At 42.6% G+C, this 144,179-nt stretch overlaps 1 protein-coding gene across 1 annotated transcript; it reads left to right on the top strand.

Moving 5' to 3' along the window:
- Positions 1–77,832: 77,832 nt before the first annotated feature.
- On the top strand, positions 77,833–143,032 carry KIF5B (kinesin family member 5B). The gene is made up of 25 exons (XM_065397887.1): positions 77,833–77,958; positions 93,981–94,068; positions 96,559–96,632; positions 97,142–97,246; positions 97,708–97,756; positions 98,159–98,214; positions 98,297–98,384; positions 100,176–100,300; positions 102,825–102,929; positions 103,397–103,542; positions 111,437–111,585; positions 114,529–114,722; positions 115,615–115,683; positions 119,967–120,173; positions 125,769–125,912; positions 126,959–127,147; positions 132,305–132,422; positions 132,791–132,852; positions 132,941–133,050; positions 133,790–133,891; positions 136,759–136,819; positions 136,917–136,988; positions 137,130–137,234; positions 139,102–139,318; positions 142,896–143,032. The coding sequence occupies exons 1-25, from the start codon at positions 77,833–77,835 to the stop codon at positions 143,030–143,032; spliced, it is 2,898 nt and encodes a 965-aa protein (XP_065253959.1).
- The last annotated feature ends 1,147 nt before the right edge of the window (positions 143,033–144,179 follow it).

Raw genomic sequence — 144,179 nt, 5'->3', positions numbered from 1 at the left:
CCATCTAACCGATCTTATACTTGAACATCACATTCTGATTTTGTTCTTGCCTTTTTTTAACCTCACTTTAACTCTGACTTGAATTTTGTGGCCAATAATTCAAGAAATTATAGTTAGCAACATTAGTTTTAGTTCTGTTTGGAATCTTGTAATTAATTCCAGCCTTCGAACAGCAGAACACATTAAACTTTAAGAGAACACATTAAACATTAAGAGAAATTTGGCTGCTCTCATCATGCTGGAATTGAAAGTGATTGGCAAAGTACAAGCAAAGTGAAAACCAGGCCTGGTTTTAATTTAATTAAAACATCCAGTAATTATTTAATTGTGTAAAACTTGTCAGCACAGTAGAACCTCAGAGTTACGAACACTTCGGGAATGAAGGTTGTTCGTTACTCTGAAATGTTCATAACTCTGAACAAAATGTTATGGTTGTTCTTTCAAAAGTTTACAACTCAACATTGACTTAATGCAGCTTTGAAACTACTATGAAGAAGAAAAATGCTGCTTCCTTTTTTTCTTTTCTTTTTTTTTAAGTAGTTTACATATAACAGTACAGTTCTGTATTTGCTTTACTTTTTTGGGGGGGTCTCTGCTGCTGCCTGATTGAGTACTTCCAGTCAGGGCCGACGAGTGGGGGGGAAGACAGTACAAATTGCTGGGGCCCGGCGGTCCGGAAGGGGGCCCAGGGCCCAGCTTCTCCTTCCCCCCACCCCCCCTCTCGTTGGCCCTGTTTAGCTGGTCCACCCTTGCTGGGGGGCCCAAAAAAAAATTTTCGCCGGGGCCCGAACCCACTCTCGGTGGCCCTGCTTCCAGTTTGAAATGAGGTGTGTGGTTGACTGGTCAGTTCGTAACTCAGAGGATCTACTGTAGTTAGTTTCACAAAGTGTAGACATTTTTGAAGACTTGACTTTGTGTGGGATCTTTTCTCCCAGCTACTCTGACAGACTATTTGAATCACATAGTGCTGATTCACTGCTCTACAGCCAAAATGCTTCTGAAATAAATGTAGTCAAACTTTACTAATTCTGGGTCACTGAGAACGAAAATGATGCTTAAAATTGTTGATTGGCTCTAGTTTTCAAGATATGCTATTGGGTCAGTATATACGACCCTTGACTTGGGAATGGCGGAGGATAAGTGAGTTATAAAGGGAAGGGATCTCAATTTAAACCAGAAATGACTGAAATACATCTTTGACTGGATCTATGAATAAATCTATGACTGGGTTTGGACAGTACTTGCTTTTTAGGCAAAACAATGAATGATGCAATCTGAAGCTGGTATTGCGTCATACATGATATGAATTGCATCATGTTATTCCTAGAAGTCATGGATGATGCAATCATAACGAAGCTTACATCACTCTGCTGAACACATTGCCCTATATCAGCTCTAGAAATCATACAGAGTCGTGCTCTCTTATTTGTCAGTGTTTGATTTTGCAAAGGGACACACTTTAGCCAAAGTGAGCAGAGATGCCTCGTACTTGTGTGAACAGCGCAGATAACTTCTGCTATGTTTGTGGTGAAGTGACTTTTGCATCACAAAAGCGCAGTATGACCACTATGGTTAAGAGAGCCTATCACCTTTATTTTGGCTGCAAAACTGGAGATCAGGACAAGAGGTGGGCCCCACACATATGCTGCAACACTTGTGCAACAAATCTTCGCCAGTGGTTGAACAGGAAAAGGAAATCTATGCCTTTTGCAGTGCCAATGATTTGGAGAGAGCCAACAGATCATACCAGCAATTGTTACTTCTGCATGGTGCCTCCAGTTAGGAAAGGTGTGTCAAAGAAGCAAAAGTGGACTGTGCATTATCCAAACATTCCATCAGCTATACGCCCAGTACCCCACGGAGGAGGACTGCCGGTTCCTGATGCACCAGAATCATTCTCACTTGAGTCAGACGAGGAAGAGGAAGAGGATGAAACTTCTGCTCCTGAACCATCAATGTCACAGGACCCACATTTTCTCCCATCCTCCTCCTCTGAACCACACCTCATAACACAAGGTGAACTGAATGACCTTGTCAGGGATTTGGAACTACCCACGAGTAAGGCAGAGCTGTTGGGCTCCAGATTACAGCAGTAGAATCTCCTGGCAGGTGATGTTAGGGTTTCCATGTTCCGTGACCATCAAAAGGATCTTGTCCCATTCTTCTTCATGGAAGGTGATCTTGTAGCCTGCAACAACATCGATGGTGTGATGGCAGCCCTCAACATCGTTCACGATCCAGATGAGTGGAGACTGTTCATTGATTCATCGAAGACGAGTTTTAAAGCTGTTTTACTGCATAATGGCAATGTTTTGCCATCAATTCCAGTTGGTCATGCAGTCCATATGAAGGAAACCCATGACAACATGAAACAACTTTTGAGGTGCATAAACTATGACCAACATCAGTGGCAGCTTTGTGGCGATTTGAAGGTTGTTGCTCTCTTGCTTGGTCTGCAGACTGGATACACAAAGTACTGCTGTTTTCTCTGCGAATGGGATAGTCGTGCAAGAGATTCCCACTACATCAAGAAATATTGGCCACTCCGACAGTCATTGGAGCCTGGGAGGAAAAGTGTTCAGCATCCACCACTTGTTGAATCAAGGAAGGTTTTGTTACCACCCTTACACATCAAGCTGGGTCTGATGAAGAACTTTGTCAAGGCCATTGACAAAACACAAGCAGCTTTCAAGGACCTCCGTGGAAAATTTCCAAGGTTAAGTGAAGCTAAGATAAAGGAAGGTGTCTTTCTTGATCCTCAGATTCGTGAACTTCTTCGAGATGATGCATTTGACCATGCACTGCGTGGCAAGGAAAAGACGGCATGGAAAGCCTTCCAGTTAGTGGCAATAAATTTTCTCAGAAACAACAAGGCAGACAACTACAGGTTGTTGGTGGAAAACCTCCTCAAGGCATACAAAAGCCTTGGTTGCAACATGTCACTAAAGATACATTTTTTGCACTCTCATCTAGATTTTTTTTCCACCGAACTGCGGAGCAGTGAGCGACGAGCACGGCGAGCGATTTCACCAGGACATTGCAACAATGGAGAAACGCTATCAGGGCAAATGGAGCCCATCAATGCTCGCAGACTATTGCTGGACAGTGACAAGAGATGCTCCATTTAATGAATACAAGAGACAAGCCAAGAAGCGCCAAGTAGACACTGAATAGGACTAAACTATGTACATAATAGTTTTTTGCCTTTTGTTTCATAATACATTTTATTTATATAACCCTTTTGCTGATTTTTAAAGTGTTACATAAACAGGACAGGTGAAATATTATCATGTAAAGCAACCATAAACACATGAAAAGACCTAGGTTTACAATTTGATTAAAACTCTACTATCTACACAATATACATAGACATAAAATGTAAAAACTTAAATATCTTTAGAAACAGTAGCCAATCAGTTGTTTTAATTGTCATATTTGAATTCAGCACATCAAAATACATAATAAACAGCACATTTTATCTCTGAAGCAGACGACTTCTCAAAAATTGTAGACCAGTGTTATAAGTAGTTCCTGTTTCCACTTTCAAGAGTTAAAATAGCCCACTGATGTTAAGTGGACTTTAGCAGAGTAGTGGGGGACGATGTAGCTTGTCTTGAGTTGACTGTGATGTCAGCAGTAGCCTGGAACTCTAAATGGCCTCTTTGAGTTCCTATGATTGGGAATAATCCAAGGGATATTTATTAACTTTTCTTTCTCTGAGAATTTGCCTCTGGATCCCTTCTGATGGTGTGGACATTTGCATGTGCCTTGGCCATGAGAACCAGGAAACTTCTGGATTGCAATGTCCATTGGGACTATGCAAATACCCTGCACCCACCCTGCCTATGCCCTAATGATCCTTCACTTTATGGATCAATAGGCACAGTCTCAGCTGTCACTCATTTCCTTCACCACATCACAAATCTGATTAATATAATAATCTGAAATAGTGAGGAATGAGGGTGGGTCTTGGGGATCCACAGAGAGAAAACCAAAAACCCACAGTTACTACAGTGAATAACTGTTCTGATTTTTGTTTTTCTTTTAAGACTGTTGGTTTGTAAGGATCCCTGCTCATGGTGATTGGCAAGCAGTCCCCAGATATTAAGAAGTTCTTCATTAAAAAGAAATTGTAATATACATCCTTCACAAACCTAACATCAAATTGGAATGCGAGGTCTGAGCAGTAATGCTGTGTTGGCTTTTGGGTGTGTCTTTACTGCACATGACCACACAAATTAGGGATTGGCATGTGCACGTGACTAGATGGTTGGCTGTCTAGATAAGTGCATCTGCAAATCCCCACTTAGCATAAACAGGTATGGAAAATTATATCATACAAGAACAGGTGAGCATATAGTATACAAAAGTATGTACAGAACTCTAACCTCATGTTAGGAACATCAAAACTTTTTAAATATATTACAAAATATGGGCCAGATCTTGTTCCCATTGAAGTCCGTTGAAATTTGTCAGAAACAATAGGTGTGTGCACATTGCGCAGATACAACTTTTGTGCGCCCACTTGGAAAATTTGACCTAATGCCATAGGTGATTTGAAAAAGGTGATTAACTTGAGCTCAGTAAGTTTCCCTCTCTTGTTAACTCCCTGACATTCTGGTGTTAGCTATACAGCACTTTTTAAAGAGTGACATATGGCAGTACATGTCGTTTCTAGGAGATAATTGTTCACCTTAAGTATGTTACGTTCAGCTTTGTGGTGTTAACAGCTAAGAAGTATGGTTCTATCAGAGCACTATTGCTCTCTACTGATTTTCAACATATAAAACTGAGGGTTTTTTCCCCACAAGATAAAATGAAAATCTTTCTCTGGATTTTTGTATTATCTTGATCAGCATGGTATCTGGGTGCCTATTCAACTACACTGGGGGAGATGGGAGGGTTTAAATCTTACATAATACACAAGTCTAAACATCAAGTAAAATATTTCAGTCATATATTCAGCATACTTTTTTTTTTCTTAGCCAGAGATATTCCATAAATTTATTAGCTGTTTCTTTGAAATCTGCATGAATGTTTTTTCTCATAAAATGCATGCTCCATCAACATAGGCAGAGGATAGATTCCATCTGGGGATTTTGTCTGTTCGATTTAATGTGGGAAGAGGTTGAGAACACTTTTATAACTAGAGCTTCTCCTGTTTGTTAATATTATAATGGTACATCAGCATCTGTTAGTAAGGGAACTAGGTCTGTAAGATTCCTGAATAAGTTTCTTTTTTCCAAAGTACAGAAATAAAGGTGAAATTATCTGGATCTAGCTGGGAGAGGGTCTGAATACTGCATAGCTCAATACTTTCAATCTAAATGGGAGTCTATTTTTAAAAGCAATATAAAATTTAGTAGGAAGTCTCCTGGGGCTGGGTGCTTCCCTGTCTTCAGTGACTGAACTGCTCCATATGCAAACTATTTTTCTGCCAGGAGCTCCCCGGTCTGGAATTGGGCAGCTGCTCTTCTAGGCTCTGCTTCAAGTAGGTCTGTGTGGTGCACACCCAGCTTAGCCCCTCCTCGCTGCAGTCTGCTCTCCGTGCAGACAAGGCTTCACACACAACAGAATGAGAAAGGGAACAGCAAAATGCTACCACTGATACCTAGTTATTATATAGCACTTTTCGCCATAGAATTTAAGAGCTTTACAAGAGAGGGTATCATTACCACATTCTATAGATCAGTGTTTTTGAAACCGTGGGTCGTGACCCAGTACTGGGTCATGGCATGTCAGGCACTGGGTTGCCTTGCTCTGGTCAGCACTGCTGCCCGGGATGTTAAAAGTCCCGTCAGCGGTGCTGCCCAGCTAAGGCAGGCTAGTGCCTACCTTTTCCGACACCACACTGTGCCCTGGCAGTGTCTAGCAGTGGATCCGGCTTCTAGGCAGGGGAGCCACGGGGCTCTGCATGCTGTCCCCACCCCAAGCACCTGCTCCACATTCCCATTGGCTGGGGGGGGGGAGGCGGTGCCTGCGGGTGAGAGTTGCACGAAGCCGCTTGTGTGCCTCTGCCTAGGAGCCAGACCTGTTGCTGGCAACTTCCGGGGTGCAGTGCAGTCTGCAGTGCCAGGACAGGCGTGAAGTCTGCCTCTGCACCCCAGCTGTGCCGCTGACCGGGAGCCACCAGAGGTAAGTCCGTGCCCCAACCCCGCGCCCTAATCCCCTGCCCCAGCCCTGAGCCCCCGCAAACTGGGAACCCCTTCCTGCACCCTAAACCCCTCATCCTCACCTCAGAGCCTGCACTCCCAGCCCAGAGCCCTGACCCCCTCCCACACCCCAGCCCCCAGGCGTGAGCCCCCCAAACCCAGAGCCCCTCCTGCACCCCAAACTCCTCATCCCCAGTCCCGCCCCAGAGCCTGCATCCCCAGCTCAGAGCCCTGACCCCCCCACACCCCAGTCCTGAGCCCCCCCAAGCCCCTCATCCCTGGCCCCAGCCCTGAGCCCTGACCCCCTCTTGCACTGCGACCCCCCTACTCCAGCCCAGAGCCCTCTCCTGCATCCTGCAGCCCTCACCCCTGCACCCCAACCCTCTGCCCCAGCCCTGAGCCCCTCCCACACACCAAACCCCTCATCCCCAGCTCCATTGGGTCATGGGCATCAACAATTTTACTTCAACTGGGTCTCCAGAAAAAAAGTTTGAAAACCACTGCTATAGATGGAGAAATTGAACCACAGAGAGAGAAAGTGATTGGCCCAGGTCACAGACCAGGTGAATGGAACTCAGTTCTTAGGACTTCCAGCCAAGTAACATAACCACAGGACCACACAGCCTCCCTTAGCTGGCGGAGGCTTCCAGACTGATAGGCTTCACAGAAAGAAAATGTACTGTGTAAGACCCAATCCTCCTTTCTAGCTGGGGCTTAAATGAGTGAAGGGGATTGTGACTGACTGTGGCACTTCAGATTGAGTGTGTGTGTGTGTGTGTGTGTGTGTGTGTGTGTGTGTGTGTGTGTGTGTGTGTGTGTGTGTGTGTGTGTGTGTGTGTGTGTGTGTGTAATAAAAATTGTGGCTGGTGGCAATAGCCTCAGGGTTTGGCTAGAAGTTGGAAGATTTTGGGGGACAAAGACCCAGAATGCAACATCCTAAGAATCTGGCCCTTACAACGATGACCCTGCCTTGTAAAGACCACAGCAGTATCCAGGGGAGGGGGAAAATGAGGGTTTAATCTTCATGAAAGTGACCCTGCACATGGAGGCCTTATGCTACTGGAGCCTTGAGGAAGCAAGAGAAACAGCCTATTTTCCTCACCTGGACTTCACAAATGTGATTAAGAAAGCTAACTGGGGATGGGGGTGTGCTTTTGCCAGTTCTCAACCTCAGCACCTCCAGCATGGGAGAGGCCACCTACTGGCGTTTGCCTGGCTGGAGAGGGCCTGCATTTTGTTAAGTCTTCCTTCCTCATCAAAGGAGAGAGAAGGACTCAGGCTACAGGCACTAACAGGCTGGGGAAATTTGCTATTGAGTCTCTCAGCTGCCCTGACAGACCATAAAGTGTGAATCAAGCCCAGCAGTACTAAACCTCAAGTTCTTCTTTGAGTGATGGTCCCTATGAGGATTCCAAATGTAGGTCCACATGTGCCAGATCTGGAACTGTTCATAGTAGTGTCCGTTGACCCGCATGTGCGTCATGTGTCAACCGCGTAGCGCATCTGAGGTTTTAAGAGGCTGTGCAGGTGGACGCTCCTCCAGTTGCCTCCTACCACCGCATGGCCAGAGTTGGATCCCCTGTTCCTCAGTGCTCTTAGCTCGCTAAGAGAACTGCTCTCCATTGGTTTAGTTCTTAGTTGTCCGTTTGCTAGTTGTTAGTTCTTAGTTACTTAGGTTTCTGTTGGAGTTTTTGTTGGACTTTTTCCCCTCCGGGAGCTTCTGCCCAGCCCCTGGACTATGCCCTGACAAGCTGGTTTTAAATACTGCACTTCCTGCCTGCGCTCTTTCTCCATGAGCGACGAGCACCATCACTGTCTCTACTGTCTTGGTGAGACTCCTATCGCTATCCGCTACTCCATCTGTTGCTCGTTCCCACCTCGTACCCACTTTGCCTATACAAATTCCTTATGGAGGAGGCTATGTGCCCATGTGCGCAATCGGATCCAGCAACTACGGATCCATCAGAGCAATGCCTGCCACTGGTGGCCAGTGCCTCCCCAGACCACCTCCTGCCTGGCATCAGCAGCACCAGCCCGTCCAGCCAAAGCCCACTGAGCGCACAAAAAGCACGTCCATGGCCATAAAGGTGGCTCCCCGACGGGGAGCGCAGCGTTGCCTCCCTGAGCCGTGCCAGGTCAGGTAAGAAGTTGTGCGCTGATCCAGACGCTCTTGCTCCAAAGAAGTCTCACATGAAGCACAAATCCAAGCAGCGCATCCCACCGGTGCCACTGCCAGCCCCAGTGGTGGATCCGCCACCATCACCTTTAGCTCTGTCCTTTCCATCAGGCCCATCGGGACTTGCGCACCCAGCCCCAAGCACACTGGGCCATCTGTCCCCTCTTACGCCCATGGCTGAACTCATGCTGCCATATGCTGATTCACCTCCACGCCCCATTCCTTCAGACATCCTCTGTCTGTCATCTTCCTTGGACAAGCCACTCCTTCTCAAGTCTTGACCGCCGCTCTGCCTTTCTCCAGGCACCCTTTGGGCACACCTTTACTTCTCTTGGATCGTCTGGTCTTCACCCAACCTGCTCTGACGATACTGCGGGCTCCAACAGCCCCACCCTTACCGGACCTGTCTTCAGACTCTGAGTGATCCTCGGAACCGGACACTGCCTTCTCGCCTGCCCAGACGTACAGCCCAGAACCCTGGCACCAACCATACCATCCGCTGTACGCTCCGCTGGCTGATCCATGGTTCTGCTACCCACAGGCACTGCCAATGTCTGTCAACCCCTGTGCTTGGCCCTCCTATGCTATTTGGAACCCCTACCATGATTGAGGCATGCCACCCGACCTGCATCACCGCCCTTCTCTGGCGCATACTGCTCCTCCCTTTGTGTATGAGGAGCCTTTGACAATTTCTGCTCCGGCAGCACCATCGTCCTCTCCAGTCCATACGGGTGCCTCCTTGTCTCCTGACGATGCTCTTATCCCGCCCATACACTCTCCCCTTGACAATCACCTGCAGTACCAGGACTTGCTTCAATGCATGGCTACAGCCCTCAGTCTGCCTGTCAAAGATATCCAGGATCCACAACCTGCAACCCCTCGACTCTCACATGCAGCCAGCCCAATCCATTTGGCATACCCCAGCCTCTTGTACCTTTACTCCAAAATGGACGGAGTGCTGCTACTTTGTGCTCTCCAAGGGCATGGACTTTCTCTTCATCCATCCACCCACCCCACAAATTGCTGGTGGTGTGAGCTGCGACCAAGCATCCCCACCAACAACATGTCCATTCCATGCCGCCTGACTGGGCTGCCAAGAAGTTGGATCTGTTGGGCCACAAGGTCTACTCCTCTGGTGGCCTCCAATTTTGTATTGCCAGCTATCAGGCCATCCTGGCCAAGTACAACTTCCTTTCATACTCTAAGCTGGCAGACTTTCAGGCCTTCCTTCCCCCAGAAAAACAGCAGGACTTCCAACACCTTGTGGATGAGGGCAGACTGGTGGCTTAAGCAGCTCTCCAGGCCCGGGTTGATGCTGCAGACACTGCGTTCTGCTCCTTGGCATCCAGGGTCATCCTCCACCAGGACTTGGGACTCCAGTCCATCAGCTTCCCGAAGGAGGTCCAGACCACTCTGGAGGACCTTTTCTTTGAGAACAATAAATTGTTCAGTCACAAAACGGATGAGTCTTTGCATTCTCTCAAAGTCAAAGACTCTTGTGCCACTCTCTGGTTGCTGGGCCTCTATATCCCAACCCCAGCTTCCCCATGGAGCCTGGTTCATGGCTCTCGCTATGAAGGATACCTATTTCCATATCAACATCCACCCCTGAAAGTTCCTCCAATTCACAGAGGGCTGTTCCCACTATCAGTTCCAGGTCCTCCCCTTTGGGATCACTACCGCCTCCCATATGTTCACAAAAGCCTTCGCCATTGTGGCGGCATCTGGGTCACTCAGTGTTCCCTTATCTGGATGATTGGCTCCTCATGGCACCATCCCGAACCAGTCTCTTGGCCACCATCTGGACCCTACGTTCACTCCTTGATGCCCTAGGAATCTTCATCAATGAGGAGAAATCCATCCTTGTCCCTACCCACTCTCTTATCTTCATAGGGGTTCATCTGGACTCTGTTGCAGCACGCTCCTTCCTTCCTTCAGACCACTTCGCTGCACTCATCACGCACCTCTGCTCTCACCCACTAACGCGCATCCGTCAGTGCCTCTCCCTTCTGGGCCTTATGACCGCATGTACCTTGGTTATACCATATGCCCACCTCCATGCTGCCTCCACCTGTGGCTCCACTCCATCTATGACCCACTGTCCGACCGCCTGAGCAAGCAGGTCCTCATCCCCCCCCCCATCGGTCCTGGCCTCTCCCAGCTGGTGGCGCAATCCGTCCATGCTCTTAGCCAACATCCCTTTCATATCCCCAATGCCTCACACCACCCTCATGACGGATGCCTCCCTCGTAGGCTGGGGCGCTCATCTGGACAGCCGCACAGCTCAAGGCCTCTGGTCACCCACCCAGAGAAGTGCAAATGCACATCAACATCCTGGAGCTGCGGGCCATTCACCTTGCCTGCCAAACCTTTCTGTCCTTTCTCAAATCTCACAACCTTCATCTGCTGTCCAACAACACGACAGCAGTCATCTATATAAACAAACTGTGCGGGGCTCGGACTGGTGCCTCCAACACAACATCACGCTACAAGCCATTCACCTTCCGAGCACCAGCAACTCCCTGGCGGACATGCTCAGCTGCTCCTTCCATGGCAGCCACAAATGGGAACTTCATGACCCCACTCTTCTGTCTCTGGGGCACAACGTGTTGCAATCTCTTTGCCACACCAGAGAACCACAAGCTTCCCCTCTTTTGTTCCAGGGGAGGGCTCGGCCCAGGTTCCCAGGGCAATTCCTTCCTCCTGTCCTGGACCACCAGCCTCCGCTACGCATTCCTGCCCATTCCCCTGCTCCCCCAAGTCCTGCACAAGGTGTGGCATGACTGTGCGACTCTTCTCCTTATTGCCCCCACCTGGCGTCACCAGTACTGGTACACATCTCCTACATCTCTCTGCTTGTCCTCCAATCCATCTGTGACGTTATTGATATAATCTGGGACCATATAGAACATGGTTGCAACCAAGGTCCTGTAGTGGCACCAAATCTTATATAAAGGGGGTCAAATGAGGTGTCGTAGACAAGGTTATGGTTTGCTGGTTATGATTATGCTGTCTATATGTGTGTAACAATTTTGTAGTTGAAGTTTTGAATATTGGCTCTATACTGTCTGTATTTCAAACTTATGCTATGCTTCTGGGAAACATCCCAGACAAGTTGGTGTTAGCTCTGCCTAGCCTGCTTGATGGCCCATTAAGGACCATCAGCTATACAATTGACCCATTGAGAGAAGGCAGATATGCCTTGCAACTCAGCAAAGTATGCAGGGACTGGCCCATGTGACTCCAGACTCCATTTTGCTGTAATTTTCCACAGTAAGGACAAAGAGATGTTCTTACACCTGGAAAAGACTATAAAAGGCTGCTGCAGCTCCTCCATCTTGTCTTCAATCCTGCTTCTTACCTCTGGAGGGACTTTGCTACAAACAGAAGCTCTACACAAAGGACTGATGACCCATCCCAGCTGGGGATGTATTCCAGAGACTTGATTTGAACCTGCAGTTTATTCTATCGCTGCTGCAAGCCTGTACTAAAAACTTTGCCATTACTGTATGTAATTGATTCCATTTAACCAATTCTAACTCTCATATCTATCTTTTTCCTTTTATGAATAAACCTTTAGATTCTAAAGGATTGGCAACAGCATGATTTGTGGGTAAGATCTAATTTATATATTGACCTGGGTCTGGGGCTTGGTCCTTTGGGATCAGGAGAACCTTTTTCTTTTATTGGGGTATTGGTTTTCATAACCATTTGTCCCCATAACGAGTGGCACTGGTGGTGATACTGGGAAACTGGAGTGTCTAAGGGAATTGCTTGTGTGACTTGTGGTTAGCCAGTGGGGTGAGACCAAAGTCCTCTTAGTCTGGCTGGTTTGGTTTGCCTTAGAGGTGGAAAAACCCCAGCCCAGGGCTGTAACTGCCCTGTTTTAAGCGATTTGTCCTGAATTGGCACACTCAGTTGGGTCCCGCCAGAACCGCATCGTCACACCATCTCTCTGATCTCCTTACGCAAGCGAACAGCCAGCTGACATCCCAGCCTAAGCCCTCTCCATCTCATGACCTGGTATTTGGATGGGGCTCACGCATAGACAATGCATGCTCCTCCTCTGTCCGCAACATCCTTACCCATTGCCGATGCCCATCCACTCGAGCATGCTACCAAGCCAAATGGCATCTTTTTACCACCTGAGTGCAGCGCCACCTGCACTCCATCTCCATTCCCACCGTCCTGCATTATCTGCTTTCTTTCCATTGCTTAGGCCTCACCCACTCCTCCGTCCATGTCCACCTGGCCATGCTTAGTGCCTTCCTTCCGCCTGTGGATGGGTTTTCCATTTTCACCCACCCAGCTTACCTCCCTCTTCCTTTGCAGCCTTCTCAATGCCTTCCCTGCCATCCAGAAGCCTTCTCCTTCCTGGGACCTTAACCTTGTCCTTTCCATCCTCACCAAGCTGCCCTTTGAACCACTCGCCACCTGCTCCCTCACTCATCTTTCCATGAAGGTGATCTTTTTGATGGCTATCACCTCTGCATGGTATGTTAGTGAACTGGCAGCCCTGATGGCGGACCTTTCACTGTCTTCCCTGTGCCTCCATCCCAAATTTCTCCCCAAGGTGACCTCGTCATTCCACCTCAACCAGTGTGTGCACATCCTGATCATCTACCCCAAACCACATGCCACTCCTTGAGAACATGCACTCCACCCTCTTGATGTTCAGCGGGCCTTAGCCTTTTATCTTAATTTCCCCCTGCCTTCTGTGTGTCTACTTGACTCTTCGTCACCATTGCAGAACGCTGCCGGGGCCAGACGCTCTCTCTTCTCAGTGACTCTCTAAATGGATGATCTGTGCATCACCAACTGCTATACACTTTCTCGTGTCACGGCCCACTCTACACGGGCATATACTGCTATATTGGCCTTCCTCGCAGATGTCCCATGGCATGATATTTGTAAGATAGCCACCTGGACCTCCGGCCACACCTTTTCTGCCCATGATGCCATCACCCCTGCCTCTGCAACAGATGTAGCAGTCGGTCACGCTGTCCTGCACACAGTCTCTCTTCTCGTGAGCCCTCGTACCCACCTCCGCACTGACCACTGCTCGATACACTTCCACATTTGGAATCCGTATAGGAACCATCACTCAAAGAAGAAGAAGGAAAGATTACTTACTGTAATTGTACTCTTAGATGTGTGGTCCCTATCTGGATTCCAGTCCCACCCTCCAGCTCCTCTGCTCTGGGCTCCCTTCCTTCTGGGTAAGGGAACTGGAGTGGCGTCGACCCGTACAGCCTCCTTAAAGCCTCGGACGCACCACACGGTCGACACACGACATGTGCAGATCAACGGACCCTACTATGAACAGTTCTGGCGCATGGCACGCATTCACGCCCATAGTTGGAATCCAGATAGGGACGACACCTCTCGAAGAACCTCCAATTACAGTAAGTAACCTTCTCTCATGTGCTTAAGTTGGTTCCTATACATGTTGATATTCTTCCTATACAGAGCCCATCACCATTACTAATACCATAACAATATGAAGAGGAGGAAATATTTGTGGCACATTTTCTTTGAAGTGAAGTGAAATCTTAATGCTTTTATGTATTCAGATGCAGTATATGATATGACAGCCCTAAACAAAACAAAATAATGTAAATAAAAATCAAACTGCTTAATTATTAATATGTTAGCCCTACAGTCTTCAACAGTTGTCCTATGTTCTGACTGGTGGCTTCTTAGCCCCTGAAGCCTGCATATGGCTCTGTGCAGACTCACTGAAGTCAGTTGGGGTTCGCCTACTCATTACAAGCACAGGGCCATGGACTGTAAGGTCTTCATGATCAGGACTAAAATCCCAGAATCCTCAGATTGAGGTACCTACCTCCTATTGAAACCAGTGGGACTTAGGCACCTAAATACAGTTGACAATGTGGGCTTCTGTTTAATTGTGTAACTCTTGTAAATGCTTGTGAATAACATTACATATGTGATTAGTGCCATTAACTTCTATGGGACTACTCACATGAGTAATGTTACTCATGTGCATATTCATTTGTAGGATTGGGCTATGCATTTGTATAACACCTAGCACAACTGGTCCCTGATCCTGCTCAGATGATTCCATAATATAAACAATGTTATCCTAGCTATGAGTATTATCACAATACATGGTAGAATTCATTCATGAGAACTTATGAATTTCTTTTAGTTTGGTAAAATCAGCATCTGTATTATTTTCATTGGTATTAAAGCCTGGTAATGCACAGCATTGTGTCATTTTGAATTGGTTTCCAGCTCCATTCCAACTGTTGATTGCCTTGCCTTTAAAAAATCAGCATTCCATTCACAGGCTACAAATGAATAAGGCTTGAACAGATGTTAAATAATGTTTTGTGAATGTAGGGCACTTTATGAACCAGGTTAGTATTTCCTAAATACAATTATCTCACACACACACTGGCATTCAGCTTCATTAATTGCAGCTATTTGATTTCATTTGCCATGAACACTCCTTAGCTAATGTTGGGTGAAATTATCTCATGTGCAGCAAAACATTATAATAACACATACTAGGTAAACAGAGAGAAATTATAACAGTGCTTAGCATACATTGGCATCAGATGCAGATTTTGTTTGCCACACACGGTCAATTGCTTTAAAAAATCTGAATGTATGAATCTAAAATACGTGTTTTACTTTGGGCAAACATTCAGGTAAAAACATTCACAACATTATTATGGACACAGCACTATCAAAACTGCTTCTTTAGAACATGTTCACACATCTCATAAATCAGAGTACTTAAGATACATGTATGGGACTACATCAACTTCATAAAGTTGTTCTTGGCAACCAGCCTCTCACAACTAGGCTGATTAAAAGTTTACTATAGTTTGAAGCCAACACAAAATATAACATAAGCATATACTTGCCAATGGCATAAGTTCTAACTTTGTTTACCCTGGGACCTTTAAGACTCAAGGATTCTCTCCTGTCCAGAACCTCACCTTGTATGGAAGGACATTCCTCCTCACAGTGGGGAAGACAGGATGCAGCTCCCCTGTGGAGTATGTGCCGCTTCTGTCCAACTGAAGCACAGCATTAGTGTAAAGCCTCCATAAAACTTCACACATCTACTAGCCCAGGAATCAAGAACTAACTAATTTCAAACTCGCATCCCTTTGTGGAAATATATGTTGCTACTGCTTGTCTGGCGCAACCTGTAATTTTAAAATTGAAACTGTTCAGTGGGTAATAACATGAGAGGATTTCATATTTCTAAAACCAAACTTGCTCTTTATTAACAGAACTTTTAGCAGAGGTGTTGCAACTGCAGCTGGCATTCAAACCATAGGCAAACAGAGTGGCTTCCTGGTGCCTCCTTCAAATGCTTGCCTACTGCAACCTGTGTTCCTCCCTCCAACTCCCATGCAGGTTGCTACATTTAGTATGTCATTTACAAATGAGAAGACATGATGTTAGAAATCTGTTTAAGTTTTAAGTTCTATGACTGCCCCAGTGTGACAGACTGTACCCCATATTAGGCATGGCCAAACCATGGTTTGTGAACCACATGTGGCTCTTTTACAGTTAGTGTGGCTCACGGAGCCCCTTTCCCCCCCACCTCCCCATTCTCCACCTACCAGATGGGGGGCAGGAATCTTGGGGCTTCTGCCCTGCAAGGAAGGGGGTCTTGGGGCTTTAGCCCTGTGGGGGGGGGGCGCATCAGGACAGAAGCCCTGCGCCCTGGCAGGCGCCAACACACAGGGCAGATTGTGTGTCTTGCAGCTCTCGAACTTATGAAAATTATTGGATACGGCTTGGAGGGTCAATAAGTTCGGCCACCCCTACCCTATATTCATCCTTTTTACAAGACCATGATACACTTTGTATGAAGTATGCGTTGTGAGGCGGTATTTGAAAACTCATAACGTGCTGAACATTATTGTCTTGGTAAAATGTTTATCAACACTGTATGTAAAGTTATAAGATTCTTCTGTATAATATTGCTGTAACATGTGCCAGCGTTAGAAAGGCAGGCCCAAACCACCTTTTCAGAGACAAAGACAAACTGGCACCCTCGTCAGGTATCGGCTAATTCAGATGAACTGTTATAGACTATCACCTAGTTAAGTGGCCATTCTGTGGCAATAAGAAAGGTCTGAGTGAGAACTTTACACATTGACAATGGGAATGTTAGGAGCTTCGAGGAAGAATGGTATAAGAATGGAGGGGGGGGACACAACACAAATTCTCTCCCTCCTCTTCTCTTCTCACAACATCAACAAAGCTTGAAAGACAAAGAAGGAAGCATCACTGAACTGGGGTGGGAGGTCCTGGCTGCTATTAGCTTTTGGTGAGAGAAACCTTTTTGCTTTTAAGTTCACTTAGCTTGTTAAATTTGTGATTTATCTTATTTTTTTTGTAAACAATTATGATTTTGATGCCTCATTACTTGTAATCCCTTAAAATCTATCATTCTGTAGTTAATAAACTAATTTCATTGTTTTATCTAAACCAGTGTGTTTGGATTGAAGTGTTTGGGAACCGCCACTTGAGATAATAAGGCTGGTGCATATCATTTTCATTGATGAAATGATGGACTTTCGATGAGCTTGTATTCTCCTGAAGGAGAGAGCTGGGCAGTACAAGACGTACATTTCTGGGGGAAAAGTCTGGGACTGGGATGTTGCTGATGTTGCCTTGTATGTAATTCATGAGTGGCTGGCCAAAGCATTCATTGTAATTCAGCTAGGAGTGATTTTGCATACTAAAAACTGTGTGTGAGCAGGTCCAGGAGTAGTGGTTGTCACAGCAAAGCTGTGTAAAAGGCACCCAAGATTGGAGATCTGAGGGGACACAGCTGTCCAGCAGTCCAGATTGTAGTCTGGGGAAATGTCACACCCAGGTAGTATGACATCTGCATAAAGGGTGGACTTTAAATGATGCAGAGGAGAGTTATGATCTAGTGTTCAGAGTACATGAGCAAGAGTCAGGATCTCCGGAGTTTTAATGCAAGCTCTCATTCAGATTCCCTCTGTGGTCTTGGACTGGAGCCAGTCAGGAATCTTCTGACAAAATAGTTTTCCCTCCGAAAATGCCAATTTGTTGGAACCAAAATGTTCCGCAGAAATGTTTCGAGTTTGATGAACTTCTGCCTAAATGAAGGCAGGGTTCTAAATGGAAATCGGCTGGTATCCTGACCGCTCACCTAGTGGGCTGTGGGAAGCGTGGGCTTCCAGGGCCATACAGCCTGGAAGCCCTGGCCCTAGTAGGGGCTCTCAAAGTCTAGGTTGCTAGCTCTGCCGCAGGAAGCCTGAGAGCATCAACTCACTGTCTGCAAAATGGGGGACTTCCAGGGCTGCCTCAAATCCTGGAGGATGCTCCAGGCTTCCCCTGATGGCAGCCCAGGGAGCTGGGGCAGCTAGCTGTTCCATTTTGGCTTGGGGAAAAAAATAACATGGAAACATTTAAATTTTTCAGAAACTAAAATCTTTTGGAATGGCCTTTCTGTGTGAAATTTCAAAATTGATAGTTTTAGTCTGAAAAGGTCAGAATTTCCCATGGAACAAAAATTAAAGTTTCAACCAAATTGGACAAGTTCCTTACTTCTGCCTCATTTTCCCCATAACTAAAATATGAAGTTATATCACCCACCCGTTAGGATTAATTAGATGATGTTTTGAAAGCATTTTTGGCTCTCAGTGCAAAATTTTAGTACAGCCAGTATTTCCAACTCACTGTAGTGTAGCTTTTAATGTGGTCAGTTTTGACTTCAAAGGGTTTATTACACTATAAAAAAGTGTAAGAGACAAAATTATTTAAAGTGGAAATACCTTCTACAGGTACCTTCTTCTTGGAGCTCTCACTCTTCTGCTTACGATGCATTGTATTACCAAGGCAATCCCTGCATAAGAAATGTAGAAGCCTGATCATTTTAAAACAGAAACAATCCAGACTAAAAGCCAAATCCTAGATACAGGTCATAATTTCATTCACATCAAGTCTCCTTGCTGACTGGAATTGTATTTGTAAAAATATAAGCAGGACAACTCTTAAGAATGCAGCACTGTTTTGCCTAAACCATGATATATTTGTTCACTGCTGCAAAATGGCTAATCAACCAGTCTCTCTACTTTGATTCAGGTGCTACCCCTTCCTAATACAGAGATATTCACAGGCTCTTACAGAATCAGGATATTGAAAAAGGGAAGGCAGATTTTTTTTATATATTTTTGTAACAGTTTCTGGGAACAAAATCAAACTGAAGAAACTGCCCCAACTGTTCAATGGGTGTGAAGTACAGTTCTGGCAGTGGATTTATTAACAAGACAGGAGTTTGCGTGTATATCTGGAAGAGGAAACAGTGCCCTCTGGGGGCTCAAAAGTTCATATACGATACAGGTTCCTCTTGCAATTGTGATGTTTCCATTATCATCTGGCTCTTGATATTTGCTTTCTGAATTAACACCAACAGCAGTTTCACATTTTTCTAAACTCTTTGGTTGTTTTAAATCTTTATTCATTTGTTTTTATTAACGAAAGTACCTATCCTTTTTAACCTCAAGTGACATAATAGGAATGTTGTTAGATGCATAGGTTATTATTTCTACATAGTTATAATTGTGCATGTGAATAAAAAATAGCATAGCCCCTGCCCTGAGGCCCTTAGTCTATTTACATGACAAGCACAGCTGTGGGTAGCAGGAAAGGGAAGCTGGGCTGGGCTGAAAGACAGCTGGAGGAAAGCCCTGCTTTAGGGGAGAACCGTTTCCTACAGAGAGCAGAGGGTGTATGATAGTTTCACATGAGTTGTAGTTGGCACTCAGATAAGATGGTGATGGACATGGGAGGGGAAATCTGAACAGAAGAAAATGGCTAATTTTGGTTTTAAAATTATTTTAATTTGGGAATAAACAGAGGAGAAATCCTGTTAGAGGCTGGGAAATGTGATCATTTAAATCCTACAACCAATGGCCCAGTGAGTTCCCATATAATCTGTCACCCTTTAAGAATGCCAGTATTAGAACCACAGAGCTCTCCTTTTGACCAATAAAATATCTTGGGAGGGGAGAGAGAGAGAGTCACAAGACTTGATGCTATCATACAAAAAAAATCTGAAAGCAGGCATTCAGCATTTTCCCAGACTGCTGGAACTTCTTGGCTTACTGAGGGGGATATGGCTTCTGTTCAAGACGTGGCACTCAGTGCTTCTGAGCACAGGGCTTTGGCAGAAATGACCAATCTGCTCTTGGTCATCATATCCTGGTTTTAAATCTGCAGCTAGCTTCTTCCACAATGATCTCTTAGGTGAACATTTTCCCTCTGTAGGCCAGGACATCATTTTTACCAAAGCATCAGTAGGAGTCACCATGCCTAGCTATCATGGCACCACTTGTGTAGCCTATTAATATATACATGCCTATTGAGAAGGCAAGTTTGGCATATTTGGGTTCTCCTTGTGCTTTGATCTCCTACATACTCTTAGGAATAAGGGAGTAAGCTCTCATATTCTCTCAGGGTGTGAACATTCTGATCAGACCAGAGAAGTCAGAATTGAGGGAGCTGCCTCTAAAAATCCAGTACCTCACAATATCAAAATCCATTAACTCACAAAGACTTTTCCTTTTTTGTTGTTTGGGGGAGGACGAGGGGAAGGGTAACCTCCTTCTCTGGGAAGCAGTCCCTTTCTCTGATGTACCAGAGGGGAGGGGTCTGGCTCTGACAAGGAGCACCTGCCAGTGAACCCAAAATGTATCCATGAAAAACATAAAAATAACACTGCAGCAGGTGGCTGTACAAACTATTAACAACTTTGTGCAAAAACAAATGGAATAACAACATCAAACCAACAGATGTGCAAGGAAGGGCAATCCCGGCTGAGATGGAAGAAGCATCCAGCATATGAGGCGTCTAGAGCATTCTGTAGGTTTTTCAGGGCTGCATTTAATCAGCAGAATTAATCTGAGATATACATAGTGGACAATTCCTTCCCAGTTCAATTTGAAACATGCATTAATGGAGATGACTTTAGCGAATCCATAGATGTTATGCCAACATTTATTGTTGATGAATGCATTTAGAGCTTTCTCTCCAATCTATCCTTCAAAAGCAATGATAGTTTTTATAGTACATTTATATATCAGAAAGAATGGAATGTTCTAACCAACTTTCCCTGGCATGTCAATTAACTTTAATGATGTGGCTAGTTTACCCTGGACTTGTGCAACTAATGCAAAACTACACCACCACCACCCACCACCTTACAAGTATTCTCTAGAATTAAGTGAATGAGCTTTGGGCATGTTCACACCTTTTTAGCATTCACATTCTATTGTGTTATCAGAAAGTGTCCCTTTGAGATTCTCCATCCTCTCCTTAGTGTCTCTGCTTGGTGATATGAGATCAACAGCTCTAACCAGTTATTTGTTTTGATACATTGGGATTTCCTTTTAATGGAAAGTAATGATTAATCTGGTTAAAAGAAAGAATATAGATGTTTAGAAGGTGTATAAGTGCTAGTGTAGTGTACCAGTGTTATGCTGTGTTTCTGGAAGTATGAGATATTACCTGTTATAGCACTATTGTATATATTTACCTACTGGCTAATCAATACAAAATTTATTTGTTTTAAAGAGTTCCTCCTTCAGGACCTGACCCAAAGCCCAGTGAAGTCAACGAGAGTCTTTCCATTGACTTAGTGTACTTGGGATCAGGCCCTCAGCTTCCCATGGTATAAAATCTCTGCACGTATATTTTTATAACAAAGGACCAACACCAAATGGTAACACAACATATTACATATCTTAAATAGACAGAAAAAAGCAAGAATTAAGGGGCTGCCAGATTTAAAAATGAGTCCAAATTAAAATAGAATAGAAAATAGAGCGAAGACGACTAAATTAGAGTTCTAGGAAATAATGTTAGTAACATTAGTCCTCTGTTTCATATAGCTTTGTATTAGCATCCCAACTAGCCTTCTTTTCATCTATCAGGTTTTTGGCAGTATCATAAGAAAACCCTTAGTTTAAATATACTTGACATTCATTAAAAATCATGAACTCCATGATTGTCTCATAGAATCACATTCACTATTCCTAGAAAATACTATAAGTTCATCTCCACTGTCAGTGCAGGATTCTCCCCTATACTATCCTTTAACAAGTTTTACCCAGACTAGTGGTGATGTCTCAGCTGTTTGTTCCTACCATGACATCCATAAACTTCTCTACCTGTAAACCCAATGGCCTATACATTTTATACCAAATAGCCTATACGCCATACACCAAATGAGCTATATACCCATCCTGCAACAAGCCAACTCAGTCTAGCCAAGCTAAGACGAGGGAACAGGCAACATTTATTGATGGCTGTTGTTCATTTAGTACAATTTGTACTTTAACTGTTGGCAGAATAACAAACTGGAGGAGCTCGTGGCCAAATCAGCTTTCAGCTGTGTGTATGTAGCTGGCACTCTCTTTAATAGTGAGCCCCTTCTGTCCATCCGAGGAGAGAATGGCACAGAAGGTAAAATTTCCATTATGATGCATCGTCTCAGCCTCAATTTGGTACCTGTTGTTGCTACATTATTTTTGTATTGCCTTGTTTTACAGAATTCTATCACTTCCGTTTTACTTCCAATATTATATTCTATATATAGAAATTGAGCTTTACACCTCTGTACAAAAAATAACAAAACATTCATTATAATCCTCAAACCCACAGCAATCCGAGAGGATAGACAAAAATTACCAATTTTAAACTGTTAAGTTCTGCTGAGTGTGTATTTTAATCAGCCCTTAGTTTTATGGTAATAAGTGATTTCCATTCTTTTTTATTTTTACATCAGCTCTCTTTGCAAGGTAAAAATAAACCCTTTACATATTCCGAACATGTTTTATGGATCAAATGTGGAGAAAGCAAAATTTCTGCCATCTTGTGGTACCAAAGTTTACTGCAGCTAGGCAGCACAGTCCCTAGTGCATTTACATCATGCAGTAAATTTACAAATAGTAGGATGACCAGTCCATCAGAGACTTAGGTGTGCAGGTTGGGGGTTTCAAAACATGCTGTTATGGAGTTACAATCAGGCACATGAAGTGAACATTATGTGGCTTTGAATGAATACCTAGCAAAAATCTTTTTACATACCATTACAGTGCAGCTAAATATCATTATTAGTATTAGTAGTAAATATTATATTATGGGAAGTGTCCAAAGGTCTCCATTGGAATAGTACTATATTGTGGCTTACAACTCAAATCTTATCTGTGATACAATTTTTGTCCATTGTTTATTGTCATGAAGTGGAGCTAAATGCAGCATGTTCATTTGAGCCATGATGAACAAAATAACTTGCCTTCTTGAAAAAAATCTGTATATATGAAGGAGGCTGTTGTCTGTAGGACTCCATCTGATTTCTTGCAGAAGTTGGAAAGTGTGTAGTGAATAGGGCAGGGGACTGCAGGAAGAGGAAGAATAATCTTATGGTTAAGGCAGTTGAATGCTGCCCTGGAGAACTGGATTCTATCTCTGTCTGACTCTGAGTTCCTGTCTCATGCTGGGCAATTCAGTTAAATTAAATTGTGTGTTCCTTGTTTTCTTGGTGCCCAACTTGATATCCTGGGCTCTGATATGCAGAAGTGCTGATGCTCACAACTGCAACTGAAGTCAATAGAAGCTATGCTTTGAATATATAAAATGCTAAGTAATCTGAAAAATCAAATTGGGCACCCCAAATTAGTGGACACTTTCAAAATTAATCACTGTGCCTCAACTCTTATCCTTAAATACCATTCGCTCACCTCACAGTGGTATTGCGAACTTAAATTAATTATTGTTTGTGAAGCACTCAGATACTGTAGTGCTGACACTATAGAAAATCCCATGAGGAAATTAATATATTGCGAGCAAGGTTTGAATTTTAATTAAAAAGGTGCAAGACCACATATTGAACAATCAGAATTAAACAAAATATTGAATAGTGAGCACTATCCAGCATGTGGACTGAATGAGGCAGGGGTCCTGTGGGAAAAACAGTATGACCCAGATCCATGTAGGAACTTAGGCCTTGCGATGCAGAACATCACAACGCCTAACTTTTAGGCACCCAGAAAATGCCAGGAACAGCACTGTGATCCACAAACCTGAGTTAGGTACCTAGGCTCCCCATACAATGAACAGGAAGAAATAGGCACCTTAGACTGCGAGCTACAAAACCAGCATCTTAGGCAGTTAGCTGCCTAAGCTAGCCAATGAGAGACACCAAGCGCGGGGGTCTAGGGGTGTGTGCTAAACCCCGCCCCCTCACAGTTGCATACAGGAGGCTCCCCCTAGCCATTTTGTTTTGGCTCCGCATGCAACTTACGTGGCCACAGGCTATCTTTCACAGTTTGTTACTTGCTCTGGGGCATATAGGCAATAAGCGCCTGGATGTCTATCACAAGGCAGTAGTGCACATGCTCAGGAGGGAGATAGGTATCTAGCTTGAGGCTGCACTGTGAATTCCCAGAGGCAAACACTAAGGCACTGAGTGAGTTTAGGTGCCTATAGAGTTAGGTAACAGCCAAGCAAGAGTTTGGTGGTTCACAGTGGTGTCTAAAAACAGGAATTAGGTACCTAAGTACCTTTGTGGATTGTACCGTTTGTGATCGTGTAATTAAAGGCTGTATCATAATGCATATGCACAAGGGAGCTGAATTAAGGTTGCTCAGGCAACCTTAACTCTAGCATTTCCTATCTTTTAAGTGCTTGATTTACATCCTTAATATGTTCTTTAACACAGTTTTGTATGTACTATATATATGGTCAGATTTTGGCTCCTGGTGCATCTCCTGTTCACCACTACAGAAGCATTTAGGGACCATAAAAGGTGTGCAATGACCTTTAGGAAAGCTCCCCTGTTACGCTGTAGGGAATATGTGGAACACTTGGTGATATTGTTGATACCAATATTATAAAATTGCAAATGATCTGACCAGATAGGCCATGTAAGGTATCTATGGAAATTTTATAATTTGCCAAGTATGATAATCTTGTTTATATGTTTGTATCACCTGTGTACGATGAGTTATAGATATATAGGGTATATCTGTATTTCCAAACTTGTGCAGTGTTTCTGGGTGACACCCCCGGACATAATGGCATCAGCACTGCCTTGTCTGTTCAGTGGCCCATCAAGGGTCATCAGCTGTACAACAAACCCATTGAAAGGAGCCAGAGGACACACCTGATGAGTCAGCAAGGCATGAAAGGGCAGGCTGATGGACAGAACTCTAAGGCTTTTCCATGCCAGGTACGGTGAAGCTTGTGTTTGGGACACAGGAAGTACAAGCCACGTGGCAAAAGGAATATAAAGGGCAGCTGCATCATAGATTCTAGGACTGGAAGGGACCTCAAGAGGTCATCGAGTCCAGTCCCCTACCCTCATGGCAGGACCAAATACTGTCTAGACCATCCCTGACAGACATTTATCTAACCTACTCTTAAATATCTCCAGAGATGGAGATTCCACAACCTCCCTAGGCATCATCTCCATTTTGTCTTCATGATTCTTGCTTCTTACCTCTGGAGTAACTTTTCTACAAACTGAAGCTCTGAACAAAGGACTTCATGACCCATCCAAGCTGTGGATATGTTCCAGACGGACTTTCAAGCCAGCAACTCACCAATACTGCTAAGAACCTGATATACAGACTTCGTAGTCTTATGTAGGTATCTGATTGCTGATCATTTAACAACTTTCTTCTTGTTCTCTTTTTTTCCCTTATTATAAACCTTTAGTTTTAGACACTAAAGGATTGGCTGGCCGCATGGTATTTTGGGTAAGATCCAAACTAATATTGACCTGGAAATGTGGCTGACCCTTTGCTCACATATACAAAATGTTCTTCTGACCCCAGAGTTTTTAAATAACTTCACTGTACTGGACCTATGTACTGATTGGGAGCCAGGAAACTGGAATGCAATCAAGGGGGCTGTGTAATTTTTTTTTTTTTAACCTTCTTGATAACCAATGTGGGGGATCAGCAGCACAGTTTGTGACTGGTTGGTGAGTCTACTGCTCTCCCTTTTGCAGCCTGCCCTACCCTTGGCATTTTCAGTGAGGGCTACCCTAGGCACACTGGGTCACATCTCCCAAAGCAGGAACAATGTAAAGCTGGCAAACATGGCCCTATGCTGTCCCCCTTTACAGTACCTGGCCAGGGGCATACTGGGGCAGGAGAGGGAGTGGTTAGAGCATTCTGCACGCTGGCTAGGGGGGGCTGCAGAGCAGCCCATTCTGGGCACAGCCCGATAGCCGTGGCAAAGCTGCCATAAGTTGGACCAATAATTTCAGTGAAGAAACACAAACAAAACTGAAATAAGAAACACAAATGGAGAGAGGGGGAGAGCTTGAAACTAACATAGGCTGAAACTCAACAAGGTCAGGAAAATCAAACATCAGTGCACAGACCCCCTACAGCAGAAAAATAAACCAAGAGAAAAGTCAAGCAAACTAAGGGGCATATTTTATATCACCCTCCCTGCTGCGCACATGGAACTAGTGTTAATGTCACTGGCACTGAGATGAAAATATACCTGCAATCATTCACTAAGTGTCTTTTGTTTTCAGCTGCTGAGTTTGAGTTGTCTTCAAAGGGCAAACTGGAGGAAGCCATCTACCTCCACAGAAGTGGCAGCCATCCAAGAACTGATGCTTGGTACAGAAATTGGTTGAGCAAAACAGTATAAGTGTTCTTGACAAAGCACTTTAAAAAGAATCATAATGCAGGAACAGAAGGATATGGACAGCACAGTCAGCTGTACACTGCCAAGACATTTCCCGTTAAGGCATCCTCTTGAAGATTTGTTTTACAGACTCAGTGGATGGGTCACTGCAAAAAGTAATTTTCCCTCTGCTGATACTCTCACCTTCTTGTCAACTGTTGGGAATGGGCGACGTCCACCTTAATTGCATTGGCCTTGTTAGCACTACAAAAGTAATTTTTCCTCTGATATTCACCCCTTCTTGTCAACTGTTGAGAATAGGCCACTTCCACCTTAATTGAATTGGCCTCATTAGCACTGACCCCCCACTTGGTAAGGCAACTCCCATCTTTTCATGTGTTGTAAAATATATATACTGCTTGCGTTATTTTTCACTCCATGCATCTGATGAAGTGGGTTTTATCCCATGAAAGCTTATGCCCAAATAAATTTGTTAGTCTCTAAGGTGCCACAAGGACTCCTCGTTGTTTTTACAGACTCAGTTTCAGAGTATTCCAAAAGTCACAGGGCTATAGTTTTCCCTTGTTCCCATAAGCTGCTCCTCTGACTTACCACATCTACACATTCATAAAGTGAGATTCTCACCCTTTCTCTGGCCTCTTAACAAACTTACAAACATTGGAGAGATGGAAAGGAGTTCTACAAGCCCCATGTCCAGCTGGGGAAGGATTCCCCCAGTGCAAGCACTATGGATAGCTATATGGCTGCCTTCCAAGAATCCTCTCAGATGCCAGGGTATAGAGTGCCTGTTGGGAGCAGGTCTGGGAGGGGAAGGGGCATGTTGAAGGGTGGGGCCATAGTACACAGCACTTTGGAGATTTCAGGAAGCACTACAGATCATAAAGTAGTCCTTGACACCGCTGTAATTTACACAAGCCTCCAGGATTTCTCCAGGGGTCTCTGCAGTCCATGGAGCAGCCCAGGATCAGGAGGATGCAAAGGTGGCTTGTAGCTAGCTTAGCATCCCCCTTCCTCTTGGGCTGTGACTTCTGTGCTGGGCTCACAGAATCTCACCCGTACATTTTAAGGCCAGAAGTGATGGAACATTTACCATATCCAGTGGAGGTCAGACAGTGCTGGCGCTAGGCATAAACAGACTTAGCAATTGCTTTGGGCCCCAAGCAGCTCAAGGAGACCCCCTATTCACTTGTGCCCCCCCCAAAAAAATTCCTGCTTAGGGCCCCCAATGGGCTAGCACCACCTCTAAGGTCAAATTAAATTATCCTAATGATCTCTCCGCCCTTAAAATCAATGTCAATAGGTGTGTCATGTCAGGAATACTGCATGTGGGAACAAGTTCACAGAGTTTATTTGTATTTGCAGGTATAACTTATTAAGCTTTCTGGCATTCTTTTATATAAATAACTCTACATACAAAAGAATTGTATTCTACAATAAATCAGAATATTCAAGATGTCCAAACGAGGGATTCAAGGGCACTTGGTAAAATAGAATCAACTACATACATTTATTTTTTTAAATTATTGCTTTTCTTTGCTCAAAAGTATAAGGTATCCATGTTTTATCAACGTCTAGTATCCCTTGTTAAAATTCACTGCCCCCAAACTTCATTAATATAGAGTTAAGGTTGACCAGCAGTGCCTCATATTTTTCCAGAATGTTGAGTACACCTGTATTTAAGCCTCTGAAAACCAGCAAATAAAGAGTGAAAGTATAATGGTAGATTTTACAGCACTTAGAAAAATCAGCTGTTAAACTATTAAGCTACTTCACTAACTATAATGGTGCTACTGCTGCACTATAATTCCAAATTTTGTTACACTTGCTGTTATATTGCTGTTTTTAATTCAACCCTTTTTCTTTCCTTGTTACTCTTCACCTATGAATCACAACTGAATAATTAGTCTCATTACTAAGAATGAAAAATAGAAGCTCAAGAGAAGTTAATTGGTCTCCTCACTCACTAGTGCAGGTACAGTACACTAATGAATTTATGCACTAGAAATAATTCCTACATTGCCTTGGGTGAAAATGAGCTTGGGTTGTGGCTATCTTTTCCCTTGTCAACAGCATGAGTCAGGTTAAAAAAAACCTCACCATACTGGGTTGCATCTCCTCAGGACTTTAATATGCAATATGCCAACACCAAACATTCCAAAATCATCAGACAGGCCCCCCAAAATCAAAAGATTAGCTTAATAATCATGCATTTAAAAAAAAATAAATATTGGGTTCTTTTATTTTCCTTCTGTTTTTTGAGCCTTTAGGGTACACTCGGGTACATTGTCAAGTTCTTCTCTGTAACCATGAGGGCTAGAATCTTACTTTGTTTTCAAAAATCAGAGCTAAGATTCTCACCTAATCACTTGTCTCCAGGAGCTTTAAGAAACCAAATATCATAAGACATGATAAAACTGCAAGAGTTGCTAATGCTGATGGTTCAACAAAAATAATAATTGAGGTTATTAATACAACTGAGGATCAACAGACAAGGTTAAATAATAATCCAATCAAAAACTCGTACCTGTATACCATAAACTTTTTATAAGCAAAAAGACCAAAAAAAAAATCTTAATAATCATATTGAAGTTGTGAATTGCATATTCCATAGAAATCTATTTGTATTTGCATGACACTTACTGGGATAATTCTATGTTATAAAGGCGATATAGATGTATAAAAAACACAATCTCATAGAAAGTCAAAACAAAACAATTATAGAGTTAGCTAATTCTGAGGTTCAACATCCCTTGTAAGTTCAAAGTGTGTTCTCTTCCCACATCCTATCAGAACTACTGATGCAGCTTTCAGCTTTCCACAACTGACTAATGTCTGTGATTTGAGCTTTTTATTATTTTTGCTATAGGAATAAGAATTGCTATATGAGAACAGACTGCACTGGTCCCTTATAAACCTATAATCAGCAATGTATGGTATCCTGTAGACAGCATGATCAATCCTAAATGTTTCTGCAGAATAACAAAAAACATCCATAATACACACAATTGTGCAATACTACACAATAACACAGGGAAGAATTTCTTCCCAACCCAATCAAACCTAATGATTAGTTCATGCCCTGAAGCATAAGTACTGATCAGTATAACTTCTATTCTAGAAGGTAGTGTTATACCCTAAGATTCAGGGAGAGTGGGCCCCCAATAAACACAAGTAAATCAAGTAATTGTGTGCAAAGCTACCCATTTTCACATGCAGTTACCTTATTTGAAAATGTCAGTGTGACAGTTTTATTGGTACAATGTGCACTTTTGCAGGCTCAGTGAATCTGCGTGTATTTTTGCGGGTACGCCCATGGCACTCTCAAGTCCAACATAATGACATCTATGAATAGTTTTTTTACTTGTAAGAACCTGCCTAGAGGATATGTGCCACAATACTGGGTGCAATCGGGAGAGATGTTGTCCCCTAAATGAAGAGGTGGATGTGGGGAAGCATGCAAGCAAGCCCTGGAGAAGAAAAGATCCAGAATTTCCTTAATACAGCTTCCTCTGATTTATTGCGATGTCTGTCAGTGACAAAGCATTGACAAACATTTGTGATAAGCACTTTGTCAGGCTTCTCTTGTGAAAGCTTTGGAGCTGTGCCTGACCGTAGCTGCTGATAGTGCAGGAGCCTTTATCAGCCAAAGCTTTATTCATGCAGCTTTAAATTTGGTATCAAAGAATGACCTTGTATATCTCCTTTGATTAGCCCCTGTTCACAGACAGGTGTTCCTAATTAGCTTACCATCCTTCACTTCTTTTCCTGCAGCTTCTCTAGTGTTGCCACCTGTCCCTGCTTGTCCATTGCCCTTCCTGTTTTATTTGCATTGTTCCTTGGCATATATCAAATTGGGATTATTGAAGTTCCTGGTTTAAGGGCTTTCGATCACTCGGAGGACTTGTAATGGGATACAGCGCTTTACCTTGGGGACGTTTGTCTGCATCCAGCATAGGCTAGTAGTTAACAAAAGAAGTTAAGCTTTGTTAGCTGAAATGGGTTGGTGGTCTCAAGGCCTGTTCCTGCTGGACATGGATCATCGTCATGAAACCACCACCATAACTAGCACTCCAGCATGCAGACTCAGGAGTAAGGCAAAGGACCTAATGGCCTACACTCTGTCCCCTAAAACAGAGCTGAAGCATGTTGGCGGTGCGGTGTGCTGAGAATTTTGGTTTTTACTGGAATCATTACAGTATTTATCACAATTCTATTTTAAAAAGCTCCTGTTTTAGTGAGAATCCAAGTTCCCATCTCCATCTGCCAGGGTTTCTGAGCCAGTCCCACTACTAATAAACAGCTACAGCAAAAAATGAATGCATTTTACTCCTAGCCACTGCCACCCAAAAGATAAAGGAGATAGTCTGACTCCAACAATGTCAGTCAGTTGTTCACTGCAGAGATGTCTTGAAGGTTTCTACAGAATGGGTCAAGAAGCCATTACTTACTAGTCACAGAGAAACTGATGACTACTCACCCAGATGATTCTTCAGGGCAAGAAACATCTGAATTCCTTCTGTTTCCTTGTGCTTTCAAGTCAGATTTACAAGATAATATTTGCTGGAATTCTTGTTCACTTTACCATTTTCAGTAAGGATCTACAGAAACAGAGCAAGCAACAGGACTGAGCAACTAACAAGAAAATTAAAGCAAAAGAAAACCTGGTACCCATTATTCAGGCAATATAAAACCAAATAATCCAGCTCGGACTAGGACCTTTAGCATATTGTAAAAGTCAAACAACACCCCTGTTTTGAATTATAATGAAAATATGTAGAGTATAAGTTTCCGGTCAGAACTGCACACTTCATATTCTCCAGTTTGGATTAACTCCAGGGTTAAAACTGGTGGATGGATGGTTCTGGTGAGGTGAGAGCCTGGCATCAAAGTATTGAAGCATCTGTATCCGAATGTTGTATTTATGTCCTTCCCCAGCAATAGGAACAAATTAAGTATCTTCAGATTCCCCATTTTCTGCAGAGACTTTACATATTTCCCTTGTGAACAGTCAGATCATTTTAGTGAGAAACCCCATATTCTATCTTCTCTTTGATAAGTCTAGCATTATTGGACCAGTTATGCAAATAGTCTGCATTCACAAAATTGAGTGTCAAATATACATTGAACCTGTGATCATAAGCAATGGGGAGAATCCTGTTGGTGCCTTGTGTCTGCTTAGACAGTTGAAAATATTGCACAAAATATGGACTCATGCGAGTCTCTTCTGTATTGTCATTGGCTCCTGCTGATGCTGATAAGTCGCACATAGCTTTTGGTGATGCTTGGTCCAATAGGCATTTTGACAACAAATAAGGGATAGCTCAGTGGTTTGAGTATTGGCCTGCTAAACCCAGGGTTGTGAGTTCAATCCTTGAGGGGGGCCATTTAGGGAACTGGGGGAAAAATCTGTCTGGGGATTGGTCCTGCTTTGAGCAGGGGGTTGGACTAGATGACCTCCTGAGGTCCCTTCTAACCCTGATAGTCTATGATTCTATGACTCATGCATTTAGAACTGACTCTGGAAGAGATCCTGAGATTAGACAATGACTGGACTGCATGATGAGGGAGACATCAAGCCTCTCTGTTCCTGCATTGAGGTGTCCACTCAGTCTTATGCATCTGTTGGGACTGACATTATGACACTGAGGTGAAAAGGCACAGATTCATCAACCACCAAAGAGGTTGTACACAGAGTGAAATTCGCTAGTGGACTTAAGTAGAGGTTAGACCTTGTACTGATCATCTGCACGGGGTGAATTTCATCCACAGGTAATGGAAATGGCTTCCCATGAATGGGTTATACTCTCTATGCCTTCAGTGAGAGATAGGTATTGTCTGGTTCTGCGATGGGGTATACAAACCCCACACTGGCCAATATGGGGTTAAGGAACTGCTCTGGGCTCAGCCAGACCCTCCCTGTCACAGCTGTAGGAAATGCACCAGCTGGAAGGGGAGTTAAAAGGTGGAGAAGCAGCTCATTTGGCAGCAGCCCAGGGAAGAGAGCAGACCTACAACCTGGAGCTCTAGGAGAGAAAAGCTGAGGTAAAGGCAGAATCTCTCCTCACAGCAATTGCCAAAACTGCCTGAGGGAAGGGAGGATCTGCTACAGATACAGTCTAAGAGGGAAGCATTTCCCTCTCCCTCTAATATAAACTCACCCCTCTTTATTTTGTTTGATTACCCAGCAGGGGAGAGCCCTAGGACTGAGTTGGCCCAGGAGGGCGGGTCATATCGCAGAAGGAGACAGTTGCCACTCGAGAAAGGAAGAGAGCTACCACGTTACACGAAGCTACCAGAAGGTGCCTTGTGGACAGAGGACATCTTTCACAGCACCTTAACCCAGATGGTGACCTTGGGGCAATCGTAGGGTGGGTGATAGGAAGTGGCCCAGGGAGGGCAGCCTTAAGCATCCCCTGGCTGTCAGATCACTGATATCCCTTAAAAGGCCCTGGGTCAGACCCCAGTGGAGAGGGTGGGCCCAGGCTCCCTCATGGCAACCCCCTGCAAGTCATGGGCCTAAGACCCCAAATTTGCCTTCTGGTTTCTGAACCTTTAGGCTCTGTTTTCAATTAATCTGCAACTATGAGGACTAGGAACTTGTTTTTTTTTTAAAATGAAAGCTGAGTGGCTATGTAATCATGTGACTCTAAGGACATTGTTTTTAATAAAGCCCCCAAATATTGCGAGACTCACTGTAAAACTGCATGAGTTGAAAACACTGCACTTCCAGGAGCTTACAGCCAGCTTTTGGGCTACACTGGCCCCCAATTTTGTACTCCCTTACACATTAGCACTAATCACAATTTCCATTGTTTTTAATGTCAACATCACTTCATTGCTGCTGATATGGCCCTCTAAAATGTAAATTGATCTCACTGTGTAAGTCTGACCAAGTGGTTCTTCCTATTTCAGTTTGTGGATACCTTCTCCAGGGTTTCTCAAGAGGACGTCATTGTTTTTGGTTTAGAAAACAGTGACTGTTCTGACTTAACAAAGTAAGCAGTGTTGAAAAAAGCATAGCAGAAACAAGCAGCACTAAGAACCTTTCCTGGTGAAATGACTTTAGAGTCACCAGTCATATTCCCCTTCGACAGATGTCAATAGCACATAATGCACCACCACAACTGGCATTAGCTGGCAACTTTACAGGAAGTCTCAGCAGAAAGGCCCAGGTTTGAATGAGCCTTGGAGACTGAACTCCCATCTCAACCCTAGCGATGATCCTTTCAAGTCAGGGTTGATTCATGAAGTAAATGGGTGAAGCAGGATGGAGAATTTTGCAGTGCTGCTGCACATGCCACACATATTCTACATCTAAAACTTCACTCTACAAAGCCAGTGATACACTGGACAATAGTTTTACAAAGAAAATCTTTCAACAGTTGCTAGATAGAAGTTATTCCTAGTGCGGATAAGATTTTTGATGGAACCCTAGCCCTATTGAAGTCATTGGCAAAATTCCCATTCACTCCAGTAGGACCAGGATTTCACCCATTGTGTCTAGAAAGGAGGTGAACTACAGAAGGGAAATTGTTTTAAACGTCTCATCAACTTAATGGTGCAATTTTAACTAAGGGTTCTTGTGAGCCCTCTCCAGCCTGGGTGCTCACATTAATTTAGTGGATGTCAAGTCCGTTTTTATTGTTCCGTCCCTCTTTGTATTCTGCTATTTAGGTGAAAATTTTAGGGAAAGATGTGATCCTATGCACTCAATTGGCATTCCTGCTGCACTCTTTGAGAAAGATCCCAGAATATAACCTTGCATGGGTCTTCCTTTGCTACGTGTACTGTCTTTGGTGACTGAGGTGGTGTTGTATACTATCTTATAGGACTCTAATTAATGAATAATTAAAAACTTGCTTGTCCATATCAAATATAAAAACAATAACAACAATGAAACATCTTAAAGGCCTTGAACAGATCTTAATTTTAGGTTTTTTTTATAAAAGGAAAAGCTGCCTGTTAGTAATAAATCTGCAAAGTTACATTTTACAAATTCTCATATTTTGGAATTTACAGACTATGGATACCAGTGTCATAATTGAATTCAAATAAGCAGACCCTTTCGCCCACACAGAGCCCTATTGACTGCAATAGGGCTTCACATGGGCATAAGGGTCTGTTTGCACAGAATCAGTTGCAGGACTTGGGCTGTAAAAAGAACATATGTGTTATATTCCTGGTCATAACTGAACTAATCCAGACAAATATAAGATAAAACCCTATAGAAACTTGTTTACAACACATAGGATTTTAAAACAAACTAGAGACAATGCTGGAGGTCAAGCCAGTACAGAGATTTAAGAGTCCAAGTAATGTATTAGACTTAGTGTTGGAAAGAACCATGCACAGCAGAATTTTGAACCAGATGGAGTCTATGAATCAGCAGCTCTGGAATGCCAGTACAGAAAGAATGGCAGTAATGGATCCAAGAGGACACAAAAGCATTTGTAGGTCATTCCAAATCTATTTTAGCAAAGCACATGTCTCTAAACTAAAAGATATTCCTGTGATGGTAAAATGATGTCTTGGTAACATATTAACTAAGATCTTCAAAGCTTTAATTCAGATCCATAAGATTCTGAACAAAAGATAAAATCTGTTAACCAGACACAGAGAGAGAACAAAAAAGAGCTCCGTGAAGCAAGGAGTGCATGCTGGAGGGGCTGGGTGGGGAGACAGGATGTTGTCTTATCACTACTAAGTTTCCAAAACATTTTGGGCCAAATCCAGTGGTGCAAGTAAAAATAATTTCTTGTTGGTATGCTGCACTCATGGGAGGGACACAAATGGGGGGGCACATGACCTCCCCACGTGACCCCCCCACATGACTCTGCCCCACCTCCAGCCCAGGCCCCCCACGTCTCCCCGTTCCCTCCCCATGATCCACATCCATCTCATGTCACCGGGGGGGGGGGGGGAGGAAGAGGGGAGGCTCTGTTCTCCTCCCACTGCGCTGGAGACTTCTGCGGTACAGACCCCAGGCAGGAGGACTCAGGAGACACAGCTGTATGGAAGGGCTGGGGAGTGGGCTGGGGGCAGTACAGCTGTGACAGAGGAGCTGTTGGTGTGGGGTGGCCCTGCAGCCTCACATTCTGCTCCTTTTGCTGCTGCAGTTCCCGGGAGACCAGGGCTCTCTGGAACCGCAGCAGGGAAAGGAGCAGAATGTGGAGCTGCCTGACAGTTCCTCCAGCACGGCTGCTGTACTGCCCCCAGCCCCGACCCCCTGCCCCAGCCCTGTCCTCCAGCGGGGCTGCTGTAGAGACCCGAGGCAGGAGGACTCAGGAGATGCAGCTGCGTGGAAGGGCTGGGGGCGGACTCCTCCTGTGTCTTTCCGGTACGCCGTACCAGCTATAAATATCTTACTGGTATGGTGTACCGGACCGTACCACCGTACTTGCACCACTGGCTAAATCCTACCATGGCTGGTACTGAGACAGACTAGAGGAAGCAGGGACTGCTGTCTCATAATCCTCTGTTATTGACATCTTCCTGGCTAGAGCAGCATTCCTCAGAATGGGTGGGAAAAAGAGACATGTACTCTGGACAAGAGCAGCATCTGTCCCCAGCTATCTCAGGCTACTTACTGCATTGCAGCAGGATATATGCCAGCTATCTGGAAGGCTGGATATAAACCTTTAAATTGCAGAACACTCCCCCCACTTAGGGAAGTAGTATGTTGGACCAATGCATTTCCTGGCCCTCATTACTAACATTCTCTTGAGCACTATGGAAAGATCTTGTCCTGCTATTCATGCAGTGGAAAAGATTCCCTATGCTCTCCTATCCTTTCCAGCCCCCCATTCCCACCTCCTTGCCTCTCTCCACTTGTGCCCTAGCCCAGTACAGGACAGCATTTTTTCTCCAGCATCTTCCAGGATCCCAAAGCATCTGAATGCTCATTAGAGAAAAATGATTTTAGACTAAGTTAATGTGAAGAAAAAGTGGAGTAAATGACCTTTTTGTTACAGTGAAGGCGGGGAAAGCATGTGAGCAATGCTAGAAGAATTTTGGAACTGTGCTTTATTTTTAAATGGGTCATAATTCAGGACCTCTTCCCCCCGTCTAACCTACCAATTTTGAGGCCAATATAACCTTTTTGTGCGTTTTAGAGGGGAGACAAAAATCAGTCTTGGAATGAAACTCAGTTGCAAACTTAACTGCCATTGCTACATAAAAGCACAAATTGATTAAGAAATAAATGATTTCAGAATAAATTTCCCCCCAAGCTTCTGCACAAAAGAACACAGATATCAGAAAGACTCCTCTAGTTAACTTTCTGCATCAGAAGCAGCTGACTGAATGAGTAGATATTATGCACTGATCAGCATGCAAAGAGTTCATTGCTATCATTCACAGTGTGGACTCTAAACTCTATTAGAAATTACGTGGCATGGCAATAATGGTTACTGGATGGATAGCTGGCAGGCAAGGCTCTGATAGTAAGGGGAGGGACAGCTACTAAAAATTATCACTTAGTTCTCTGATTTTCAGTTGCGCAGGATTCTTTCGCTCAGAGTTTTCTGTGAAAAGGCAGGCTATATTGTCAGCAGAACAGAGTATCTTCAGTGCTTCCTATACCTACGTCTATAATCGTCTCTGACTGGAGCGTCTTTCAGCATATAATAGGGGGTATACTTGTGGCACCTTAAGAAGCACCAGTCACAAACAGGTTCTAGTTTTGAATGGTTCCCTGGGTTATCCAGTAATTGCATTACAATTAATTTCTAAATAACAACATGGAGTCCTTTTTGGAGAGAAGGATAATCCTTCCACCACTACCTGCTGCACTGAAATCCTGGAATGGGATTGGGATGAGGGCAGGCCAGAAATTAGGAGGAAGAAGCGTCACTACATTTCATGCTGCTTGTCAGTATAAAAAATTCTCAAAGGTATCATAATGTATTTCAGCAAGGATTGTGGTCAGAGAGAGAATATTGCATTCAGAAGATTATTGCTAAAGTACTGTTCTGAAGAACTGAATATGCTGAACTCTGAGAGCACTTTAAGACACATTCTTTTCAGCCTCGATATGTCCAAACCAAAGTCTTAAGTGGAACTTTAATGATGCATAAGACCTTGTGTGGGCCACCTGCACTGGGGTGAATTTCACCGACAATAATGTGAATGCAGGCAGCAGCAGCAGGACAAGTTTCCCCACAAGGTTCTGCTAATGACCTTAGCACTGGTTTGAAGGATGAGAAAGTAATTCACTCCCCTTTGTTCATTCAGTCCTTGGTCTCTACTGAGACTTCCCACAAGTGTGACAATTAATGTCAAATGTGATAGTGTGGGTGATGAGGACACCTGTCCACTGAGAACTGGACTGAGACCACCAAAATAATTTCACACAAAACACCAAATAAACAACTTGGTAAAAACTGTTGATTACTACCATTGTGGGATTTGAACCAATAAGGCATAAGGCTCTGTTTCCCATTACAAAGCCCCTGAGCCATCCAATCCTCCTTCAAAATTGTCTGTGCTATGAAAGGAAACTACTGAAACCTCTGGCTATTTTCTTTTGAGTTATTGCACAGGGAGGCTTTGTCTTGCCTCTGAATAATGAGACCTGGTTCCTGCTCAGCACCCTGCCCTTAAGGAATAATTTTAAATAATGCAAATTAAAACTAAGAAATCATTGCAGAGTAATTGTTTTAACCACTGCATATAAAGCTGGTCCTTGGAAATAAATACATCATTAAACAAACAAACATAGTCTGTAATCTTTCCGGTCGAAGACTCAATTCATTTAGATTACTCAGCTGGTCCCTTCCCCAAAGGCTGAGTAAAAAGGGGTCTCCAGAGAAACAGGCAGAAAAGAGGAAACAAAACAAAATTATGTCTAATGGTTTGAACAGAATCACTCTCAATATGTGCAAATTAAATAAAACCGTTTAAAAAGCTTATGATTTTGGACATCACCGCTGTTTGTGGGCAGGAAAATTAGGCTGAACAGAGCATATACTGTGTTTTACCAGTAGAATGTCCGTTTTGGAACACTTAAAGTAAAAGTTAACTAGGTATGGTACATCACTGTTGTCATCGGTGACAATTGTAATGCATGGCTATGCACTTTAGGATTATGTAATTCTTTATTTTAACATCCTTTTATCAATAACAATGTCTGTGGAAGCTTGTGGGGAAAAGTGCATAATAATCCGTTATTGGTAGGCTGTTCTGTTAATTGTGTAAATGATTACACTTTAAATCTGATTGCTCATTACTTTTCTTTCAAATATGCAAGAGGCATATGCAGAATTTGTCTCTTTAATGTTAAAGTAAAATGTTTGCTTTTCTCTCTATTGGCTTTTTAATGGAGGAAGCATAATGACAGGACAGAAAATTGAGAAGTCACTGGCAGATTTGGGTGTGCAAGGAATACAGAGTTAGACTCTAAAGTGTGCATTCTCTGTATTAATGCAAGCTATATCCCTTTATACGCTAACAGCCCATTTTTTGGTGAGCAATAAGCAGACATTTTAACAGCTTAAAGGCAGGGGGTCCACTTCATAAATAATATTAAAGTACTGTACAGAGTCTTAAACCTAAATAAAAATCTTTTATGGATTATTCTTGATCATGCACAAAATTTTGACCTGAGTCAATGGTTTGTTGTGGAGAAGGTTCTTATCTGTAAAGCTAGTGCCAGTAGCATGCCAACACAAAAAAAAAACCCACTCTGAAATGTTATGTCATTTATTAATTGAGCCAGCCGGAGTCTCAAATACAACTTCTCCAATGGCAGAAATGTCAATGGCGATGCACTATATACTAAATACATGGTGCAAACATGAGCCATCCTCTATCATAATAACTAGAGCTGCAGTTCTGAGGTTACTTTAGGGCTGTCAATTAATCGCAGTTAACGCAAGTGATTAACGCAAAACAAATTAACACTTTTTTTTAGGACTGTCAAGCGATTACAAAAATTAATCACATGATTAATCATGCTGTTAAACAATAATAGAATACCATTTACTTAAATATTTTTGGATGTTTTCTAAATTTTCAAATATATTGATTTCAGTTACAACACAGAATACAAAGTGTACAGTGCTCACCTTACATTTATTTTTGATTACAAATATTTGCACTGTAAAAAACAAAAGAAAAAGTATTTTTCAATTCACCTAATACAAGTACTGTAGTGCAATCTCTTTATCATGAAAGTTGAACTTACAAATGTAGAATTATGTACAAAAAAACTGCATTCAAAAATAAAACAATGTAAAACTTTAGAGTCTAGAAGTCCAATCAGTCCTACTTCTTGTTCAGCCAATCGCTCAGACAAACAAGTTTGCTTACATTTACAGGAGATAATGCTGCCTGCTTCTTGTTTACAATGTCACCTGAAAGTGAGAACTGGTATTTGCATGGCACTGTTGTAGCCGGCGTTGCAAGATATTTACATGCCAGATGCACAAAAGATTCATATGTCCCTTGATGCTTCAACCATCATTCCAGAGTACATGTGTCCATGATGATGACAGGTTCTGCTTGATAACGATCCAAAGCAGTGTGGACCGACACATGTTCATTTTCATCATCTGAGCCAGATGCCACCAGCAGAAGGTTGATTTTCTTTTTTGGTGGTTTGGTTCTGTATTTTCCGCATCAGAGTGTTGCTCTTTTAAGACTTCTGAAAGCATGCTCCACACCTCCCCTCTCAGATTTTGGAAGGCACTTCAGATTCTTAAACCTTGGGTCAAGTGCTGTAGCTATCTTTAGAAATTTCACATTGGTATCTTCTTTGCATTTTGTCAAATCTGCTGTAAAAGAGTTCTTAAAATGAACATGTGCTGGGTCATCATCTGAGACTGCTATAACATGAAATATATGGCAGAATGTGGGTAAAATGAAGCAGGAGACATAGAATTCTCCCCCAAGGAGTTCAGTCACAAATTTAATTAATGCATTATTTTTTTAACGAGCATCATCAGCATGGAAGCATGTCCTCTGAAACGATGGCCGAAGCATGAAGAGGCATATGAATCTTTAGCGCATCTGGCATGTAAATATCTTGCAAAGTCAGATACAACAGTGCCATGTGAATGCCTGTTCTCACTTTCAGGTGACATTGTAATAAAGAAGTGGGCAGCATTATCTCCTGTAAATGTAAACAAACTTGTTTCTCTTAGCAATTGACTGAACAAGAAGTAGGACTGAGTGGACTTGTAACCTCTAAAGTTTTACATTGTTTTGTTTTTGAGTGTAGTTATGTAACCAAAAAAACCTACATTTGTAAATTGCACTACAGTACTTGTATGAGGTGAACTGAAAGATACTATTTCTTTTGTTTATAATTTACACAGTGCAAATATTTGTAATAAAAAATAATATAAAGTGAGCACTGACTTTGTTATTCTGTGTTGTCATTGAAATCGATATATTTGAAAATGTAGAAAAACATCCACAAATATTTAATAAATTTCAATTGGTATTCTATTGTTTAACAGTACGATTAATCGCAATTAATTTTTTTAATCACAATTAATTTTTTTGAGTTAATCGCATGAGTTAACTGCGATTAATCGACAGCCATACTTTTTTTTTTTAATGATCGTTAATCGCAAATCTCTGTTTTGAACCTCTTCACTTACTGTACTTTATCGCTTGGTGGAATTGGCACAGTTCCACTGTGTTCTCATGATCTGGAGTGATTAAATATCATAAAAAGTTAATGGAGCAAAGCGGCAAAAGTTCAGGTCTTTTGAATAGGATGTTTATTTTTTAAAAACTTCCGGATCATTCTCTGGAAAAAAGATGGTTATCTGTAGCTATTCCAAGGATGAGTTCCAATACCATCAAAGTACTTCAAGTCTGCAGTAACACCTATGTGCTAAACATGCTTTCGCCTCCAGTTCTTGTGCTACAGATAACCCTCCGACAGCAAATGAATCCCGCCAGCCATGACAGAGTACACTTACAGAGTTTCAGGATTGCTACAAGCCCATGGATCAAACAAAGTAGAACAGCTTAACCAAGGCTATTGCAAAGTGGATAGCTATGGACTGCAGAACACTCAACACTGTAAACGACAGAGGGCTAAGACATGTTATTCAAATTGTATCTTCCAGAATTGCATATTCTATGTTGTAATTGAAATCAATATATTTGAAAATGAGGAAAAACATCCAAAAATATTTATAATACATTTAAATTGGTATTCTAATATTGTTTAACAGTGTGATTAAAACTGTGATTAATTGCGACTATTTTTTTATCTTGAGATTAATTGCAATTACTTTTTTAATTGTTTGACAACCCTAGTTACTATGTATCCCTATCAATAGCAGTTTTCTGGAAATCACATTAAGAAAGTTGATCCAAGTTTATTGTGGACAGCAACAATGATAAACTTAAGAATCAGCATGAAATTGCCCTGATTTTCTGTCTGGATAACAATAGTTCACTGACACAGTTTGAATATTGGATTTTGAATCATGTAGTTGTTTAACATTCTAAAGAGCCTCCTCATCTAGGACACAGTGAATGACGAATTTAGAATCTCTCTGGGTTATAGAACTTGAAAACAAGTCTGGTGCAAAGCAAAATAACCTTCAGCTTTGCCCAACCTACGTTGAACCCAAAACAAAATATTGATCAGATTCAACCAGATACCAGCCAGATTACAGACCAAGAACCTTGCAGAACCTCCCCACTGCTGGAGATGCAACCACTTGCTTGCTATCACAAATCCTTTGATCCTGTCACATGACTGCCCTCACATGGCCAGGTATCTGCACCCAATGTCTCAGAAGCACTGACCATTAGTCTTTCTGCAAAACTCTCAGACAGGATGAGCCCATACCAGCTTATCTAATGTGCCATTAGAGTTTTTACTCTTTACAGAAGAGATTTATTGAGATATTAAAATTCTTCTCCTCCCCAGTATGAGGAGAAACTGAATTTAACATCTATCCTCATAGTGAAAAAACATTGTCCAAAGAGGGCAACTGGATTTGTTCTTCCAATCCTAGGAGATGCTGCCAGGTACAAGGCATTTTTATGCCATGAAAACCACTTGTATGATCACATTTTATTGTAGACCCTTCATCACACAAACTAATGGGTCCTTACTTGGTATGCCCATGCTCATCTCTTTTGGTCTCTTCCTTTCTTTCTCACTTCCTTTCTTTTTTGTTCCTCATGAACTTTTTCTTCTTCTACGAGAGATGTCCCTGTGAGTGCTCCACTCCAGGTGTTGGTGCGTCCCTGCGCCTTTGCTTGGAGATTTTTGTAGCAGTACTCGTACCGGCCAGGCATACGTAGAGCCTGCCCTCCCGCTCTAAGTCTAGCTTAATAGTGCGCATGCGCGGCCGGTCTCCTCAGTTCCTTATCTACCGTCCCCGGCCTGAGACGGAGCTCAGCAGACTCGTTAGGAAATTCTTTCACAACAATATCTCTTGTTACAATTACCCTTCTAGTTAGTTAGTTTGTTGTTAGTTTGTTGTTAGTTATAGTTAGTTACCATTTCTATCTCTTTAAAAAAAAAAATTCCTGTCAGCTGCAGCCGCTTCGGACATGCCTGGCTCCACAGGCTTTAAGCGCTGCTCTAACTGCAAGGAGGCTATCCCCCTGTCAGATGGCCACTCACAGTGTATAAAATGTTTGGGGGAGACCCACATTCCCCAAAGATGTGCCCACTGCAGCAAACTTAGCTCCAGGGCACGGGAGGACAGGGAGCTTAGACTGAAACTGCTCCTCCTCCAGAAATCCCTAGGCGCAGCTTCAGACCCAGGCGCTGATTCCGGCTCCGCTGCCCACCACAGCCCCCCTGCCTTAAAGAAGCACAAGAAATCTTCAAAAAAAGGTTTCAGAGTAGTCTCTAAGGTGCCACAAGTACTCCTCTTCAAAAAAAGGGCACCTTTTGTCAGCTTCAAAGGAAACCCTGCGACACAGGATTTCCCCGGGCAGATCTACTGCTTCCCTGCCTGTGCTCCCCCGCTTGAGCACATTTGACGAGCCGGGCTCCTCCGGCACCACGTGAAACCCGCCTGAGGCTGCGGCGGCGGCACGAAGCTCCGGTGCCGAAGCTTCAGGCTTCCAGCTGCCTGCCTCTCTTCTGGCACCGTTTGGCACCGCGACGGACGCAGTGCCGACATTCCACAACCTGCCTGACCCCCTACAGGCTGAGACTGCTCTCCCGGCACCGGCCACGGCACCGGCACCCGCGGAGCAGATTGGCAGTGAGCCAAGAATCAAAACCCCGGCTCAGAGGAATGTTTCCTCACTGCAACTTCCTCCTGCACAGCCTTCACCTCACACAGGAGCCTCAGCACTTCAATTTACTCAGGCAAGAGATCTATTTGTGTCACCTATCCTGCAGTCACCCCTGCTGAATGCCTGCTTCTCCCCAATGGCTGAGTCAGGGTCTGAACAGCCTTCCTCCAGTGAGGAGGAAGCTGAACCACAGGGGGATTTTTCACCGTATCAAGACTCCCATCCCCAGACCCCAGTCAACAGAGGTTATAGAAAAATTACCTCATCTTATTCTCAGGATCCTGCCCCGTGGGGGGTGAACCCCTGGATGGCACCACCTATGCCCTACCCACCACCATGGCAATATTGGGCACCATGGGCATCGTACCCTCAAGAACACATGCGCTACTCCACCTCAACCAGGCGCAACACCGGTCTAGCACTACCACCTGACGAACCTGCCAATGACACAAGACACCAGGCAGCACCGTCACACTTGCAGGATCAACCAAGTCCTGCTCCTATTCCAGTAGAGCCAGAGGTAACGCCTGAGGAAGCCTTACTTCCCCCTCCTCCAACACTGTCGGATGACTACACAAAATTCCAAGACCTTTTTAAAAGAGTTGCCAGTGACTTGAGAATTAACTTGGAGGAAGTCCCTGAACAACAGCATGAGTTAACGGACATCCTACAGCCCTCTTCTTCCTCTAGGGTTGCATTACCAATCAACGTAGCCCTTTTAGAACCTGCTAAGTCCATCTGGCAGACTCCAGCTACAAGCCTACCTACCTGTAAACAAGCGGACCGGAAGTACTTCATCCCTTCTAAGGGCTCTGAATTCCTTTTTACCCATCCGGCGCCAAACTCGTTGGTAGTAGATGCAGCGAACCAAAGGACCAAACAACAGTATTCCCGCTCCACCCCGGCCAACAAGGAAAGTAAACGCTTGCACCTCTTTGGTCGTAAAGTATATGCATCCTCAACGTTACAATTTCGTATAGCTAATTATACTGCAGTTCTTGCAAAATATGACCACAGAAACTATAATAAATTCATGGACTTTATTGATGACATTCCAGAACAGAAGAAACAACAATTCACAGCTCTGGTTTCCGAGGGACAAATCATAGCACGTACCGCTCTTCAAGCGGCCCTCTATGTAGCCAATACTGCAGCAAGATCGACCGCCACAGCAGTGGTCATGCGCCGAGGTTCATGGCTCTCCTCCTCTTTCTTTCCTCGAGAGGTCCAGAGTACCATTGAAGATCTTCCCTTTGACGGTGAAAAACTTTCCGCTTCCACCACGAACGACGTGCTTCACTCAATGAAGGACTCAAGGGCAACCCTCCGGTCCTTAGGTCTCCAGACAACTACAACCAGAAGGTGACAATATAGATATCAACCTTACCAACGCCCACGCTACCCCGCATATACACAACACTTCCATAGAGCACAGGAGCAACAACAACAACAGCAACGCCAGAGACCGAGATTCCAGCGTCGTCGTCCCAATTCTGCGGGGGCGCCTCAACCCCCTCCAACTAATAAGCAGATTTGAAGCCTTGGTCGAGGGTTTAGAAAACAGCGTTCCCACTTCAGCCAGCACACCTATTTTTGGACACCGCCTACTACCATTCTCCCATCAATGGCAGAACATTACCTCCAACAAGTGGGTTATAGAGGTCGTTACAATTGGATACGTCATCCCCTTCCTCTCCTTGCCTCCCACCCACCCACCTTCCCCGTCCCTCTGCAGGGACCCTTCTCATGAGCAACTACTCCGCCAAGAAGTGCAACATCTCCTTCAACTGGGAGCAATAGAAATTGTGCCAGAACGACACAAAGGAAGGGTTTTTACTCCCATTATTTCTTAACAGAAAAGAAAACTGGGGGATGGTGACCAATCCTCGACCTCAGGCGGCTCAACAGATTTGTCAAAAAGCAAAAGTTCAAGATGGTTACTCTCACCACCATAATCCCAGCACTGGAGCAGGGCGATTGGTTTTCAGCCCTCGACCTACAGGACGCCTATTTTCATGTGACTATACACCCGGCCCACAGATTCTTCCTACGTTTTACCCTTGGCTCAAAACATTTCCAATACAGGGTTCTCCCCTTCGGACTGTCCACGGCCCCCCGTGTTTTTTCCAAGATCCTAGCCGTAGTCACTACCCACCTCAGGAAACAAGGGGTCGTAATATTTCCTTACCTCGACGATTGCTTCCTCAAAGCCTCAATGTTCGACGAACCTCTCCGATCCACGCGGCTTACCGTCGCTTGTTTCCTATCTCTAGGCCTGCAAATAAACAAAAACAAATCCACATTATGCCCCACCCAGTACCTGGAGTGTATAGGAGCAGACCTCGACTCCCGGACGGGATTGGCATCTCTCCCACCCGACCGCTTCAACTGCATAAGCCTACTGGCCACAAAACTTCGCAACAGTCCCCAGGTCACTGCCCGAGATAGTCTACAACTACTAGGTCACATGGCCTCGTGCACTTTCGTGGTCCAAAATGCACGACTATACATGAGGTGCTTCCAAGCGTGGTTGGCCATGGTTTACAGACCAAATGTGCACGCTCTAAACAAACCTCTCTCCATACCTTTCGGAGTCAAAGACTCTCTACTATGGTGGACAGTTCCCTCCAACCTCTGTTCTGGAGTCCCTTTTCTCCAGGAGGCTCCATCCCTCATACTGACTACCGATGCATCCCTGACAGGATGGGGTGCACACATGTCTCACCACACAGTCCAGGGACTATGGTCTTCAACCGAAACCTCCCTGCACATAAATGTCCTAGAACTTCAAGCCATATGCAATGCGTGCCGTCACTTCCTCCGACTAATCAGGAATCAACATGTACGCATAATGACAGACAACATCGCCTGCATGTTCTATGTAAACAGGCAGGGAGGAGCTCGCTCCCACTCACTTTGCACAGAGGCTATGAAGCTCTGGAATTGGTGCCTTGCGAACAACATCAGGATATCAGCTGTTTATCTTCCCGGAGTGATGAACACCACAGCGGATGAATTAAGCAGACGCTTTCCCTGGGATCACGAATGGGAAATAGACGAGAGAACCATTCACAACCAGGGCCGGCTCTAGGCACCAGCAAAACAAGCTGGTGCTTGGGGCGGCACATTTTTAGGGGCGGCATGGCCGGCGCCAGAATGCCGCCCCTAAAAATGTGCCCCGGCCGCCCTAGCTCACCTCCGCTGCTGCTGCCGCTCGCGCGCCGCTACTCGCCCTCCCTCCCAGGCTCTCAAGCCTGGGAGGGAGGGGGAGCAGCGGCGCGCGAATCAGCTGTTTCGCGCCCCGCGGCCGCTCGGGGTCTCCCCCTCCCTCCCAGGCTCTCAAACCTTGAGAGCCTGGGGGGAGGAGGCAGGGAAGGGGCGGAGTTGAGGTGGGGCCGGGGGTGGGGTAATTAAAAAACGGGGGGGGCGGGGGCGGCCAAAATTGTTTTTGCTTTGGGCGGCAAAAATCCTAGAGCCGGCCCTGTTCACAACATATTCCGCATTTGGGGTCACCCAACCATAGACCTTTTTGCAACTGCGAAAAACACGAAATGTCCCGACTTTTGCTCCAGAGCGGGACTGGGCAAACATGCCCTGGGAGACGCATTCATGATCCCATGGCACCGGAACTTACTTTATGCTTTTCCCCCGATACCGGTTCTCAACAGAGTCCTGATAAAGATACGAACAGACCAGGCCACGGTGATCCTGATTGCCCTGTCGCGGCCCAGACAACTGTGGTTTCCGTTCCGCACCAGAATGTCGATTCGACCTCCAATTTCGTTGCCCCTCATCCCAAACCTCCTATCACAGCAACACGGCCGATTTCTTCACCCTAACCTGTCCATGCTTCACCTCAAAGCCTGGTTCTACATGGTTCTCCCAAAACGAACTAGGTTGCTCTGAACAAGTTCAAAGAGTGCTCCTACACAGCAGAACACAATCTACTCGCACCACCTATCTACGAAAGTGGAAGCGATTCACACATTGGTGTTCAGATAAACACCTTTTTCCCACGTCGGTACCTCTCCTGCTCATACTTGACTACCTATTGGACCTTAAGCAATCTGGCCTTTCTTTCAGCTCCATCAGAGTCCATTTAGCTGCTATTACAACCTTTCAGGACAGAATTGATGATACCTCTGTTTTTGCTCATCCAATCACCAAGCGTTTCCTCAAGGGACTCCAAGCCCTATACCCAGACATTAAACCACCTACCCCTCCGTGGGACCTTCCTTTAGTACTATCCTGCCTAACTCAACAACCATTTGAGCCCTTAGCCACTTGCTCCCTTTTACACCTTTCGATGAAAACAGCATTTTTAGTGGCAATTACCTCCGCCAGACGGGCAGGAGAAATAGCAGCTCTTATGGCAGACCCACCATATACGCTAATTTTCAAGGACAAGGTTACCCTTAGATTACACCCCAAATTTCTTCCAAAGGTGCATTCCTCATTCCACATTAAAGAGCCGATACACCTACCAACCTTCTTTCTGAAACCACATGCAAACTCGTTCGAAGCCACAATGCATACATTGGATGTACGCAGGGCCTTGTCCTTCTATTTGGATAGAACCAAACCTTTTAGAAATTCTTCTAGACTTTTTGTTTCCATCGCGGAGCGTTCCAAAGGGACACCTATTTCAAACTGGATTTCTCAGTGCATCCGATTGTGCTATCAGATAAAGAAGGTTACACTCCCTGCCAGCAGCAGAACTCACTCCACTAGATCTCTGGCTGCCTCGGTGGCTTTCTTACGCAAAGTTCCCCTGGCAGACATCTGTAAAGCAGCCACTTGGTCCTCTGAACACACATTTGTTAAACACTATGCCCTTACTCATGGCCCTCTCTCTGATACACGACTGGGCAGAGCTGTACTATCTACTGCATTCCTATCAGATCCGAAGTCCCTACCTCCTTGAGACACACTGCTTTTAAGTCACCTGGAGTGGAGCACCCACAGGGACATCTCTCGAAGAAGAAAAGGAGGTTACTCACCCTGTGCAGTAACTGACGTTCTTCGAGATGAGTGTCCCTGTGGGTGCTCCACTACCCACCCTCCTCCCCTCTACTTCGGAGTTGGGGTAGCCTCCGTTGTAGAGAAGGAACTGAGGAGACCGGCCGCGCATGCGCACTATTAAGCTAGACTCAGAGCGGGGGGGCAGGCTCTACGCATGCGTGGCCGGTACGAGTACTGCTACAAAAATCTCCGAGCAAAGGCGCAGGGACGCACCAACACCTGGAGTGGAGCACCCACAGGGACACTCATCTCGAAGAACGTCAGTTACTGCACAGGGTGAGTAACCTCCTCTTTTCTTTTTTATTCCTCCTCCTCTGTTTTTATTTCATACAGGTTGACAAGGTGCTAATGGTATATTGTTAACCTGCACTCTTTTCTTAAGAGTCTGATTTTTAATGCTCTTGCATTTTTGCGTGCTTAAAAATCTGACCGTAAGTTATTTTTTTCCTAATTCCTTCCCTCACGTAATGGCAATCCCTTGGACCAAACTGAACCTTTAAATATTTCCCTTTAAAGTTTCCCTGCTCATTGCTTTCTTATATCAAATTAAGTTTCCTTGTATGGACTCTGTCCAATCTGCTATCTCTTTACATCTGTACTTTGTTTATATGTTTATAAAAAAAACAAAAAAGTATTTCATGTTAATAGAAAAAGAGAGAGCATTCTAAAGAGCTATTCCATTATAAACACAGCCTTTTAATAGATAAAAGATCACTCTTTTCTTACCCTTTAAAAGCATTGCTTGATAGTGGTCTAAGAAGGGGCAAACTAATCTGGATAAAATAATAACTGATCTGAAACTTCTTTTAAGTTTGGTTACCATTTCTTTTTGTTTATTTTAATGTTCTTGTTCCTGGGTTGGAAGTGGTACTACTAGAAAGCTATTCTTTTGACTCAGCCAAAGTCAGGAAGTACTGGAAATCTCAAGAGAAACCTGTTATTTCAAAACATCTAGCCCTGAAAGGTTCAGATAAATTTTGTTACGTAAAGGTTCGATTATTTATTAAGAAGACATCAAATACTCACAAATAACTAAATTTATTAACCCATGAGTACTAGTCAAAAATCAGTTAGCACAAATACAGAAAGATAAGAGTTAAATACTTTACTATTTAATTGATTATCTGGGGATGCAATCAGCAGCATGGACTGTTCCAGAAATATAACTCGCTGCTGAGGAGTATATATACCTTATGTTGTTACCATGGGCACAAACTCCCCAAAATTAGTTTGCATAATTCTTGCCCTAATATTTCCATTTCTATGCAGTCTGCACTTGCTAGCCAAGATTGTTGGAAAATTTTACCTAATTTTTAGCACAATTATATTAGTTGCTTCTTATTTTCACAAACCTCAGCAAAATACTGTTTTATCTCTGTGTGAGCTAAGAACAAAAGCTTACACCCAGTTTATAATATATTTCAGTATAGATGATGCTGGGGAAATGGTTTACTTTAGCATAACCATGGATTCCCTTAAAAATATATAATATTGACTAAGTAATTTTGGTAACAATTGGAAAAGTATCTGAATTTTTGATTTGATTCAAACAAGCATCCCAACCACCACAGTTTTTGAAGTATGCTCCTTATGGAGTTGCACAGATGTACTTGAATGGAATATAGTTAACAACTCTCCTGCTGCTGCATGAGAAAGAACAGAATTTGGCTCACTCCCTCTCAACAGGAAATACTTTTTTTTTTTGGTCATTAAAGCCAGCAAATAAAACTTTGTATAGACAAAGAAAGCAGATCTCATTCTCAGGTAATCACTTTTTCAGGATAGAACCATCCTTTAAAGTAAAGCAAAAACAACCCCCACCCACCCCCACCCAACACACACACACACACACTTACTTTATATATTAGAAGTAAGGACTCCCTTGTATTCTTGATAATTTCCCACACATTATTACTTATGTTTGTAGATCCTCTAAATCTCATGAGGCCTTCCAGGGTCTTACTAAAGATTCATGCTCACATTGGCATTGCTGGTTAATTTAAAAGTGATGTAATCAGCAGTCTAACATTCTGTGTCTGTTTTATAGTCCAAGTCATACTGCTCAGCAGTAAAAAGCAATAGCTAAGGATATGTCTGCCCCCCAGGTAAAAAGCTGTGCCACACCCACATGCAAACAAGAAACAAAAATGCACTTCAGACCCAAAGAAATAACTGGATTGTCAACAATCTCCAAGCACTCGCCTGGAATTTTTTAAGAAAATGCTTAACTTTTATTAGACCTAGAAGGAAGTGTTCCAAGCAGTTTAGATCAAAAGAGCCAGCCTTCCATGCTTACAGAAACTGCTTCTCCCTCTGCCTCTAGATTTATACCTATGTGCAATGTAGAACATTAGCTGTAACAATAAACTATTGTCTGTCTGTTCCCAGACAAATCTAGCTTGTGGGAACACAGCAGGCACCGGGTGTGTTGTTCTTTGTTTTAAAGAAACAAGAGCTTGTAATTAACCCTTAAATTATTTTTATTGAAATGTTACGGGTGGGATCCATAAAGGAACTTAGGTGCCTAAGTCCCATTTTTAGGCACAACTGCGAGCCACAAAACCTAGCTTGGTTGCTTTCTAACTCTGTAGGCATCTACAGTTGCTTGGTGTCTATGTTTTTTGAAGTAGAATTTCCCTAGGTGCCTATGTTTCTGCATCAAGTATGCATACTGCTGCCTCCCTCTAGGCACCTGGGTGCCTATCTCCCATCTAAGCCCCATAGCAATCATGGACCAGGGGAAAGATAGGTGTTTAAATTGTGCATGAGGTCTGATCCAGTAGGTGTACTCAGAGGCCCCCTAACCACTAGGCTATAGAGTTAGTCTAATGCTTTCTCTAGTCCAATTAATATGTAATTGAATTAAAGTGGAACAACTTTAATAAGAGAGATTGAGGGAGCCCCACATCAGAATATTCCACAGGATAGTGATTAGGGTTGCCAACTTTCTAATAGCACAAAACCTAACACCCTAGCCCACCCCCTGCCCCGCCCCTTGACTGAGGCCCTGCCCCCTGCCCCACCCCTTCTCCAAAGCCCCGCCCCCTACATTCCCCCCTCCCTCCGTCACTCGCTTTCCCCCACCCTCACTCACTTTCACCAGGCTGAGGCAGGGCATTGAGGTCTGGTAGGAGGTGAGGGCTCCAGCTGGGGGTGCGGGCTCTGGAGTGGGGTCAGGGATGAGGGTTTTGGGGTACAGGAGGGGGTCTGGGCTGGAGTCAAGGGGTTTGGAGTGGGGGGGCTCAGGACTGGGGCAGGGGGTTGGGGTGCAGGAGAGGGCTCAGGGCTGGGGCACGGTGCGGGCTCCGGCAGGACGGCGCTTACCTCAGGCGACTCCGGTTGGCGGCGTTGCGGGGCTAAGGCAGGCTCCGTGCGGCACCCTGGAAGCAGGCGGAATGTCTGGCTCCTAGGCATACGTGGGGCCAGAGAGGCTTCTTCTGCTCAGAGTCTCCAACTGCAAACCCCATTCTTGTGTGAGGCACCTAAGCCAGATCAGCTGTTTAGGTAGTCCATGCGACTCCCATTTGCTTTTTATTTGCCTGTTTTAGTATTATGGGAGGGGGGCCAAAAATATTCTGCTTATGGCCCCCAATGGCCTTTTGGGTGTGGTGTTCTGTCCCATTTAGTGGCACTGAGCCCACTTAAAGAGAGAGAGATAAAATGAGTCTGCTCTACAGCCTTACCTAACAGCCAGTTGGCTTTTAGCTCATGCACTAAGTTCTAGAGGCCCCAGGTTCGATCCCACCCATCGATGACCGGGGTCTGTCGGCGTTACACTAGCACTGGCTCTAAGTCCTGATTTGCAGTCTGCTGACCCAATGCTGGAGCGCTGCACCAGTCTGTGGTGTGCTCCAGCTGGCTGCAAGGAGAGGCTCAGTCAGAACAGAGATCTGTGTACCTGGCCTGAGGGGAGTCGGGCACCAGCCTCCAGCACAGGAAGGCTAAGGCTGGTAAATCTCCGGCTGGGGGGGCACAGACACTTTGCCACCACCCCGTGCCTGGTGCTGTGCATGGGCAGTGTCACTGCGGCCTGCGGTACTGGGTCCCTGCGGGATCCTCGCTGCTGGGGTGGACCGGCCGCAGGGTGTGCTGTGCAGCGCTGGCTGCCTCCCTCCAAGTTCCTCTTGGCTGCAGCGCCCGCCCTTCATTCTTCGGAGCCGGAAGTAGCAGCCAAGCTGGGGGTAGAAGCCAGAGGCGGTGGTTCGGCCCCAGGGTGAGCGCCTGGGTGGGGGCCGCTGGGCCCAAGCCACTCAAGAACCAGACCTGCCGGCCGCTTCCGGGGCGCTGCAGGGAGCCTGTCTTAGCACCACAGTGCCTCTCTCTCCCCATTCATTGTACAGGGAGCTTAGGCCTGGTCTACACTAGGCTTTTATGTCGAATTTAGCGCCGTTACATCGAATTAACCCTGCACCCGTCCACACCACGAAGCTATTTAGTTCGACATAGAGCTCTCTTAAATTCGACTTCTGTACTCCTCCAAAACGAGAGGAGTAGCGCTAAATTCGAAATGGCCATATCGAATTAGGCTAGGTGTGGATGGAAATCGACGGTAATAGCTCCGGGAGCTATCCCACAGTGCACCACTCTGTTGACGCTCTGGACAGCAGTCCGAGCTCGGATGCTCTGATCAGCCACACAGGAAAAGCCCCGGGAAAATTTGAATTCCTTTTCCTGTCTGGCCAGTTTGAATCTCATTCCCTGTTTGGACAGCGTGGCGAGCTCAGCAGCACTGGCAACGATGCAGAGCTCTCCAGCAGAGATGGCCATGCAATCTAATAGAAGGAGGGCCCCAGCATGGACTGATCGGGAAGTCTTGGATCTCATCGCTGTGTGGGGCGATGAGTCCGTGCTTTCAGAGCTGCGCTCCAAAAGACGGAATGCAAAGATCTACGAGAAGATCTCTAAAGCCATGGCAGAGAGAGGATACAGCCGGGATGCAACGCAGTGCCGCGTGAAAATCAAGGAGCTGAGACAAGGCTACCAAAAAACCAAAGAGGCAAACGGACGCTCCGGATCCCATCCCCACACATCCCGTTTCTACGAGGCACTGCATTCCATCCTAGGTGCGGCCGCCACCACTACCCCACCACTGACCGTGGACTCTGAGGATGGGATATTGTCCGCGGCAGGTTCCTCGTCGGACATGTTAGCGGACGGGGAAGATGAAGAAGGAGATGAGGAGGACGAGGCAGTCGACAGCGCTGGCACCGCTGATTTCCCCGACAGCCAGGAGCTCTTCATCACCCTTACCGAGATCCCCTACCAACCGTCCCCATCCCTTACCCCGGAGACAGAATCAGGGGAAGGATCAAGCAGTGAGTGCTTTAAATATCTAAACATTTATTTTTACAAGAACTAGAATATTTATAATATTAACAATGGCTGTTTATTAAAGTGCTTAAACATGTAAACAATTAACTGCAAAAAAACTGGAATATTTACAATCGTAACAAAGGGTTTTTCATGATTTGTCTGCCTTAGGCTCTTCACAATTTAGTCCCAAGTATTTAAAATTTTTTTTACAATGTCTGGTAAGTCATGATTATGCTGCCCAAGACGCTCCACTCTTTAGTCCCAGTGCACCTACGCGAAAATCCGGTCAATATGGCCGGGGATGGAGGCGAAATCCTCATAGGAGAACTCCTCGTAGGTCTCAAGAAGGTACATTTCCAGCCTGTTCATCAGGTTCCTGGGTAGGGCGATCTTATTGGGCCCTCCGTGGTAGGACACGTTACCGCGCCACGACACCATCAGATAGTCTGGTATCATCGCCCTGCAGAGCATAGCGGCAAACGGCCCTGGTTTCTGAAGGCTTTCTCGAAACATCCTTTCCCTCTGGGACTCCGAGATCCTCAGCAGGGTGATGTCGCTCATTACGCCCTGCTTTGAATTAGGGAGGGGAATGTTAGTATTGGGACTGCTTTACAGCCACGCGGTGGAGGGAGAGGGGCAGCATACAGGGATCTTTCCCTGGAACAGCCGCGAGGGGGTGGGACAGGGGCATAGTTCATGCTGTCCTGATTGCTGGCAGCAGAGACTGGCATTGCTTTCAATGTGAAAGGAGGCCAGTGCTACTAGTACAGTTTTAAGCAGCCAGAAGTCTACGGCTTACCATGATTGCACGCTACAGAAGTTCAGGTGTCCTGCCACGCTTCTCAGATAACTGCAAGACCACTGCAGGACCCCAGGCACTGAAGGCGATGGCCGAAAATTCGACCTTGTCCTGAGTGCGCATGTGAGAGGTGCAGTGCATGGTCTTGTTCACAGAGAAAGACTAGGTTCTTTGTACACAACTTCATTTATCTGTCTCAGGAATTCACTCCATTTTTCCCATTCACACAGACACATCTGCGACTGTCTCCCAACCCAGCCTGTCAGCACACTCCCAGAGGCTAGCGCAGATTAGGAGGAGGAAGAAGAAGACGCGGGAGGACATGTTCTCAGAACTAATGAGCTGTTCCCGAGCCCAGGCAGCCCAGCAGACACAGTGGAGGGAGAACTTGTCCCAAATGCACCGAGCAGTCATGGAACGGGAGGAGAGGTGGCGTCAGGAGGACCAGCAGGCTACTGAAAAGCTGCTTGGACTTCTGAGGGAGCAAACGGACACGCTCCGGCGCCTTGTGGATGTTCTGCAAGACCGGAGGCAGGAGGACAGAGCCCCGCTGCGGTCTATCTCTAACCGCCCTCCCCCGCCACCAAGTCCCACACCCCCCTCACCCAAAGTACAAAGAAGGAGGGGCGGCAAGGGCCGTTAAAACTTTCAGTCAACCCCTGCAGACTGCTCTAGCACTAGAAGGCTCTCATTCCCCAAAATTTTAAAAGTCCTTTCCTACACACCTCACAGAAGCCCCCGTGCAAGTTTCAACCCCCACGTTTCATGTGTGGTTCATAATAAAATATTCGTTTCTGTTAATTACTGTTTCCATGATTTTATTTTGGAGGAGAGTCTGTCTGAACGAGGGGAAGGGGCATGGTAATTGGACAGGACAGTCACCTTTACCAGGGTACAGAGGCGGGGTCAGGTCCAGGATCAGGACACATACCCAGTGCAGTGACTAGTGACCCTGTTCAATCTGGGAGGTGGTTTTCGTGTTCGGGGGGGGGGGGGGGGTTGCTCTGTGACTTTGTGGCGGGGGAGGGCAGTTACAGATCTAATGCATCACAGAGCCCCGCAGCAGGGGAGCTGTAACCCTCCTCCCCCTGCCAGACAGTCACATAGCCGACACATACACGCTGTCCCGCCCAGGAGGGCTGGCAGGCTCTGTTGAAACAACCAGTCCACCACTGCGGAACCCGTCATTCCTGGAGTTTAGAAGCATCATTTGCATCACAACAGTAAACCCGCACCCCGCCACAGTCTGCGTCCCAGGTTTAAAACATTCCCGCGAAAACAGTAATAAAGACAACGGTGTTCATTAACAAAACAGAACAGATTTTATTTTTTGGGAAGGGGGGTGAAGGGGGTATGTAACTGGAGAGGATAGTCAACGGTAACTGGGTAAAGAAACGGTGGCAAGTTCAGGTTCTGAGTCCACAAACTTAAAATTCACTGGTGACCCTGCTCAGTCTGGAAACTGTCTTTCAAAGCCTCCCGGATGCACAGTGCGTCCCGCTGGGCTCTTCTAATCTCCCGGCTGTCTGGCTGGGAGTAATCAGCAGCCAGGCGATTTGCCTCAACCTCCCACCCCACCATAAAGGTCTCCCCCTTGCTCTCACAGAGATTGTGGAGCACACAGCAAGCTGCAATAACAATGGGGATATTGGTTTCGCTGAGATCACAGCGAGTCAGTAAGCTTCTCCATCTCCCCTTGAGACGGCCAAAAGCACACTCCACCACCATTCTGCACTTGCTGAGCCGGTAGTTGAACAGTTCTTTTTCTGTGTCCAGGGCGCCAGTATAGGGCTTCATGAGCCAGGGCATTAGCGGGTATGCTGGGTCCCCGAGGATCACTGTAGGCATCTCCACATCCCCAAGAGTTATTTTGTGGTCCGGGAAGTAAATACCTTCCTGCAGCCTTCTAAACAGACCAGAGTTCCTGAACACGCGAGCGTCATGAACCTTGCCCGGCCATCCAACGTTGATGTTAGTAAAACGTCCCTTATGGTCCACCAGTGCTTGCAGCACCATTGAAAAGTAGCCCTTTCGGTTGATGTACTGGCTGGCCTGGTGGTCCGGTCCCAGGATAGGGATGTGAGTCCCATCTATAGCCCCACCGCAGTTTGGGAATCCCATCGCGGCGAAGCCATCTATGATGGCCTGCGCGTTTCCCAGGGTCACTACCTTTGACAGCAGTACCTTCACGATTGCCTTGGCTACTTGCATGACAACAACCCCCACGGTAGACTTGCCCACGCCAAACTGGTTCGCGACTGACCGGTAGCTGTCCGGCGTTGCGAGCTTCCAGAGGGCTATGGCCACTCGCTTCTGGACAGTCAGGGCTGCTCGCATCCGGGTGTCCTTGCGCTTCAGGGCAGGGGACAGCAACTCACAAAGTTCGAGGAAAGTCCCCTTCCGCATGCGAAAGTTTCGCAGCCACTGGGATTCATCCCAGACCTGAAGCACTATGCGGTCCCACCAGTCCGTGCTTGTTTCACGGGCCCAGAATCGCCGTTCCACAGTATCCACAAGACCCATTGCCACCGTGATGTCCTCGGCACTGGGTGTCGTGGTTTCAGACAGGCGTGTGCTACTCTCGGAGTTCAGGTCCTGACCCCGGTGCCGTAGCCTCCTCGCCTGATTTCTCTCTATCTGCCTCAGTGAAAGGTCGATGATGAGCTGCGATGCGTTGACAACGGCCACAACTGCAGCGATGGTCACAGCGGGATCCATGCTCGCAGTGCTGTGGCGTCCGCGCTGTCACTGACCAGAAAAGTGCGCGAACTGATTTCCCGCCGGCGCTTTCAGGGAGGGAGGGCGGGAGTGACGGTTGGATGACGACAGTTACCCAAAAGCACCCTCGACACATTTTTTTACCCAGAAGGCAATGGCGGCTCGACCCAGAATTCCAATGGGCAGCGGGGACTGCGGGAACTGTGGGATAGCTGCCCACAGTGCACCGCTTCCAATGTCGACGCTTGCCCCGTTAGTGTGGACTGACAAAGTCGAATTACTGTCCTTAGTGTGGACACACACGTTCGACTTTGTAATATCGACTCCACATATTCGATTTAACTAAAATCGAACTACTCTCGTAGTGTAGACATACCCTTAGTCACCAAACTCAGGCTTTATGGATTGCAGTGTTGTGCCTGTGATTTTCTAGGCACTTAAAAGTTAGGCACTGTGGTGCTCAGTGTCGCAATGCCTCAGTCCCTTTTGTGGATCTGGGCCTACATAACTCTAAAATAACAGCACCAGAAACTGGTGTTTACTACAACCAGCAGTGCCCTGCAGGCCAGACCCCATCTTCCAAAAATGAATGATGATCTTTGGTCTACGTAGCCAACCCCCCCATCCTTACACAAGGATCCTTGCTCCACACATCTGGCATCTAGTTAATCGACACAGAGAAGACTTCAATATAATTAGCCCTGCACAAACACTCTCTCACAACTATAACCAAGGAGGGAGGCAGCCGCATGGTGCAAACAAACTTGTATTACATGTCTACCACCAGGGCTGTTTATACTGTGTTCTTGAAAAATGTGCAGAGTATAGTGACACTCCAGCACAGTATTCACTGTGTGTAATTAGAAAAAGACTTTTATTGGGCCATTCCAATAGCAAAAATATGGCTCTATATTTATGAGCCCTGAAGACAAGCCATTTCTGGCAAGGTGGATTCTATTCTCCTCCCTCCATTCTGGTAGTGTAATGTTAACCACAGGCTCTAGAGAGCCCCAGAGAGCTCTCACCAGCACATCTATTTTCATGCTTTATCCTTTCAGTTGGAGTGAAGGGTCTTACACCTTTGGTAGGGTCATTTTGTTAACATCTGCCATAGGATGAATGTTTCTCAATCATAAGATAAAAGAAAATTATGACACTTCCCTATTGCTGAAATCACAGGTTAAAATTCTTAGGTCCAAAAGAATCTGCTCTCCTGCTGTGACCCATAACTTCTCTGTGGCATTTATTAACGGCGACCCCATCAACACAAATCCTAACTCTCATCCCTTGTGTAACATTCTTACAGGTGTATCAAAGGAGATCTCATTTTATCTTGGCATATGTGATTTTTTTTTCTGGGAATTTGCATATCCACACCTCCAGAATCACTTGATTGACTAATATATTGCTTCCCCTAGATGAGTCACATCCACTAACATTAAAGACCTCAAGATTTGGTCTGAGGAAGCAACAATGCAAAATCCTTATCAGCACTTCAGCTGTGTATACCTGAAAACATTTTTTGCATAAAAATTCACACTCAATTGTCTGAAGTTTCCTTTTGGATTATTTTTGTGCTTCTAAAATTTACTTTATCATGAGATTGATAAAATGCCTCGTTTTGCACTGAAGCCTGAATACATTCAGGTGTTTTACATTTCTTTTTGAATTTCAAAGCAATTTTTCATTTGAAATAGGCCCCTTTTCCACTGGCAAAAGGGGTCATTTTTGAGAGAAAAATTCATAAACCGTAGTATATTTTGAGAAAATCAATCTGTTTTTTAAGTTTGGAAGGAAATAAATGAAAAGAAAACAAGAAGTTTTGTTTCTTGTTGTAACTATTATACCCACTTCTGCTCAGCAGGTTGTGCTACCTGAGTAACAGGAAGGAAGAGCAGCCCATTTGTTTTGGATTGGTGGAGCACCAGGCAGGAAGATGGGCGTGGAACAATTCTGAGAGTGAGCTAAACTGCTACAGAATAGCAGAGAACTAAGGCAAAGAAAGGAGATTGTGAAAGCTTTGAAAATGGTTTTACAATTCTCTTCTTGTTGCTGTTGCCTTATCTATGCTAGTCCCACACTTTGCTAGGTGTATCCCCTTTTAAACAAAGGAGGTACCTGCTTTGTAGATGCTCAGACCTCACTGTCTGCTATGTAATAGGTGTATCAAATTAAATTCACATAATAAAATATAGAAATACAGTAAATAAGATAGGGAATAAAATTCCTGGATAGCAATGCCAAAGAAGAAATTCAGTACTGTACTACCAAAGACAATATAGATAGATCCAGCATATGGACCTGTGCAGGCAGACCCCTCTGTCTGTTGCCCACGTGGATCAATTTACAGGATCTGGCATATAGTAGGCATGGTATATAACTATTCTCATATCTTAGGGTATGTCTACACTACGAGAGTAGTTCGATTTTAGTTAAATCGAATATGTGGAATCGATATTACAAAGTCGAACGTGTGTGTCCACACTAAGGACAGTAATTCGACTTTGTCAGTCCACACTAACGGGGCAAGCGTCGACATTGGAAGCGGTGCACTGTGGGCAGCTATCCCACAGTTCCCGCAGTCCCCGCTGCCCATTGGAATTCTGGGTCGAGCCGCCATTGCCTTCTGGGTAAAAAAATGTGTCGAGGGTGGTTTTGGGTAACTGTCGTCATCCAACCGTCACTCCCGCCCTCCCTCCCTGAAAGCGCCGGCGGGAAATCAGTTCGCGCACTTTTCTGGTCAGTGACAGCGCGGACGCCACAGCACTGCGAGCATGGATCCCGCTGTGACCATCGCTGCAGTTGTGGCCGTTGTCAACGCATCGCAGCTCATCATCGACCTTTCACTGAGGCAGATAGAGAGAAATCAGGCGAGGAGGCTACGGCACCGCGGTGAGGACCTGAACTCCGAGAGTAGCACACGCCTGTCTGAAACCACGACACCCAGTGCCGAGGACATCACGGTGGCAATGGGTCTTGTGGATACTGTGGAACGGCGATTCTGGGCCCGTGAAACAAGCACGGACTGGTGGGACCGCATAGTGCTTCAGGTCTGGGATGAATCCCAGTGGCTGCGAAACTTTCGCATGCGGAAGGGGACTTTCCTCGAACTTTGTGAGTTGCTGTCCCCTGCCCTGAAGCGCAAGGACACCCGGATGCGAGCAGCCCTGACTGTCCAGAAGCGAGTGGCCATAGCCCTCTGGAAGCTTGCAACGCCGGACAGCTACCGGTCAGTCGCGAACCAGTTTGGCGTGGGCAAGTCTACCGTGGGGGTTGTTGTCATGCAAGTAGCCAAGGCAATCGTGAAGGTACTGCTGTCAAAGGTAGTGACCCTGGGAAACGCGCAGGCCATCATAGATGGCTTCGCCGCGATGGGATTCCCGAACTGCGGTGGGGCTATAGATGGGACTCACATCCCTATCCTGGGACCGGACCACCAGGCCAGCCAGTACATCAACCGAAAGGGCTACTTTTCAATGGTGCTGCAAGCACTGGTGGACCATAAGGGACGTTTTACTAACATCAACGTTGGATGGCCGGGCAAGGTTCATGACGCTCGCGTGTTCAGGAACTCTGGTCTGTTTAGAAGGCTGCAGGAAGGTATTTACTTCCCGGACCACAAAATAACTCTTGGGGATGTGGAGATGCCTACAGTGATCCTCGGGGACCCAGCATACCCGCTAATGCCCTGGCTCATGAAGCCCTATACTGGCGCCCTGGACACAGAAAAAGAACTGTTCAACTACCGGCTCAGCAAGTGCAGAATGGTGGTGGAGTGTGCTTTTGGCCGTCTCAAGGGGAGATGGAGAAGCTTACTGACTCGCTGTGATCTCAGCGAAACCAATATCCCCATTGTTATTGCAGCTTGCTGTGTGCTCCACAATCTCTGTGAGAGCAAGGGGGAGACCTTTATGGTGGGGTGGGAGGTTGAGGCAAATCGCCTGGCTGCTGATTACTCCCAGCCAGACAGCCGGGAGATTAGAAGAGCCCAGCGGGACGCACTGTGCATCCGGGAGGCTTTGAAAGACAGTTTCCAGACTGAGCAGGGTCACCAGTGAATTTTAAGTTTGTGGACTCAGAACCTGAACTTGCCACCGTTTCTTTACCCAGTTACCGTTGACTATCCTCTCCAGTTACATACCCCCTTCACCCCCTTCCCAAAAAATAAAATCTGTTCTGTTTTGTTAATGAACACCGTTGTCTTTATTACTGTTTTCGCGGGAATGTTTTAAACCTGGGACGCAGACTGTGGCGGGGTGCGGGTTTAGTGTTGTGATGCAAATGATGCTTCTAAACTCCAGGAATGACGGGTTCCGCAGTGGTGGACTGGTTGTTTCAACAGAGCCTGCCAGCCCTCCTGGGCGGGACAGCGTGTATGTGTCGGCTATGTGACTGTCTGGCAGGGGGAGGAGGGTTACAGCTCCCCTGCTGCGGGGCTCTGTGATGCATTAGATCTGTAACTGCCCTCCCCAGCCACAAAGTCACAGAGCAACCCCCCCCCCTCACAGAACATGAAAACCACCTCCCAGATTGAACAGGGTCACTAGTCACTGCACTGGGTATGTGTCCTGATCCTGGACCTGACCCCGCCTCTGTACCCTGGTAAAGGTGACTGTCCTGTCCAATTACCATGCCCCTTCCCCTCGTTCAGACAGACTCTCCTCCAAAATAAAATCATGGAAACAGTAATTAACAGAAACGAATATTTTATTATGAACCAGACATGAAACGTGGGGGTTGAAACTTGCACGGGGGCTTCTGTGAGGTGTGTAGGAAAGGACTTTTAAAATTTTGGGGAATGAGAGCCTTCTAGTGCTAGAGCAGTCTGCAGGGGTTGACTGAAAGTTTTAACGGCCCTTGCCGCCCCTCCTTCTTTGTACTTTGGGTGAGGGGGGTGTGGGACTTGGTGGCGGGGGAGGGCGGTTAGAGATAGACTGCAGCGGGGCTCTGTCCTCCTGCCTCCGGTCTTGCAGAACATCCACAAGGCGCCGGAGCGTGTCCGTTTGCTCCCTCAGAAGTCCAAGCAGCTTTTCAGTAGCCTGCTGGTCCTCCTGACGCCACCTCTCCTCCCGTTCCATGACTGCTCGGTGCATTTGGGACAAGTTCTCCCTCCACTGTGTCTGCTGGGCTGCCTGGGCTCGGGAGCAGCTCATTAGTTCTGAGAACATGTCCTCCCGCGTCTTCTTCTTCCTCCTCCTAATCTGCGCTAGCCTCTGGGAGTGTGCTGACAGGCTGGGTTGGGAGACAGTCGCAGATGTGTCTGTGTGAATGGGAAAAATGGAGTGAATTCCTGAGACAGATAAATGAAGTTGTGTACAAAGAACCTAGTCTTTCTCTGTGAACAAGACCATGCACTGCACCTCTCACATGCGCACTCAGGACAAGGTCGAATTTTCGGCCATCGCCTTCAGTGCCTGGGGTCCTGCAGTGGTCTTGCAGTTATCTGAGAAGCGTGGCAGGACACCTGAACTTCTGTAGCGTGCAATCATGGTAAGCCGTAGACTTCTGGCTGCTTAAAACTGTACTAGTAGCACTGGCCTCCTTTCACATTGAAAGCAATGCCAGTCTCTGCTGCCAGCAATCAGGACAGCATGAACTATGCCCCTGTCCCACCCCCTCGCGGCTGTTCCAGGGAAAGATCCCTGTATGCTGCCCCTCTCCCTCCACCGCGTGGCTGTAAAGCAGTCCCAATACTAACATTCCCCTCCCTAATTCAAAGCAGGGCGTAATGAGCGACATCACCCTGCTGAGGATCTCGGAGTCCCAGAGGGAAAGGATGTTTCGAGAAAGCCTTCAGAAACCAGGGCCGTTTGCCGCTATGCTCTGCAGGGCAATGATACCAGACTATCTGATGGTGTCGTGGCGCGGTAACGTGTCCTACCACGGAGGGCCCACTAAGATCGCCCTACCCAGGAACCTGATGAACAGGCTGGAAATGTACCTTCATGAGACCTACGAGGAGTTCTCCTATGAGGATTTCGCCTCCATCCCCGGCCATATTGACCGGATTTTCGCGTAGGTGCACTGGGACTAAAGAGTGGAGCGTCTTGGGCAGCATAATCATGACTTACCGGACATTGTAAAAAATTTTTTAAATACTTGGGACTAAATTGTGAAGAGCCTAAGGCAGACAAATCATGAAAAACCCTTTGTTACTATTGTAAATATTCCAGTTTTTTTGCAGATAATTGTTTACATGTTTAAGCACTTTAATAAACAGCCATTGTTAATATTATAAATATTTCAGTTCTTGTAAAAATAAATGTTTAGATATTTAAAGCACTTACTGCTTGATCCTTCCCCTGATTCTGTCTCCGGGGTAAGGGATGGGGACGGTTGGTAGGGGATCTCGGTAAGGGTGATGAAGAGATCCTGGCTGTCGGGGAAATCAGCGGTGCCAGCGCTGTCGACTGCCTCGTCCTCCTCATCTCCTTCTTCATCTTCCCCGTCCGCTAACATGTCCGACGAGGAACCTGCCGCGGACAATATCCCATCCTCAGAGTCCACGGTCAGTGGTGGGTTAGTGGTGGCGGACGCACCTAGGATGGAATGCAGTGCCTCGTAGAAACGGGATGTGTGGGGATGGGATCCGGAGCGTCCGTTTGCCTCTTTGGTTTTTTGGTAGCCTTGTCTCAGCTCCTTGATTTTCACGCGGCACTGCGTTGCATCCCGGCTGTATCCTCTCTCTGCCATGGCTTTAGAGATCTTCTCGTAGATCTTTGCATTCCGTCTTTTGGAGCGCAGCTCTGAAAGCACGGACTCATCGCCCCACACAGCGATGAGATCCAAGACTTCCCGATCAGTCCATGCTGGGGCCCTCCTTCTATTAGATTGCACGGCCATCTCTGCTGGAGAGCTCTGCATCGTTGCCAGTGCTGCTGAGCTCGCCACGCTGTCCAAACAGGGAATGAGATTCAAACTGCCCAGACAGGAAAAGGAATTCAAATTTTCCCGGGGCTTTTCCTGTGTGGCTGATCAGAGCATCCGAGCTCGGACTGCTGTCCAGAGCGTCAACAGAGTGGTGCACTGTGGGATAGCTCCCGGAGCTATTACCGTCGATTTCCATCCACACCTAGCCTAATTCGATATGGCCATTTCGAATTTAGCGCTACTCCTCTCGTTTTGGAGGAGTACAGAAGTCGAATTTAAGAGAGCTCTATGTCGAACTAAATAGCTTCGTGGTGTGGACGGGTGCAGGGTTAATTCGATTTAACGGCGCTAAATTCGACATAAACTCCTAGTGTAGACCAGGCCTTAGTGGTGGTCTGCTTACCCTGCTTTCCTTCTTCCCCTCTCCTATGCTGGTGCTGTGCTATGAATTACAAAGGCTATTGGTAAGCCTTTCAATACAAATACACATTTTATGGTGAATATTAGACTGATTTCACTGATTTTTGTTTGAGGACTGGGAGTCAGGAAGAAGCTCAGGTATCCAGGAATCTTTTCTGTCTATTATTTTCACTATTTATTATTTGTTTCCAGTAGCACTTACGATGCTGTGCAAACACCTAGGAATACAGCCAGAGTCCCTGTTCTGAAGAGTTTTGGGAGAACTGAGGGTACAACACACAAGTGAAGTTATCGAAGGGATGACAGACCATGTCTTCATAATACATTAAAAGTACAAAGTGTATATAAACTATTCCCAGTTGTCCCTCTACTTTGCCATTACTAGTTGGCTAATTCTTGTAGGCATCAGAATAGTAGTGGTTTTTTAGGAAGAACTGGTAGCAGCTTACAGATCAGCTCAAGAGGGCTTTTCATGTGTAAAAAGTGATGTGGTAGAAAGCATAAAGCCAGCTGTGGGAGAAGTAGACAAATAGTGTACTGAAGCTGGGATCATTGGCAGAGCAAAGAGGATGAAGATGCCATGAAAAGAGGCAAAGACAGATAAGTAAAGAGAGACAGGGTTATGCAGGGCTTTGAACACAAGAGCAAGGATCTTGAACTTAATACAGTGGAGGTATTCAAAGAAGGGGTGATATGATCAGAACAATGGGCAAGAAAGATTATTTTAGCAGCTTTGTTTTGTATGGATTAGATGAGTCAGTGTAGGAAATAGGAAAGCTAGAGAGGAGGATGTTACAGTAATCAAGGCAGGATATGATGAGAATTTTAGCAATAGGGATGGAAAGAAAAGGTAGGACCTTAGAAATGTTGCAACTGGTTGACAGCATGAATGAAATCTAGATGTAAATGAAATTTACTCATGATGATAAAAGCTGAGCCAGTGCTACCCGTGGAGTGATTAGCAACTACCTTCTACCTTACCTTATTTTCTTTTTGACTCAGCCACTCCCATGTGTGCTAAATCAGCACTTCTAGAAGCAGAAGCTCCTGACTAACCACCAAGAGCCTTTGCTTTCAGAGATGCCAATTCAGTGTTGTAAGGACTGGGCAAACATTCAAGTTGGAAAGGAGATCTTTCCTAAACACCCTGAAAAGCTATTGCAACCCCTTTGTTGTATCCTGTGTGTGTGGCATGATGAATGAGCGTGGTGGTGGAGTGATTCTGAGGTGATTGAGAACTTTGTTTTTAAAGCTTGTACGCCTGAAGCTATGACACTATGACATGCACACGCATGCGCACACAAATAACGTCACACCAACTTTTGCAAGCTTTCCAGCAAATGAGGACTCTTCTACTTCTCTGTATGCAGAGAACACATCCATTTATGGGAAGATCAGAAGTCAATACTGTTAGACTGTTTTGTATGAGGTTAGCAGGAACAATAGCAGAGGTTAATTTTAATATACGGTTGTACTCTGAAGATGGATCTGTAAAAACAGCATAAGGTTCCAAGGTCTATCATTGCCAGAGAAATTATGCTCACTTTACAACTTTAAAAAAAAATCTTTCAGCCTGACAAACTCAGCCTGGGTTCTGAAAGTCAAGCTACGTTCTTTTCCACCTGTATGACTCATGGATTAGAAGCAGTAATAAATATTGTAACCTAGTTAATTGTTTTCCTGATAAGTGAGCTAACATACAACTCAGATCCTTCTCCCATAGGTTTGTTGGCTCTGCAGAGCTTAAAATAGTAGAATTTATTAGAAAGTAGTAAAAAAATATTTGTCCAGTCATCAGTTCTGATCTGTAAAGTGATTCCTCTGTCCAAACTAAAATCTCAGCCTGTCTCTCTGACATCTCCTTATGGATATCGGGCTGTCAACTCAGGCTGAACATGGCTAAAACAGAACACCTAATCTTCCCACCAAGCCCTCCCCACTACCTCCGTCCTCCATCACTGTGACAACACCAATCATCCTGCTCGCCTCAAGCTCTTGTCAAGCTCTCATGATCTCACATCTTGATTGCTGCAACATCCTTTCTCTGGCCTTGACAAGTTCAGTCTTGCCCCACTTATATCCATTCAGAATGCTGCTACACAGATCATTTCCCCAGCCCACCGCTTTGACCATATCAACTTTTTCTTTGTATCTCTCCACGGGACTCCCCTTTCTTTATGGCACCACATATAAGATGCTTGTGTTTACTTTCAAGCCTTTATGGTCAATCCCCACCCTACCTCTAATCTCTTATTGGCTAATGGAACTGTCAATACTCACCTCTGATTGCCTCATGATGCCAACATCCGTTGCCCACTTGTAAAATTTTCAACTAAACACCTTTGTGCTTTCTCCTATACTGCCCCACATGCTCATTGAGAGGTGCTCTCTGTAAACATCTGCAGAGCAACCTCATTATATCCACCTTCAAATCCCTCCTTCAAATTCTCTTTGCTATGATAGCTATAAAAAAAACTTACCCTTTAGGCAGCTGGTGTGCTGAGACCACTGCCTAACATACTGACCAATACTGACTGTTTTCTCTCCCACCTGTCTGTATCCATCTGTTATTTCTTGTTTTATACTAAGATTATAGCTCCTTGGGGTAACGATCATCTTTTTGTGCTGTGTTTGTACAGCACCTACCACAATGGACTGCTGATCCATGATGAGGGTTCTTAGGCCCGATGGTAATACAAATAAATAAATACATAAATAATAATAATAATAAATAATTAAGTGTATATAACCACTTTTCCAATAATAACCACTAATGAAAAAATAAATTGTATGTGAATTTAGTTCATCCGTCATCTCACAGTGCAAGACATGTATTTCATTTAACTTTTAACCATCTTGCTGTGTTCCTGCTTTTATATTTTCATCTCTTTTTAAACTGTTCAAGTTGACAAGCACTAAAAAATTAGTAGTAATAATAACTGTCTTTTCTCTATATAGTATTGTATGTGAAGTTATAAACCCCTCTCCGCAAATAAAAATTTGGTTTATATTTGTTTCAACACCCCTCCTCATTCAATGCACAGCCTGGCCAGTGCTCACTGAATGAGCAGCTATTCAGTATTTTTTTCTCCTCATTGTTCAATGTGAGCATACTATTCATACAGTGCTCTGAATACAGAAATATTAATTTCCTCCTGGTTTTTGATGGTGCTCATTATTATTGTATCCAAGTGCTTCACAAACATTATCTAGTTTATCTTCAAAAACAACATGGAGTCCAGTGACACCTTAAAGACTAACAGATTTATTTGGGCATAAGCTTTCATGGGTAAAAAACCCACTTCTGTAGATGCATGGAGTGAAAGTTTATCTTCATCACTCCCCTGTGAGATGAGGGGATGGTATTATCCCCTTTTACAAGATGGGAACTGAGGCACTGAGAGATTAAGATCAGTTATCCACTGCTTTTGGGTGCCCAATTTGAGATGCCAAGGAACTGATTTTTTAGAGTACTTTGCATGTCATGGCACTTTATAAGTTCAAAGCACAGCTCCCATTGACTTCGGTTGCAGTTATCAGTTCTTAGCACTTCTGCAAATCAGACCCTAGAGTCTCAAGTCAGGCACTCAGAAAACAAGGAACACCATTAGTGACCACCTGTGAAAAGTTTAGTTTCAATGACTTGCATAGCTTGCTTAAACTTCTAAAAGGCGTTTGACTTGGATTAAAAAACTAGAACTATATAAAATTAACATGGCCCACATTAAATTGATTAAAAATTGGTTGACTGATAGGACTCAAAATGTAACTGTAAATGAGAAATTATCATTGAATAGGAGTGTTTCCAATTAGGTCCAAGAGGGATCAGTTCTTGGCCTTATGCTATTTAACATTTTCATCAATAATCTGGAAGAAAACAAAACAATCACTGATTAAGTTTGCAGATGACACAAAAATTGGGGGAGTGGTTAATAATGAAGAAGCTACAGAGTGATCTGGATCACCTGGTAAACAGGGAACAAACAAACAACATGTGTTATATTATGGCTAACTGTAAATGTATACCTAAGAACAAAGAATGTAGGCCATAATACACAATGGGGGACTTTATCCTGGGAAGCAGTGACTTAGAAAAATATTTGGTGGTTGTGGTAGATAATCAGTTGAACACAAGCTCCCAGTGTGACACTGTGGCCAAAAGAGCTAATGCAGTCCTGACATGCATAAACGGGAATCTCCAGTAGGAGTAGAGAAGTTATTTTATCTCTATATTTAGCATTAGTGTGACTGCTGCTAGGATACGGTTTCCAGTTCTTGTGTCTACAATTCAAGAAGGATGTTGATAAACTAGAAAGGGTTCAGAGAAGAGCCACAAGAATGATTAAAGGATTAGAAAACATGCCTTATAGTAATAGAGAGCTCAATATATTTCGCTTAACAAAGAAAAGAAAAGTTAAGGGGTGACTTGATTACAGTCTATAAGCACAGGTGTCAACTTTTTTCCGCACTGGTGGGTGCTCGTGCCCCCTCCCCGGCCCTGCCCCTGCCCCGACTCCACCCCTGCCCCAAAGTCCCCGCCCCAATTCCGCCCCTCCCTGCCCCTATTGGACCCCTCCCCAAATCCCCGGCCCGGCCCCGCCTCCTCCCCCAAACACGCCGCGTTCCCCTTCCTCCCCCCTCCCTCCCAGGCTTGCCACGTGAAACAGCTGTTTCACGGCGCAAGCGCTGGGAGGGAGGGGGGAGAAGGAGGACCCGGCGGCACGCTCAGGAGAGGAGGCGGAGGCGGAGCGGAGGCAGAGGTGAGTTGGGGCGCGGGAGGCGGGGAGCTGCCGGTGGGTGCAGAGCACCCACCAATTTTTCCCCGTGGGTGCTCCAGCCCCTGAGCACCTATGGAGTTGGCGCCTATGTCTATAAGTATCTAAATAGGGAACAAATATTTAATAGTAGGCTCTTCAATCTAGCAGAGAACATTATAACACGATCCAATGGCTGGAAATTGAAGCTAGACAAATTCAAATTGGAAATAACAGTATTTTTAACAGTGAGAGTAATTAATCATTGGAACAACTTACCAAGGGTTGTGGCGGATTCTCCATTACTGACCATTTTAAAATCAAGATTCGATGTTTTTCTAAAAGTATGCTGTAGGGATTATTTTGTGGAAGTTCTACGGCCTGTGTTATACAGGAGGTCAGATCACTAGATGATCAAAATTATCCTTTCTGACCTTTGAATCTATGAATCCAATCTCAGTCACCTCCTAGCCCTCTTCCCAACTCTTTGCCCCACTCTAGCTCATTGTTCCAGTCTCTTTGCCTAACCAGTCCCAGTTCTCCCCGTCCCGTGCACCCTGCCTCCTTGTCTTAGCCATCCTCCTCTGCCCTCTGGTTTCCAGTCCTAGTTCCCCCTCAGATCCCAGTTTCAATTTCCTTCCTCACCACCAGAACTAGTCTCATCCGCTACCCTTCAGGTTCCTTTTCCCAGTCTGTCCCTTTCCTCCTGCTTCTGTCCCTCTGCACGAGACAGGCAGCTTCCTCTTCTATGCTGCTTGAGAGCTAGCAGGAGGGGTCACTGATAGCACAAGAAAGACACACTCCCTACTCTCAGTTCTAGTGCCCAGACCATACCAAGCTGCAACAGCCATTGCAGGGAAAGTCCTGGTCAGCCCCTGTAGTCCTAGTATGGAGCATGCTCAGTTGCTCTGTGGGAATAGTGCATGCACCATCCAAAGATACATAGGAACTGTGATCACCTGGAATATGCTCACTGACAACAGAATCTTTGGAGATTTTAGCTGCAAAGATCCAACAACTTTCTACTGAACATGGGCAAACTAAGATTTTTCAAAGGCTTATAAAATGGCCAAATTTGGGCAGTTTTACAAGGGCACAGCAAAGGCATTTTCCTGGCACAAGGTTAACTGTCCCCCGCCTTCTGCCAAATTTCAAAGCACTGCTCCAAAGCTTGGGTAGGTTAGAGCTTCTAAATGACACAGTTGTAAGAATTTTTTTAACATGGCAAAACAACAGATGTTTCCCTAATCTGGTTCTTGGAAACTGATGAACTGTTTTGGCTGAAAAATAAACAAAACAGCCTGAAGCAGACACCCAGGGTGGACAATTTTCAGTCTAAATGGTTAAAGTCTGACAAAGCTAAAAGCAACTGAAAAAAGGATCTTATAATGGGAAATGTCAGGCAACCTTTATGAGAGGGAACAGTGCCAGTATAGTAGTTGAAAATTTAGATATAAGGTCCAAACCCATGTTCATTTATCTGAATGGGTTTCCGAGTCATTTTTCTAGCTAGGGAAGTTAATAAAAAAACTTCTTTAAAAAAGTATTTATTAAAAAAAAAAGCTGAGATAAATATGTTATATGTAAGGACAATATTCTCCAGGAGAGTTTTAACTGGTTAAAAAATGGTATGAAATAATATGAAAATAATTTGGAGCATGTGAATTGGATGAAAAGTCAAATCTGTTTTTAAGTGTTTCTGATTTAATCAGCAGAAAAAGAGTTGATTTGTGTAATTACTTAGGATGTACAACTAGAATAAGTTGATGTGCATCAGCATTTGCATCTTCAAAGATGTTCCCATCCTGTTGCTTCATTCAGGGCTCTAGATATAACTGAGATAGGAGGTACATTCCATAGAAATTCATACATTTCATATAATTTATGTCCAGAAGGAATCACTAGATTATATGCTCTGGCTTCCTATATATCACAGGCCATTAAATTTTACCCAGACACCACTATCTTGAGCCCAACAACTTGGGCACGTTGCAGAGCTCCCTGAGCTAAGTGGGGGAAACAGCTCCTTTTCAGGCATGTCATGTTAATGAGGGTATGAACTTTGAATGGAAACTGGACAGTGAATTTGAATTAAGAGATTTAACTTGAAGAGTGAAATGAGTTTGCAATCAAGTTTTATTGGATTGGACCGCAATAATATTATTCCTAGTTACAGGCCAATGAAAACATTAAACTGATGTTAATGTTGCTTACATGAAAATACAGGGTAAGAGGGATGAAAGGAAGATAATTCCTGACATCCGTGACTGTCAGGAGACCACAAATCAAGAAATGTGTGTGAGACAGAGAGCTACTTGGGAAGGGCAAAGGATCCAGCAAGGCTTAAAATTGGCTAGGTTGCATGTGGAGGCAACTTGGTTGCTGGTGCAGAGATGTTATAAATGTATTTGAATAAGCAGTCAGAGCCCTAAAATATTTGTATTCTAAATTTCCATTGTCAGGCAATAACAGACCTAACATATCTTTGATGCCACTTTAAGCCATGTTGTCCATGGCTTGCTTTTGTCACTAGCACCCAGAAATTCTCTTGGTAGCCCTAGATATATGAAGCGAAGTGTGAGGTAACAAAGTATTTCAGACTGTTCAGAGGATGCCATGTCTGACAGACTATTCTCTCATCTGCCTCTGCATACTGATTTGCAAGTTCTAAATAGCTTTGACATGCAATACACTTTGAATTCTGGCAAGTGCTATATATTTCCAGCACATTGAAAATTAAAATGAAAAAAGCACTTGTGTTTGCATTATGGATACTGAATTTTGACTTGTGCTATCAATCGATGAATCTATCATCTCGGTAATTTTTTTTTAAAGGGGGGGGGGTAAGTAGCTTTGATTTGCTTCTGCACAAAAACCTGGGTTAAAAATTTAATAAAATATGTTCAATCTTTTTAGATCAACTCAAGATTGCTGTCATTGCTCCCAAAACAATTTTGATGGGGCAATTACATCATTATTTTGATATAGTTTCACTGTAAGCCTCAGAATTGGCATATCCTCTTTGCTGAAGATGCTGCTCTTATAATGCTGGATAGAGATAGGAAATCTCAAGTAGCTGCAAATCTCCTTGAAGAATTTCTAAAGTTTGTTGCATAAATCATTAATGAGAAGAAACACTGTTGGTGAACTCAGACATATATCAGTCAGATAAATTACTTTTTTACCAAAGTCATCAGTCTTTATCAACCTACTTTACTAAAGTTATCAGTAAGATAAAGTATGACTTTAAAATTATATATATATAAAAGTATATATATATATATATATATATAATACAGGGCAAAAATCAAGTCACTTCTGAAAAAGCAGTGAACGCTTTAGTAGTATGCACAGCAGATGGTTAAAGAGAATTCAATCTGAAGTGTCAACAGCACAAGTCATGGCTTCTTTGAAGACTGTCACCTTGATTTTTATAGAATGCATTTTCTCCACTGAGAAAATTCTCACCACAATTTTGCACCCAAAGTTTTGTGAAATAATTACTACTTAATATATTGAAATATCAAAGTACAGGTTCTACACTTGCCAAAGACATAATCCCAGGAATCTGTTTGGAAAATTATTGGGGACTTTAAAAAATTCATTCTTTATGCCTACTAATCCTGTGCTTCTCTGAAACTTTGTAAAGGTGTTTTTGTGATGGGAACACCACTTCTTAAGAATTGATTAAGGCTCAGCAGAACTCATTTCACCCAATAGCAATTATGAGAAGTATTGTCAACCAATATTCCAATGAGTTTGCATGAAACTGGTAACATAAAGTGAAAAGCGTTTTTAATGATACATTGAGCCAACTCTTCGAGATATCTTTTGTTCAAGAGTAATTCAAATATTGGTAATTATTTATTTCATGCTTCCTTTCTGTGTATTTGTGGCGTTTACACAATTTAAAACATTTAAAAGTTTAACAGTTGGCCCCTTCATGTAATTTCTTGCGAATTACTTCAATTTAGCACTAGAATATTATGGAGTACTTGGGGGCAAGCTACTGCAAACCTGCTCTTGTACTGAAGTTGTTTTAACATTATGCACAGTATCTCATCATATTTAGCTAATGATTTATATTCCCTTTGGTTCTGGATAATGAGAATTACAAGTTTCCTAAATGGACCAAATTAAAGGATGTCTCAGCAGTTGAAACAATTGTTTATGTGAGTAATAACCATGGAGGGGAAAGCTTGTTGATTTTGCTGTTAGTATATTTGTTTTTGCTTGGAAATGGATAGAAAAAGAAAAGGAATTTACATTGTAACAAATAATTTACCTCCGTGTTCTTTAAGCAAGGTACATAAGCACATGCCTAATTCTAAGCACGTGAATAACCCTAATAACGGTTAAAGTTAGGCATGTGTTTAAGTATCTAATCACAGTTCTGAAATTATCAATAAACAGAAATAGGCTCTTTTATTTAGAAATATAGAGGGCATATTGTTAAGGCTGGCAGCCATTATGTTTAAAATATTTTATTACAATTAAAGATAAACACGACTTTAGAGTGACATACATATGCTATACCTCTTATGTTAGATTGCATCAAGCATCAGTGCCCCGTTCACACCCTGTGCCTAGCAAATAATTATTGCATAGAGTACTTATGTGGCTGGAAGGTGTAGCTGTTGCTGTCCTGATTAAGACAGTATGCTCCTGCAAAGGTTTTAACTAGAGCAGAAAGATGGACTTGTTACAACATGATTTTGATTGAGAAGACTGAAAACTTGCTTCACAACACAGAACTAGATTTTAACAAATTATATCATGTATTAAAGTGAGAAAAACAGCTCTGGATATATTTAGACAATTGGTAATATTTAGAATGATTCCCAGCTGCATGAGCCATGATGCGCTAGTATAATTATTGGAGCTGCACGGTGTCTGAGTGCCTCAAACCCTAGGGTGCCAGTTGCATGCCATGTACACTTCTATTCTGAGGCAAGCACTGTAGGTTCTTCAGCATGTAGGCTTTGTAGACATTAGCCCTGTTGAGTCCCCATACCATTCAGACACATGGCTATGTGAAAAGGTATTTTACTAGGGCTGGCAGGAAAGCCGAAGTTTGCAAATACCCTAGGTACAGAGGCTTGAATAGTTACAGCTCAAAGTGAGCAATAGCGGTTCTTGGTTGGGCCACTGGGGCAGTCAAGGCTCTTCAGGCCTAGCGGTGCATGATCCAGTCCAGTTTATATTCAAGCAAATAGGAACTTGCAGATTTCCAGGCAAGGTTCAGTTAATGCCTCTCATTGGGCCCCTCTGCACTGGCTCCCTACCCAGTCACTGCTGCTCCCCTATGAGTCCCACCCAGACCTGCACTCTGCTCTCATGTCTGACAGTCACAGCCTATTTCCTGAGGATCTTCTCTGGATTCAGCTTCTCTGCAGCTCCTCCTTCACCATGTGGCTGCTGCTTCTCAACAGAGCCTGGTCCCTTCCTGGTTCAGTACCTGGCTAAGGGAAGGGGATATGCAGTAGGGAAGGGGCTGGTGAGAGTTGTAGTCCCCTGTGTTGCAGATCCATCACACTAGTTTTGGAACAGGATTCATCTAAATAGCCTACACCCAACAAACACATAGTATTCAACCAAGTCTTTGCTGTGAGAAGGATCTTGGGGATGGACAATGCTGTGTGGCAGATCAGTCCCCATTAAAACTCATAATCCTCACATTTAATTTATAAGCACAGCCACCATTTTTGTTCATAAAAGCCATAAATAGTGCAGCTACCATTAGGGGCCATTTAGACCTACTAAATCTTACTAATTTAAGAAAGGGACTCCCTCATTTTTAAAAATAATTTCAAGGCCATTTTAAAAGTTTCCATTTTGCAGGCTGCTAATCTCTGAAAGTGAGCAGACTAAACTGAACAGAGATGTAAATTTGTACTTGGATCCAATTTCCAGTAGTGGAAAAAGCTCATAGTATATCTGAATTTAAACCAGCATGGTGGTAAAACCTGCTTGGAACCACCCCTTGAGAGCCTCCACACTGAAGGATTTAATTGTGTTTCAATTACATTTAAAACTTCATTCAATTTTAACTCTCTCTCCGAAAATTGTTATAGCCTTAAAACCAACTGATGAGTCAGTTGATGTGGGGAGGTGGAGGGCGGGGATGTGGGGGGGGGAGGGTGGCCTTGTGCTGTCTTCTCTTCCAGCCCAGGAGCACAGAGGCAGAACAACAATGATGAGCTTGGCTATTCAATAGTTCTCTCCAACATCCCTGCCACTGCTTTGACAAAACAAAATGAAAGATGTTAGGTAAGCAGGGCCGTCCTTAAGATTTATGGGGCCCTATACAGTATTATTAAACTGGTGCCCCAATGCCCGACGGCAGCCCGGGCTCGCATGTGTATTTTAGATAAGAGTGGTCTTTTGAAGGATTTATTTAAAAAACTATATGTCTGAAGATCCAAGCATTTAAGGCTAAAGATGAATACTCAGATTATGCATCTAAAATCTATGCAAGGATTTTTTAGAGATGTGATATTATAATCTTCAGCAACACACTAACGAAATATTTTTAAATCAAATTTTAAACTAAGGTTCTGTAGACTAACATGTTCTGAGTAAATAATGTTTTCACCCCTCAGCTCATGCACAACTGTTTTTGTCAGTAAATTCAGAAACTGACAGTATATACCTGGGGGTTGGCAAATGCGTGTTAAATGGCTTCATTGCCATTTGAATGGCTCTTTAACAGTTTCAATGTTGTGCTAATCGGTCTGGCAGGCTGGAAGGCGTTTTCACTTTTAAGTACTAGATCCCCTCCAGAGGAAGACTCACCAGGCTGCAACAGCCAGCTGTGGTGGGAGCCTGCAGGAAGGGTCAGATTAGAACAGGGATAGGAAGAGGCGGAAGGGTGGACACTAAGATCCAGGAGTGCCCCAAATTTTTGGGTGCCCTACGCAGCCACGTATGCTGCGTATGCCTAAGGGCGGCCCTGTAGGTAAACTTGACCTAAACTGGACAAAACCAATAGGTTTGTATTGATTAGAGTTTAAAGGGACTGGGACTTTTCAGCTTGGAATAGACACGACTAAGGGGGGATATGATAAAGGTCTATAAAACCATTACTGGTGTGGAGAAAGTAAACAAGGAAGTGTTATTTATTCCCTCTCATACCACAAGAACGAGGGGTCACCAAATGAAATTAATAGGCAGCAGGTTTAAAACAAACAAAAGTATTTTTTTCACACAATGCACAGTCAACCTGTGGAACTCCTTGCCAGAGGATGTTGTGAAGGCCAAGACTATAACAGGGTTCAAAAAAGAACTAGATAAATTCATGGAGGATAGGTCTATCAATGGCTATTAGTCAGGCAGGGTTGGTGTTGCTAGCTTCTTTTTGCCAGAAGCTGGGAATGGCTGACAGAGAATGGATCACTTGATGATTACCTGTTCTGTTCAGTTCCTCTGGGGCACGTGGCATTGACCATTGTCGGAAGACAGGATACTGGGCGAGATGGACCTTTGGTCTGACCCAGTATGGCTGTTCTTATGTTACCTTACATATGGTACCCCAAATACCTATATGAAATGCTTTGTACACCCATTTTCTTTCAATGTGTAGTGTGTTTTGTGCCAGCCATCGTTCAAGGCAAAGCCTGTCATTACTTGTCAGGTGACAACATTGCAATGAGTCTGAAAAGTGATGTTCTGGCCCCTCCAGGGCAGTTGGTGAAGATATGTAGTGGCATGGTGCTCCCTCCCCGCCTCTCATCTGTGGTTGCCAGAGCCATAGGGATTTGTCCAGAAGCCACATATGGCTTCCTATTACGATTTCACGTGGACATGATTTCAAACAGATAGGAAACCACACGGATTATGCACATGACACCATTGCCCAGGCCTTCGCGAGCAATTTCATACAGATGCCCCTGGTACAGCTGGGTGGATCTGTGATATATCATACCATGGTGAATGACGATTTTGTGATGCTAAAACACGATGTCAGAAAACTGCCCTGGTTTGTGTATTTTGAAAACAGGGTGACTGCTGGGGGGAAAAAGCCAGGGGCTGACCAGCTACAGTGGGGATGGCACTGACAGACACAGACCCTTGTAAATGCCCCTGGGCAGCATCCCTGTCGCTCGCCCCCTGCCTGAAAGCAGGGCGTCCTCTGCTACCGCGCCTTCCCACCATGCTGTTCACACGCCTCGTCTCTAATGTGCCCCCTTGACCCAATGACTGCACCTGCGCTACGGCATGGCCCAAACCCCATTTGTGCGCCTGCGCAGGAGATTCTTGAGTCTGCGGGTGGCCATGTTTCCCCCTCCTCCCGTCCAACCAAGTGTGCGCCTGCGCAAAGGAGCTCTTCGGTGGCAGCCGCGGCGCTGTCCTCGACGCGCGCCTGCGCGGTGAGTCTGAGGTGAAGGGGGTGGGTGTGCTCTGCGGAGGGTGACGTCACCCTTCCCTGCCCTGCTGTCGGCGCCGCCTCTGCTCGAGGAGGGGAGGGCCCGGACTCGCCGGCTGCAGGCGCCGCCATGGTTGCCATATTGGGGAGGAAGTGAGAGCAGGAGGCGGCAGCGGCGGCCAGGGAGGAGCCCTTCCCCTCTCCCCTCCGCTCAGTGAGGCGCTGCTTTGCAGGCGGCGGCCGCTCGCAGGACCCCGGAGTGAGCGGCGCGGAGGCAGCGGCGGCCGGGCTGAGCGCCCCGAAGGCGGCGGCTTTGGCCTAAAATGGCGGACCCGGCGGAATGTAACATCAAAGTGATGTGTCGCTTCAGGCCCCTCAACGACTCCGAGGTGACCCGCGGCGACAAGTACGTCGCCAAGTTCCAGGGAGAGGACACCGTCATCATCGCGGTGAGCGCCGGGCCGGGAGCGGCGGGCTGGGGAGAGGGCCGGATACCACGGGGATGGGCGCGGTACGAAGGGGAGAGACAAGTCGGAAAGGAGCGGAGGGGGCCAGGCAAGGGGAGCAGCCGGGCTTCGCGGGGACATGATAGGGCAGAGGAGGGAGCAGGGCAGACGCAGGGGTTGACTTGGCCGGGCGGAGTGCATGTACTATATAAAGCTGCCACCTAATCAAAAACTCCCTGCCTAGCAGGCCTCTTGCAGCAGCAGCCCTCGAAACTTTGGGCATGACTTTAAGTGGCAGTTTTGAAATTGAGATGGGACCATCGTGCACGTTTCATACATTGTGGATATGAAAGTTGTGCTTTATCGCAGATCAGTCAGTGCTGCAATGGGTGCCCTCCCCCACGCCACATCAGAGACATAGAGAAACAGCTCTTATGTGTGGAGGAAAATGGTGTATACAGTAGTGTGTGCCATTAATGGATTTGGACTGTTCGTTACTGATCACTAGTAACTTACCAATTCATATCTTTGTTTACTAATCAGTCTGAGGAAGTTTGCACTGAACTAAGGTACAAAATAAGTAGGGTGACTCTGGAGAATAGAGCGCCCCAGATATTGGGCTTTCCATTCTTCTGTTTTCAGGATATTGATGGTGGTTTTTTGAATACAGTAGTGAAATTTTTAAATAAAGAACCGACATCCTGGAAATAGGTGTATGGGAAGAGAGAGAAAATCGGCAAAAGAACTAGCCTTCTTTTGTGTAACCTAATGAGTTGGCACTAATGTAATGTCTGCATTAGTAATGTCTAAGAAAGAAGTTACCAGAGTAATTTGTCCACTGAATAGTTTTGGCAAAAGAAAATCTGCTGAGTGTTTTTTGTGATCAGTACATCGACCAGTGGGCTAGTGGCTAATACTTTGTCCAGCAAAATAAATTGAGACCGCTTATGTCTTTGTGGTTCATCACACATTTGTTTGCAATTTAACAAAAATCACATTCTGCAGAATAGAGGCCTGCTGTGAAGAGATCTTGTTGGTGTCCTGGAAAAGATAATTCCAGCAGTGCCAGTTTGCAATGCAGCTGCTGTAGAGTGAGTTATTGAATGGAGAGCTAGACTATAATTTACAGTAACTGTCTTCTCTGGTGTCATTGGTATTTGTTGGTAAATGGGTTGTACAAAGATTTTTTTCCTCTCTAATGTTCATCTCTCACTTGTACTCATTCTTAATCTGCACATTCAGATGAAGAATTTGCCACACAGTGGCACAATTGCAAATTTAGAGAGGAAATGAGGAATATAACTTTAAAATTTACCTTGCTAATACTTGTTTAGATTTTAGGTTCTGTACACTATTTTCTTCTTGAAGCAACCCCAATTAAACATATCTATTCATAGCAGCTTAACTTGGAAGTGGAACAAATGCGTAATAGTAAATAAAGCTTCTGTTAGAAAGCTTCATATTTATAGTACAAGGCTTTAAAGTATTTCTTCTCTTATTCTACTTATATTCAGTTTTAGAAAACAAATAGATTGCTAATGGAATACGGAACCTTTTACTGTTTCTGGTATAAATGCAGATCAGGTCAGCAATAAGTAGGCCACTGAAAAGCCAACAAAATTCTTGTGAAATGAGCTGGTATTGGCCCATTCAAGATCTCATTTCAGAGATTTGGTGCAGCAGACTGCATTAATTCTCAGTTACACAGAAGCCTTGACCATCATTTATCTAGACTGTTAGCAGATACAGAATATGACAAAACTGGTGTCACTATCTGAAGTAAATATGCTCACTTTCATGCTTGGTCCTGAGTATCCATTCATAGGAGTGTGTCCCATCTGAAATCAAAGGTTGTTAATTCCATTCCTGAGACGTATCAGACTTTCTAGGTGATAAATTCTGTTCCGTCCCCACTCTCTAACCTTCTAGCCACTACCTTTTGGGCCAAAGTGCAATCATTGCTAATGGGGCAGGGGTTTGGAGTTCATTAGGAGGATCTGTGGTTTAGGTTTCAAACGATAAAAGTGAGGTAATTTGGAGTGGACATTGAGAAACATTACCATTGTGGTGTAGACTGTGTAGGATCGTCCACAAGAACTCCAAGATGGTCAGTTTTTACAAATTAAAAAAAATGATTGAATGTTTTTCTCTTTACAACTTTTTACCACTAATGCAAAAGCTAGACTCACTAAGTCAGTGTGAGGGGAACTAGTCATTCTCCTTAGAGACCACATGGAGCTTGAAATTGACAGAATTAGTAGGAAATTAACATGCATTGTAATGAATTTTTTATTAACCATATTCCTCTGCAGTAGTGAAAGCCGAATGTAAAACATCCAGAAGTCTTAGGTCCAGGACTTGCTATTTTCAGCTTTGGACCAGTGCCCAGGAAAGCGCTGATAGGTTGAGGTACCACTGACAGTCTTTTAAGTCCTGTCTCATGATATTCCAACCATTGGGATTGTAAACAAATGCTCTTTACAGTGAATATGCTGGAATTCCCATCATTCCAGTAACATAAAGCATTTTTACTCCTGATATATGGCAAAATTCTCAAACTCAAAATCACATCCTCTGATTACTAAATAAAATTGAAGACCTAATTCTCCAGGACTGTCAAACTTGCACCTTTCATGACCATTCAGTTTATCTCCAAGGATGAGTTAGTCAGAGTTTGCAAAGCTTCACTGATCTCTAGTAGTCTGAACATTTAACCAGCTAGCCTGTTTGAAATATCTTGTCTGAAATAGCCTTCCTAAAGCCATTCCTCAGTTATTTCCATGAAGACTATATCAGTTTCCCTCTCCTTTTCATGCATATCTTATCGGGCTTCTCTTCACCACTATATATAGTGGTAGCTGCCTGCCAAGCTCTTCTTTCCAGTAAGTTGAGCTAGGATTCTCTTCACAGCCTCCTCACTCGAGGAGAGGCTACACCCTCTTGATTGGCCCGTGGTACTTACAATGCTGCCTCTGCAGGCCCATGCTGAAATATGGAGAAGCTTGCCTCTTGCCTACCCAGTAACATTTGGGAGAGTTATCCCTTTTCGCAGGGAGAAGGGCAAGACTGGAAATAAGTTAGGAGACAGAGTGGGAGCAGAGATGCTCCCAGTGCTCTTCTCTGGGTTTGTCCTACTCTAACCATACACATGCGTACCTTGACTTCCCCTTACTTTCTGGGGAAAGCAGCAATAGTTTTCTTTTTCCTGGGCATCCATACATCTAGAGGCATGCTTGTTATCCTGGACAAGTGAGTCTTTTCCATCTCTGTCTTTTAGAGAAACGATTTATTGTAATTGTAGATGTTATGTGTTTCACAGCAATCTGTGGTTGAGATGTAGTATTAGTTTGTTTTGAAGAACAATAGCTATAAGAAAGATGCAGCTCATTAATAGTTCTCGCACGAGGCCATATCTCTTGGGCTTTGAATTCTAATTCCAAGAAAGTCTTTTCATTTTAGAAATAGTTAATTTTAAGGGGAATCTTTTCTAGCTGTTCTTCCTGATGAATTCATGTATTAAAAAAACAAATGCACATCATTAAGACAGTATGTGGACTTGTATGCATGTAACATTTTTGTTATAGCAGTATAAAGGGCATATGTTTTCATTGTGACTCCAGTTCTTTGGAGGTTGGGTGGGTATTATCCTATTCCTTCAAGTACTGTTAACACTGGGAATTTGCTCAAGATATTTTTGCTTTGGTGCTAGAAAAAGTTGTCAACCTAACCTCTTTTTAAATTGACAAAGTTTAAAAAAAATCTAGTTTGTTAAAACACCCTCTAATTTTTAAAGATTCAGAACACAAATTTCTTTAAAAAAAATAAGGATTTTGCTGATCTCCTTTAAATAATTACAGAGGGTTTTTTTTTTTCATTTGAGGGATGAACTGACTGTAGAGGGAAATAGTGAAACTGACAATATATTCCCTGGTCAAATACACAAGTTAACTAAAAAAAAATAATAATTCTGTAATCCTATAGTTTATAAAAAGCAACAGAGGGTCCTGTGGCACCTTTAAGACTAACAGAAGTATTGGGAGCATAAGCTTTCGTGGGTAAGAACCTCATAGTAACCTTAAGTGTTGTAATTATTGTAGATAGAATATCTTCAGGTTTAAACATGGCATTTTGTGAGGAGCACTGGGACTGTCTGGAAACTGGGCTGTGGAAGTAGCTGTGCCCCCTAAATGTTGTTATGCAATTTAGTCCTAGCATAGCTCCTCCTCTCTTCGCTAGGAAATTGAATTGTGCTTAAATTTTATTTTTAACAAGTTACAAGCACAATGATGACGTAGGCAAGGCCAAATCATGGGGTTTGGGCTGTGCCGACAGAGGTGTGTTGTTGGTAAAGCTTTCAAGTGTGGACCAGGCTATGATAAGCATCATGACACCTAACTCGAGGCAACTTAATCTTGTCTAAATGTGACTAATGTTTTAGTGATGATATTTCCTTGATGATTGCAACAGCATAATTTTCAATTGATATTTTTAAGTTATCATGCTTTTAAAATAGTAAAGCCTTTTCCAGCTAGTGACTCTATTAAAATATTTACAGCATGAATGCAGAGAAAAATGGGTTCTTTAATGCAGAATTCATTATAATGCCTTTTTGTTTAAGAATGTATGCAAGGCAAGCTGAAACCTAACACAACTGCTGTGAACATGTTTTTATAAGTCCATATTGGAGTTACCCACAAACTTGTATTTCTTCAGTGTTAAATGTAAGTTATGGGGAGTGCTTACTGAAAAGGTCACATGAAGAGAGAAACCAGCATGTTCATATGTATGTGGTTTTGACCTTTATTTTTTTTACACTTGAAACTGTTTGCAAGCGGAGAGCATTATCACTCTGAATGAAATGCTTGTATGCCACTTTTAGTACCTGTATATGTGCTCTTTCTTGTCTTGTGATTGTTCCCTCCCCCCCCCCCAAAAAAAACAAAAACAAACAAACTACTGTCACACCCAGAACTTTTAGATTGTTCACAACTGCTAAAGTCTGAATTGATATCTGCAAGAGCAGTCTGGGTATTGACATACAAATAAGCAGCGTCCCATTTTTCCTTCAAATGCCTATATTCGGTAATGTAGAGAGCACTCCCATCTTTTTCTGTTTTTTAGAAGACATCTGACTGCCTCAGTGTATTTTCTAATTAACAGGGTAGTATCCGTAACATGCAAGGCCTGGTGCCTGTCCTGAATATCTAAATATATCTGGCTTTCAGTTTCTTGCAGAACCAGACTAGTGAAGATCTTTCTTCTACTGACTTCATCGTCTTGGCAGCAGAAAAGCAATATTCAGAAAGAAAATGTAATTCATATGGAACATTGAAAGAGGGTAGGGCATACAAGGAGTGGGACACTTACACAAAACAGCAGAAGTAGAACGATGGTATGCTATTTTGAATTTTAGAAGGAAAAAAACACTTCCATACTTGTAAAAGTACTCCACCTTAATATTATAATCTGACCTTATATGGAAAATGACTGCATATGTTAGAAGCTGTACTCTGACCTATAACTGAAGTATTTGGATTTTTGAGTGGTGGTGTTTAGTTTAATATTTTACTGAGCCTTGATCACTTAGGAGAAGTAAAACAGTTTCTCAAAGAATATGGCTTTGACAAACACTGTAATAGTGCAGACCTGTATGGCTAGAAGACTTGTTTCAATATTGAAGGAAGTATACTGTACTGCTGCTGTGCTATCATCTTAGTAATAATCTCTGTTGGTCTCAAGTGTGGTGTTCATTTCTAAAATCTAAAGACACTTTAAATGTCAGCATTGTTAACTGTTTCACTGTTGATCCCTTTAGAACAAACATCCAACTAAAGCGATAATCCCAACCTACCTCCCAGGTCTCCTTGAATGCCAAAATTCCGGCTGTTCCCCACCCATCTGCTAGAACCTCCAGCTTTCCGTAACATTTTCCCTGCTGCAATTATGCATTTTCATTACAAAAACTTCTCATGTTGAAACTGAATATGGGGCCGTCATAAAATTGAGACCATCAAATTAAATAACAGGGCTGTTTCACTGATAGTATTTTCCCATTTATCCTCTGGCAAAGGAAATGCTGCAGAACTTTATCCCTACTTGTTGCAGAGTATACAGAGCCTTATATTTGATGTATTATATAAGCAAGTAAGGAACCACTCAAATTTCAATTTTAACACAGAAAAATAAGAATGGAAGACAGGAAAACTAAGGTCCAATGACATACCCTGCACCCTCTACAGTTACAGAAAATCAGTTCTATATGCATCTTATTCTCCTCATGCACCTCAAAAGAATTGAAAAGCATCATTTTTCTTACTAGAAGCAGAATACTATACTGGGACTCTGCTTGCCTGTCTTTTTTGCTACTTTGAACTCTGTTACTGATAGAGCAAAAATACATTATCTTTCAAACTGGGAAAGAGGATTGGGAATGGAAAATAAATGTGCTCTCAAATTAATGGAAAAAAGTTTTGCTAAAATCACTCAGTTTGGGATAGCAATACTGTATCATACTGTTTTGCATTGGGAGAAAAGCTGTTTTTTAATACCTCAGTCTTTTATAAACTGTCTTGTGTACTTCATGCCAAGAATAAGCCAGCTACAGTGTCAGACAGGATGGGTTTATAAAATGATGCATTACATTAGCAAAAAGAATATGCCTTAGAGTTAAAAGCGCTGTGTACATTGTGATAGAGAAATGGAACGTTACTGGCTGCTCATCTTATAGTATCAATAATGAAAAGACTATTCCAGGTATTAAGGATCAGAAAACAAGATGATCCAAGCCACACATTGCTATGGATGGACTCTGAAAATCTTACAGTAAACTTTAAAACTAGAGTATGAATGCAATAGAAATAAATAATACTGTTATACAATTTATTTTCTGTACTTCTGAGGATAACCTGAAGTTAAAGGTTATTCTGTCTCATTAAGAGTAATGGAATTGTCTTCTATGAAGAAGACGCTAGGAGATGATGACTTGCCAGCGGACATCTGTGAAGAGCAAAGTTTTGTACATTTCAGTTGTTTTGAATATATTTGTATATAGGCTAATACTGAAAACTGTTGTCCAGTAAAGCTAAACTGGCCATTAATTATGATGATAAAAAGATACTGTGTCAAAGTCTGTGTAAACCCTCCATTAAGATTTGAGTAACTACTGCTGGGTCATGCTGGCAGGTGGCTGCAAGTTAGCTTCAACAAGGGCTTGGAATGTTGCTTTGAGACAGACTGATTTAGGTTCATTTACAGAAGGTTCATAGAATGAAACCATAGAAGCAGCCAAGGAGGAAGCTTAGGCTGATGTCTTATGGGGTAATGTTTGTTTACCAGTATAGCCAAACTCTGAGAAAGAGGCGAATCTGGATGTTTAACTCAGGGTCTGTGGGCTCTGGGGAGACTGGAAAATAGGGACTTGGCACACACATGAATAGGCAATCTATAGGCTTAATTTGCAATGTTAACTGAAATATTTTACTGAGCTATTGAGAATCTGATTCCTAGTCAAAAGGATATCTGTATCCCAAAACACAAGGCTTATTACACCTAACGTATAGCATATGTGATGGTCCAACTTGTTTTTTTGTCACTTATGGTAGTACCCAAAAACTTCAGTACAGAAAAAGGCCTGATTCTGTACCCTTCCTCAGAAAGCTTTCAGTCATAGCTTCTTGATGCAGATAAGGTGTTTGTGGTGAAGTGAGGGAAATATGTGCCACAATAATGGTGCGATCTGGGCACTGAAAAATAGGATTGTGCTTCTTCATAATGTATAAAGACGTACTGATAGGTTTTTTTCTGAAGATATTTTTTTTAGAAATTTGGTTGTTCTGCTCTGAGAAAGTAGGCCACTGGAAAACCAGGTAGAATTGATATTGCAAATGCCAAATAAATGAAACCTGTTTGGAATTACACAACAATCTTTCAGACTGTTTTTTGTGATCAGTGTATATGTAGTTCTTTTAAAATTAGTCACAGTAGTAGGCAAAGCTGTTCTTTATCACCTCTGCTTATTTTGGCATTGAAATATTTTTTTTAAATTAACAGTTGTTGATGTTTGACAAATACGGATCAGTGGAGATGCCTGAGCTAGAGCCTCATTGGTATAAAGTGTGGTGGGAGGGAGTGGACTGCAGGTAGACTATTCTGTTAGGGCACTGAACCTTTGGAATTTGCTTCTCTAGTTTGGTCTATAATCACTCAACTTTCAGGGCATGCCATCAAGACCACCTTCTTCCTGGTCAGTAATGAGAATGGGGAATCTAGTGGGGATTCTGGTAGACTTCGTAAATTTGTTACAGGGATCTGTGTTTTGGAGTTAGTCAGTCTGTCAAGGATTCCTGAAGCTTGTGATGTATAAACTTATATATTTAAGATCAATTCAAATAAGGGATTCACTGTTTGAGAGAGAAGTCCTTAAATATAGATTACTTCCTCTAACTAATCCATAAAATTCAACAAGGCATAGTATGTATAGTGAGTAATCCTATAAATCAATAGGAGTGGGAAGAAAATTAGTTTTTTTTTTCCTTTTACCTCTTTCCCTTTCATAGTAGTATCTCAATGGCAGCTTAAAGGGGAATTATAAAGGCATGATATAGCTAAATTATTTTAAGTAGAACTAGTAAATACAACCTCCCTCCATACTGTTTGTTAATGGGAATAAATGTTGTACCTTAGAATGTGGGGAAGAATGTTAAAACTGATTTTCAAAGAAGCTTGTCTCTCTCACCAACAGAAGTTGGTGCAGTAGAAGATATTACCTCACCCATCTTGTCTCTCTCTAAAGAGCTCAAAAAAGTTAGACTAAAATGAAGTTTAATTTGATTGAATAAATTGTTTTGATTGAAACTAAAATATGTTACAGGCACACTGAATGCAATGTTTAAGAAATTCCTGTATGACTTGGCATTAAATCAAAATAAAATATAGCAGTCTGATAGGTTAGTGATGTTGTCCAAAACAATCTATCCACTACTTATAACAAAGAATTTTGGAAGTTTCTTATGCAGCTTACAGCTTTGTTTCATAGCTCTATTTTCATTTTCCCATGTGAGGAAATGAAAAGCTAAAAATTAACCATACATTGTACCGGAAACATCAGGGATCAGGTACATTGACAATCTACATGAAGAAAAAAAACTTGATGAGTTAAACAGTCTTTTAACTATCAGGAGGTAGCTATGTTAGTCTGTATCCACAAAAACAACAAGGAGTCAAGTGGCACCTTAAAGACTAAGGGTATGTCTACACTACGAGAGTAGTTCGATTTTACTTAAATCGAATATGTGGAATCGATATTACAAAGTCGAACGTGTGTGTCCACACTAAGGACAGTAATTCGACTTTGTGAGCCCACACTAACGGGGCAAGCGTCGACATTGGAAGCGGTGCACTGTGGGCAGCTATCCCACAGTTCCCGCAGTCCCGCTGCCCATTGGAATTCTGGGTCGCGCCCCCAATGCCTTCTGGGGAAAAAAATGTGTCGAGGGTGGTTTTGGGTAACTGTTGTCATCGAACCGTCACTCCCGCCCTCCCTCCCTGAAAGCGCCGGCGGGAAATCAGTTCGCGCACTTTTCTAGTCAGTGACAGCGCGGACGCCACAGCACTGCGAGCATGGAGCCCGCTGCGACCATCGCTGCAGTTATGGCCGTTGTCAACACCTCGCACCTTATCATCCACCTTTCCCAGAGGCAGATCCTGAGAAATCGGGCGAGGAGGCTACGGCAGCGCGGTGAGGACCTGAAGTCTGAGAGTGGCACAGACCTGTCACAAAGCACGGGACCCCGCGCCGAGGACATCATGGTGGTAATGGGTCATGTTGATGTTGTGGAACGGCGATTCTGGCCCCGGGAAACAAGCACGGACTGGTGGGACCGCATAGTGCTGCAGGTCTGGGATGAATCACAGTGGCTGCGAAACTTTCGCATGCGGAAGGGGACTTTCCTGGAACTTTGAGTTGTTGTCCCCTGCCCTGAAGCACAAGGACACCCGGATGCGAGCAGCCCTGAGTGTCCAGAAGCGAGTGGCCATAGCCCTCTGGAAGCTTGCAACGCCGGACAGCTACCGGTCAGTCGCGAACCACTTTGGCGTGGGCAAATCTACCGTGGGGGTTGTTGTGATGCAAGTAGCCAACGCAATCGTTGAGCTACTGCTCTCAAAGGTAGTGACCCTGGGAAACGTGGAGGTCGTCATAGATGGCTTCGCCGCAATGGGATTCCCAAACTGCGGTGGGGCTATAGATGGAACTCACATCCCTATCCTGGGACCGGACCACCAGGCCAGCCAGTACATTAACCGAAAGGGCTACTTTTCAATGGTGCTGCAAGCACTGGTGGACCATAGGGGACGTTTTACAAACATCAACGTCGGATGGCCGGGCAAGGTTCATGACGCTCGTGTTTTCAGGAACTCTGGTCTGTTTAGACGGCTGCAGGAAGGTATTTACTTCCCGGACCATAAAATAACTGTTGGGGATGTGGAGATGCCTATAGTCATCCTCGGGGACCCAGCCTACCCGCTAATGCCCTGGCTCATGAAGCCCTATACAGGCGCCCTGGACACTGAAAAAGAACTCTTCAACTACCGGCTGAGCAAGTGCAGAATGGTGGTGGAGTGTGCTTTTGGACGTCTCAAGGGGAGATGGAGAACCTTACTGACTCGCTCTGATCTCAGCGAAACCAATATCCCCATTGTTATTGCAGCTTGCTGTGTGCTCCACAATCTCTGTGAGAGCAAGGGGGAGACCTTTATGGCGGGGTGGGAGGTTGAGGCAAATAGCCTGGCTGCTGATTACGCCCAGCCAGACAGCCGGGCGATTAGAAGAGCCCAGCGGGACGCGCTGTGCATCCGGGAGGCTTTGAAAGCTAGGTTCCTGAGTGAGCAGGGTAACCTGTGACTATTAAGTTTGTTTACAGAGAAGCTGAACCTGCCCCCGTTTCTTTACCCAATAAATGTTCACTATTCTCTCCAGTTACATACCCCGTTCACCCCCTTCCAACACACGTTTAAAAATAAAATCACTTGAAATTTGTTAATGAACACCGTTTTCTTTATTACTGTTTTCGCAGTAAAGTGTTGAACCTGGGACGCAGACTGTGGTGGGGAGCGGGTGTAGTGTAGTGATGCAAAGGACGCTTCTAAACTCCAGGAATGACAGGCTCCGCACTGGTGGACTGGTTGTTTCAACAGAGCCTGCCACCCCTCCTGTTCGGGACTCTGTGTGTGGGGGCTATGTGACTTTGTGGCAGGGGGAGGACGGTTACAGATCCCCTGCTGCGTGGCTCTGTGATCCAGGATAAGGACCGCTGCATAAGATCTCTAACCGCCCTCCCCTGCCACAAAGTCACATAGCCCCCCCCACACACAGAACATGAAAACCACCTCCCAGACTGACCAGGGTAACTAGTGACTGCAATGTGTGTGTGTGTGTGTGTGTGCCCTGCTGCTGAACCTGCCCCCGTGTCTGTACCCTGGTAAAGGTGACTGTCCTGTCCAATTACCAACCCCCGTCCCCCCTTCAAACAGACTCTCCTCTAAAAGAACATGATGGAAACAGTAATTAACAAACGTATTTTTTATTAGCAACTACACATGAAACTGGGACGGGGGCTTGGGTGAGGCAGGAAGGAAAGGACTTATCAAATTTTGGGGAATGAGAGCCTTCTCGTACTTGAGCGGTCTGCAGGGGTGGAGTGAGAGTTTTCACGGACTCTGCCGCCCCTCCTTCTTGGGACTTTGGGTGAGGGGGGTATGGGACTTTGTGGCGGGGGAGGGCGGTTAGAGAGAGACTGCAGCGGGGCTCTGTCCTCCTGCCTCCGGTCCTGCAGAACATCCACAAGGCGCCGGAGCATCTCCGTTTGCTCCCTCATTAGTCCAAGCAGCGTTTGAGTCGCCTGCTGGTCTTCCTGCCGCCACCTCTCCTCCCGTTCCATGTGTGATCGGTGGATTTGGGACAAGTTCTCCCTCCACTGGGTCTGCTGGGCTGCCTGGGCTCGGGAGCAGCCCATAAGTTCCGAGAACATGTCCTCCCGTGTCCTCTTCTTCCTACACCTAATCTGCGCTAGCCTCTGGGAGTGTGATGCCAGGGTAGGTCGGGAGACAGTCGCAGCTGTGGGATGGGAAAAAGGGAGTGAATTCCTCAGAAAGATAATTTTTTTTGTGAACAAAGAACGTAGTCTTTCTCTGTGAACAAGACCATGCACAGCACCTATCACATGCGCACTCAGGACAAGGTCGAATTTTCGGCCTTCGCATTCAGTGCCTGGGGTCTTGCAGTGCAGATCAGACAAGTGGGACAGGACAGCGGAATTTGGGTAACAGGCTGACATGGTAAGCCGTAGACTTGTGGCTGCTTAAAACTTTAATAATAGCACTGGCCTCCTTTCACGTTCAAAGCAATGCCAGTCCCTGCTGCCAGCAATCCGGCAAGCATGAACTCTGCCCCTGTCCCACCCCCTCGCGGCTGTCCCAGGGAAAGATCCCTGTATGCTGTTCCTCTCCCGCCTCCACCGCGTGGCTGTAAACCGCCGGTTACAGTTTTGTAAAGGAACAGGCAAGCAGTCCCAATACTAACATTCCCCTACCTAATTCAAAGCAGGTCACCATGAGCGACATCACTCTGATGAGGATTTCAGAGACGGAGAAAGAAAGGATGCTTCGGGAAAGCCTGCAAAGACCAGGGCGGTATGCCGCCATGCTCTGCAAGGCAATGATACCCGAGTACTTGATTGTCTCCTGGCGCGGAAACGTTTCCTACCACGGAGGACCCAATAAGGCCGCTCTCCCCAGGAACCTGATGCAAAGGCTTTCCAATTACCTCCAGGAGAGCTTCGTGGAGATGTCCCAGGAGGATTTCTGCTCTATCCCCGGACATATAGACCGGATTTTACTGTAGCTGCACCGGCAGGGACTAAACAGTAGAGCGCCTAGGGCAAAACAATCATGCTAAACCGGACATTTTTTTCAGTAGTTGCACTGCCAAGGACTGAAACGTTAAGCGCCTAGGGCAAACTAATCATGAAAAACCCATTGTTAATATTGTTAATATTCCTGTTCTGTTAAAAAATAAATGTTTACATGTTTAAAACACTTACTGAGTGATCCTTCCCCTGATTCTGTGTCCGGGTTAACGGCTGGGGACGGTTGGTAGGGGATCTCTGTAAGGGTGATGAAGAGATCCTGGCTGTCGGGGAAATCAGCGTTGTAAGCGCTGTCGACTGCCTCGTCCTCCTCATCTCCTTCCTCATCTTCCCCGTCCGCTAACATCTCCGAGGAACCGGCCGTCGACAATATCCCATCCTCAGAGTCCACGGTCAGTGGTGGGGTAGTGGTGGCGGCCGCACCTAGGATGGAATGCAGTGCCTCATAGAAACGGGATGTCTGGGGCTGGGATCCGGAGCGTCCGTTTGCCTCTTTGGTCTTCTGGTAGCCTTGTCTCAGCTCCTTGATTTTCACGCGGCACTGCGTTGCATCTCGGCTGTATCCTCTCTCTGCCATGGCTTTAGAGATCTTCTCGTAGATCTTTGCATTCCGTCTTTTCGATCGCAGCTCGGAAAGCACGGACTCATCGCCCCACACAGCGATCAGATCCAAGACTTCCCGATCAGTCCATGCTGGGGCCCTCTTTCTATTCTGAGATTGCATGGCCATCTCTGCTGGAGAGCTCTGCATCGTTGCCAGTGCTGCTGAGCTCGCCACGATGTCCAAACAGGAAATGAGATTCAAACTGCCCAGACAGGAAAAGGAATTCAAATTTTCCCGGGGCTTTTCCTGTGTGGCTGGTCAGAGCATCCGAGCTCGGACTGCTGTCCAGAGCGTCAGAGTGGTGCACTGTGGGATAGCTCCCCGAGGTATTACCGTCGATTTCCATCCACACCTAGCCTAATTCGACATGGCCATGTCGAATTTAGCGCTACTCCCCTCGTTGGGGGGGGGAGTACAGAAGTCGAATTTAAGAGCCCTCTATGTCGAACTAAATAGCTTCGTGGTGTGGACGGGTGCAGAGTTAATTCGATGTAACGGTGCTAAATTCGACATAAACTCCTAGTGTAGACCAGGCCTAACAGATTTATTTGGGCATAAGCTTTCGTGGGTAAAAAAACCCTCACTTCTTCAGATGCATGGAGTGAAAATTACAGATGCAGGCATTATAACAGTCTTTTAACTGTTAAAGATAGATCTGGATTACTGCAAGATCAATGACCTGCCTGACTTAATCCCTCCATAGAAAGCCTCCAAAATCAGTTGATAGTCACTTAAGACTTCCTCAAAAATGTACTGACTTGGAATAGTGTATTTATGAATATCAATTTTTTTTTTAAGTGGAAAAGTAATTTAGAGGAAGTTTCAAATTGCATCTGAACCTGAAGGAATGCCAGCCACATCAACAGTACACCATAAATTTTGTTTAGGATGTTATTGGACACAATCTGAATAGCATAGATATGGAACAAAAGGTGATAATGGGGGCAACGTGATCCAGCAATAGAGATGTTCACTTCATATGAAGTAGTGCATGCAGACTTGTATTTACACCTCTACCCCGATATAACGCGACCCGATATAACATGAATTCAGATATAACGCGGTAAAGCAGCGCTCCAGGGGGGCGGGGCTGCGCACTCCGGCGGATCAAAGCAAGTTCGATATAACGCAGTTTCACCTATAACGCAGTAAAAAAAATTTGGCTCCCGAGGACAGCATTATATCGGGGTAAAGGTGTATTACACAAATGTTACCTGTGAGTTATAATGGAGTTGGCCTGCAACACACACAATAGTAGATGTGCCTGTTAATATTCCTTTATTTTCAAAGTCACTACAGGAAGGTTGAGGAAATGGCTGTCTATAGCTGTATCCTTTATTCAATGGCTAATTTTATATATGTGCTTATTGAAACTTCAGCCTCACACCTCAAGACTGATACTAATTGTTAAAGAAGGCATCTCTCTTGCTAATAATGTAGCAGTGTCCATCCCAGTTTTAATTTGGCTTGGATAAACTTCTTAGACTGTATTAAAAGAAACTAGTATAAATCATGGGTGGGATTTCCAAAAGCACCTGAATGATTTGATGAAGATCCGTGGATCTTGTGTCCTAAATCACTTAAGTGCTTTGGGAAATCCCGCCCCAAAATACAAAATTCCTTTCATCATAATGCATCTACTATCCCAATGGGCGTGGTTATGAGTGTCTCAGCGTACTCACTCAGATGATGGGAGTGGTAGCAGCATACTCCGGAAAAAGGGGATAGTGACATACTCTACCTCAGTGACATAATACTACATTGTCTCTTTAGTCAGATCAGCATGTAGTCACAAGAATATCCAAAATAGTAGTAATGGACACCTCCAAGAGCCTGCTAAGTCCAAAACTAAGTCTGCACTAACTGAAACACTTGGAAGTAGAATTCAGTACTGCAGCAGCTTGAATATGCCCTTCCATCCAGAGAATAAAATATAGGCAGCAGTCTGCTTTTCCAGTGTAGACTTCAGCTACCTCAGGTTTGGCTTCTGCCGATTAAGCACTGAAGTTTCTTGGCACATTTCCTCTAGAACGCTACTACTCTTCCCTTTCAAGAGGGGAGACTATCAGAATCCTGAAGTAATAACCTTGTAGTTCTTTTCCCAGAGGGAAAAATGTTCTTGGGTGTACAGTACTAACCTGAGCATTTTGGTTTAAGATTTGTGTGAAAACTTAAAATGAACTGACTTGTTGCTAAACAGTAACGAAGTGAGACTGGGCCATACTTCTGGTGAAAGTTCTTTTGAAAAACTGTTTAGGCTGATTTCAGGATGCAAATATGTTTAGTTCAAGGCTTCATTCATATGTGGTCAGGTATCGATTATCTTTCACTCAGGTAACTTGTGTATAAATCAGTTCCTCTTATTGAAGGCTTCAAGTATACAAACGAGCAAAAAGATACTGTAGAAGCAGGCTATTAATATGGACAGTTCAAATTTGAAAACTGTTCAGTTTTACTTTCTGTGACTGGGATTTTTTACTCTTCTTGTGTCTTTTCAGTCCAAGCCGTATGTGTTTGACCATGTATTCCAGTCAAGTACATCGCAGGAACAAGTGTACAATGATTGTGCTAAAAAAATTGTAAAAGGTAAGGAAAAACATTGAACTTGACAATAAGGAGGCCATCAGTAGATTGTGGCTTTTACTGTTGAAAATTGTGATGTAGTTCCAGCTCTTCTCTTCCTACCCATCTTTCCCCCAAAAACTGTATCTAAAAGAAACAGCGTGAATTATAGCAGGAATGGCAGCAATCACTACAGTTAAAGTTGATGAATGACATCAGTTCTGAACCCATGTATTCAGTTCATAACTGTTTGAAATGTTGATCTTGTCAGGTTGCAATCTTTCAGGCCAGGTCTCTTCCATTAAAATTTTCTCTTGGACAATTATAGGGGAAAAGTTGTTCTTAAGTAAAAAAAAAAATGGAAAAATATAACTTTTCTGTTTTAAAATGATGCTTGAGACTCTTTAAAAAAAAAAAAAAATTGCAGCCAAAATCAATGGGGTTGAAATATGGCATAGGAATAGATGATGCTATGGAAATATCTGTTCCAGGAAAAAGCCTTGATTAGTATGAACCTTCAAAAATCAAGCATATGCAATGTTTTTCTAAGCTTGTATAATACATAGCTAAGTAAGAGTTTGAGATCATCTTAGTTGACTAAAGTTCTCATTACACAACTATAGTGAAGATCCTCTGCAGATAGAACTCCTTCCTCAATGCTTATACATCTTTAAGAGTACAGAATCTGTCCTTGAATATATTAAAAATTGGTTGCAGCAATACTTTTAAAATAGAATTATAAAAAACCTAGAAAATCATCATGTGATAGTCTAACCAGTTCATCTTCTGCAAAATAAAATCTTGCCTTACAACTGTAGTAGAATCCCTTGAACAGGTCAGTAAAATATTGGGTAAAGGAAAGGCGTCCCAGTAGATGTAAATTTGGGCTTTCAAAAGGCTTTTAACCAAACCCTCACAAATTACTATTTAAAAAAAAAAAAAAAATTAGTCTTGGTGTAATAGGTAATTTACTGGTAAGGATCAGAAGCTGGCTAAGAGATAAAACCGAAATAAATGTTAAATTTTCATGATAGCTGAAGTTTAGCAGTGAATTGCTATAAGGGTCTATAGTAGCACTCGTTATGAATGCATTAATGATTTTAAAGGGGGATGAGCAGTTTGGTACTCAAACTTGCAGATACAAATTATTTGAGCAAGACTGCAGAAGACTGAGAAACTTCAGAGGATCCTTACCAAGCTAGGTAAATGCATAACATGGTGGCAGATTAAATTAATTGATAACAAATGCAAAGTAATGAGCACTGGAAGAGATAATTTGAACTAATCATACACCTTTCAAGGTTCTAAATTAACTGTAAAAACTTAAGAAAATCATAACTGTGGACAGCAAAATTAAGACTTAAGTTCAATATGCAGCAGTTGTCTAAAAAGCAAATAAAGTTAGGAGGCATAAGGAACGACAGGATGAATAGTACAGAAGTATTATGTCAATTGTATAAATAGTGTGTGCTAACCTGGACTGCAGTGTTCTTTTTGGTTATTGCCTCCCCAAAAAAGATACTGCATTATTTGAGGGAGTTCAGAAGATGAGCGATTAAGGGGATGCGTAACCTGTCATGAAGAGTTTTAAAGATTGGTACTACTCTTTTTCATCGTGTCCCTCCTTACTAGTCTCCTCTCAAGTAATTAATAGTATTGAGAAGGTAGATAAGGAACTTCTGTTTGTCCTTTCTCATAACAAAAAGACAAGGGGCCATTTAATGAAACTGGCAAATGGCAAATTCAAAACTGATAAAAAGGATTTCCTTTTTCACACAAGTCACAATTAAATTGTGAACTTGTGGCAGTGAATTAATCATTTAGACAAGTTACCTAGGAGACTTCAAAAAAGTTTAGACATTTATATGGATAACAAGAATATCAGTTCTATAAATATTACAATTACAATAAATTTGAAATATTACATATATTACAGTCACAATACTTTAAAAAAAACAACTAGCTTTAGAAAGGATACAAACATTTAAGTTTATGGCATAAGCTAACCTCTTAACTACTGGAAGTTAGAAAGTTTCTCTGGGTGGGCTGGTGATCCAATAACAGCATGTTGCAGGATTTCTTCCTCTGTCCTCGGAAGCACAGTATTTGTGTTCCTAGTTTTTCAGTTCTCATAGTTTTCCAGCCTAAACAAGACACTAATTTCTAATTTAAACTTTTTTAAAAAGCCTTTCACTCTGCCTTTATATACTAAAAAGAAGCAAAAAGGTACAATCCCATTTTTTCCTTTGCCGCTCACCTTTTAAAAGTGTCTGTATCTTGAGTCTGAAACTCTTATGTAATGCATTAGTTTACATTTTAATCTATTAATGTAATTTCTCCTACTCTAGCAACATGCAATTCTATTTTATTAGACTTGTGTTCATAGTGGAGACACCTTGTAATGGTCAAAATTCATTTGGAGTCAAAATTCTTTATTAGATTATTTGTCCATCAAACACTGAATTATCTTCTTGCTTGGAAAAGAACCCTAATGCATCAATTCTTTCTTGTTAGATGTACTTGAGGGATACAATGGTACAATATTTGCTTATGGACAAACATCATCTGGGAAAACACACACTATGGAGGTAAGGTATCTAAAAAGGACTTTCTCATAATATTTCTTTTTTTGCTGCTGGAGGACCAAATAAGGCTCCACAAATTAATTACTGCTATTCCCAGACTCATGGTAATAATGATGCCCAAAATACTATATTACGATCAAGCCCACCAAGAAATTGTGGGAGAAGGGATGCCAGATGAACAGAGGAGACTGAGGATTTTTATTTCAAAAGTAGAAGGGTATATAACTATGGGAAAAAATGATCAAATATTAAGTATTCCATTAATAGCAGCTTTTTATCTTCAATTTATTATTTAAGAGATTACTGGGGTCATTTTTTACCCTAACAAATCATGGTCCTAAATGGATTGGCAAGACTTGTTAAAAATTTTCTTTCTAGTTACTATTCTAAAATCAACTCCTTCAGGTTCAGTTTGTCGTTTTTGAATAGTAGAAATCTGTTGTGTTCATGGAATTATAACTGATAAAGAATATTGCATTTAGTTGTCTCTTTTTTTTTTTTTTTCTCAAAAGGGAACACTTCATGATCCAGATGGGATGGGGATTATTCCAAGAATAGTGCAAGATATTTTTAATTATATTTACTCCATGGATGAAAATTTGGAGTTCCACATTAAGGTAAATTGTTTGGTTTAAGAAGTACTTTTGAAACAAAAAAAAGTTGCATCTGATTTTAAAGTAAAGTAATTGATGGTTAAATCTTCGGGGGTGGGGTGGAGTGTATATACAAGTCTCCCATTTAATTTGGAAGATATGAATCCAAAGACAGTTGGACCCAGAGGTTGGGAATTCATTGACAGTAAGATGCTAATCTTTAACAGTGAGGGAAGTTATCCTTTGGTAACTTAGATAATGGTTGTGGTAAATTCTCCGTCACTTGAAGTCTTAATTAAGATTGGATGTTTTTCTAATAGATATGCTTTGGTTCAACCACAAATTCTTGGGCTCGGTGCAGGTATCACTGGAAGGAAGAAAGTCTCCTGTGTTAGGCAGGAGGTCAGACTACATTATTATAATGGTCCCTTTTGGCCTAAAATCTATGAATTACTGTGTTTTTAATGCTGTATCTTTTTTATTAGGTGTCATATTTTGAAATATACTTGGATAAAATAAGGGACCTTTTAGATGGTAAGTCTGTGCCCTTTATATAGGATGGGGATAGCAGCTTGTTAGACTGCAAAGAAGGGGAAAGAAACTTTACTGCCAGATTAGGATAGTTATGTGGCATATTAATGATACATTGTAAATGGCAACTATAAATGTAGTCTTTCATTGGTTTTCATAATCTTATAACTGTAAAATTAAGTAGCTCTGCCTTTTCTTTGTATAATGTGTTATCTGTATAAAAGCATTTGGGTTTCTCTAATGGCCATTTTGTGTAAATCCTTGTTCATATGTTAGAATATAAGAATTGCATGGGATATCATAGGAAATGATGTTTCTGTTTCCCTTGGGATATATATGCTCATTCCCCATATTATTCTTTTGAACAAATGAAATATCTTATCTGTAGAGTTTTTTTTCTTCCAGTTTCAAAGACCAATCTTTCTGTTCATGAGGACAAAAACAGAGTTCCTTATGTAAAGGTGAGTATAAGTGTTACACTATTGAACTAACCTATATTTTCTCCGTGTACATCACTTATTTATGTTTTGTCAATTTTTAAAGGGCTGCACTGAACGTTTTGTATGTAGTCCAGATGAAGTTATGGATACTATAGATGAAGGAAAATCTAACAGACATGTAGCAGTTACAAGTAAGTGGTTTTTTCCCCCTATGGCATTCTTTTCCTTTCATTGAGTTTATAAACGAGAGAAGCCCAAACTGTGAATGTAAGTGAATGGTTCTAGTTTTTTTGAAATATTGACTTGTGAGACTCACCTCAGTGTGTCACTTGGGGGAGGCAAGAGTAGGTTAAGACAAATTAAAACAATCTTGGTCTAGTTAGTTTGTCTCCCCTTCATTTAACTTCCTGTTTCTAGGGCAGTGTTACTCAACTTGAGGTTGCATGCCCCCTCTTGGAGTAGGGGCAGAGCACAAGCATGGGGTAGTGAACGTTCATGATCCCAGATCCATGTCCCTCACCCCTTGAATGTACTCCTGTATCTGGAAGTAAAGCAATTTGTCTCTCATGAAGCCACCTGCTTTTTGTCTGTACTACTGCAGAGGCCTATAACAAAGCTGATCACGAGATGCCCATGTTTACTTGTCTGCAGATTTAGGCAGCATCCCATAGGTCCAAGTTTCTCTCTTCGGTCCTATGGCACTCCACTAAGTTGTAAAAGTATGTGCCTTGTGTCTTTGGAGCTGTCAGTGGACTCTCTCACTGTAAACAATATGTAGCCTTCTACTGAGTGGGACGTAGGGAGGGGAAGCTACAAAATGAGATGGCAAAAAGAGGAAAAACAGAAAATGCTGCATTGGGGACAGAACAGAGGCAGAAAAGGTAAAACTGAGGCAGAAGAAAAGAGAATATAAACAAAAAATATGGCAGCATTTGGCCAAGGGAATGGACAAGCTTTTCATCTACAGAGGACTTCATCAGAAAAATGTTGGGAGCTGCTGTTTTTGGGGGAAATTTCCTGTTCCTGCTGCCTTTTCTTATTTTCAGTAAAAGGTTGGGGAAGGCAATCAAATACCAAGGCCAAGCCTTCTCTGGCCCTCCCTTTGATCAGGAGAGTGTTTTGGAGGAGTGATAAGCCAAACACTGTTACTTTTTTTCTTGGTGGCAGCCAGGAACAGAAACCAGAACTGGTCAGCATTTAAAAGCTGAGGAACAGGGAAGTAACAGTGGCTGGGAATAAGGGACTATTCCTTCTTTACACTTCCTCAGCTTCTCTTGTAGCTACCCGCACGTCTTTAGAGGGCTGTGGGGGATTTAGGGTTGTTTCTGTCTGACACAGAGCTAGAGAGCAGACTAAATAGGGGGCTCATCTTCTCCCTCTTCCCCTCCAAAGTAAATCAGCTTAGACTTCTGTTACTGAACTCGAAGAACTGTTTTAATTCAGTATGAAATGTGTGTCTTTAAAAGTTTACTTGTGCTTCACATATCTTACCTATGCTATGAAGCATAAAGGAAAAAAGAAAAAAATCATTATCTTTAATTTAATTTATAACAAAAATGAAATAGTTTCTAAAGGAAACTCTGACACGTTGGGTAAGTATGTAACAGCTTTGAAATTTTTTTTGACAAATGTTCTAGTGTTTCTTATAAACTCCAAAAATACTTAAGCCCAGAGTAAAAGGCCAGATTAATAAACTGTCAATACACTTTACATTTTATTAATAGAAATGTATAGGAAAAAAGATGACTTAATCTGTTGAATAATAATCTGTTGACCCTTCATTTGCCTACTTTAGTTTAAATACGCTGTATTCATCACAAACTTCTGTAAGGCTGTCTATCTCTAGATATATTTGTTCACTGTGAGAGGTTCATATTAGTATACTAAATGTTCAGCTAAGGTCAAATTAAAGTAATTGTTATCCAGGGCAGATTTGTTGCATAAGCAAGTGTTTTGAAAATTCTTAAATATTTTCATTATAGATATGAATGAACACAGCTCTCGAAGTCATAGTATCTTCCTTATTAATGTAAAACAAGAAAACACTCAAACAGAACAGAAACTGAGTGGAAAACTTTACCTTGTGGACTTGGCAGGTAGTGAAAAGGTAACTTTTTCTTTATATATTTGAAAACTAAAGGAACATACGGAACCTTGTTTAACGTAGAGCTTAGGTTGCTGAAGTATCACTTCCTAAGAACACACAAATCATAATACTGACTCCCCAGTCAGCTTCATGACTCTTTTTAAATCCAGCGCTCATATGTGAAACCCAGACTCCAGTATAGGCTTGTTTGATATGCTCCCTATTGATAGATAAGCTTGAATTTGGTAAAAGGTGTCGTGATTTTTTTTGTACATGAAAAAAGTAGATTGAAGTTCCATTGACCCTGTTTAAGTGTGATATGACAAACTGGACGTGTGGATTGTGATTAGTTATATGTTGGAATTGAAAAGGAGTTTGTTGTGAAGGTGGTGTCAGTGTGGATATTGTGTAGGTTGTGGTTGCTTGTATTAACACTGTCCTAATTGGTGATCACATTGACTGGAAATGCACTTGAGAAACCTTAATTCTGAGACAAGGCTGTTATGTGGAAATTTCTTCCTTATTTTAACTGAATGAAGCGGAGTCACCTTGTGCACCACTCTGCCAGTACTGTGAGCTCCCTATTTATGGGATCCTGTTTGTCCCCTATAGTCCACCAGGAGGCCCACATTAGGCCTGAGTGAACTATGGTTTTTAAATTGAGTTTGGATAGTAGCATGAGCGATAGGCGCAAAGCATTTGACCAAAGACAATCCCCCTTTCCCATGATCTTATTCTTTATGTTAAGTTTGTAGTGGCCCTTGAAATACCAGTGTTATCTTACTTAAGATTTGGGTTGAGGTAATCAAAATAAAGACAAACATGGCTAATTGGATACCCACCAGTTGCAGGAAATAATTAGTTATATTCGTTTGTTTTGAAAATAAATTCTTGCTCCTGTAACTAGGGGAAAATATGGCAAAGTGAGATGAGGAAACCTTGAAGAGAGCAGGTTTCAGCCCTGAACTGCTTCATCTGGCTTTAGTTAAGGTCCAATAACCAGCAGTGACATCACTTGTTTATTTACAGTGTATAAAAAACCAAGGTTTTAAAGGTTTCTTTGTCAGAGCTTTTCCTTGCCGCTCTGGAGTCATGCCATGATGGGAAGGCATTTCCAGGCCTGATCCTGTTGTGAGTATTTGGCCAGAGGAGTGCAACAAAAATGACAAAAGGTTTAGAAAACTTGATCTACAAGGAAAGATTAAAAAAGTGGCCATGTTGTCGAATCCCCTTCATTGACCATTTTTAGGAACCAGTTAAACAATGAGCAGTTTTCCAACAAATTGTGCACCCACCTTCTAGCATATGTATTTGTGTTTTAGTAGTTTACACTTAACGCTTGTTTACATTAATAAAATAAAATGTAACTTCAAAATTCTTTCAGTGTAGATTGGGAGAATGTGAGGGGGGGAGATGCAGATCATAGAACTGTAGAGCAAGATTGGGCATTTAGACTAGGAAACTAGGCTGGGCAGCAGAACTGGGGAAAGGTGTTAGCAGGAACTGGTGATGCTTCCTGTTCTTCAGTCTCTCCCATCTTTATCCATGACCCTCAGGTACCTTCTGAGGGAAATCAGGTTACAGTAATTTTCCACTGCAATCTTCTCTGCTCTTGTAGACTTTCAGTGTCGGGAACCTGTATCTGAGCTTTTTTTGTGACAGAGGCTGTTTTTGAATCTGGTCTATATTGTCTTTCCCTATTGTTTAAGATGGTAACTTTCCTGCCTGACTTGATTGACTTTTGGATTAATTAGTGTCCATAACTTTGAATTTCTTAGCTTTTGCATATGAATAAGGCTAAGATTTTGTCACAGAGGTCGTGGAAGTCACGGAATCGGTGACTTCCAGAGACCTCTGTGACATTTTCGCTTCGGCCCTGGGGTAGTGGGGCTGGAGCTGTCAGCCAGTGGGGCAACCTGCTGACGCGGGCAGACCACCGCATCTCCGAGCTGCTGCCAGGAGCAGGGGGATCCCACACTCTCAGTCACCGAGGGTAGGGGGAATCCTGGAGGCCCAGCAGCAATGGGTGCTGGACCCTCCTCTTTCCCCATTTTGTCATAGTTATTTTTAATAAAAGTCAGGGACAGGTCACGGGTTTCTGTGAATTTTGGTTATTTCCTGTGACCTGTCCATAACTGACACAGTCTTAGCCTTATGCATGAATTGTTTGATTCAATCCTTTTTTTTTTTTTTATATGACTGGTGAGTACAGTTGGTCAAACTTTTCACCAAAATTGGGTTTTCAACTAAATTAATTTTTTTCACAGAAAGTATCTGCTTTCCTTGGTAAATTTTTGATTTTCATTGGAAAAACTGAATAGTCTTGAGCTGAAAACTTTTGTTTTTTGATAGAAAATCAGAATTTTTCTTCAGGTGGTGTGGAGTGAGGGAAGAGAATCCATTTTCCCAACTGGCTCTGCAAGTTAGAGGAGCTACAGTGACACTTCGTTTTAAAAAAGAGCAAGCTGTTCAGGCTTTTTTATAAGCACTGAACCTGAATAATGCTTTCTAGAATGTTTACTTTTATTTACTCAATCTTTTTTAGGTTAGTAAAACTGGAGCAGAAGGTGCTCTGCTGGATGAAGCTAAGAACATCAACAAGTCTCTCTCAGCTCTTGGAAATGTCATTTCTGCTTTGGCTGAAAGCAGCGTAAGTGTATTTTTTTTAAGTCCAGAAAGAGAGACAATACAGATGTAATAGTACCCAGGAACTATGGGCTGAAATTTTCAAGGCAGTGCATGGGATTTAACCACACATCTCCCCATGCACTGCCTTAAAAATCTCAACCATTGTATCACTACATTGCAAGTGCAACAGTGTCTGTTAGAGTGTCACTCTTGCTGTGTAAAGCAGAAATCTTAATGGAAGTTTCCTCTACCCTAAAAGTACAAAAGCTTAGACATAACTCTTTTATTTGAAAGGTTTGTGCTTGTTACCACTGTGTTGGGCATTGTTTAAGAACCTGAAGAGAAATTATCTTTACTATCCTTCTTGCTAATTTATTGGCCTTAGCTGAATTGAGTGCAGATCCTTATCCAACAAACTAGATAGTTAAGTCTGTCAACTCTAACTTATTCATTCAAACATATGCTAATCTATACATTTATTTATTCCAGACTTATGTTCCATATCGTGACAGTAAAATGACCAGAATCCTCCAGGATTCATTGGGTGGTAACTGCAGAACCACTATTGTAATTTGCTGCTCTCCATCATCATACAATGAGTCTGAAACTAAATCTACGCTCTTGTTTGGTCAAAGGTGAGTAAACACTTCAAAAATTCTTAGTAGGGAGAGACATTTGTTTCATTGAAGTCTTGTAAGTCATGAAGTACAAGCATCTTTTTATTAAGCTCCTATGCATCTTTTCTGGTAAGATTGGTGTAAGTAAACACATTCGATGAAATGATAACTGCCAAAGATGTCTGCTCTAATCAAGCAAGGTAGGTTGAGCTCTTAAATTCTACTGCTGACTGCATGTTCAACTATACACATTTGCTTTTTAAAAACCAAAAAGATCAGTGAAGAAAGACACTAATGCAGAATAATTAATTTTTAATTTAAATTCACAGATGGTTACGGTTCCTATATCAAATATAACATCAACACTTAATATTTCTTTAACTCATGTATACACACTGCTAAGCATTTTAGTGCCCGATTATGTAGTGTGCCTAAAATATCCATAAGCAGGGCTTGAAAAATCCACTCATCATGGCAAGTGTAAGAAACTTTCTTGTGAGTGTGGAGGACCAATATCATCCTCTTCAGCAGAGTTTACTTTCATTTAAAATAAAGCTCTCATCCTTATGGAAGAAAAGATTGATCTAATGCTGTCTTCCTAAGACAGCAGAGTCCCAGTGCTTCTGCAGCTGCTCTTACTATGCTGCAGAGTAAATACTGACCAGAGTGTGTGAGGATTTGGGGGGGGGGGGGGGGGGGGAGTTGTTACTATTCATTACCTTATGTGCTTCAGTGAAACAGGGAATTGTTGATCTTGCTCTTTTGCTGCTTAGCAAAGCACTGAGCAGTAGCAAAGGCTGTCACTGGAGCTATTTGTGGTGGAGGAAAACTCAGAAATGAGAACAGTGAATGGTAGAGTAGCAGAGACCTCACCAAAGCCCGCTTCAGGCTTTTGAATGCTGGGAACACATACAGAACGCTGCATCTCCTTTCTGGCAGCTGAGGAAAGAGGGGTTCAAATTTCAGACCCCTGCTGTTTATGGGAAATACAGCTAGTCCCTGAACGAGATCCAGCGACAACACCCTGGTAGGAATCCCAGCAGGTGGGGGTGTATGGATATAGGCATCTCATGTGGGACTCCATCATTGGATGGGATAAAAAACTTGAGGGCAGAAGGTAAGGTGGGATGTACACGCGGGGGGGCGGGGGGGAATAGACAATGATATATAGAGTCAGAAGGAAAGAAGGAAACAGACACTTGCTTCATAGTCCTGATTTCTGCCTCTTCAGATTCACTTTGCTGTTGTGGCTACTGGTAAACATTCCTGTGTAAGTCCCTGGGCAAGGGCATGTAACTGCCAACAAAACATTGAAATAGACTATGCACATAGTAAACAATTGAAAAATTGATAACTGCTAGCATTTTATAGACAATATGAATGGTTACAGGTAACCCAGTGCATTAGGTACACCATTTTCAAATGGAAATGAAGGGTCAGATTCTTGAACCCAGTTACTGTGAACTATTTGAGCCATCTCTGTGCCACTCATTCCCTGCCTGCACACATAATTCTCTACCTCTGGGCAAGATCTTAAATTGTCGCGCTGATTGAGCTCTCAAGCCTATTTCCTGTAACTTGCATTACCGTAAGAATTCTTTAACACTTAATCACAATACAGGCTAATTTTATATTTAAATCCAAAATATAGAGAAACATTTTATTCCAAAAAAAACCAAAGGCATCAGGCATTCCTTATCATTAGGAACTCTAAGAATTTGGATATTTTTAACATGAGTCTGTTCTCCCGTCACTACTATCATTCTGTCTGATTTTAATTCTCTATTTTTAAACTGCCAATTTAATAATTCCATCCACTGAAAAGTGAATTGACTTTTCTTCTTAATCTGCTCCTCTTTATCCAGCCATTGTTCTTATTTAGAACAAACACTTCCATCCGAGGAATTAATTTAGTGGATCAAGTTTCCAGCTGGCCTTACAGGGAAAACATTTTAGTATGGAAAGCATTTGTTGTGTGGAGTGATTCAAAAAGTTTTCTGATAGTTTCCTTGATCTGGCAAAGTAACTGAGAGCAAGATGGCTGCTGCAGTGCATCTTCAGGACTGGAGTTTTGAGCTTAACATCCTTAGTTTCCTAGGTTCCTCTCCTCTGAACTGTTATCTAAGTAATTTCTATAAAAGTTGGTCTCCCAATAATTCATCTTCATAAAATGTGAATGTATCGCGTTCCTACCATCTCATTTCATAAGCCATTCACTTAGTGCCTTTCACTCACATCTTGAAATGCTTTAGTAACATTAATTCTCAAGCCCTTCTGAGAGCTTTTACCCATTTTAGAGAGAAATATAAAATCTGTCTCCAAAGTAACCAGCATAAATTTAAAAATGTATCCTTACAGTAATATTTCTTTTTAGTTACAATTTAGATTAAATCCACCAAAGGGGGGTGTGTGTGTGTGTGTGTATGTATATGTGTGTGTGTGTATATAATATATATATATATATATATATATACACACACACAATCAGTTTTGAGGGATAAGAGGCATACCAGAGACTGTCAGGAAGTGAGAATACTTTGCTGGAGTTTAGGGTTTCATAATAATAAAAAAAAGCAACCGAGGAGTGTATGGGGGAACATTTCTTCTTCAAGTAGTGTCCCTATGGGCACTCCACTTCAGGTACATGTGCACCCCACGTGTTTTCCATTAGAGATTTTCATTAGTAGTGTCCATTCAGCCCACATAAGATATCCTCGTGTCCCACACTCAGTGGCGCTGGAACATTTTTAATAGCGGGGGTGCTGAAAGCCAGCCCACTTACCCCTGTCTTCCCCACCCCTCCCCCCAGCTGAGGCCGGCAGCCAGGACCCCAGACACGGGGCCGGCAGCACCCCCTGCATCCCTAGTTCCCACGCCTATGCCCACACTGAACCTATATCAGGTTGCGCGGGTGAACAGCCCTTAATTCCTTCTCAGTCGCCTCGTCCTGAGATGGAAGTTAGCATGTCGTCTTTGCATGTACCTCAACTATTGCTGAGCTTGTTTCTTTCTTAGTTTAGTTACCTTAGTAGTTTGTTCTGGTTTTAAAAAAAAAGTTTATATTCTCTGGGAAAGTCCTTCCTGAGAGGGGCATGCCTGATTCACTGGAGTTTAAATGTTGCCTCTTGTGTAGAGAGACCATCCTGGACAGTGACAGACACACACAATGCATTTGCTGCTGGGAGAGTCGCACATACTACAAAAGTGTAACTTCTATTTAGCCTTCAAATCTAGGGCTCAGAAGAACAGTCATTATGACTTGACTTCCTGGATGACGGTGCACCCCCTGTACATCAGTTTCCCCCATGGGTCTCTAGCACCTCTTTGACCTCAGTGCAACACTCTCCCAGAAGGGGGAAGTCCTCAGAGACCTCCTCTAAACACTGTAAGAGGAGCTTTAATTTCCCTCCCAGGAATGCAACCCCAAAAAACTTAGTTTCCTGACCAGGTTGACAACCTCAGAAACATCATCCTTGAGGCTCAGTACTGTGGAGGCAAGGAGCTCCACCAGTACTGGTGAAATAGGAAAGTGCCGCAGCCCTAAGGCTAAACATGGCTCTGGGAAGGCTTTGATACCATCTAGTGGAGATGGTCAGAACAAACTCAGATGTTCCGTACCATCAGAGTTTACTCTTGTTCTGTTACCCGTATCGAGTTCTTTGGTACCAAATAAGCTTCCAGACACATCAGCACCATTTGTAAAGCACTTCAAGCTATCGGTACTGTCTGCCAAGGACAAGCTTACAGGTCCGTCTCTCACACAGACGTTTGTGGCTCCCCCCATCTGATACGACTTCACAACAGGCTTCATCATTGAAGGATCAGTTTTGACAGAATGATTGAGGGTTTGACCCCCTCCTGCCGCATTAGCCTGCCAGCTTCAACATTTTGTCCACCTCCCCCCCATTTGGAGACCGACTGTTCCATTTCCAATAACCATGGGAACGTATCACCTTGGACAAATGGGTGATGGAAGTAATATCATTGGGCTACGCCATCCATTTTACCTCCCTCCTTGTTCCCCTTTTCTGTCCCGCTTCAGGGACATCTCTAACAAATTACTGGTAAGACAGGAAATAAAATGCCTTCTTCATTTAGGGGTGATAGAACTGGTCACCACTCAGCACGGGGGGACGGGGAGCGTGGGGGAGGGGGGCCTTCTATTCCCAGGTGTTTGCTTGTACTGAAGAAAAATCGAGGGTGGAGACAAGTCTGAGATCTAAGACTTCTGAACAAATTTGTGAGGCCTCAAAAGTTCAGGGTGGTGATTCTGGTAGTTATCATTCCTTCTCTAGATTCAGGGGTTGGTTTTGGCCCTTGACCTTCAAGATGCGTACTTCTGTGTAGTGATACACCTGCCTCACAAAAGTTCCTGCAGTTTGTCATAGGCCAGGATCATTTTCAATACGGGGTGTTCCTGTTCGGGGTCTCCTTGGCTCCAAGAGTGTTTTCAAATATTCTATCTATGGTGACTGCCTATTTGCATTGTCAGGCAATTATAGTATTCTGTACCTCGACGATTGGATACTCAAGCATCAGTCATACCAAGAGGTGTTGTCTGCCACAAGGACAGCACTTTCTCTATTCTTGGACTTGGGTCTTCAGTGTAGAAAAAATCCACACTGACTCACATTCAGAACATATGATTTATAGGGGCATCCCTGGATTCCTTAAAAAGCAACAGAGGGTCCTGTGGCACCTTTAAGACTAACAGAAGTATTGGGAGCATAAGCTTTCGTGGGTAAGAACCTCACTTCTTCTTCTTCTTCTGAAGTGAGGTTCTTACCCACGAAAGCTTATGCTCCCAATACTTCTGTTAGTCTTAAAGGTGCCACAGGACCCTCTGTTGCTTTTTACAGATTCAGACTAACACGGCTACCCCTCTGATAGCTGGATTCCTTGACATCCAGGGTCTTCCTACCCCGGACAGATTTGTGACTTTATCACACCTTGTCAGAACTATTCAAGGGAGCCCCCAGACTTCAGTCAGAAACTGTCTTCATCTTGGTCACATGGCAGCTTGCACCTTTGTGACAGTGTGTGCAAGGTTATGCCTTCACTGTTTTCAGGGGTGGCTCAAATCTGTTTACTCGCCCAACAGGCACAGACTAGACAAGTAGGTGTCAGTTCCCTAGCAGGTGAAGTATTCCCTAGACTAGTGGAAGGTCCATTGCAAGGTAGCAGCGGAGGTTCCCTTCCTCCAACATAATTGGTAACCATGACCACGGATTCATCTCTGTTATGGTGGGTGGAGGGGCACACCTTGATTCTCTAACAGTGCAGGGCAGATGTTGATCCTAGGAAACCACCCTCCATCTCAACCTGTTGGAGCTCAAAGCGATCAGATATACCTGCCTTGAATTTCTGCCTCTCATCAGGCACAGATCTGTCAAGGTCATGATGGACTACATAGCCTGCATGTTCTGTATCAACTGGCAGAGAGGAACAAGATTGCCTTCTATCTGTGCCGAAGCAGTGAAATTATGGAAGTGGTGCATAAAATATTGCATAGGAATTTCAGTAGTGTAACTTCCGAGCAGACAAATTGTCATGGCTGATGTTCTCAGCAGGTGTTTTCCCCAAGACTATGAATAGGAGTTGGATCTCCAGGTTCTAGTTGGTATTTTTTAGACTTGGGAGTTTCGAGAAGTCGACCTCTGCCACAACTGCAAACAAAAAATGCCATTTGCTTGCTTTGGGGAGGGTAACATCACAATTCCTGGGGGGACACCTTCCTTCTCCCTTGGATGAAAAAGCAGTTTTATGCTTTTTCTCCTGATGCCTCTGTTCCTCAGAATGACAAACAAAATCAGACAGGACAAGACCAGAGTCATCCTTAAAGCCCCGATGTTCAAGGCAAGCATGGTTTCCTTATCTGTTCCACCTAGCTCTTTATCCACTGATAAATCTTCTGATCACATCTGAATCTCTCTGTCAGGACGCCAGTCGACTGCTGCATGCGAATCTGAGCAGTCTCCTCGAGGCGTGGCTCCTCAGTGGTTTGCGGGGCTAGAGGTTGTCCTGTTCTGGAGAGGAACAATACAGCATATTCAATAGTAGGAAAGATTCAACCAGAAATACTTACCTTTAAAAGTGGAGATGAGTTAGTCATTAGTGTGAACTCCAGAAAGCTGTCCATGAAGTTGCCTTGCTTCTGCTCATTTTGGAATTCTTGTTGCAGCTTAAGAAATCAGTACTTTCACTTAGTTCCTTCCAGGTTCTTCTGGCTGCCCTGACAGCTTTTCACACCACTATGGAGAGGTTCTCCCTGTTTGCAAGGTTCATGAAAGGTCTGGGAAATCTCTTCCCATGGGTGAAAGTCCCTACCCCATTTTGGGACCTTTAATTTGGTTCTTAAGTCATATGAAGCCTCCTCTTGAACTGACGGCGACCTACTCCTTATTGAATTTCTCTATGGAAACAAACTTCCTAATGGCTATTACCTCAACCCACAGAGTTCAAGAGTTTGGGGCATTAATGACTGACCCTCCTTTCACAATATTCTACAAGGATAAGGTTTCCATTACAGCTGCATCCTAGTTCCTTCCTAAAGTGTCTTCTAAGTTTCATCTAAATCAGATAATTTAGTTACCAGTCGCCCTCCCCGCCCCCCAAAACTGCACAATTCCAGCCGGGAGGCTGTCCTCCATATTCTAGCTGTCAGAAAGGTGTTATCCTTCTCCCCAGATAGAACTAAACTGTTTTGGTGACTCTCCTAAACTGTTCACTTTCTTTGCAGACCGATAAAAAGGTTCTGTCTTTTCTACCCTGGGACTATCAAAATCAATACAGGTGTGTCATCTCATTCAGTGAGGTCACAATCTACGTCTGTGACTTTACTCAAACACCCCAGTTGCAGATCTCTGCAGAGCTGCTACATGGTTTTTGGCACATACCTTCTCCAGACACTATGCCTTAGTCAATGCCTCCAGATCTGATGCGGCAGTTGGCATTGCAGTTCTTTCCTTTAACTTATTTGACTCTGAATCGCCTTCCTCCATATGGGAATGCTGCTCCGGAGTCACCTGAAGTGGAGCACCCATAGGGATACTCAAAGAAAGAGAAGTTACCCTATGCAGTAACTGTAGTTCTTTGAGATGTGCATTCCTGTGGGTGCTCCACTACTTGCCCTCCTTCCTCTCTGCTTTGGAGTTTCTTTCTGAGACTCAGATGTGGAGAAGGAACTGAGGCAGATTCACCCATGCAGTCTGATACAGCTTCAGTGTTGGGCACAAACATATCAGTGGCACATGCAGGGGCTCAACAGACAGTGATAATAGAAAATCTCCATTCGAAGGTGTGTGGGGCACATGAACACCTGTAGGGGGATACATCTCAAAGAACTACAGTCCCTTCTCTTTTTGCCTAAACTAGAGAACAAGAAAGTTTGTCAGGGCACATATCCTTTACCTCAGGCTATTCTCAGTTTAAACCCTACTTCGTTCCCCATTGTTGAGTCCACATTAGTGATTCTTCTAAAGTTGGCATTTATGTAGAATTTGCAGAATTAAAATCTGCATATGTCTAGCACTGGAATTATCTTTATGATTGAAGTTAAGGCCACCCACTGGTTGTTGAGCATATGGAGCTTATGTAACAGGATAATATTAACAGGTTGGAAGGAAGATGATGGTGGTTTAGAAGGGGAACTGATTAGTGCAGTGTAGACTGGATGTTTAAGAACTTCACTGCTTAACTTTTGATGTACTGTGTAGTTGTCTTATCACAGTTTTATTGAAGGTTTTGTGTGTGGAAAGAAGAATAAGGACACAGTCAGGCACAATATTGTGCCTGTTGGATAGGTTAGGTAACGAATCAATCTGATCAAGCTGTGAGTAGGCTGGAATCTCTGTATCAGACTTGTTCAGCCTGGCTAATTTTCTGATTTTTTTTTTTTTTTTTTCTTTTCTAGAGCTAAGACTATTAAGAACACAGTCTGTGTCAATGTGGAACTCACTGCAGAACAATGGAAAAAAAAGTATGAAAAAGAAAAAGAGAAAAACAAGACACTGCGTAACACCATACAGTGGCTTGAAAATGAGCTCAACAGATGGCGCAATGGTAAGAAGTTATTACATTTTTTGTTGCTTGAATTTTAGCTTAGTGAATATAGTTGAATTAGTCAAACTAGATCAGGCGTGGCCAGGCAGTGGCTCGTGAGACAGATGAAGCTCTTTTATAATTAGTGTGGCCCATTCTCCACCTACCAGACAGGGGAGTGGGGGAAAGCTTGGGGCTTCTGCCCTGCAGCGGGGTGGTGAGGCTAGGGGCTTCTACCCTGTGTGGGGGAGGGAATGTTGCGGGGCATCAGGGCAAAAGCCCTGCGGGGCAGATTGTGTCTTGTGGCTCTCAAACTTCTGAAAATTATCATACGCAGCTTGGAAGGTCAGTAAGTTTGGCCACCCCTGGACTAGATGATCATCGTAGTCCCTTGGAATCTATGAATCATTGAAAAGTAAATTTTAAAAAATGGGTATATCAAAAACTGATAAATCATAAACTGTAGTGTCAATCTGAAGTCTCATCTTCAACTTTGCATTTCATGGCTTGTTATAACCATAACGATACTGAGTTCTAGGTTAACTCTTCAATGTTACGCATTTTTTTTGCATTTTGTGAATTTGAGGTAAGGCCCATTAATTGCTATTCTTTTAAAAATAAACTCAATACACTGATTGAATCTTATTAAATTAATTTTAAAAAGTTAGTTTGGTACAGTTGCAGGTGTCTAAACGAGGTACAGATGCTCCCTGGGTTACGCAAACCCCGACTTACGCAAACCCACACTTACAGAAAAAGTTCCATAAGCGTGGGTTTGTGTTTTGGTTTTTTGCGTAATTGTTGGGTATACGTCCCCGACTTATACAAAATTCGACTTACCGGAACGCTTGTGTAAGGCGGGGAGCGTCTGTAAACTATTTTTTACCCTTATATAACACTGACCAAATCTATTTTTCCAATTCAGTTTGCGTTACTATAAGACTTTGCTGACAATTTTAACCAGGAGCAAACTTTTACAGGCACATTAATGGCCTGTGAAAACTAGGGTTGTATAATCTTGAAACATGCTATTAAAATAGCATATAATCTTTGAGGCTACTGTAGTAGTCCTTATTCCTTTTAAAATAAATTGTAACTGAAACTACTGAAACGTGTGGCTAAGAATATTCCTTCATGTTCCAGTTGAGATGACATGCGTTAGCTTTCAATTTACTGGATTTTTACTTCAGTAGTCACTGTATTTGTGTTAGGTGTTTAACTTCTAGGAAAATATTGATTGCATTAAACCAGGGGTTCCCAAACTTGGTTCACGGCTTGTCTCGCAGCCCACCAGGGGCTTACCCTGAACAAGCTGCGAACCAAATTTGGGAACCCCTGCATTAAACTGTTGTACTTTTTAAATACATTAAATTGTATGGGAATGGTGGCTGTTTAAAGTAAATGTGCACTAATATGTTAAATGTTCTTTGTGGGAAGCACTTGTGGGATTATGGAAAGCGGAAACTTGGAATGCTGTGTTTTGGAAAATTTACTGTCTGTGGATGGCCAGATAGTTTTCATAATACTAATATTTAACAGGATTCTATTAATTAAAGGATAAGAATATAATTAATGCTACTCAAAGTGGTTTAATCAAACAAACAGATTACATTCTTTGAGATTACAAATTTGGCTGATAAAGGTAATTACATACATGAACTAGACTTGTATAATATGTTTGACTTAGTACTCACACCAGTCTAAAAAATTTGCACTATGCAATATTAAAGCACAAATTAAATAGATTAAGAACTGGTGAATTGACAGATCTCAAAGTAGTCATCCGTGGGAAATCATCGAATGGTGGGAGGGCTAGTAGGGTTATGACTTGATAGTATCAATAGCAGTGTTAATTACTGTTTAGTAAATACTATTTGATACTATTTACTAATATTTATATACTAAATATTGACACTATTTAACTGCTTGGTAAAGCCATTCAAACAATATGCATTTTAATATAGCCAAATGCAAAGTTAAACATCTAGAAACAAAGAATGCAGGCTATGCTGTATCCTGGAAAGCAGGGACTATGAATGATATCTAGGGATCATAGTGAACAAGCAACTCAGCCTGAACTCCCAGTGTGATGCTGTGGCTAAAAGGTCTAATGTGATCCTTAGATGTATAAACAAGGAAGTAGGGACTATAGGAGTTGGGAGGTGATTTGACCTGTGTATAGTAGTAGTGTGATTGACTCTAGAATACGGTGTACAGTTCTGGTGTCCACATTCTAAAAATTGGAGTGGGTGTGGAAAAGAGCTGTAGAAGTAATTCAAGGGCTTGAAGAATGCCTTATCAGAGAGAGACAAGGTGGTTGATATCTTTTAATGTACCAACTTCTGTTGGTGAAAGACAAGATTTCAAGCTTACACAGAGCTCCTCTTATAGCAAGAGACTTAAAGCTCAATATATTTATCTTGTCAAAAAGAAGATTGAGAGGTGATTTGATTACAGGGTATAAGTGCCTTCACAGGGAGAAATGCTGGGTACTAAAAAGCTCTTCAATTTACCAGAGAAAGGTATAACAAGACTCAAACTGGAAGCTGAAGCAGAAATAAGACCTACGTTTTTAAGTGAGGGTGATTTAACAACTGGACCAAACTATCAAGGGAAGTCGTGAATTCTCAGTCTTTCAAATAAAAGCTAGATCCTTTTCTAGAAGTTATGCTTTAGTCAAACAAATTGTGCTTACTCAAGCACACAAGTTATTAGACTCAGTAATTAACTGGAATAATAACTGGGTGAAATTTAAGGCCAGAAAACACCATTCGCCCATCAAGTCTGACTTCCTGTATATCACAAGCCCTTAAACTCTCTGGAATATTTTATTTACCATTTAACTACTACCTGTCATAACTACGGACTATCTCATATATAACTTCTCAGGGATACTTCACTTTGAAAGACATTTCTAAACTAACTGTGATAAGAGAACATATTTATAAAATCTTTTTACTTAAGGGGAGATTGTACCAGTTGATGAGCAGTTTGACAAAGAGAAAGCCAACTTGGAAGCTTTTGCAGTGGATAAGGATGTTGCTATCAATAATGATAAACCAGCTGCTACAATTGGAGTGACTGGTAATTTTACTGATGCTGAAAGAAGAAAGTGTGACGAAGAAATCACTAAATTATACAAGCAACTTGATGACAAGGTATGTTGTTCTTGTTAAATATAAAATCTCTTAGTAAGCATGTTTGGAGCTACAGTAGTTGATTTTTAATTCAGACAAATCTTCATTTGTTAGTACAAATGAGCATGGTGGGTGTTCTCAATCCATATAACATGGTCTGACTGCAGTTCCCATGGATTAAACACAACAGAAACAATCCCCTCATTTGGGACTAATTGGCATTCTCTTTGTCAATTTCAACAGGCGGGGGCAGAGATTGAAAGGATAGAAAGAACAAAGCAAAGTGGGCAGAGCATAGGAAATAGATGAAAATGGAGTCTGATGTAGGCAGAGTAGAGTTGAATGCAGAACATTCTTTGAGACCACTCAACTCCTTGATAGTTGGATGTCTGTGATAATACAATACTAATGGGAGGAGGAGGTAATATGCAGTTAAACTGATATTTGAGTGATCTGTTTTGGAAAAGCTGAGAGATGTTGCTTATTTGTCCATTATTATATTTTACAAAATATGCCATTTGGTTACATATCTCTAACATGTAAACAATATTACGGTACTAAATATCTTAAAGTAATAAATTTATCTAAAGTCAGGAGAATTTTCATTCCTAGTAGGTTACTTAGAAGTTACAGAGAGCACATGTCCTAGTTCTTGAACTTGGAGAAGACATTGTGACGTAACAAAGGGGTAGGACTTTGCACTTGGGTGCAAGGTAAATTACTACAAATGCATCTAAAGCTAGAAGCCTACTATATTTTTTTCATATCCCTTTTGAGTCCATGAATCATCGGTCTTGTATTTAGTTTGATAATTGTTTCCAAAAATGGAAAGGTTGGTGAACAACTGACTTCTAATGTGTATTTGAGATTTTTGTGTTCAAACTGTTCAATGGATTGCTGGTTTTAATTGCAGGATGAAGAAATCAATCAGCAGAGCCAATTAGTAGAAAAGTTGAAGACACAAATGTTGGATCAGGAAGAGGTGAGTTTCACTATTGTGTATTTTATTTTGGGTTTTTCATTTGATAAAAAAAATAATTGGGGATAATGCAGAAAAAAAACACCTTAAAGTCATAACTAACTTTTCAGTAAACTGAAAGTAGGATGATTATATAAGGAAACTGGTTTATTCATTTACCACATCATAATCCTTCTCCAGTTTTAAAGTCAGAATCTAACTGTTCAATGTCTATCCAGAGCTCTCCGTTTGATGTACTTTGGCCAGTCAGTAACTACAGATTCACAAACCCCTTTATCAATTTAGTGTGTCGTTTAAGAGTTTTGTCACAGTAGGTCTTCCCCACCTTTTCCACGGGTATCAAGAAGTCTCATTCTTTAGAAGTTTCAAAATACTTGCATTCCTCTGTAGGAAGAATATGAAATCGAGAAAAGAAAAAAAAACCCCTCTTAAGTAATGTTCATTTTAATCACCATATTTTGATTACAAAACTATTCAGTTTTACAAGGCATTGAGTTGTGACATCATAATTTGTATACAGTTATCCTCTTATCTAGGTTTGCTGGAAGTATTGGACATAATGTTTTCTTTTTATTTATGAACTGTATATGAATCTGCTCTTGCTGTGTAATGCCAACCAAAAGTATTTAATTTGGTATAATTTATTTAAAAAACAAAGCTTTACCAGATCCTTCTGTTTCTGTTAATTTTGACAGATGTTCAGATTAGGTAATATTAATATCTAATCTCCATACAAAGCTAATATGTTTTTACTAAAAATTAGCTCTTTCGGTCACTGAATTATTTCTTAATTTTAGATGCAAATGATTCCATTGCTAGAGAAAACAGAAGGGAAGCGTGGGCAACCTTGCCTGGCTCTCCTATGTAAGAAAATAGATTTACTTAATTTTAAATATTTGTCTGAAGCCATGTCTACACTACAGAGTTATATTGACTTAAGTTAGAACTATTCAGTCTGGAGCCGCAGATACCAAAATGTCCACCAGTTTGAGAGATTTTTCCTGGACCATCTCTGGTTGGATATCTAGGGCCATAGCCATCCTCCTCAACCACTCCTGATGAGTCTTAAAATTGTCCCAAGGTGACGAAATAGTCTTCATTACAACTGCCTCATCTGGGGATGAGGAAGAGGGACTTAAGTTATGTCGACGATCATAAGCCACTTTAATTACATCAGTTGTGCATGTCCACACAATGCTCCTTGGGTTGGCGGAATGTGTCCACAGTGAGTGCTTCGTTTTGCGCTGTTTTTCAGCAGCCCTTGTTAACTGTGCGCCCACCATCTCTGCCTGAAAGCATGGATCCTGAACTGCTGACCAGTCTGGTAATGAGCATTATGAACACAACAGGGCTGGTTCTGCAGTATTTCATGAGCTGTGAATCGGTGGTGCCTGCCCTGCTGCCTGCCATAGAAAGAAATAATTCAAGATTGCTGCTTGCATTCATGGAGCAGCTGCACACAGTGGACCGTCGGTACTGAGCTCGGGAAACAAGCACAGAGTGGTGGTATCGCATTGTGATGCAAGTATGGGATGACAAGCAGTGGCTGCAGAACTTTCAGATGCACAAATCCACCTTCCTGGAACTGTGTGCGGAGCTCACCCTAGCGCTGCGGCACAAGGACACCAGAATGAGAGCTGTCCTCACTGTGGAAAAGCGAGTGGTATTCGCCGTGTGGAAGCTTGCAACTCCAGAGTGCTACTGGTCAGTCATGAATCAGTTTGGAGTTGGAAAGTCCACTGTAGGAGCTGCGGTGATGCAAGTATGCAGGGCCATTAATCACCTTCTGCTATGAAGGACTGTGACTCTCGGTAATGTGCAGGAAATAGTGGATGGCTATGAGGCAATGGGATTCCCTAACTGTGGCAGGGCAATATATGGAACGAATATCCCAATTTTGGCCCCAGACCATCTTGCAACGGAGTACATCAACTGGAAGGGCTACTTCTCCATTGTGGATCACCAAGGCCGTTTCACTGACATCAATGCGGGGTGGTCAGGAAAGGTGCGCACATCTTTAGGAACACTGGACTATATAGAAAGCTGCACAGTGGGACTTTCTTTCCTGACCAGAAGATTCAAATGGGGGATATGGAAATGTCCATAGTAATCCTGGGAGACCCAATCTACCCCTTTTTCTCCTGATTGTGACTTTGCCGATTAAAAGATTGCTGGTACTGCCTTTTGGCAGGTTGATCATTTTCAGTCGACTGTGCTCTGCATAACATTTGCGAAGCAAAGGGAGAAAAGTTTCCCCGGGATGGAGCGCTGAGGTAGATCAGCTGGCTACTGATTTGGAGCCGCTAGATACCCGGGCAATTAGAGGGGCACAGCAGGGAGGGGGCTATTCGAATTAGGGAGGCTTTGAAGAAGCATTTTGACAATGATTTGCAGTAACGTGTCTTTATGTGATGCATTCGGCCAGGCAATATTTACTTGCCACCCTGAACAATCCCTTTACTGCTTGCTTCCTGAGCTTTAATTGTACTGAGCAAATATTCTTGCCAATAGTCACTGTGTTTAAATGTTAGCACCAACTAACATGTATGAAACAAATAGACTCATTTTATTTCAAAGACTAAAGTTTAATAACAGGACGAAACGCAAATTTTGTCAAACGGGACATGGTAATGAGGAACAGTCTCTCAGTTACGGCTCTTACAGCTGCATGTAACTGCAGCTTTCATTGTGAAACCAGTCCTTGGAGTGCACGGGGTACTGCGAGGGACTGGGAACATGTGAGGAATGTGGTGGGGGAGTTTGGGGAGGGCATGGAATGAAGTTCTGTATTGGCTGCAGGGGGTGTCATGCATGAATATGCTCTGATTGCAGGCTAAAAGGGGACTTCAGCATCTCTGGCCCTCCAGTAGCTTTATCATCCGCTCCTGCCCCTGTGTCCTTTCCAGGCTACCCAGCCTGAGTCTTGTTAATTGTCTCCCTCCATGCTCTTGTTTTGCTATGTGCTGCATCTGTTGATTGCAGCACTTTGCAAAACATATCCTCCTTACTCCTTCTGGTTTGCCGCCTTATCTGATTGAGGTGCTCCGCTGGTGTGGAGGAATGGGTCCTCTGCACCAGAGCAACGGTTGGCCTCCCTTGCCTTCTGGTATGTCTGTCTCAGCACATTGATCTTAGCACGGCACTGCTGCATGTCCTTTTCATGCCCCTTCTCCTGCATCCCACTAGTAATCAGGCTGTAGGTATCAAAGTTCCTATGGCTGAAACGAAGCTGCAATTGCACAGCCTCTTCTCCCCACAGACCCAGAAGATCCAACAGCTCTGGTGTACTCCACGCAGGAGCGTGTGTACTGTGGAAAGCCGGCATGGTCAGCTGGAAAGGTGCTGTTTTAACTGTCCATGCTGAACAAACAGGAAGAGGAATTTCAAAAATTCCCAATCCTTTAAACGGGGCAGGGGCGCATGCCTGTGTTTCTTCAGGGCAGCAAAGTTCAAACTGCTGACTAGAGCAGTCATGATGGGCATTGTGGGACACCTCCCGGAAGCCAGTTAGAGCAACATAAGCAAGCGCAGTGTCTACACTGACACTGCGTTGATCTGCCTTTTGTCACAAAAAGCTCTACACCTCCTGTCGAGGTGATCTTATTTTGTCGGCATAGCAGGAATGTTAAACCAGCGGGAGGAGCATTGTAGTGTGTACACCTCCACTGTTTTGTTGATGAAAGCTGACTTTTGTTGACAAAACTGTGTAGTGTAGACAAGGCCTGAGCATATAAGACTTTGACCATACTTCAGAAAATGGTTTCAGCTCTGGTTTTTCAATATTTTGAAAACTCTCCATTCTGCTTGGTCATGTGCCTATTCAGTAATTAAATATTAAAATACAGAGAGGGTGAAGTACTGGCCATGTTTAAGTCAGTTGGGAGTTTAGAACGTTCTAATTAAACTAACGATTAGCAACTTCTTTAAAGTTCACCAGGAAGATCTGCTATATGATTTTCAAGCCTTCACACTCTCTCCCCACACACACAGGTTTTGACTAATAGTTAACTGTAAATAAAAATGCAGATCTTGTCAGTTAGACCAGATATTGAAATATACAACATGAGCTTTGTCTAGTTTAACCATCTGTTTCTTAAAATACGGTTGTACTGAGGATAAGTTCAGGGATTGCTATTTCATAACGGTAGACCATGTACAAATTCTAAATAAATAAGGCTTTATACTCCAGGAGAAAATGTTCAGTAAGTTTAGGCTCCCACTTGCATTTCTTAATGTCACTGAAGTGACAACTTGTGTTTTATTACTTTTTTTTATCGCTTTTGTAGCTTCTAGCATCTACCAGGCGGGACCAAGACAATATGCAAGCTGAGCTGAATCGCCTCCAGGCTGAAAATGATGCCTCTAAAGAAGAAGTAAAAGAGGTGCTACAAGCCCTTGAGGAACTTGCTGTCAACTATGATCAGAAATCTCAGGAAGTAGAAGACAAAGCAAAGGAATATGAGCTGCTTAGTGACGAACTCAATCAGAAATCGGTAGGAAATCAGGACAGGGAATTACTAAATGTCTGTAATGTAACTTTTTTGTTATTAGGAAACATGTTTTTTCAACTGCTTACATACGTTGTCTCTTTTAAATGGCTTTTTTGAGTGTTAAAACATGAAATTTAGCTTTATATTTTTCTGATGTGGAATTGTAATAGTTCTGATTTGATTATCTAAATCAGATTTTGGCAAATATTAATGTGATATGTAGCTTGCACAACAAATCATAGTTAATGGGAAAGATAGAAAATGCAATTTATATCTGCCATTCAGATTTCTCTTCTGGAGCCTTGGCTTGGAGTTGCCCTTTTGAGGAGTTATTCCATAGCTGCTAATTTTTGCAATTTGCCTGGGGGAGTGGTGTCAAAATCCTGTTAAGTCACTGTAGCAGCAGGTTGTACAGTCAGTTCTGTTGCCTAAAGTGAGCAGAGGTATGTGTTGACTCTCAACACGTTAATGCAATAGGCAGTTCAAACTTATCACCCTTCAAAGGCTACCAGCAGTTAAGGGTGGAAAGTAGGCAGTTACTATATTATTGATGAGAGAAGTGCCTGCCTGCCTTGCACTCTTGGTGTCCAAGTCTCATTCTGTGGGTCTGTTCTGTCCTCGTCCAGGTGTTAGTGGAATATCACCAACCGAAAGGTGGAGAAAGATTCCGCTCTATACTTTCTTCTATTTGAACTGCTTCAGAAGTTCTAATGTTTGTCAGGTTTTGAATTCATAAAAAAAAAAAATCTACTTAATCCTCTTTCCTGTGGATTCTTTCAATACTTTTCAAAACTATTACCCAGGTAAAATATTTTTCTTGTTGATTCAGTTTCCAGAACTACTGTTTTAGGATGAATTTTGCCTTTGCTTCCATCACACTAGTAACACACAATTTTCTTTGTTTTTATTGCTTGTGGTTTCAGACAGGCAACATAGACGTTTCCATTTGTTTCCTTACCAACCAGTTGCAGAGTTTCTTAATTAAAAAAGCATTTTGTGATACAAAACTATATCTTCATTTGCATGAAACATTTTAGTTCTATCGGCTGTACTCCAGCTTGGGGAATTTTCTTTTCTTCTCTTCCCTGTGCTGACTTTCTTTATTTACATTTCACTTCCTTGCTATGCCAATGAGTAAATAACTGGATACTAGCTTGAGGTATTCGTTCTAAACTCTCTGCTATGGTGACTAGATGTACATAAGAGGTAGTATTTGTTGACTGTCAGCAACATAAGGCTGGTTGGGCCTTATTTGAAATAGCAATTAGTATCTGCCATCATGCCCATCTTTTTTTTTCCCCCTCCAAACATTCTAGGTTGAATGGATAGCAGATACTTTAAGAACGAGAGCGCTGGTAAATTAGGATTATTTGACACTGGAACAATTTTAGAAGAAAGTGCTTCTCCATCTTTTTTTAGGTGGATTTTATCAAACTTGAGTAGTACAAAGACCTTAAATGATCAATCTAGAACCAGTACAAAAATATTTTTAAATTCGCACTTCTCCAAAGAACCTAACTCCAGGAATCCCTCTTGTGTGTCTGTGTTCAAGCCAGCTTGGGAGTTCTAGTAGTTATCCTAAACTTTTGGGCTCAGCAGCAGGCCTGTGGCATCCCTCTTGCCTGGGAATCTGCTAACTTCAGTCTGCATTTAAAGGCTTAGTTTCTTTCTGATTATAGTTAACGAAAAAGTTTCTTACGAGTGGGATCCTCTGATCACTAGTTTTTCTTAACTCAGTGTGAGGTGTCAAGACATTGCTGCATATACCCCAGTGAAATTTTTTTGTTTCGGGTATAAATTTTCTGTTTAAACAAGATTTTGACAACTGGGGTCCCTTTGTCAGTGACAGGCTTGTCTCTTCTGGGCATGTTTGTGCCAAAATTGGGATAATTGGTTTCAGGCCTCCCTTGATCACAGGTGTGATGGGGATCCCTGGGGTACAGCCTGGAACTGTGGGACTGCTGTTGCCCCTTAACTCTCCAGCCTGGGCTGTCTCTCACAAAGCTATGCCAGTGACAAGCAGCAAAACTCCTGTGATCAAAAGAGGCGCTGTGATCACTCAGCCATCAGCATGTGGAGTCTCACACCCAGCTAAATTACATGAATGCTCCCTGAGCCACTCATGAATCATAGAGAGAGCCACCAGCAAATCACTCCAGCCTTGCACCCTGGAAATTTACAGTCTTACATTGCTCAAGACTCACTTGGACAGTGCAAGCTCATTAATTAGTTTGCCACTTTGTCAAAGGAAAGTGGACATGCATCAGCCTTTGTAATCTGAGCTGAGATTCTCCAAGGACTTCAACCAAAAACACACTGTTCAGGTAAAATATAAAAACAGATTTATTAATTACAGAAAGATTTTAAGTGATTGTAAGTAGCAGGTATATAGATCAAAGTTGATTACATAAGAAATAGAATTTAGAGTGTGAATTTATTTTTAACTTTAAGAGACTAAGCAGGATTTGAATCAGTCTCTCACCCTAATAGATCATACAGGCAGCTCACAGTTCTCAGTACACAGGCTGGATGCCCTTTCCAGCCTGGGACCAATCTCCCCAGCTCAAAGTCTTTGTCTTTCAGATGACCTTCCAGGTTTTGAGATGGGGGAAGAGAGGCCAAGTGATGACATCACTGTCCCTCTTTTATACTTTCTTCCAGCTGCTAGAAAGATCCTTGCTGTGAGGTGGGTTAGGCTGTCCTCGCTGAGAAGCCTCAGAGAGTGGATTTTTCTTGATTGGCCATCAACACCTGTCTGGCCAGTGATAGTTGCTCCTTTTGTCCCTACTGAAAGGCCAGCTATGGATGTCTCCCAGCCTCACAATATATTTCAGCAACACATATGGCAATTTCACATACAATGATAGTACATACAATACAACAGGATATAAAATGAGACCTCACCAGCATGCATTGTACAAAACATATCATAATCATATGACAGTGGTGAATATGGGGGGTTTCATGGTGCTACTTTGAGGTCTAGAGAGTCACAAGTGTAGTTGATGTTGAGCTTATTAATCCCAACTTCATTGGAACATTGTTGGGCTTCTGAAACTTGCCTTGATACAAGTGTACTATTTGCATTCCAAGCTTTGTTCTAATCTTAGTAAATCATTCCTTAGCAACAAGGATGGGCCTCACATTTTTACTAGAAGTAGTAAACAGTCTCTTGTGTAGCTTCCCCCTCCACCTTTTTTAAAATAGTTTTTGCCAGAGCCTTTTAAGTGTGTGTAGAGTGCAGTTTTAACTTGCCTGTCATAGAATGGTATGGTTTACATGGGGCATTCTTCAGAAACATCCATGATTGGCTGTGGGATATGTTAACAGTTGTTGCCATGATCCAGTGAACACACCTGAAAGCTCCTCTGGTTTCGTACAGTTCTTTAGCCAAGTCCTTTTCAAAAACCAGTCTTAAGACTTAAAAGTGATTTGAGACTTTATATTGGTGCCATAAATCCAATAAGGCAGGCACTGGTGTCATTCTCATCATTGTAAAACACCTAGCTGGATCCCATGCACTACTTCTGCTGCTCTGTCAAGGCTTTGATTCCTCAGGTGCCTGAATCTGCTTTATTGAGTAAGAGGTCACCTCTGTCCATCGTGATCTTTGAGAGTGGACCATGCTTGATTTGTACCATACTCTGCTCTTAACTTCAGAGACCAAAAGTTTCTGGTCACTTCAGGATAGACCTGGTACCTTTGACGGTGTTCCTGGTCTTTGCACTGAAGCACTGGCCTAACAGCTGTAATGGTCAGTGTCCTCTACATCCTGGAATACCTGGGTGCATTGGCTTTGGTACCCATGCACTGAGTCTTGGAACCATAAACGCCATTGCCTTGGCCACATTGTTGGCCTCTTTGTAAACAGTGTATGTTGCTGCCAGTGCAGCCACTATGCTGCAAGTTATTTACAGCATACTGATGTTTGTCTGGGATGAAGTGAATGCTGCTAAGGAACAGGAATGTTAGAAATTTGTTTATTGTTCAGAAGGGCAAGAACTACCAGTTTTCCCCCAGGATGATCCAGCTTTGTTTTTTGTTTAAAGGTAGCTATAGCCATCCCATTTGAGATGGAGACCGTCCAGGAAAGCCCAAGGGCTTTGGTATTACGGTACTAAGAACAGAGATACTTCCCACAGAAAGGGCCCTTATACTGTACTCTGGATCAGTTGGTAAAATATGGCAGAACACTCAATTGTAGAAAGTACCATTTGGGTTTAGGACGTCACAGGCTGTTCTTCTCACTATGCCTATGGTACAGTGTTCCCTAGCCATGATTCAGAATACCAAGATGCCTTTGGATGCAAGATAAGAGTGAGCAGTGTTGGCAACATTCGTTCGGACTGTCTTCCTGCTAAAATATCAGCAAACTGTGGGAGAAGTTGCACCTTTGTTTAAAGAATTCACAGACTAACATGCTACAGTGTGGACATGACCACACGTCAGGTGCAAGGTTCCCTTGATAATGCACTGATATCTGTTTATTTGTGATGTTTGAGGTAATAGTGATAAGTATTTATCATTGATGCTTGCAGGCATGTATGGCCGCATTCATCAAGCCTTTGAATTGATACTCAGCAGAAGGTAAAGAACCTGGCAACAAACCTTTGTGAAAATGGAAAAAATGGAGTCACTCAAAGACTAAGGAAACTAAAACAACCTTCTGTTCTCTTAGGGTCATTATCTAGTATTTGTCTACCTCCATCTATAGAAAAGGCAGTCTTTTGGTATAAGTTTCTGATGCTGAACCTAAATGTGCTTCGGATGACTTTATCAAAATTAAGGTTGGAGAACAACGAGGAAGTATGGTCTGTTTGGCAGCTGGTATTGGCATAAAGTGGCTTCTTCAATTTAAGTCTAACCCTGGATTTAGAGTTAGCTGTTGGTGGCACATGGATGGGCCGATCCTCAATCTGTGTAAATTGTCATACCTTTATTGTGAATGTCTGCTCTAGAATTAATGACACTGCTCAAAAAGACAATTTAGAAACTTCTCCCACAGCCATATCTGTTCAGAAAGCTCTAGGCAGGGATGGACTGAAATTGATGTAATCTGCTTCTGTGCAGAAGACAGCAGATAAACATCTAAATTGTCCCACCAGCAAAACATACATAGTGATGAATGTATGGCTTACTATGAGAGAAAGCAGATAAAGGATGGGTCACATTTTAATGTCTTCGAGAAAAACCCCTGTGCTGTCACACATTGGTAAATGTAACCATAAATGCTCTTCTAGGGTCTTGGCAGAATCATTGGCAGAGTTGCAGGATTATGTATTGTGTGCTGAAGGGCTTTGTGTCTTTCAGAAAAGAACTCTAGGAGTTTTGGTGAAATACTATTAGTTGTTGAAACTTTTGTTTTGCATATTATGCTACTCTACAGTGCTTGCAGGTTTTCAACAGTTACTTTTAAAACATAATGTAGTTATCAGATTGGGGCACTTTAATGGAGGGACAAGATTTTGCTAATATCTAAATAAAAAATTAGAAAATTAATTTTTGAGATTGCGGGATGGAAAAACAAAAAGAAAAATATTCCCATGTAAAGATTTAAACTGATAAAATCTAATTTTACACCTTCATCTCTTGTTCTAGGTAATTTTAGCCAATATAGATGCAGAGCTTCAGAAACTTAAAGAAATGACCAACCACCAGAAAAAGCGGGCAACAGAGATGATGGCCTCCTTATTAAAAGATCTTGCAGAAATAGGATTTGCAGTAGGAAATAATGACGCAAAGGTAAAAAGAGGAGCTGTCACAAATGTAAAATGATACATACATTCATTCATGTTTAGGTCTCTTCAGTCTAGTAAAGATATAATAACTAGGGTAATTTAGAACACCTGTACCATATAAAGGTCTTCCTGTAAGGTTCTGAGAGAGGATAAAGAGAACCAAGTGTTAGTATTTGCCTTTTACAGCTTATACAGTGTTTATCTCTGACTTATTTATAACAAGGCATAGTGTACAAAGGCTGAGAACAGTTTAGTCTAACTATGCAAATACAGTGCAAACATTCCTCAACTTAAGTCACCAGATGTAATTTGGCACAGTTGATGGTACCTGCTTAGGAAAGGCTGAGCACTGACGGTTGCTTTTACTTCTAGAATAGCTGTTCCTTCCAGAGTAATTGAGGTAACTAATAAGCCATGTATAGAAGATACTACAGCTGCCTATACCTTCCCTGTGGGTGAGCATTGGCCTGCTAAACCCAGGGTTGTGAGTTCAATCCTTGAGGGGGCCATTTAGGGAACTGGGGTAAAAATCTGTCTGGGGATTGGTCCTGCTTTGAGCAGGGGGTTGGACTAGATGACCTCCTGAGGTCCCTTCCAACCCTGATATTCTATGATCTAAGACGACTTCATTTTCCACTTCAGACAGTTTCTTTTCAAATACTCACATGTGTTCACTTAGAAAAATCCCAAATAGACTAAAAAAACTAAATTATTTTGAAGAGTTTGTCGCTGACCTGTAAACACTTGCAGTGACCTACAGCTTGACAAACACAAGTCAGAATTTCTTGAGGGGAAAAAAGTATGACTTAGGCTAGCCTTTCTAGTGGGAAGCAGGTGGGGTTAAGTTGTGTGTGAAAATGAAAAACAGTAGTAGGTGTGGCTACTATAAACATGGTCTGAAATTGAATAGCAGTGCCATGACTGTGTACTAGGGACTAGACACTTCTGGTTTTCTGATTGCACTTTGAGCTGCCGCATCCCATATTTAATATGAATATTAATGATTTTTTTGATCACTTAAACCTTTCAAATTCTGAATTTCTCTTTCAGCAGCCTGAAGGAACTGGCATGATAGATGAAGAATTCACAGTTGCAAGACTGTACATTAGCAAAATGAAATCAGAAGTGAAAACAATGGTAAAACGCTGCAAGCAGTTAGAAAGCACTCAAACTGAAAGCAATAAAAAAATTGAAGAAAACGAAAAGGAGCTGGCAGCTTGTCAGCTTCTTATCTCACAGGTAAATGTTGCATTACTCTAGCTTTGCTGATTCAAGTCACTTTTGAAACATGATTCTTATGTTGGTTGTTTATCTAGTTACTGGTCAGTAGCTAGGTTGCTCTCACTTAACCTATAGCATACATTTTTGAAAATAGACAGACAAGGTGGATGCAGTAATATCTTTTATTGAACCAGCTTCTGTTGGTGAGAGACAAGCTTTCGAGCTTACACAGAAGTCTTTCAGGTCAGATTGTGAAAATAGTAATTCAGAGGTTTTGATCTGAACACAAGTGAGAAGTCAGACATCTGTTTTTTCAAACTGTCTTAATGTTGTATTCATCAACCTGTTTTTAATATCAGCAATACACTAAAGTGTTTAAGATTATCTTAAAAAATCTTATCATTCCTGATACAAAGTACACTGAGAACTATAGACACCAAGGGGACTTAATGCTTCCTGTGAAGCATAAGAGCACAGTTGAGTGGTTTCGGATGTCTTAAAACCCCAATATAGGTTCCTAGACTTAAATCTCCATTTTCATAATTTTATATTTAACACTGAAACAACATTCTTATACTGGGTTAATCTTACTTTTGTGACTTGTTGACTTTCTTTTTGCTGTTGGAGGAGTGTTGCATACAAATAACAATTTCTCAAAGCTTGAAAAAGCAGTCACTTTTTCTGAAGTACTCTGAGGAGACCGCCAGTTTAAACACCAATTGAAAGGAGGAAGGGAGGCAAGGCATCAGGGTGTAGACACAGTATGAGGAGGTTATCACAGTAGAACTGCTCTTTTTTTTTTTTTTTTTTCAGAATTTTAAATTAGCTGTCCATATGTAATAATCTGGCTGCTCCCCTAATTCTTTTCTCTGTGGGACTGGTATGACTTTATCTCCATCTTATAGGGCAAGCAACTTTCCATTTCTGGATAGATAAATCCTCAAGTGCAACAGGGTGGATTGATTTAAATCAGGGCAATTTAAATAATCATTTTGAATCAACTTTTCCATTTATACTTCAGTTATTTTCTAAAGAAAGGTCCATTCTCATTGGTTGATCTAACCATTAAAACATGTTGATTTACAACTAAATAGAGCCTCCACACTTGATTTGGTACATCTTTTTGTCACCTAGGAAGCTACACTATAACTATATACATTTATTTAAGCAACTATATAGCTCAATATTTTCAGGTTCTTATTAATTATACATTTTAAGTATGTTAGAAAATGGTGAATGAAATATTTATTTACTAGATAATTAACTTTTTGCTTATGATGTGTGTCAAGCTGCATTAGGATGGTAACTGGTATTTAAACAAACACACACAACCACATATAACATTTATTTTTATTAAACAAAATAACCTTAAATGTTTTGGATACATAAACTTATCAAAACATGTTTCACATTTACAACTAAGTGATTTATTAAAGAAACAGGTATTAACAATAGTCAGTGAATTAAACTGATTGTTTCAGGTCTGCTGGGGACATTTTTTTCAAATATGCCTTAGTAAAAGTGACTGGAGCTGAAGTTCCTACTCACCTAAGTCTCTTGAAAATGAGACAGCAGTCTCCTAACTTACATAGGCTGTCCTACAGACTTTTAAAACAGTAAATATCATCCCCTCCCTCCTCATTTTTAGTCACAGACTGCTTTTTCAACTCCCAATCAATTTGTCAACTTTGAATTAGTCTAAATGAAGAAAATATTCCTTCTGTGCCTGCAGAAGAAGCTAGTGCTGTCAAAAGCTGGGTTAGCATTTCAACAATATCTGGTCCTACAGATTTCCATCAGTTCATTAGTATGACTTTCTTTAAAACATCATCAGCAAACATGTACTGTTTGAGTGGTTCACTTCCACTCCTGAAATTTAATAGGTTTGCCATGATTGGTTGGTGCCCAGGTTACAGCAGCATCTTCTCCAGCACTTAAGTATCTACCCTGGTACTTTGGGTTGAGAATATTGACAAGAAAATGAGATGGAGTAAGTGCTTGATCCATCCATTTCTGTACTTCCTGCAATTTAACTTTGTTATTGGGCATTTCTTTCTCCAGTGTCTCTTGAAGTACACTTCCAAATTTCAACACCAGCAGCAATCTTTCTGCAGTTTGTCCAAAGCCATGGAAATATATTTCAGAGTATTCAGTTTCAGCTTATCTTCATGTCTGTTAAATCCATACTTTGGCTTAGATAGTTTCATTTGTTTTGTCACAATTTTCCTCACAAATTGTCATCAGAATAGGCCAGTTCTTAATAAATAGCACAAAACAGTCATCCACTGAATTCCATCATACATCTTGGAGAAGAATTAGTTTGGATCGTCCTACTCTCTTCAGTGAAGCTGAAGCAAAGTGTTTGTTATGGAAGTATTTTGCTATTTCAACATTTTCCTTTATTCCTGCAGTTGTATTTACATCTTTGGCTAAAAGATGCATCAGATGAGCATGGCCCCCATGTTACAAGTTTCAGGTTCACTTCATTATCTTCTAGATTTCTTCTCATCTTTGCTACATTTACAGCATTGCCTCTGACAAAGTTATGCATTTGATACTTGAATTTTTGTCCAGTTTGTTGCAGCTTTTTTTTTTTTTTTTTTTTTTTTTAAGTATTCTGATATATGGGCATTTACTGATTGCTCCAATTGTTTTGGTAAGATAGACAACCACATCTTGTGTTACACAGCACATATTACTGGATCAGTGTGTGCATGGCTAAACCATCAAGACTGTAATTAACAAATTTCCTGTCAGTTTTTTGCACACTGTTCATTTTCCTTCTCATACACTGTATCCAGCAACCTTCCAGCAATGTCTGCTCTGCTGAGTTGAGTATAGCCTGGTCATATTGATTGTACCATGTCAATAAAATGTTTGTTCTGAACAAGACAAAAGGAGCGAACTTGATGCATAAATAAACCATGCATCCGTTTCATCTATGGAGTCTTGCTGGAATTTGCTGATCCAGATTATAAATTCTTCCATGATTTTACGGGATGATAAAGAAAGTCTCTTCTCCCCCCCCCCCCCCCTTTTTTTTTTTCTTTTTTAAGCAGGTGATTTACTATCTAGTGTCTGTTAGTTGCAGCACTGCTGGTGATACCAGCAGATGACTCTGAAGCTGTAGACATTGCAGATGGAATGTTCATAACTCTTTGTCTAAGCTGGACCCTGAAACAAAATGGTTTTAAAAATAAAAAAAAGTGCCACTCACACTGAGTATTACTCAGTGAACTGCTTTAACAGTACACTGAGATTTGTAAATTGATTCATCTTACTGCAGCTGTTTGTACCACTGTTTAAATGGTATAACTTATTGTAAACCCAACTTCATAGGGAAATAATTAATAAATCATAAGTATTATCTAAATCTATTTAAATCTTTATTTCTAGCAACATACCAAACAGCTTGGGGGAAAAAAAATTAAAATGTTAAAATTTATGAATGACTAATAAAACTTTACTGTTAAACAGGAAATCTGCACCTAGGACGTTTGATCATGTTAGCAATAAAAAATCATCTCAGAAGTTCAGCAGTTACAGTAAAATGTAATTGATAACTACTCCTGCAGCAAACTAACATACCAACTATAGTTTGAACACACATTTTGAAATTCATAAGTAATCAAGCCATCCAAAACTCAACTTAGATTACTGTCAAAAATGTATTATTCTCTAGCATAGTAAAACATGGTAGGCAGTGCCTAAGAATGGTGCAAAAATATGTTGACCAATCAGTTGATCCAAATTGTTTCAAACATGTCCACATCATCATCTTCAAAGTCATTGCATTCTGAGGAGCATTTTTCATAATGTTTCATTCTGACAACTAGATCTTACATCTTTGTTGCACTGTTTACATTTGGCACATGTTCCTTTTTTTACTCTGAGGTACAGGATTTTCTTGAAAATACTCCCTAACAGGGACTGACATGCAGCCATAGCAGTTTTTTCCTCCTGTTTCCAGGTGTTGAAATCAACACTAGAGGCTGCACTCAAATGAATGTCATCCCTTCTTCACACAGTGTCCTGCTTTGACACCAGTGTTGCTCCCTTTGAGTTGTGTACACTACTTCTCCCTTATTATATAACTCCGCCATCACTGCCCCCAGAAAAACAAGAACTAATAACAATCCAGGATTGTTGCTTGTGTAACCTACATGCCTTTTGCACTGCAGTATTTTATTTGTTTGGAGACAGAGAGAAGCAATTAAGAAATTAATGGATTTCTGTGTGTAACTCTCTGTGTACACATGCGAGGAGACAGAGCAAGGTCATTTACTTGAAGTGTCCAGAACCAACACGAAGCAAGGGCTGGTAGTTACTAGGCAGATCAGTGTTTGTCCATGAGCTGGAGAGTAAGTTTCAATGGAAGGTGGAATCTTAAATATTCATAATTTGAGATCACGTAGAGAGAAGCTATAAAACAGGAGTGGATGATTCTAATGAGATGCATGATGGTGTCTCCTGAAGTCAGAGGCCAGATTCCAGTGCCTGTGATGATTTTGCCAGTCTCTTGCACCAAGTAGCACAGCCCCTAGGTCCCCCACAGGATCAAACCCTTAAACAGTATATGATGTATTATGCCATATTTATAAAGTTTGACCTCAAAAGCCAGATATTTCCCCCCTGACTTTCTTTATAGAGAAAAGCGGCCTTTAACTCAGTTTTTGATAGAGACTCATGGATTCAGCATATTTTTTTTATTTTAATGTTTTAAGAGATTATAATTTTAGGCCTTAACAAATCTTGCATTAGATTCAGATTTCATTGTAAACAGGTTTATTTTAAAAATAAAACTTATGTAAATAATAAAATATTTAAATTTTAAAAAATAATTTTTAAAAATTTTCCAAAAAAATCAATTTTTATCCACCTGATGTACAAAGATAAATCTATAGCTTGCCTTTCTCTCATTCCATCAATGTATTTACCTGTGATCAGAGGTTTTTGAAGTATTATGATAGTGTGTACAAGGCATACTATGAGGGTCTTGATCCTGAATTGGGTCAAGCCTTCCTTTTTCTAGAAAAAGAGAATATTTGTATGCATTTGGTTTTCAGATTAGTTATTTTTGCCTTTTAAAATTTTTAATATTTTTAAGTCATGCATGGAACTTCATTTTGATATGCCTAGTTTAAATGTAAATTAATGTCGTTTTCATTCTGAAAGCATGAAGCCAAGATCAAGTCACTGACAGAGTATCTTCAGAATGTGGAACAGAAAAGGAGGCAACTGGAAGAATCTGTGGATTCCCTTAATGAAGAACTAGTCCAGCTTCGGGCACAGGGTCTGAATTATTCTTTATATTTAAGTATGTAACCATTAATGTGGCTATGCAGTATGCATAACTGGCATCGGAGAAGATATGTGGTTAGTGTTTGTCCTATTAAGATAGCAGTCTAGTGCTATATAATGTGTAATTTCGAAGTTTTAGAAAACAAAGTAAAGTAGTTAGAGACAATGTATTTGGAGACACTTGTTGTCTGAAAGAACTATTCAGAACAGGGTTAAGATACAGATATAAGACTGCACCTTAATCTGTCTGCATATGAAAAACTAATTCAAGGTTTAAAATGAAAGGGTGTAAGTATAAATCTGACAGTTGTTCCTGTGATTGACTAGGCTCTGTAACTGAAAACTTTATTTTCTCATTAGAAAAAGTCCATGAAATGGAGAAGGAGCACTTAAATAAGGTTGAAACTGCAAATGAAGTCAAGGCAAGTTAATGTATTTTGCTTTTCCTTAATAGTTTTATATAAAACTTCATATTTTAAATAGTAAAACAAATATTCTTTTTTTCTATAGCAAGCTGTTGAGCAGCAGATTCAGAGCCACCGTGAGACACATCAAAAGCAACTTAGTAGCCTAAGAGATGAAATTGATGCAAAGGAGAAGCTTATTACTGAACTTCAAGAGTAAGAGTTGTGCTGTTAAAATATTTTATTGATTTTTACTTAAATTTTTAGACTACTGAGGTAATTATTACTTTAACCATATGCCTAGCAGATTACTGAATTCCTTAGGATATTAATTTCTGGGTAATATTTGATTATTCTGATTTAATTAGTTCTTCAGTTAAGTCTTTAACCATTCTTCATAGTAGTGAATAGGATAACTCATTGCTGTCACCTGAAGTACTGTGCTCAAAACAAAGCAAAGAATGTCATCCTTTTTTTTTTTACTCTGGTTTGTTGGTGCTGAGTTTCAGGGTTTCTACTAGTGATGAGTAATGAAAAAAACAATGACATTTAGCATTTGGAAATCCTAACTTTAGTGTGAATAAAATAAAGATAATATACTAGGCATCTATTGGTATAGTGAAAAAACCTTCTTTTCAACATTGTAAACATGTTTACTGTGAGCATGATGCTTTGATAAAGATTTCATTCATCTGACAAATGATCATTTCATTTGTTGATCATTTATCAGATAATCAGACCTGCGTAAGAGTTAGTTGCTAAGATTTCTGATTAAATTTATAATGCAGTCTGACTCCTTTTGGACCTTATAATCCTTTAATAAAGGGAGCAGAGCACGTCCTGTCTCAGCTTAGTTTTGTTAAGAATGGCATATAATGATGAAGACTTGGCGCATTGTCGAAGTATCATCATGTTTCTCTATAATTGTATATTAATCCTAACTTTCTGTGTCCAGCCAAAACCAGAAGATGATGCTTGAGCAAGAACGTCTTAGAGTTGAGCATGAGAAACTGAGAGCTACAGATCAGGAGAAAAGCAGAAAACTGCATGAACTTACGTAAGTAATAATCATACTTCAGGCAAGAAAATGTGTGGCTGGGGATCTTAAAATTGTAAATACTGGTGAGCTGAAGTGGTGTGGGAGATGTTCATTACTTAACACATTACTAAGGATACGATTCTGTCACAGAGGTCATGAGTTCTGTGGCTTTCTGGGGACCTCTGAGACTACTTCTGAGGCAGGGTGGGAGCAGCTGTCAGATCCGGGCTGCCGGAGCAAAGGCTGCTGGAACAGCTGATCGGTGGCCACCCGGGGGTCGACGGAACAGCTGGCCACCATCCAGCCCCGGAGCAGGGGGCCGGTGGAACAACTGGCTGGCGAGGGGACACCAGAGTAGTGGCTTGGGTTGTGTGAGCAGCAGTGGTCAGCCCCCTGCGGGGCTGGAGCAGCTGCAAGCCCCAGCAGCTCTCTTTGTCCCTCTCTGCCCCTCAAGGTTGCGGGCTTCCATGAATTTTTGTTTGTCTGCGGCCTGTCCCTGACTTTTACTAAAAAAATATCTGTTAGAATCTTAACCTTGCATATGACGTAAAGTCTCCAGAACTGCTCAGCCACACTATCCATAGTCATGTTAGTTCCTCCAATATTAGAATATTATATTTGTTTCGTGCCACTTCACTTCAAAATAGTCCATATTTTAAGAGAATTGTTTTCCCTCCCCATGGCAGCCACAGTTACTTGAGATGTTGTGATTTAAGAATTCCATTACTGTTCTGAAGTGGAAATGGGCTACTACTTGTAGGATTGTTTACTCATCTTTAATATATTTTCTTCCTCTCATCTCACTGTTCTCCCCCTCCCCTTTTTAAAAATCAAAGTCTGAAAGTGTGACCTGATTCTGAGGCGGCACCCCCCCCCCCCCCCCCAAAATAAACATGCTACCGTTTAGTTGGCTGTAATGCCAGTTCTTTATGGGAGAACCATTTTGGATTACCCACATGCCAAATTTAAAATGGGTAGTGGTTTGCCCAGTGCATGCAAGATTGAATCTCCTATAGACTTTTTCAGGAAACTAAATAAACTGTTTAAGGGAATTGGTTATGATGGCTCAAAATTGGATGTATAAATGTAAAAAGAAATTTCTCTAAATGCCTCTAGCCAGAGGAGCTCTCATGGATATCTTTTTAAAGACTTTGTCCAAAAATTTATTAATTTATGTGGGGATTGGGACACAAAACATACTCTAGTTTACAGAAAATTGGTGAGCATGTATTTGGAAGGATTACCAGAGAGTTGAATGCATTGTTTTATTGACTGCCTTATTGAACTATGTAATTTACATTTACTGGGTGTCATATTTTGCCCTGACGTATTGTAGTTTTCCGTAAAGACAAAACCTGAAATTTTTATTCATGCCTGAAAACTTGTAGGGGATTTTAATTTTGCGTACCTAAAACTTGAAAATCAGTCATGAACTTGGTTACATTGGTCTGGGAGCCGCTGGTCAGTCAATGATCAGTGGCAAAACAAAATCCCTTTTAGAGTGATGGCAGCCAAAGCACGTCTAAGGTCTAATATTATCAATCGTCAAATTTTTAAACAAATGCCCTTACACCAGTGGAAAATGCAGCTTTATTTTATATCTTGGTAGGTTACAATTTTTTGGCCCATAAAGTCACTTCATTCTAACTCTGCTTTATGTCCACACCCCCAAAGCAACTTGGAACCAAATTATATCAAGCATTAATCTCTTAATCTATCGGTTCCTCATACAGTATGCATAATTGAATCATATTATTATTGAAGTTTGGATGGCGTGAAGTGTAAGATTATCACAATTAGATGATTTTAAAGTGTAGGCCAAGGTATATCATTTTTAACTTTATACAGTACAGTACCATAAATGCATGGCCTTTTCAAACCAAAGACAATGCTGAATACTAACAGTGTAAAACTTCTTTAGTCTCAAACTCAAAAACATATTTATAAATTTGCTGTGACTCCCTCCAGATGAGATCTGAAATGCAGCTGGAGCTCATGAGCATTTCCTGTTGCAACATTAGAAGTGGTAGAATAGCCTAATCAATTTAGACTTCAGACTTTTGGTGATACTGAGTGGAAGGAAATTGTTGTTATAAAGACAGAAAAAAAACTTCGCAAAGTTCTGTTTCCTTTCTCCTTAAACCCAACACTGGTTCCCTACTTTTCACCCTTCACTATGTTTTTGATCATAATAAAGTGCCTGGGTCCTTTCCCCAGTATCCTGCCTGATCTCTCCAATTGCCTCATAATTTGAAAGAAGCTGAAACCAGAGGCCTTAACAACAAAGTTGATGCTTATTTCCCAGGAAGGAATCTTAAATAGGATGTTGAGAGAGACCCTATAATGTGATTGGTGTCATTAGGCTGTTGTATCTTTTGGAAATTGGAAATCTGAACTGCTAATATATAAAGGAAGAAATCAGCATAACAACATGAAAAGTTTTTTTCAAATTGAATAAATCCCCCAGCCCACCCCCACATACTATCTATTATCTCCTTGACCAGTCAATGCTAGAAATACTTGTAGGAGCAGTAGATCTTTCCAAGCAATGGCTCTGGACCTATAATCAGAAGTTTTCAACCTCTGGTATGTTAATATGGCGGTTTTAGGGTGTTCTATAACTCAGCTGTCTGAACTGACTTACTGAAATCCCTTTTAATGCTAATTGTATACAAATTTTCACACAATATCCCTGCTCTTCTAGTCTTGGGCTCTTGAATGCTCTGCCATCTGTGACTGATTGTAGGCTGGTTTTGCACTTTGCATAATTAAGGACTTAATCTCCTTTCTATTTGGAACATAAAGTAGGATTTATAAGGTTTGTATTTTACACAAATATAAATGTTTAGCTGTACTAGTGTGTATATATTCTCTTTAATTGTTAGGGTTATGCAAGACAGACGAGAACAAGCAAGACAAGATTTGAAGGGTTTGGAAGAGACTGTGGTAAGTTAGTTATTACAATGTGTACTTAAAATAAATGCTTGTAACTTTTGTTCATGTTAAGAATTCTAAGCTGTAAAATGCTTATTTGTTGTTTTAGGCAAAAGAACTTCAAACGCTACACAACCTTCGGAAGCTGTTTGTTCAAGATCTGGCTACCAGAGTTAAAAAGGTAACATGACATGATAGCAAGACTTGTCTCTATTTAAATGTGGAAGGAAGGAAGTGAGCGTAACTAATTTAATGTAATGTAGTTCCTTTGGTTCCGGTTTTATTAGAAATCTGAACACCCACATATCACTATTTACCATAGAGTGCAGAGATTGACTCAGATGATACGGGAGGCAGTGCTGCGCAAAAACAGAAAATTTCCTTTCTTGAGAATAATCTTGAGCAGCTCACAAAAGTCCACAAACAGGTATAGTAAAACTTAAAACTAAATGAATTTAACTTTAGAACTTTAAAATACATCTTGAACAAGGAACAGTTTTTGAAGGTATAATGCATGTGTACATATTTGTATCCTGGAGTAGTTGTTCAGACACTTCAGAGATGCTTGCTTGTCTCAAATTTTAACTTCAATTTTTAATATTAAATACATAGACTAATGTATTCCTATGAAGGTTTTTTACAATAATTTAGACTTAAATGGTGGTGTGTGTTTGTATATATAATGTAGTGATGTCTATCTATATTTAGATAAGAGGTGTAGTTCTATTGACTCTTAATACTTAAAAGGAAATTTTACTGCTCATATGTATTATTTTAATTACCGTATATACTCGTTCATAAGCTGAATTTTTTTAGTAAAAAAGGGAAGCACCAGAGAAGGGGGTCGGCTTATTACATGTGGTTTCCTTATCTAAAAAAAGATATACTGGCACTAGAAAAGATTCAGAAAAGGGCAACTAAAATGATTAGGGGTTTGGAATGGGTCCCATATGAGGAGAGATTAAAGAGGCTCGGACTCTTCAGCTTGGAAAAGAGGAGACTAAGGGGGGATATGATAGAGGTATATAAAATCATGAGTGATGTGGAGAAAGTGGATAAGGAAAAGTTATTTACGTATTAACATAATACAAGAACTAGGGGTCACCAAATGAAATTAATAGGCAGCAGGTTTAAAACAAATACAAGGAAGTTCTTCTTCACGCAGCGCACAGTCAACTTGTGGAACTCCTTACCTGAGGAGGTTGTGAAGGCTAGGACTATAACAGCGTTTAAAAGAGAACTGGATAAATTCATGGTGGTTAAGTCCATTAATGGCTATTAGCCAGGATGGGTAAGGAATGGTGTCCCTAGCCTCTGTTTGTCAGAGGATGGAGATGGATGGCAGGAGAGAGATCACTTGATCATTGCCTGTTGGTCCACTCCCTCTGGGGCACCTGGCATTGGCCACTGTCGGTAGACAGGATACTGGGCTAGATGGACCTTTGGTCTGACCCGATACAGCCGTTCTTATGAGAGGGTGTAGAGAAGGGAGAGGTGGGACACAGCCCCTCCCCCCAACAGAGGGAGCAAGGAGAGGCAGCCCAGCCAGCAGAGCCAGAAGGGAAGAGGTGGGGACAGAGTCTCTCTGCTTCTGGCCACGCTGCTCTCCCCCCAGCCTCCGAAGCAGCTGCAGCTCTGGGGCTGGCAGGCTGCAGCCGTGCCGCTCGGCCCCGCCCCCCAGAGCACCCTGCGGCCATGCCGCCCAGCCCAGCCCCCTGGAACATGCTGTGGCCACGCCGCCTGGTCTGGCCCGCCGGAGCAACTCCAGCCAGGCCAGAGACATCCTCGCCTGGCCCTCCCCAGGTGGGAAAGGATGGGATGGGGAGAGTGTGGGGGTCCCAGGCTAGGGGTGGGGTCATGTGGGGGGTGGTCACAGGGTTTACTCCCCTGACCCCCAGCTTCTCCCCCTCCAAAAAGTTTCCCCACCAGTTAGTGTCCCAGCCCGTCAGGGTAAGCAGCTGGTGTGCCGGGACACTTTGTTTACTTAGGTTTACCTCCATGCCTGCGGACACTCAAGGTAAACAAACCATCTCGGCCCCCCAGCGGCTTATCCTGATGGCCCGGGAGCCAAAGTTTGCTGACCCCTGAATTATAGGGTCGGCTTATGAACATGTCATAAATGTTTTCCATTTTTACTTATCCATTGTGTGTGTGTGTGGGGGGGTCGGCTTATAAACGAACCGGCTTATGATCGAGTATATACAAACTTTCAACAAAGAAAGTATTGTCCCGTCTATTATGGTTACTTTCATCTTGCTACAGTGAAAAATTAAAGATATTTTGCTTATCCTCAGCTGGTACGTGATAATGCAGATCTTCGCTGTGAGCTTCCTAAACTTGAGAAACGACTTAGAGCTACAGCTGAGAGAGTTAAAGCTTTGGAGTCTGCACTAAGGGAAGCCAAAGAGAATGCATCTCGTGATCGCAGACGATATCAGCAAGAGGTAGACCGTATTAAGGAAGCCGTGAGATCCAAGAACATGGCCCGAAGAGGACACTCTGCACAGATTGGTTAGTAAAGAAGATACTGCAGTTTCCAAACATGTTTTGTTTAACTTTCCTTTCCTTTCCTTTCCATTCTATTCTATTCTTTTTTTTTTTTTTTTTAAATAACTTAAGGCCAAATTCTGTCCTGCATACATGCCTGCAGCTCCTAGTAATGTCAGTGAGAGTTGCACATGTGAAAAAAGGCAAGATTTGTCACTTAGTACAAAAACTGCTATAGTTAATTTCAGTGTACAATGCATGCAAATCTTCGTAAGTCATTGCTTTGTTGACCTGATTTGTCTCTTCGGTGGTTGGGCTTTCACACCATATAAAACCTCACCTGCATGGAACACTAACTACCAAGGTGAATGTTCTGTCTCCTTTAAAAACAAAACAAAAGTTTGAACATAAACCAAAAAATTCTATAATTTGCCCTTCAAGTCTTTGCTGTACTCTTGTGATGGCAAGATTACGAAGTGGCTATCAAAACAAGGGAAGGACAAGAAACTTAAGTGTACTCAATTTCATAATCAAATTATTAATGCCTTTGCTAAAGCAATAAACAATTTTCTCAGTACTTTTTTGGTAATTGATTTGCTTAGTTAAGTATTTTGAATAGAAGGATTTCATCAAAACTTGACTATCATTTCTTTATAAAACTGTAAAATCCAAGGAGAAAACGCAAGATCTAAGACTTCCGTAATTCAATGTTTTGAACTTAAACGTAAGGATCATAACAGTCCTCATCACCTTCCATTCCAAATGCAAGGTCCATTCCTTCAACTTTGCCTTCTCTAATATCTGTACAAAGCAACATGTACTTAAACAAAAAAAGCCCAATCTCAAAACACTCCATCGCTCACAAAATTTCCCCTCTGGAGAGGATGAGAACAAAACCACATATGACTAATGTTACTCAAACCTCTTAATGCAAGACTGTCAGGCACTTGGATACTGTGGTGATGAGAACAGTATAAGAATATGGAATAGTACATATATTTTATTAATTTATAAAAAGTTACCCTAATTTCCACTTTAAACAGTAGGATAGGTACAAGTTACTATGCACAGTAATTATCATCTGTAAAGCCACTCCTCTGCACGCTCAAATATTGAAGGTGCTTGCCAATCAAAATACAATTCTTTTTACTCAAGGATTTAATGCTGTGGCCATTACCTTAGTACCTGAGTAGCTATCACCTACCATGATCTATTACACAACATAAAGAATAAGATGGTGTCATCCTTAAAAAGAGGATGTCAACCTGTGGAATTCGTTGCCAAGGGATGTTTGTGAAACTATAACTGGGTTCAAAAAAGAATAGGTAAGTTCATGGTGGATAGGTCCATCAGTGGCTATTAGCCAACATGGTCAGGGATGTCCCTAAGTCTCTGACTGTAAGATGCTGTGACTGTATGACAGAGGATGGATCGCTCAATAATCACCCTGTTCTGTTCATTCCCTCTGAAGCATCAGCATCTGCCACTCTAGAAAGACAGGGTACTGGGCTAGATGAACTATTGGTCTGACCCAGTATGGCCATTCTAATGCTCGGAACAGAAAGTGATTAAGAGAGTTAATCTCTCTAAAATGTCTTGCATTCACAGAAATTGAGCGGGATGTGCAGAAGTATTTGCTCAGAGAGCAAGTTCTGTATCCAAAAAATATGAGTCACTAGACAACTCTTTTATAACTTGCATTAATCCAAAATACCAGTTATTAAACAGGAGTTCACTTGACACAAATTCTTCTATTGTCTGTGGGAAGTCACTGAAAACAATTCTGATATCCGATCTAGCTAACCTGAGGGTGGTCTAACAGCATTATTATCCATTTTTCTTGTGTTATACAGTAACAACTTTCAACCTCAGATTTCAATGGCAGATTAAACAACATCAAGAGTATTTGCTTATTTAAACCTGAAAACACAGTAGAATCTTGCTAATCTATACTTTAGTAAACCATCAGTCTATATTGAAAATGGATTTAAAGATTTGTTGCTCAAAATAGGAGGAATCTGGAAAATTTTCCTTGTGCTGCTGGGGTGGGGCCAGTGCAGTGAGCTAACGCTCCCCACTGGTCAACAGCGGAGCACCATCTCATCCACTAACCTTAATCCAGTCTTCACTGAAGCCCTGAGACAGGACTGGAAAAGCTGCTCCCATCTTGCCCGTCTCCCCCCAAAAGCCTTGCTTCTGAAAGTGGAACGGGATAAACCGTGCAGCAAGTGTCTGATGTTTGCTGCAGAAGTAGAGGGGAGAACTGCTGTATTAAAATGGCTTTGGTTGTGCAGACAGTAGTTTGCTTTCAGGGGAGAAGATAGTCCCTTATTTCTACTTCCTCTTAGATCACCAGAAGGGCAAGGGAATGGGGAAGATTTGAGGGTCTCTTTCTACCTTTATCACAGAGCATAGGGAGAGGCCTCTGATATGCTAGAAAATGGCCCTGGGCTGACCTATTAAGAAAGATTGGCTTTCTATGAAAGGCCAAAAGCTAGCTGGACAGGGAAGGGAGGAGGTAAACTATTTTAGTCCAAATTTATAAAATTGTGCATGCAGATTTCTCTGAGCATACCAACTTTAACTATAATACAAGCACAGAGCTTCTTGTGCTTCCAAAATCCCAGTTTTAGAGCTGTACCCTCTCTTCCTACTGCTGAGGTCAGCTAGGCAGGAGAAATTGCTCCAACTTCAGATCCCTAAGAGGGAAGTGGGACATGTCCCAGGCCTATTTTATGATTTTTGCTATAAGTTGGGGAAGGATGAGGGAGGAAAGGCCCCTTCCCATTCTGAGTTGCTGGAGAGTGATGGCTGTGCTCCTGTCCCTGATCTCCCATCTTCTCCCTGGGGGATTTCTAAAGAGGAAGAGAATCTGTAGCTCGGTGTGGGCCATAGCTTCAGTTTTGTCAGGGAGTAGCAGCTGTTTGTCAAGATAAGACTTCACCCCACTAGCTTTCAGCCTTGGCTCCAAAACTTCTCCAACTGATGCTGTCAGCTAAGATGATACCTAGTCAGGATGTAAAAGAATGCATGACCACCATGAACCCAGTTGCTATATATGGTGATCACACTGACAGATCTTTTGATTCAGCTGTTTGAAGGGAGGATCTGACAGCAAATGCTGGATGCCTGATGTGTACACCTTTAGCCATTAGCAAAAAGTTGGCACCTCCACCTTTGGATAGGGCGCAGCTTCTGCAACTGCATAACTCAAGGAGCATATACCAACTGCATAACTCAAGGAGCATATACCAACAGCAGAAATTTCAGTAACTTGTTTTCTTGATGAGGCAGAATCAGCCTGGTTGGGCCTTAAGGTGCAGAGTACATAGTTATAGATTTAACATTGATCTGTTTCACACAACCAATCATAAGATACATTGCCTGAGTCTAACAATCTCGTTGTTATAATCCCCAAAACATCACTTCCCTAGATTTTAAAAATGTTTTTCTCATTTTAGAAAGCATGATGCAAATAGTAAGAATATGCCTTTCTCAAGGTGTCATAAAACATAATATTAATGAATTTGAACAATAGAAGGTCAAATTATTAGAATTGCTTGGTGTATGATTTCTAACAGTCACATTTTATTTTGTGTAGCTAAGCCTATCCGTCCCGGCCAGCATCCAGCAGCTTCTCCAACTCATCCAAGTGCAATTCGTGGAGGAGGTGCATTTACTCAAAACAGCCAGCCAGTCACACTGCGTGGAGGTGGAGGACGGCAGGATAAAGTGTAAGTTTCTCTTTATAGGGGCTGTTTTTTAGTGTCTCCTTAAGATAGTGTATTTCATAGTTTGTGTTCGTAATCCATCCAACTGTGTAAACAAACCAGTTGAATATTCTGTGGTTATATCTTGCAATTAGAGGACTGTGCTAAAATATGTAAATAAGCAGCCCATATTGTTGCCTCCTTTTGTACAACCAAAGTCCAGTTGTGTAGTAAAGGGGCAGTTCTGGGGTTAGGAATCGTACTTCTAATTGAACAAAATACAAAAGCTGTAATGTATAGATCAATTGGCCACAACCGTACTACATAAAACATCTAATGTAGATTTTAAAACTCTTGCTGTTTGAGTTGAGTTCTCAGTGATACTTTTTTAAAGTACTATACAAAGTGCTTCAGTGATCAGATTTTCAGCAACTGAGATTAGTATGTGATTTAAGAAAAAAAAGCATATGAGTATATATTACAGCAAATGAGTACTTCATTGAAATCAACGGGACCTTCACATACTTAAGTACCAGTGTTGATCTGGGGCTTTAAAGCATATTTTCACACTAATAGATTCATGGCAGTTGGTCGCTCCCCTCTGCTCACTGTAAAACATCGGCCCCATTTTGAGTATTCCATCTGTCTGAGCATCTGCTGCACAATTAGTTGTCTGTATTGAAACTGTCTGCATCTTAGATTGAAGCATAGAGCACACTTAGAGCCCTGTGGGTCCTCAGTTCCTGTATATGTAATAATTCTCTCCTTAAGGACTCAGAATTTGGTGTTTATCTTAGCCTTCAACAACTAGGAAAGAATGGAACTATTAGGGGTCATGCTTTTTGTTCCTGGGATTAGAGAGGAGTCAGGGAACAGGAGTGTGAAGTACAAGATTTTTAAGTCCAAGTCTCCGAAGTATCAGACAGCTAACTGATGCTGGCAGTTGATTAGCACCTAGAAACCATGGTGACTGGGTGTTTTATAAATACTCAGATCATAATTCTCTCCCATTGATAGAATTTGTATATTAACTTTCTCTTACTCTCATTGCCTATTGAGCTCACATCTCACTTGAAAAAGAACTTTCACTCTTTGTAGCTGTATACTAGTTGGCATTGGGAAATTCAAGCAGGGAGACTGTTAGCTGTTAGACTGAGCTCTTAAGTATAGCAGAT

This window comes from Emys orbicularis, chromosome 2, assembly GCF_028017835.1.
Source record: "Emys orbicularis isolate rEmyOrb1 chromosome 2, rEmyOrb1.hap1, whole genome shotgun sequence".
Lineage (NCBI taxonomy): Eukaryota > Metazoa > Chordata > Testudines > Emydidae > Emys > Emys orbicularis.
The sequence above is the reverse complement of the archived record's forward strand: the minus strand, read 5'-3'. Positions and strand labels throughout refer to the sequence as shown.

Coding starts and splice junctions, on each gene's coding strand:
- KIF5B (XM_065397887.1), top strand. CDS start 77,833: ATGGCGGACCCGGCGGAATGTAACATCAAAGTGATGTGTCGCTTCAGG. Junction 77,959..93,980: donor AGGACACCGTCATCATCGCG/GTGAGCGCCGGG, acceptor GTGTCTTTTCAG/TCCAAGCCGTATGTGTTTGA. Junction 98,385..100,175: donor CAGACATGTAGCAGTTACAA/GTAAGTGGTTTT, acceptor TTTTCATTATAG/ATATGAATGAACACAGCTCT.